The following is a 144,179-nucleotide window of genomic DNA, read 5'->3' as shown; positions in this document are numbered from 1 at the left end:
GACAAAAACACGAGTTTCTGGGAGGAAAAACACCCTACCTCCATATGAAACCAGCTGACTCACCTTTAGTCGAAAGAGATTAGAGGAAGGTTCCTCACGTCATGAACTGGAATCGAATCTAGATCTTTCCGACCAAAGGGCTTCGTCTATACCGACTGAGCTACGGACGCTCTAGTCTTTATTGTTAACTAATTCTTAAAAAATTAAAAATAGATAATATAACGCCTTTCATTCCTTTATAGGGAGTACGTGAGGCCTTTTAACCTTATCTAGCTTTTGGAGACTGAGTGGGCAGCTGAATCTCCACAGACAGCCAATCAGAGATAGCTGGCCCAAGACTATTACTAATTATAGGCGACAGCCGATGAAGAGACTGGCAAACAAGTGCTTCCATCTCTTGGTACCGTACCCTAACAGTATCTTTTCTTGTCTGAAATAGTGTGGGTTCTATGATTACAAGGCATTACAAGACGTCCAAGTTTGTAACTTTATTCCTTCACGAAAAAAGCTTCCTTCAAACACAGCCATAAGTTGTTTACTCAGGTTGTGACTCGAAGCATCATGGGGTAGCTATGATATTGAAGACATCTCAGGAAAGAAGCTTTCTTGATTATAACCCTGTTAGTAATAGAATATTTTCTATTAGACTTAAGGTTCAGCCTATCAATGTATCAACTGAGGTAGTTTATGCACCCCACACGGATAGGACTGAAGAAGAGATTGACGAATTTTGTGAAAACTTACAGGCTGTTTTGGACTCCCTACCAAGGACAGACATACTTTACATAGAGGACTTAAATGCAAAAATGGGAAAGAGTACAGTTAGGCCAGAATGTGATATATTTGGCCTGGGTGAACGTAATACCTGCGGTGAAAGACTGTTTTGGAATTTGCCCGTGATAACAGATTAGTTATTACTAATACCTACTTCCAGAAACACCCACGACGGATATATACTTGGATATCTAACATTGGCAGGTCAAGGTATCAGACTGATTACATCCTGGCTCTCCAGCGGTATAAGATAAGAATCTCTGATGTGCATACTTGTCCTGGAGCAGACTGTGGTACAGATCATCAGCTAGTAAGAGCCAAAGTAAGATTAAGACTCCAAAACCTTCCAAGTCAGGCAGATCTCTCTATAATGGATGTTAGAGTAATTCCCAATGGATTCACAGAAAAAAACATCAACTCGGTGGGATGATTTATTGAAGACCAATGAAAACTCACAGGAAATGCTTTGCGAATGAGTCAAGGTGATAATACAGGACACAGCCAAGAAGTATCTCGTCCCAATAAGAAGACCAAAAGACTTATGGATATAACATTCAACATGGGAATTAATCAAAAGAAAGCGGTTGGAAAAACAAAGAGACACAGGACTGAAGAATATAAGAGATTACATAGAGAAGTAAGAAGAGCCAACAAGCAGGACAAGGAAAGCTCTGTACTAACAGAAGAATTGGAAATCAAAGAAAATTTAAAGAAAATCAAAGAAAAGATAAAGAAAATTTGGATAAGCCCTCTCACCAGGAAAATTCCAATTTGGAACCTCCTCCACTTAGGCATGAAGTTGAAAGAGCAGTTAAGCAGCTTAACAGCAATAAGGTACCAGTTGCAGATGGAATCCCAGAAAGGGTAATTAAGGCCATAGTGGATGGGGATAAAAGTGTTTCATAGATTGATTACAAGGATATGGGAGACAGGATCATGGACTAGGGACTGGAAGAAGTCAGTTTTTATACCACTACATAAGGAGGGAGATATGAAGGCTTGCAAGAACTATAGGACTATAAGTTTAATATCTCATGCAAGCAAAAATTTATTGAAGACCATGCTATATAGGATTGAGGACGAAGTTAGGGCAGAGACTCCCGAGGAACAAGCAGATTTTAGGAAAGATAAAAGTACCAGAGTTCGGATCCTTTGCCTTAGACAGATCATAGAAAAATATAAAGAATTCACTTTCCCTCTGGTAATGTGTTTCTTACACTATTCTAAAGCTATTGACTGCGTCCAGCATGTGAAACTGGGAAGTGATGAAAAGGATGGATTTTCCTGAATACACTATCAGGTTGATAGCCAACTTGTATGGGGGAGCAGGGAGCCACAGTAAGAACAGGTGGTGGATTGACTGATTGGCTTCAGGATGGAAAAGGAGTTAGGCAAGGATGTTTGTTTTCTCCTCACTTGTTTAGTATATGCTGAGGACATCATGAGTGAAACATTGGATAAGCTCAAGACAGGAATTAGGATAGGTAGTAGATTGATCAGTAATCTGAGGTATGATGATGATATCGTACTCCTCTGTAACGACAAGGAAGAACTAGGACAAATGCTTGATAAAATTAACAAGATCAGTAATAACAGAGGATTTCAACTCAATCCTAGCTAGACAAAAAATTATGGTTCTCGAAGGAAATACAAACAGGGAAGCTCTTGAGAATCAAGTGTACCTTAACGGAGAAAGAATTGAGGAAGTCAGCTAGTCTGAGTACCTGGGATCCATTAGTAATGTGAATAATTGCTGTTCAGAAGACGTCAGAAGAAGATTAGGAATGGCTAAAACTAAAACAACACTCAATGATTTGTCTAAAATCTGGAAGGATGGATCTATCTCCATGGGAACAAAGTTGAAGATTTCGGATGCATTTGTTTTTTCAACAGCGACGTGGACTTGGAACCTAAAAAGTCAGATAAGAAAAGAACAGCTGCTTTTGAGATGTGGTGTTATAGAAGGCTGTTGAAGATATCATGTACTGAAAGGCGTACAAATGAATGAGTGTTAGAAAATATCAGTAGAACTTTAAGGCTCCTTAAGGACATTGACAGAAGAAAGTAAAAATATTTTGGACACGTTGTAAGGATGGAAGAAGGACTTCTCAGAACAGTAATAGAAGGTGAAGCTCAGAAAAAAGAAGGTGTAGATCATCGATGGATGGATGGAGGGTATGTGGAGTGATTGATCTTCAGAAAGTTGAACCCTCCACAAAAGCATACAACAGTACTATGTGGCAAGGCATATCACCGAACATCGGAGTGACAATACGGCATCTGTGGATGCCAAGTGGACATGTGGGTTGATCAAACACTTAGCTTAGTGCACCTTTTGTTTTTTATTCTGTTGAGTGTTGGGTGCACCACGTGACCCCCTTTGCTCGCGATTCGAAAATTTGAATGTGTATCGCTTTCTACTCGAAATATTGCTTGGTTCAGTGCCATGGCATGACTACAACGGCTGGAGGTTGATAGTGAATGGGAAGCACTATCAACCTCCTCGTAAAAGAGCGTTTGAAAGAAATAATGGCTGACTGTATACCTAGAGTCCGGATAGTAAATCAAGTAGAGGTCAAATGGATGAATAATACCATTAAGTTTGAGCTGCAAAAAAAGAAACAACCATGGGGAGAATTTAAGGAGAAAGGTGACTTGCAGTCCCATGAACAGTATAAAGCACAGGCCAGAAGGTAACAAGTGTGGTAACAAAAGTAAAAGCGGATTATGAAAGGAAATTAGCCACAGAAGCTAAAGAGAATCCCCAAGCAGTCATTTCGATATGCTGCAAGTAAAAGAAAAAATGTATACAGCAGAATGATTTTAAGGAATGCCAATCGTAGGGAGGAAACTGAATCAGTTGATATATTGGAATTACTGAGCGAGAACTTTGCAAGAGTTTAACATCCAGGAGGGGAAATTGCAGGAAAGAAAGGAGCCAATAGCTTATACGGGAATTGAGGCGAATGAAATGAAGGTGAATAGTATATTTAAAAACCTTAATGTGAATACATCTGTGGGATTGGATGGTATACCAGCTCGGGTCTTACGTGAAGCGGCTAAAGAATTATCAGTGCTCTTGACGATTTTGTTCAATTTGAGTCTCTGGTCTGGGTTAGTCCCGAGGGGGCGGAAAGAGGGGAAAATAGTTCCACTGCATAAAGGAGGTTCCAAGACTGCTGTTGCAAATTACCCACCGATCAGCATATCAGGAGTCGTTGTCAAGGTTTTGGAGAAAGTATTCAAGAGAAAAATACAGGAATGGATAGATGAAAATGGGATACTGTATGGGAGACAGCATGGTTTTGTGAAGGGTAGATCATGCCTCAGTAACTTGCTCACGTTTTATAACACAGTCACAGCTGAACTGGATAAGGGTAATGGTTTACAGTGATATTCCTGAACCTGGCTAAGGCCTTTGACAGGATACCACATGGAAGTCTAATCCGTAAACTTCAACATATGGGAATGGATATAGGGTTGGTGAGATGGATAGGAGGGTAGTTGATGGAGAGATACCAGAGAGTAGTGTACTCAGGAGTAGAGTCCAAAAGACGGCCTGTGACTAGTGGTGTGCTGCAGGGTTCTGTTCTTGGACCACTGCTGTTTAATTTCTTCATTAACGATATAGGAAAGGATCTGAGAGGAACGATTCATTTGTTCGCTGATGATGCTAAGTTGGGTAGGGCAATAGTGAATGCAGAAGATGTCAAAATTTTGCAGGATAATTTGGATAGATTGGAGGACTGGGCTAAGGAGAATGGATGTCAATTTAATGTGGCAAAGTGTAAGGTTATGCATTTTGGGGTAAAAAGATTAGCAGTAGTATACTACATTGGTGGAACTGTACTCCAGGAGATTGACGAGGCTGGGGATATGGCGGTGTTGGTGAAGAGGGAGTTGAAGTTTAGGGAGCACATTGTAAAAGTGACTAAATCAGCTCATCAAATCACTTGGTTAGTGAAGAGTACTTTGACGAGCAGAGACAAGCAAGTTATTGTTCCTCTGTATCGTGCCTTGATAAGACTCCATCTTGACTATTGTGCCTAGATCTGGGCGCCAGGGTTTCTTCTTGATGGGTAGGAGGTGGAGAGGATCCAGAGGCGAGTGACCAAGATGATAGCAGGTCAATGCAATGAACCTTATGAGAACAGGTTGAAGATTTGTGGGTTGCAGAAATTCTTTGATATACGGAAAAGGGGTGATATGATTGAGACATTCAAATTACTGAAGGGTTTCTATAAGATTAATTCAGATGATATTTTCAGAACAAGACTGGTGGTGGAAGGACTAGGGGTCATCCATGGAAACTGGGCAAGTGTGTGGTCAGCAAGGGTGCTAGAACTAGGTTTTTTACTTTTAGAGTGGTGAATGAATGGAATAAGTTGCCAGAGTCTGTTGTGGCTGCCATGACTGTGAATGAGTTCAAGGCAAAGTATGCTAGATACTGTGTGGATTTGAATAGTTGTTCCTGACGTTATGTTTAGGGCCTCCCTCGAGGAGTCTAAGGACTCCTTGGAGTTTCACGTAATAATAATAATAATAATAATAATAATAATAATAATAATAATAATAATAAATCAGTCCTACAAATTGCCACAAACTGATTCATCTGAATTTGCTGTTGTGTTATCATCAGCAATAATTTCGTCCTTAGGTTTTGGACATAGTGTATATTTTGGGTATTTATGATTATGCCATATTCTTTAAGAGTATGAGCGAACTTTCTTGTGAATTTCTGAAGATCTGATTTGTTTCCCTACTAGGAGATCAATATCCTCAACACTTTGGATGGTTTGTTCTTTTTTTTCCTGCTGTCACTCCATTATCAATGTTCTCCAGGGCTTCGTTTACAACGTATTCGTGATAATTTGCACTCCTGTCTCACTCCTCGTTTTATTAGAAACGGAGTGCTTAGTTCTCCTGGATTTTAACCATCATTTCAGAAGATAAATACAGGATTTCAGTCAATCGTAATGTTTTGCTACATTTTTCTGTAATGTTGTAGAATTTTCCAAAAGGCATCATGTCACATAAAATTAAAGACGTTTACAGACCAATACAGAAAGTACGTGTACTCATTACTTTAAAATAATGTTAAATGGTCTTCTTGTCAATATTAACAACAATTCTTAAATGTTTGGACATGAGACATTTACCGGATTGGGCCAGCTATCTAACTGGCTACTGGTGGAGTTTGAACTAACCCCCCCCCCGATCCCCTCAACTGAAGAGACAGGGGGGGATTAAAACAGCCTCGCTTACTCACAACGGGGGGAGACATTAAAGAATTTAGTTATTACTTATTTTATAAATCCTGTTTATATCTTACTCAGTTCTTGATTAAATTATTACAATACTTAATTTTAAAAAATATTCATATTCAAAAATTCGCCGGCCTGGTTGGCTGAGTGGTTAGCGTACCCGCTCTCCAAGCAACACGCTGCGGTATTGAATCTCGCTGTGGGCTGTGTGGATGTCTGTGATTGTCTTTAAGATGAATATCATTGCCTGTGTGAGACCACCTTCCTGCTTATTGGAGGTCTGAAGTGGTTTGATAAAGTTCCATGTTTGGTGTCTAGAGTAGATTTTCCTGATTATGTAAAAAATAAATGAAAAATATACAAAAAAATCATATAAAATTGATTAAAAAAATAGAAAGCAAATCCCTAGTCTGCTCATGGGTACAAAAATGTACTATAGGTTTACAAATAACTTTTAGTGGGTGTGAGAGCAACATAAAAAATATTATTTTATCACTTTAGTTTTATGCTGTTCTCTTTGAAAATGAAATGGAGTGAACTGTGAAATCAAAAAAAAAAATCGTCTAACGCCTTTTTGTTCCCGTATAGGGAGTAGGCGAGGCCGTTTTTAAGCCTTATCTAACTTTCGGAGACTGAGTGGGCAGTTCAGTTTCCACTGGTAGCCAATCAGAGATAGCTGCCCCAAGGCTATCACTAATTAATCGGCACCCAGTGAAGAAGGCGGCTAGTAAGTGCCCCATCTGGTGGTCCCTAACACAATATATTTAATGTCTGAAAATAGCGTGGGTTCGACAACCGATTTTCTTGAGTTTACAGGACAAAAAACTTGAATTTCAGTGAGGAAAAACCCGCTAGTCCGTGCCAAAGATCGACTAACTCTGGAACCGGTCGAAAAAAGGGTTAGAGAAAGTTCCTCTAGTCGGCGACTAGTTTCGAACGCCTTTTGTCGTGCGGTCAAAAGTAGTAGAGTGCAAATGCCACTTACACTGAGCTACACAGGCTCTGAATTGCGACATAAATAAATAAATAATAAAAAGGTTGAATTACAGATGAAAATAGAGTTCCTCTGATTTATATAAAGATTAACTTTTCTCTTTTTTTTTTACTTGTACGAATTCATACATTCATTATATATATATATATATATATATATATATATATATATATATATATATATATATATATATATATATATATATATATATATATATATATATATATATATATATATATATATATATATATATATATATATATCCCTCATAAAATTTTTAATTTGGTCCTGCATAACTTCTTTTTTTTTAGGGGACTTCAAAGTCATCTTCTTCTTCTCTCTTCCATCATCTATGTAAAGGATTCTGAGGCCGAATGACCACTTTCCACTTCTGTCTGTCCCAGGAGAGTCCGAACAATTCTGTACAGTTTGGTGTCGCTTGTTGTGATTTGGTTTTCATGTCCGCTTTTATTTTGTCTATCCATCTAATTCTGGACCGTCCTTTGGATCTTTTACCTTCCATCGTTGTATTCAGGGCTTTAGATGGTAGTCTTTCTGTTCCCATTCTGGTCATATGGCCAAACCAACGCAGTCTTCTTCCTTGGATTTTGTCTACTATTGTTATTTCTTGTTTTAGTCGTTTCCTTATGTCTTCGTTTCTTAGTCGATCCAGCAGAGATACTCCAAGTAATCTTCTTAGCCAACCCATTTCAGTAACTAATAATTTTTTCTCTTCAGCCTTTTTGAGATTCCAGCATTCACTTCCATAGAGGAGTATTGGGAGGACTATTGTTTCATAGTTTCTTACTTTTGTTACTTGTTTGATGTCTCTTGACATCCATATTTTATTAAGTCGTCCCAAAGTTTGGGATGCTTGACTGATTCGTCTGTTTATATCTTTTATAATTTCACCATTGTACTCAATAATTCCTCCAAGGTAGGTGAAGTTTTCTACCTGCTCTAAATTCTTACTATCAATTTCAATTTTCAAATTGGTGCTTCTCTTTCCTATTTGCATAATTTTTGTTTTGTCTATATTTAAGTTTAATCCAGATTTTATACACTCCTCCTTTATTTTATCAGAAATTCGCTGTAAATTTTCTTTTGTGTTTGTAAGTAATGCAATGTCATCTGCAAATTTTAAATTTGTCACATTTTCCCCATATATTTTGATTCCGGAGGCTTCATTATTTAAGGCCTTATTGGTTGCTTTTTCCAGTGTAAGATTGAACAGGTCTGGTGACAGATTACATCCGTCTTACTCCGCTCTCTGTGTGGAACCAGTTGGTTAAGGTGTCCTCTTCGTACTGCACTTTCAGATTTCTCATACGGATTCTTTATTATTCTTATGGTTTTGTTGAGAATTCCAAATTCTTCCATAGTTTTCCATAGTTCTCTTCTACGGATTGAATCTAATGCCTGATGAAAGTCTATGAAATTTATGTAGCAACTTTGGCTGTACTCTAGTCTTTTCTATTAGCTGTCTTAAGGTGAATAGTTGATCAATTGTGCTTCGCCCTGGTCTGAAACGGGCTAGTTCTTCTCCTAGTGCCAGTTCTATATATATGGCTTAATTTGTTTTTGGAGTACTTTCGTAAAAACCTTAATTGGAACACTAAGGAGGTTAATGCCTCATTATTGCATTCTGTTTTATCTCATTTTTTGTATATAGGAGTGATGACTGATTTGGTTCAATTAGTAGGCACTGCTTCGTTTTTGTAGATCCTTTCAAATCATGTTTTTAATGGCTCCAAAAGTAGTTCCTTTCCTGCTTTTAAGAATTCTGCATGTATTTGATCAATGCCAGGTGCTTTCCTAGTTTTGAGTTTTTTCTATGCTCTGAGCTATTATTTCTTTGGTAAAGATATTTGTTTCCTCTTCCATTTCAGTGGCTGGAATCGTAATATCCTGGGAGCTGTTTTTATTATATAAATCTTTGAAGTATTCTTCCCATCTGGCACATTCTTTTTGTTTTACTTTCAATTAGTTGTCCCTGTTTGTTTTTGATCATTATAATTTTTGTTGTCCGTGTCTTACTAATTTGGTCTATTTGTTTATATAATCCATGAAGGTTATTTTCTTTTGATAGCTTTTCTGCCATTTTGCATTTTTCTTCTAACCAGTTATTCTTGTCTCTTTTAACTAGTTGTCTAATTTCTCTGGTTAATCTATTATATTTATTTCTGTTATAGTTTCATGCTTTTCCTTTGATCGCTTAACCTTTTTACTTCATTCAAGATCTAATTCTTTTTTACTTTCTCTTTCTGTGTAACTTATTGTTTTTTCTGCCGAATTTAATATTATTTCCTTTAATTTGCACCAATGTTCTTTGATGTTTATATTCTGTTTTGGTAGTTACTTCAGGTTTTTTTCTAGTTCTAGTTGATATTTTCTTAGAATATTATTGTCTTGTAGTTTATTTACATTCAGTCTCCTTTTGAGTTTAAAAGCCCTTTCAGATTTTAACTTTATTCTTGGATTTGCTAGTACTTATGGTCTGATCCACAGTCTGCAGTAAAGGATCTGCAATTTAAGATACTTGATTTTCATCTTTGGTTTACAATAATATAGTCAATCATATTCTTGGTTTGTCTGTCTGGTGATATCCATGTCCATTTTCTTTGGGGTTTTAGATGTTTAAAGAGAGTGTTGGTAATTGTTAGTCTATTACTTGAGCAGGCGTTTAGCAGTCTTTCGCCACGTTCATTGCTTTTTACACACCCGAACTTTCCGATTACTCTTGTCCAGGTATCCCAGTCTTTGCCTACTTTTGCGATTAAGTCTCTGCTTACAATTAGGAGATCTTGACTTGATGTCTGCTGTACTGCTTTTTGTAAATCTGTATAGAACTCCTCAATGTCTTCTTCTGATGATGTCGAAGTTGGTGAGTATACTTGAATAATAGTTAGTGATCCGATTGATATTTTAAATCTTGCTTTAATTATCCTAGGTGAGATAGGATTGTAGGACACTAGAGAGTTTTGAGCCTTTGGTTTTAATATAAGTGCTACTCCTTCTTGGTGTTTGTTGTCCTCCCTGCCTGAAGTTAAGATTTTGTACTGTCCATGGTGGAATTCTCCTTTTCCAGTCCATCTTTCGCAGAGTCCAATCACTTCCCATCGGTAGTTGTCTAATTTATACAGTAGTATTTCCAATGCATCTTCCTGGTGAAGAGTTCTTTGAGTTCTTCAAAGTCATATTTATTTCTTTATTTATTTGCAAATTCTGATAATTTTTTTTTTTTTTACATAGAAGAAAGAATTCGATGAAGGTGATTTGAGACCGACATATTTCTTTACATGTATTCATAAAACAAATTAAAATATCAAAATATCAGATCAGAATTGAACTTACGGCTATTTGGAATACCCACAGCAGGTGACCGCCACCTTGAAAAAAAAAAAAAAAAAAGATTTCTCTGAAAATGTAAATAAGAAGTCAAAACACACACACTTTGAGCACTTTGAGTACTACTCAAAAATAGTTGATGATGACTGATACGCATGGCAGAACTAAAGAGATTAAAAGAAAGCATAAATCAGGACAAGCAGCAAATATAACAGAGAAAAATGAAGTATTATGGCGGCGTACAGAAATAGCCAATATTCAGGGCCGGCGGAAGCGGGGATTCAGAGCATGTGGTGCATGCGGGCGCCGCTACGAAGGGGGAGCCGCGGCACGGGTCATAAGTTCATTTTTAAGAAACAAAATTTTTATCATAAAAACAAAAAATTCTTAGAATGATCAATATTAAAATAAATAAGGCCGGATACACCGAATAAAAATTTTTAAAAAATTGTATATTGCCGGCTGTTTACAATTTTGCAGCGAGAGCAGGCTAAATGCTTGCCTCCAGAATTAAAGTGAAACGGTGAACGGTTTTTATGCGCAGAAACGAATTTTTGTACAAAACATTTGTTGCTACGTAACCAGTCATATGGTACTGTAAAAACTCGATTGTAGCTTAAATATTCCAAAGCACATTACATTCGATTGTTTACTTAGGTTAAGTCCCATGTGAATATTGTAAAAATAAACTTTGTTTGTCTCTGTATAGTTTGTTTTAGATGTTATTGTAAATAAGTGTTAAAAACAAAGGCAATGTTCATATCGCCGAAGCTGCATGTAATAGATCCACATGGCGGCATTAGAAAGATTGTTATTAAAATTTGTTTGTATGAGAAAGGCTTGCAGGCTCTAAGTGTAAACATCTGCTAAGTCAATCAGAAAGGTTCAGACAACTTTCCGATGGCCAGCAACTTATAATGAAAAGAAAGCGGAGGAGAACAAAAGGCATGCCGAGCTTGAAACTTAAGATGAAAGAATCATACTAATTCTTTGGGGTTGCCAAACTTCATGCAAGGTCTCAGAGGAGATATAATAAAAAGGGACTGAAGCAAACAGAAGGGGCTGCACGGATCCAGAGATTGCTGCAGAAGTAGAGGGGGCCCGGTTCCAGAGATGTCCATAGAGAGACAGGAGAGGCTGCCCAGTTCAAGACGCTGTCAAAGAGGAGGCAGCTCGGTTCCAGACATTGCTAAAGCTGCCCGGTCCCAGACGTTGCCGAAGAGAGCTGCTCGGTTCCAGACATCGTCAGAGAGCATCCCAGATCCAGACGTTGGTTGAGAGAGGAGTTTTCCGCTTCCAGAAAGGAGCTTCTCGGTTCGAGACGTCGCTAGAGAGACGACTTCTAGGCCAGAGACAGGGCTTTCAAATTGCCGAAAAGAGAAGTCCCAAACGCCGTAGAAGAGAAAGGTTTCCAGTCCAGAGGGATCCTGATTGACAGTTGACAACAGTTTCATTTTTCTTGGAGGCAGCATTTTCAGTTTCTTAGAGGCGGCAATTCAAGCTACTTGAGACGGCAGTCGTCCAGGCATTTTCGGCGAGCCCAAGTAGAGGAGAAAAGGCGAGGCAAATTTCCCGAAGTACCTACACTCGTAAGTTTTTCGTTTCGCTGTGGGAGAATAACATTTTTCCGGAACTACGAGTCTTGCTACATTCCCAATTGATATAGCCTAAGCAAAAATTCCAGATGAAGATCTGAGATGAAAGAATTGCCATAGAACTTTTAGTGAAAGACTTTTGACTAATTGTGAGATACAGCGCCTTTGTAAGTTCAAAACCTTTATATAATTCCTCTTATAGTTGTATTAGAAAGACTTTTAAGATATATGTTTAATGTTTAATAAGGTTAAGAAGTGTCCTTAAGAGAATCAATTGGCATGTTAGAAGTTGATATCAAATTTGTAAAGATAACTTAACAGAGAGATTTAGGTAACCTCTTTGCGAGTAAGCTTGGAGTTTAATAAGTAAAATTTGTAAACTGAGAGTAGATAACGTTTTTTGTGTTAAAGAAAGTATTTTAAAGTTGAAGAAAAAGGTTCTAAATTTTGCTAAAGAGTTTTTATAGAAGGATAAAGAAAGCATTCTCCCTAATGTTTAAATTCGTGTACATTTCATAGTAATGTAAATAAATGTTATTTGACTTTCTTGTAAACATAGCACGTAATAATATAAAGAAGAGAGATTCTGAGAGAGAGAGAGAAAGCGCGCACAGCTATATTAGAATAACGGAGAATAAAGTATGAAGTAAAGAAAAAAGATATCACAAGTAATTAATAGAAATTACAAGTATACAAAGTTAAAATAATAATAAAATTTTACAATGTCGCAGTAATGACAGGATACCAACAGGAGATTTATAACAGTATGCATCTCATTAGGCTACTGACAGTAGCGCAGTGCGGACTATTGTTTCGTCTCTGTGTCATGTTGTGTAATAATTTCTTGTGGGTATAAAATAGAAATGGAATCAAAAATTTAAAAAAACGTTATATGGTGCATAAAATCGTAAGCGCCATGCTGCAAAAGAAGCAGATATTAAGAAACAAACTGGGGCTCTTAATAAATTTGTTAAAATATTAAAATATTCTGATGAAGATTGTAACCAACTCCATACATCAGAAATCAGAGTTGACGAACCGTGCACATCATCCAGTTTGAATGAAAGTACTATTACAACTGTTGAACAAGATAACAAGAAGCAGGATTTAAGTGAAAAACAGTTAGGAGAAGATTTAGTTGTAGTTGATCACGAAACTAACACATTGTTAGTCTCTGTAAATTTAGAAGATCCAGGTGAACGGGGAAATATTAATGAAAAATTACGAGTTGTTTTAATTGAAATGGGGCTTGTTCAAAAGAAAAATATAACATATCCCAGAGATACATATGGTCGTAAATTTGGCGACACGTATTATAATAGAAAAATGGAAAATGGGGATCTCGTGCCAAGAACATGGTTCATTTATTCCGAAACTTTAATTTCTGTTTTGTGCTTTTGTTGCAAACTTTTCGCACCTACTGAATCAAGTAGTCTTGTAGAAGGTTATAACGATTGGAGAAATGTAAATACAACTTTGCATAGACATGAGACTAGTTTAATTCACATGAAAAATTTCTTAAAATGGAAGGAACTTGATAAACATTTAAAAAACAAAACTACTATTGATTGCCAGACTCAAAGCATGTATGAAATGGAAAAGAAACATTGGACGAGTGTTTTAGAACGCTTGATTGAAATTATAAAATTCCTTGGTAGCCAAAATTTAGCTTTTCGCGGATCATCTGATAAATTATATGAAAGGAATAGCGGCAATTTTTTAAACTTAGTCGAACTGTTTGCGAAGTTTGATCCCGTTATGGAAAATCATGTTGAAAGGGCCCTACAAGGAAACAATAGAGTACACTATTTGAGTAAAGACAGTCAAAATAAAATATTGGAAAGTTTAAGTAATGCAATCAGGGATACAATTTTATTATCAATTCGAAAATCTAAATATTATTCCATAATTTTAGACTGCACACCTGATGCAAGTATAACAGAACAAATGACCATTATTATTCGCTTTGTTTCCTATGACAATGGAACTGTCAAGATCAGGGAAAACATTTTAGGTTTTGCAGATATATCAGATTCCACAGGACATGGTTTATGTGCAACAATAGTGGAACAACTGGAAAAATGGAATATTCCCATTGAAGACATGCGAGGGCAAGGGTATGAGAATGGGGCAAATATGAAAGGGGAAAAATATGGGCTCCAGAATTTGCTTTTGGACAAAACTCCTCGAGCGTTTTACGTGTCATGTGCTGCTCATACTCTAAATTTAATCATTAACGATGCAGCCAAAGTGAATGCAGATACAATTAGTTTCTTTGCAATTATTCAAGAAATATACAATTTCTTTTCATTCTCTTACAAACGTTGCGCAATCCTTTTAAAGTTCGTAAAACATTTAACATTGAAACAGCCATCAGAAACGCGATGGGAAAGTAAAATTAATGCAATCCGCCCTCTATGATATCAGTTTAATAGAAATTTACGATGCACTTTTAAATTTTAAATAATGAAAATTTTAATAAAGAAACTCAGCATGAAGCACAAACATTATGTGCTGAAATAAAGGACTACAAATTTATTTGTTCTCTTATAATTTGGCATGATTTACTTAACAGAATAAAGCCTGTGAGTAAAATGCTTCAAGACAAAAATATGAACATTACACTTGCTTTAGAATCTATCGAAAACTTAAAAATATTCTTACAAGAGTATCGATCAGATACAAATTTTAAAGAAGTTCTAAAAACGGCAAAAGAACTGAGTGAAGAGGTGGATGGAGAACAAGAATTTAAAACTGGTACGGAAGTTTGACGACGAAAGAAGACACGACAATTTGACTATGAGCGTCATGACGAAACGCCACAATCGCCAGTAGATAAATTTAGAGTGAATGTGTTTCATACACTTATAGACGTTGCAATGTGTTCGTTAATAGAACGTTTTGAACAACTAAAAACATATTATGATAATTTCAATTTCTTGTATAAATTACTACAAATTAATAACGAAGATTTACGAAAAAATTGTGACGATTTAGAGATTCTCTTGATGGACGGCGACAATAAAGACGTAAATGCAATAGAACTATATGACGAGTTATGTACTTTCCAGGATATTTTTCGAAAGGATAATTTAAATATTCAAAACCCTTTCGATATTCTTAATTTTATTGTGTCCAATAATTTATCTTTCCCTAACTTTTCAATTGCTTTAAGAATACTATTAACCTTACCTGTTAGTGTAGCGAGCGGTGAACGTTCCTTTTCCAAGTTGAAATTGATTAAAACCTACTTAAGAACAAGTATGCCACAAAAAAGGCTTGTTAGTTTGGCGTTAATAGCTATTGAAAATGATGTATGTGCGGAATTAGACGTTAAGACCATTATTTCTAATTTGGTGAATATGAAATCAAAAACCCTAAAATTTTAATAAACAAATTTCAAGTATATTTATGTAATTTAATTTATTTTCTCTTATTCGGTAAAAATTTTATTTTTTGAATACTTATATTAATATTAATGTTCTAATTATTATTTCTGAATTATTTTCTTATTTTCTCATCTATCTTGAATTTCTTTTATTTTCCTAAACGATAGTTCCACTTATAAAAATTATTAAAAAATTATTAAAAAATAAAGAAGAATAGTAACAGTCATATTTGAATAGGTGACCGCATGCTATTGTTAGCATGAGTTGACTCGTGTTGACTCATGAGTTCGCTCGTGTTCTACTGTAGGAGATGTCACGTCTATGTTCCTCAAGACGTAGTGAAATAGATTTATCTGTCTGGCCAAAATAAGGTCGACCACAGTCGCACATAACTTTATAAACACCACGAAAATGCATTTGGTTGTGTTTTGGTTTTGGTCGACTCAGAAAAGAACGAAGTTTTGGCAGAGTTGTCTAGTCGGTCTTTATGTTGAATTTCTTCATAATCCTAGATAGTTTTGGGGTAACAGAGCTAATAAATGGTAACTGGATGTGAGTGATAGGGTTGGATTCATCTTCTTGTCGAGGTTGTTGGCGTGGTCTCAAACGTTTAGAGATGTTACATCTCCTACAGTAGAACACGAGCGAGCTCCCTTTCCGGTCATGTTCTTTTCTCCGCCAACTCTAACCTCTAAGAACGTCAACACCAAGTTGATTGGGACCGTACAACCAATTTATATATATGCAAGGATAAATTTGAAAGACGAATTGTAGAATCCAAAGAAATAGTTCTGGACCCTTCACACATGAACAACAATCTGAGCTACAGTTTGCCTGATTCCCATAGCGCAGTAATCCAGTACTGGCGCTTTAAAATTAGCTATCACTCACATTCAACTCATGCTAACAATTGCACGCGGTCACCAATTCAAATATGACTGTTACTATTCTTCTTCTTTTTATTAAGTTGGAAAGTCCATGTTTTTTACCTTGTTAGTTTTATAAGTTTTGTGTTATTTCTTACTCACCTGAAGAAGTCAGGACACCGATGAAACTAGTTGTGATTTATTAAAGTTTGTGTTATACTTTCTCGGGTTCTAGTCAGTTAAATATTAATTATATATATATTGAGATTAAATATACAGTTGAACCTTGAACAACGTAGGGAATAGGGGGCGCCAAACCCCCCCCCCGCATTGTTCGAAAATCTGCGTATAACTTTTGACTTCCACAAAAAACTTTACTAATAGTCTACTGTTGACCGGAAGCCCTACCGATAACATAAACAGTCGATTAACACATATTTTGTATGTATACATTATATTCTTACAATAAAGTAAGCTAGAGAAAAGAAAATGTTATTAAATGTTATAATGTTAAAAAGAAAATGTTATTGACGGCGTGGTTGGCCGGGTGGTTAGCTTATCCGCTCTCCAACCAAAAGGCTGCCGGTTCGAATCCCGCCATAGGCATGGATGTTTGTGACTGTCTGTGAAAATTCTAGTGGTGGTGGTGGTAGTGGGCAGTAGATGGCGTTGGTGTAGATGATGCGATTCGCTGTAGTTAGTGGATTGAGTGGTGGAGACGGAGAGTTGTAGAGTGGGTACCTTCCCTCGATGAGTCTTTGGACTCCTTGGAGGCGTCACGTAATAATAATAATAATAATAATAATAATAAAATTATTAAAGAAAATCACAAGGAAGTTAAATACATTTACAATACTGTGCTGTATTTATCGGTACCGTAAGTTTACGTCATCTGTTTATAAGATGAATCGTATGTCTGTCAGTTCCTACATCGATATTGTTGTCTCATATGATACAAAAACACTGTAGTTGCCATACGTATTGCTAACACTAGACATCAAAAATGAAAAGATAATGTGAAAAAAAAATTATTCATATTTATTTACAGGTATAATGATTCATGCATTAATAACACACAGCCCGATATGATTGCTTTATGGTAGTTTAGTGGAGTCGATACAACTGCTTCGCGGTAGCCTAGCCTATACACTAATGAATGAATATCGTTATAATTTTATATTTTATACTAATGAATTAATTTAACTAATTAACAGTTATTTTATCGGTCGAAATCTCTAAAAAAAATTTCCAATATATTTATTCAAAGAAACCGCGTATAAGTGGACCCGCGCAGTTCAAACCCGTTCTTCAAGGGTCAATTGTACTTGAGGAAAATCCAGATTTTGCTGTAAAACTCGTTTTTTGCGTCATTTTGACTTTATCGGAGATGTAGAACAGGGTCTTAGGGGAATCAAGTACAGATGACGCTACAAGGTAAGGTTTGAGACTGCACAGATTTTGTATAAACTAAACCTCCTCCTCTAACTTACAAGCTCTCCGATCTTTACGCCTAAATAATAACATTGCAATAACAAAGTTTCAAAAGAAATGCAATGGTATTCATAGATACCACTGTCTATAATCGCAAACGTAATGTTTTACTGCGGAATAGATCCATTTATAGTATAATTCACAGAGATTCTACGCAAAGCCAAATTGAATAAATTGTTAGATCAAACATATTCCTTACATGCTAATACAGGGTGTTCGGGATAAATTTGACAGTTTCGTAAGGAAAAAGAAAATCTTCTTTGTATCTATTAAATTTAATGAATTGACAAAAAAACATTACAGGCAGAGTTAATTACAATACTATCAACAAGATTTACTCAAAATAACCACCATTAGCATCGATCACAGCTTCAATTCTGCTTCGGAACCTCGAACAAGCTGATGCTACAGTCTCCCTGGGAAGGGCCGCAAAAACTGTTTTAATTTTATCCATTAACTGGGCTTTTGTATTACTGGAAGTGCGATTGGTGTCTTTTTCAACTGCGCCCCATACAAAATAATCCATGGGGTTAAGGTCTGGGGAGTTTGGAGGCCAAACATTTGGACTGGTGAAGTCGTAGAAATTTTCAGACAACCATTTTTGACTTTTCCCAGAGGTGTGGCAAGGGGCCGAATCCTGCTGCCATACATACGGCCTACCATTGGCTACCCTTGTTATCCAGGGCTTGACTACAGTTAGCAACTCCACGAACAAAGCCCGAATTCCAATGCCAGGGTTCTTCAACACCTGTTCCTGCAGATTTGCGAGGAATTCTGCTGTACGAACGCAATCAGATCGTCTGCTAGGGATCTTTCTTCTTGCTACATCCTCGTAGTCACCATTACAAGTCTCTAGTTCATGCCTGATTGTTTTTACTGTATTCAGGGAGCATTGGGCAGCAGTCGTAATATCCTTATTTTGATGGCGGGCACGAATCATCATGATACAAGTTATTCTCTTCCATGATTCAGGTGGGTTCCAGCTATCCATCCTTTCTGACATCTTGTATATGAATGAAGAAGGGTCCAAACTTTTAAATGAAGAGAAGTGTGTGTTAATACATGTAACTTACGGAAAAATATAATTAATTATAAATATGTCAAATTTATCCCGAACACCCTGTACTATTGAAAAGTTACGGAGTCATCATGCTTGTCCCACAAGTATTTATGGCCTTTCTAAGGTATGCAAACCTGGTTATCCATTAAGTCCAATAGTTGGTTGCATCGGATATCCTACTTATTATTTGGCAAAATATTTTTAACACTTCTACGAATCTTTACTGGAAAAACCACCTCTTATATCAAAGACAGTTTTTATTTCAAAGAAGAAATTAAAGATCTTCATCTTCAAGAGTCTGAAATGATGGTTTCCTTTGATATATTTTCACTCTTTACAAAATATACCACTTCAAGAAACTCTAGGGCTTTTACAAGCAGATTTCCTTGATGACATCGTCAAATTATTCAAGTTTAGTATCCATGGCAGCCATATTACTTGGCGTAATAAATTCTTCCAGCGGATAGAAGGTACTGCGATTAAGAGTCCTATTTGGCTGATTATTTTATGGAGTATTTAGATAATCGGATTTCTAACACCTTTTCTGCTCGACCTCGCATTTGGCTACGTTTTGCAGATGACATCTTTGCAATTTGGTCTCACTCTGAAACAGAACGACTTCAATATCGGTATAAAATAACTTCTTATATACTCGCATCAAGTTCACTATTGAACGTGAATGTATATCTTCTCTCCTGAAGTCCTAAATGGACCGTTGGGTCATTCATGGCTGGCAGATGACGTTCTTTGTTAGCTTCCTCCAGTCATCTCGGTCTCTTGTTCTTGATGTCAATTGAGAAAAGGAGAAACGTGTCCATTTTTTGATATTATCAATCCATTTTAATCGGGGTCGGCCCTAACCCTTGATCTCGGAACAATTTCTTTTAGTGCTTGCTTTTGGATGCCATTAGCCCTTTCCATATGTCCGAACCATTTCATCTGTCTTCTGATAACTGTCAGGATGTTTTCCCTTTTTTTCCCTTCTATTGAATCAATCGGTTTCCGAACATTTTCATTGGTTTCATGAGGGTTTGGGAATTCTCAAAAGTCTTCTGTAAGTTATATATATAGAATGTATATATGTTTGAATATTACTTAAATTAAGGGGATATTAAATCCCACATAGTTTTAAAACCGAATAAGAAACTCAAAGATTGGAATCAGAGAGTTTCTTGCCGAATATAGTATAGTAAACTATAAAGTATCGGCGACACTAGCGTTAGCCAATGTAAGTGATCCTAGTACGCAGTACAATACCGGGCAACTCGTTGCAAAGGTGGGGGAAGTTCAGATCGCTATTCTTAGGTATTTTCCATAATGTAAAAACACATTTCCTAGGAAATGTATGCTGTTATTACATTATGGAGGGAGGTCACTACCCAGACCGGTTTCAGCCTTTTTTGAGGCTTCATCAGTGAGTAGTTAGACCTAATAGCTAGACCTAATACCAAAGTGTATAGCGAAAAGAACTTATGTACTCTGCGAACGAGTTTAGCTATTAGGTCTAGCTAATAGCTAAACCAGCCCCTTAATTTAAGTAATGTTTTCATTGCCGAAATGAAGCTTATTAGCTCTTTATACTTAAGTAACTTAATGGTTGCACCTGTTTGGAAAACTCGTTCGCAGAGTACATAAGTTCTTTTCGCTATACACTTTGGTATTAGGTCTAGCTATTAGGTCTAGCTACTCACTGATGAAGCCTCAAAAAAGGCTGAAACCGGTCTGGGTACTGACCTCCCTCCATAATGTAATAACAGCATACATTTCCTAGGAAATGTGTTTTTACATTATGGAAAATACCTAAGAATAGCGATCTGAACTTCCCCCACCTTTGCATCGAGTTGCCCGGTATTGTACTACGTACTAGGATCACTTACATTGGCTAACGCTAGTGTTGCCGATACTTTATAGTTTACTATACTATATTCGGCAAGAAACTCTCCGATTCCGATCTTTGAGTTTCTTATTCGGTTTTAAAACTATGTGGGATTTAATATCCCCTTAATTTAAGTAATGTTTTCATTGCCGAAATGAAGCTTATTAGCTCTTTATACTTAAGTAATGTTTGAATATATTTGAATATATTCAAATATAATGGGAATATTTTTGGATACTTTAATACATCTACAGGTAATATTGCATTTTTTTTTTTTTTGTTTGTTTACAGGAACCCATCCTTTACACGCAGATACATCCACGGTTCTTCACATCATCATCCTTCACAAAAAATAAGTATGTGAAACAATTTGTTCTTCTGAGTCTCTTCTATTAGAAGAATTAAATAAAATAAAACTTACTGCACTATTTAATGGATACAACAAGACTTTGATACAGAAAATATTTGATAATTATCATTCCTCTTCCAGATTGCAATCTGATGTTAAAAAGATCAGCATGCCCTAACTTAAAGGAACATCTGAACAAACAGTAAGGATCCTTAGCAGATATAATTTTTCAAATCAGCTCGAAAGTTATCTTTCTTCCCGCCTGTCAAAAAGACATTATCACCTCTATGCTTACCTGATATCGATCAAATTCCCTGTGCTTGTCATCTTTGCAACTTTGGATTCACTGGTCGTTCTGCTGCTGTTAGCAATTACAGTTAATATCGAGATGACAGAATCCAAGAACATCAAGATTATATGAGATTTATGGAATCTGAAGGTTCTGCTGACCTTGCTTCTCATTCACCGGAACCATACCAAGATGCTACACTATTGCAGCAACTTGATTGATTGTCGATCAGATTTGACGTTAGCATAGTGCTTCACACTATGCCTCCGTCCTAACCTTAATCGGACAAACTGTATACCTATCTCTAAGTTTTGGGAAGTGATTACTGTTAATTGTTTATAATTATTTGTTTATTAATAAATTATATATTTATACCCAAGTCTCTTAACTCTAATAGTGTTTCCTCTTATTGTGCAGCTGCCAACCGAGACACGTGATATTATGCGTATACTATGTAACCCCTTCTTGCCTTCAGAATTTAAATGTTACCAGTTCTCTCTTCTCCTTTAATGAAGCTCATGACAAATTCGGCGAAATATATAGGAGTAGCAAATTCTATTTAGTTTTCTTTTACATGTGTGAAGCTGTTAATTAAAAAATTATACTACACCAAGCACGAGGGGGCATGCAGAACTTGTGAAATAATCCTCGTATTTTGAGTGCGTACAGCTTGTTTAATATGCAGATATGTAGAACCCTTCAGACAGTTCATTTGAAGTTCTACGAATATCATACAATATCACTCAGCCGACATACGCCCGCCCTATTTTAACAACCAGCCTAGTTGCGAACATATCCTCACTCTTTTGCTCTCTAAAGGTGTGAGTCGTATTTATCTTATGGAAACTTCGATCGCTAAAAGATGTCATTGCTTTCATTCTAGCCCAGAGTCCAGATCGCAAACTTTTGTGATCTGGACTCTGGGATAAGAATTTGATAATTTTTAGCTGGATGATGATAGAGAGATTAATTCACATTTATGTATGATGATGATGATCTAGTCTGACAATGGATTTTTTTTTTTTGAAAAAGAAAAATCAATAAAATAGAAAATGAATAACCGATCGAGAGAGAGAAAAGATGTCATTGCTTAAATATACACTGAATGAATATACACAGACTACATATTATTATTATTATTATTATTATTATTATTATTATTATTATTCACATTATCTTCACAGGTAGTTTAGAAACTACCCTCAAAATAGAAAGCATATCACACGTATCGGGTCAAACCGAAGCAGAGAGCTTCCAGTAACCTGTGGAGTACCACAGGGAGCTGTACTCTCCCCAACTCTATTCAACATTTACACACACGATATTAATCAGCTACCACTCAAAGGTAAGATATTCCAATACGCAGACGATACAGCAATAATATCCATCCATAATAACGCAAGCATAGCCCAAACAAATGTGCAACATGACATAAATCTGATCATAGACTGGCTCACGAAAAACTCCATACACCTAAACTCAGAAAAGACAAAATTAATGATATTCAGAAATCCACTGACTCGACCAGTTGATAACAAATAAATAACCATGCAACATCCACTTTCCAACATAAAAAACACACCGAACAGCAAAACCACTACAATCACTCAGGTTGAAACAATACGATACCTTGGAATTTACTTCGATGCAGATATGAACTGGAATAGCCACATAAACCATCTACACAACAAACCCCGAACAATAAGTGGCAAACTCTACAGGTTAAAAGTCATAGTTCCCATATGCCTAAAAACACTAATATATAAAGCACTATTCCAAAATATACTAAGATATACGCTATAACAACGTATTCTTTCTGCGCACCCTACAAATTAAATAGATTAATGTCGCTACAATACAAAATGACAAAACTGATCTTTTGGGAACAAAGAGAAAATAACGACCTTATATATATTTCAATGTCAGAACATAAAATACTGACAGCAAAACATTTATGTCACTATGCAGCTTTGCTAAAACATTATTTCGATGCCAACTACAGGACAGTCAGAAATACATACGTATAACAAGACCTCAGACAACTAATTATATCACCTATAAATACAATAATCACTACGGAAAGGCCACGCGAAACTTCTACATTCCAGACATGAAAAACAAATTACCTTTTGAACACAGAAACAAACTACAATAGCCTGAAAGGAGCTCTATGCACAAGAAACACACACCCAAAATACCATACAAATTTCATGAAACACAATATATTCGTTCAGGCTTCCAGTTCAGCGACGCATCAATACAGTGTGTGTGTGTGTGTGTGTGTGTGTGTGTGTGTGTGTGTGTGTGTGTGTGTGTGTGTGTGTGTGTGTGTGTGTGTGTGTGTGTGTGTGTGTGTGTGTGTGTGTGTGTGTGTGTGTGTGTGCGCGAATTTCTCAATCATAGATTTCGTAGCTTCCCAATACAGCAAAAAAAACAATAAATAATAACCAACTGGTGTCATCCCCAGATAAGCTTACATATAAGCTTCGAGGATGAAAGCAGAGAAATTAGTTCTCATCCAAGATGTATCATATGTAACCAAATACATGTAATGTACGCATCACATGTAAACCAATGTATGTAATGTATGTATTATATGTAAACAAATGGATGTAATGTATGTAATAACTGTAACAAAAGTATGCAATGTAGAGTGATTATATCCATTGATATTGTATATATAGAGTGTAAAATTGCAAAGAAACATCTGTAATAATCATCATTATGAATATTATAATAATATACGTTGTAAACAGTTATTGTTATTATTATTATTTAAAAAACTTTATGTACGAGAAAGTATTTGTTATGCATAATTGTGTTCCTATAATGTATGTAATTTATCTGAGAAATAATAAAATGTTAAAAAAAAAAAATAGCATTTTGTTTGTGAACTACCCTCACAAACAAAACCGAGCTTTAATACATTTCATAATCGTTACGCGAACGTCCATGATCACTATTATGAATTTTGGTAATTTAGGAAGTTCAGATATCGTCACCTCAAAATACAATAAAAACGTTAGCATATCCTAAGGAATGATGCGATTGCTATCACGCTGCCTTTCACAATTTCCTCCACGATATACGAGGCTGTGTAACTCTCCTGAAGCAGATATGTTTTCTGCAAAATACACTAGGCGAAAAAACACCATTTTATTTTCTTGAATTTCGGGGCAGCACAGTAGTGCTTTCCTCCACTCATCCATCCATTTCTTGTTCGTTCGAGACGTATTGAGTTCCCTAATTTGGGGTTTTAGACAACTAATGCAGCAAGGAAGCTTACCACTGCTCTGCTGCATTCCCCAAAGGCGAGCATTTTAATCTGGAGTTATGTGTGTTCACGGGACGGGGAGGGCTGTTTTGAGGAATGAAAAACCCGTGTTTCTGAGAGGATACTTTTCACCTCCATATGAGACTGACTAAGTCACATTTTACTTTGCTAAGCCTAAATAAAGGTTCTTCACTTCATAGACATAATTCGAATCCAAGTGTTCCAACCAAAGAGCTCCGTCGAAACAAAATGAGTTATTATTGAGACGCTAATGCTTGCCTAGGGACGGCAATATACCTGACAACAGTCCTGATGAATCCAATTCCTGGCGTCAGCATGTCACTGGCCAAAACCAATCAGGTGACAGATGGAAAGGGAATAACTTACCATGGTTACACTCGGAAAATATACTCAATTATTTTCCTTAACTCTTCACGAGCAAAGTCGAGGATGGGCTCAGTTTAAACAAAGATATATCAGTGTTGTCTTTTTAGTATAGTGATGCTTTGCAAGTCACTGAAATTCAGGTCTAATGACATATAATGTAATGGTCTTCCTTCTGGCGATCTAGCGTTAAGGAAACAAACGGAATAAATCAAAAACATTCAACTGTAATATCAAAATGATAGAACCTTCAAATAATAATAAAAAATCTTTTTTATGCTTATGGAACAAAAAACGTTATCGGCTTCGAGAAGTGGAATTTATTCCCTCCCCCCACCTCCTCTATGTCAACTTGCATATAGTAACTAGTCATTCGCTATCTACACTGCTTGGAAAGAGGTCTACGGATATCCCCCATGGACAAGGTGCATCGTGCCAGATAAAGAACCACGTGTCTGTAGCCAGTATAAATCGGAGGTATAACGCTTGCAAGTTAGTGCAACTGTCTCCGAGTGAAATAGCTGCATAGAAGGGAACTGACAGTGTTCGAAGGAGACGTTGCGATAGGATATCATGTTACAAGCCTATCTGTTCGGCAAATTTTTATTATTATTATTATTATTATTATTATTATTATTATTATGTGACACCTCCAGGGAGTCCAAAGACTCATCGAGGGAGACTGTGCCAACAGCACCGAACGATTGACCCCCTTCCAACTACTAACCGAGGGTTTCAGTTAGTAGTTGGAAGGGGATCAAGCTTGCTTAACTTTTTGCGTGAGTCATTCGTAGCAGAGGCTCTACCAATCGACCAACCTTTGCTTGGGCCTCCCAAGTCAAATATCATTGATATCCTTCTATCTTAGCATGATATCACTGATATTTGACCTGGGATGACCAGGGAGTCAAATGCAGGAACTACCCGCAGTAGACGAACCAACATACTCACTGAACGTTACAGTAAGGATGCTACGAAGAACAATATGTAAAGACCACCATTCGTCGGCCGATACTTAGAAAGCGGAGTTCCATTTTAACTAGTATGAATGATTTCTAATAACTGTATCGATGTATTTTATTTTTATCCAATAACAATTTTACGTCACAAAATATTTCATGCATGTTTGTGTTAAAAAATCGCTATGAGTCTTTGTGTGCAGATCACTTCACAGATGGAGAGGAAAATGAAACTACAGCCTTCAGTCGTAGCGAACTATTGCGATTCGCCTCGCTCTTCATTGATTATCAGTTTATTTTGCAGTCATTTAAAGTGCATCTTTGTACCCTCATAAACGTCCAGAAAGAGAAAAAGTGAATTTGAGAACACAAAATACAGTACGATGAATCTAATCCTGTCCATAAGTTTAGAATGTAATTATCCAAATTTTAAATGGAGCTCAAAGGTTACTGTTAAAAATGCCTTGCTATGCTACAAAGAAATTTAGCAAATTCAGGAAAAAAAACAACATGTTGATTTTTTTAAGAAAATGTATATCAAGAAATCCTTTATCACTTTTTAATTTTCACTTTTGCATAATTAAATAAATGTATTTCTTTATCATTTTGTTATTGAAGTTCCATATTTTACTTTGGTAGCCATTTCAGTGTGGTATTTTATAGTTTCAACTGTATTTTCAGGAACGAAACCTCATTTCGTGACGTTGAGCGAATGATAAATTAGGGTTCGACGCCTAGCCAGGAGCTAGTTAAGTCGTAAAAATGAAGAGTCTAATGCATCTTTAAAATGCAATGATTGGCACTTCATTTTTTCCCCCCTGTGAGCTCCACTTGCGAAAGGATGTAAACCTATAATATATTCTATCGTGGTGTGGATAAAGGGTTTATTATTATTATTTAACTTTTTTTGTTGTATTTTTTTATTAATTTTTACCTGGTCCAGAAACGCAACTCTAGAGACCAAACATGGAATATTTCAAAAGCCACCCAGGGCTCCGGTAACCGGGACAGTGATCTCACACAGGGCGGTGAAATACAACCATGCCCACTGAGGGATAATAACCCGCAGCGGGAAGGGAATACCCAGACCACTTTGCCAACCAGACAGTTATTAATAGAAGGGATAATTATTATGCTTTCTATTAATATAAATGTTGGCAAAATTCAGTATATACTCAATGACACAAATATTTACTTACTAAACCATTATTCAGCCTGGCACACCGACACGATGAACAATAATTTGCTTAAAGATTTTATAAACTGGTCCAAGGATAGCAAGAAACGTCTCTCTCTTTCTCTCTCTCTCTCTCTCTCTCTCTCTCTCTCTTCAACGCATACTTCCAAGAATTTACAGAGCTCAAAAGATGCAAACGAGACATGCTATAGGGAAACACATTGATGCCAGAACTTCTCTATTTGTTGATCACATCCCCAAGCGTTTGATTTTTGGAAGCTCCAGTTGAGCGGCAATGGCACGTATGGACATGCAGCCAATGTAACAGCCCACGATGACACCTCTCTCGAAGTCACTGAGTTCACGTCATGTTGCCAAACCACCTCTATTCAACTGCTACAATGAAATACTGCTTCCTGCAAGTTCACTACCTTGATGTTATCTGTACACCTGTTTTTATGTCAAGAAACCTGGAATGTTCCATAACTTCAAATAACAGGGATGACCGGAGATTATTGGTAGACATTGAATTTATATATACAGGGAGGCCATAAAACAACTTTCCCTCTTTGGAGGCATCTGTAACTAAAACCAATAAACGGAATGAGACCAAATTTTATACTGAGACTTTTTAAGGCATGGGGGGAGATGAATTCCGCAAAAAAAGATTTAGTACCAAAAGTCGCCAATGGGGGAAATTTTGGCGCTGGTGAAGCCGAAAGCAGTCAAATATTTGCAGTAAATGCAGGTAAAAAGGATTATGCACATTTTACTGTGCGTACGTGACAGCAGCTCCACCAATTCCATTTAAAAAGGGATTGGGAACGTTCAGGCAGTTATTCGAATGACTGACGAATTGTGCTCAATATGCGTCCTACCCTAGCTCAGCGTGAGTTACTAGTTAAGTTGTTTTTACCTTAAACAGTGCAATGCCGTAGCGGCCCTTCAGGAATTTAGAAGGCTTCATTACCTTCTAAATTACAGATCATATGTCAGCTGTAGCACTGAGAGCTATGATTAAGAAGTTTGAAGAAACTGGATCACTAGGAGTTAGACCTGGCAGAGGACGGAAAACAGTGCAAGAAGAGACAGTAACAGACGTTGCTACTGCGGTGTTCGACGACACAGGGACCAGTACAAGTCCAAGCGCTCATGCCAAAGCTCACAAACTTGATATGGTTTATGGAAAATACTTCACTTCTATCCGTATAAGTTCAGTTGTGGGCAAGCACTAACTACCGCAGATTATGATAAGCGCATGACCTTTGCGCTAACGTTTCTGGCCCGAATGGAGGTAGATAAGGCTCATTTTTATCTGAATGGGTAGGTCAACACTCACAACTGCAGAATTTGAGCATCTGAACATCCCCAAGCGATCCAGCAAGTACCACCGCATTCTTCAAAAGTAACCGTGTGGTGTGGCTTCACAGCCGATTTCATAATAGGACCATAGTTTTTTGAGCTTATTACCTCTACAGGTCCTGTAACCTGCTACATTACTGGAGAGATTTATCGACGAATGCTGGAAATTTTTCCATTCTTGCATTGCAGCAAAGACAATGTTTGTACTCCATAATTTTTTTATGCAGGATGGAGCAGGGCCACACTTTAAACATTCAGTACAGCACCTTTTACGCCAGCATTTCAGTAATGAGAGGGTTATGAGTCAGTTCTTTCTGACGGCATGGCCGCCTCGATCCCCGGACATCACTCCATGTGACTTTTGGCTGTGAGGTATTTGGAATCCGTTCTGTATGTTGGTGGCGTTCCCAACTTGCATTTCTTGAAAGAGAACATAAAACGGGCTGTTATGAACATCCAATCCGACTCCTTACGCTCAGCTGTAGAGCATGTCGCACACCGGATGCAATTTGTTGTACACAAGAAAGGTCAGCACATTGAAAAGCGTGTATGTGGTCCAGGGGACTCTGATTCTGTTGAATAAAACATTATTTCCTGTAAGTTCAATCACTACATTAATTTCTGGGTCTCTCGCAAGTTGTTGTTTCAGTTTAATTATTATTATTATTATTATTATTAGACACCTCCAGGGAGTACATAGACTCATCGAGGGAGGGTACCTGCTCTACAACACTCTGTCTCCACCACTCAATCCATCAACTGACTGCAACTACACCAACGCCATCTACAGTCGCCTACCACCACTAGTATTCCCAAGGACAATCAAAAACATCTATGCCCACAGCAGAATTCGAACCCACAGTCTTTTAGCTGGAGAGCGGATACGCAACCATTCGTCCAGCCAGGCTGGCTGGTCGAGTGGTTATTATTATTATTATTATTATCATTGTAACGTGCAACATATCCAGCTGGAATGAGTAACGTGGCTGTCGCTTACACCGTCGATATGTTATTATTCCATTTTATCTGCCTTTAATGTAATTATCCGCTGGTTTTCGGCTCAGCCAGCGCCAAAATTTCCCCTATCAGCGACTTTTGGTACTAAATATTTTTTTCGAGGAAATCATCTCCCCATGTAAAAATTATAAATTTGTTTTTTCATTGTTAGGCCAAGAACTTTTCAGACCACCCTCATACACACACACACACACACACACACACACACACACACACACACACACACACACACACACACACACACACACACACACACACCAATTTTTGGCAAAAATTAATAACTTGTTGTCCATCGGAAGTGGACTCGTTCCACAATCTCATAATTCTGCAATTTAGTTCCCATCTTACACATGAGCTATCATGATGGGAACACTCTGCTGTTCAATGAAAAATGTAAAATGGAAAGAATGATACCATAAAATTACCGATATGTAGGAAACACGCAGCTGAAGTATTCAGTAATTTTTGTAGGCCAAAGAATTTGCACGTTGCATAGAATTAGTATCTATTTTCCTACATTAGGACGGATGTCAAGTGAAGAGTGAAGACCAATTAAAAAAATAATATGATACTAATTTAAAATGATGATGATGATGATGATGATGTTTTTACTGTGATTTAGATCAGGTCCAAATTTGTCGCATTATTAAATCAGGATCAGGGTGAAGGGTGCGTTTCCAGCAGCGGTACAGACAATATTCTATTCTCTGCCAAAAGCTTGAATCTATGACAATGGGCCCAGATAAAAGACACGATTGATTGCTTGTTGAAGTTGCCTTTTATATTGCAAGAATGACAATAAATTGTGAAGTCATCGACATAAAGGCAATTGTTCATGTAGGAGGAAGATGTTCAGTTATTGAGTTCACTTTAACAGCAAAGAGGGTCGCACTTAAGACAGAGCCTTGAGGAACACCTTCTTCTTGGTAATATGATTGAGATAACGTACTTCCCGCTTTTAGTTGGAAGAATCAGCTGGAAAGAAAGTTTTTAATAAAAATGGGCAGGTGTCCCCTCAGACCCAGATTGAACAGATCTTTTAGTATACCTTATCTCCAGGCTATGTTATGAGCTTTTTCAATGTCGAAAAACACTGAAACTACATGTTCTTGTTTCAGAAAAGCATCTCTTATACTTGTTTCTAAGCTGATGAAAAGGCCCAAGGTTGATATGTGTTTTACGAAAACCACATTCTGTGTTGGAAAGAAGTTTGCTGCTTTCTAGGTACCAGAGGAGACTTGTGTTTATCATTTTTTCCAAGACCTTACATAGACAACTAGTCAGAGCGACTGGATGATAATTATTAGCTTGTGTTGCAAACTCTTCTTCTGTAAACATTCTATTATATATAATATATAATAAGAGTGGATGATCCATAGAAGATGATGGGAGGTGCTTTATCATCCCATAATGAATATCATCGGGTCCTGCTGCGCTAGGATGACATAGCAAAAGAGCTCACTTGAGTTCCTCTTTTAATAAATAGTTTGTTATATGGCACTATGTCTTTGGTACAGAAGCGTAATCGTTGTTCCTGTTAGTATTAAAAATTCACTGGGGTATGAGGCTATTGCTGAGATTCTGGCAAAGTTTTTGCCAAAAGTGTCTGCAATAGTTTTGGAATCAGCTATGATACATATATTATGTTCCAAGGTCTTTTAGATGTATCGACTGTTCATCTTCGGGATTTTACCATACAGTTTTTGCACTAATTGGTTGATTGATCGATGACGTATATTGAATCCAAGATTGTTTTTGGCTCTGACTTCTCACATAACGTGATTTGGCCCCTTAAAAGCTATTAAGTTTGATGGGGTCGGATATCTATGAAATACATCCCATGTTCTGTGTTGATCTTTTTTGGCTGTCTGGTATTCTGGGTTTTACTAGAAAGGTTTTCATCATTTCGATTTCCAAGTGGAAATCGAGTAGATGTTCTCGGGATGGAGGCTATTGCTGCTTGGATAATGCACTCTGTTATACGAGTATTATAATTTACTGCTTCATTCATAGGTGTTTGATTGACGGTGTCACCATTAAATTTGGCCAGATGGGAAAAAATGTTCCAATCAGCCTAGTCCATTTTCCATATGAGCATCCGTGTGGGTGAACATGGTTCGAGTGAAGACATTGTGCAAAGAACAGGAAAGTGATCGCTTCCATATGTTCTCTTCGACGTCCCACGTGAGCAGTGGAAGAATGGAAGGAGTGAGGCCGATTGTAGGATCAATTGCAGAATATGAGCTAGTAGGCATATGGAAGAAAGTATTGAGTCTATTATTCAAAAGGGAGAGGTTATTATTGTCAAGGATTCGACCTCGTCTATTTGTGTTGGCGCTATCCAACAAAGTATTGTGACCATTAAAGTCGCCCATCAGAAGTATGGGTTTAGGCAGTTACAAGGTAAGGTTATCAAGATCGATTTCGTATAACTCAGAACTCGATGGTAAATAAACTGAAATAAACTGTATAAGAAATCCAACGGAAACCCGAATCGCTTCTGCTTCCAGAGCAGTATTAAGATGGACATGATGGAAAGGAGTATGACTGCCCACTAAGATAGCTACTCCTCCATAATCAGGACAATCTCCAGTTCTTGTGTACAACAAGAACAGTAAAATTCCTCACGGTCCTTAATTGGTCTTAAATACGTTTCCTGTAGACAGAAACAGAAAGGTTTGGGTTTCTGCAACAAAATCTTGATATTGATATTCTGGCAAAAACCCACGACAGTTCCATTGTAAGAAGTTTCCTATTGTTTTGGTTTTATAGACCTGTCTATAACCTTTCCATCAACTTTAACAGCCATAATTACCGCCCGATCAGCATATCAGGAGTCGTCACGGTCTTGGAGAAAGTAATCAAAAGAAAAATACAGGAATGGATTGATGAAAATGAGATACTGTATGGGGGGGACGGCATGGTTTTGTGAAGGGGTATTTTGGGAAGTTGAGGGTTTGCCATTGGCAAGTTTATATTTATCAATTGCTTCTGAGAAGAATGGACAGCCAATGTCCATTGTTTCCAGTGATAAAATATTCAGTACGTCGGATTTGTTAGGGTTAGTTGGCAAATTTAATTTCTCAGTGAATACCCAATTATCCATTTTTTGTGGAGATGTCTGGTGGCTTATCTTTAAGCGACATCTTTGTCATAATTTCTTTGGCAAGTGGATTCTCATGGAATAAAACCATTTTAAGCGTTGTCTCTGGAGTAAGACCATAGGTCATATGATTGAAAAATTCAACAGAGAAGCATTCGCGATCATAAAATTCAGGTATGGGAAAATTATGAGATGGTGGAATAGACATGCAAGTTTGAGTTGCTGTTGATATTTTCTTAATTGTTATTTTCTCAGCATACGAGGATCTCAGAACAGGTGTGGTGGTGACTAGCTTTCTTTTTGCATCCTGATATATGTTTTGTTGTGTTTTAATTTTTTTTATTTCTTTTTCAACTTTCCATTTTTGACATGCATGAGAGTAAGCTGGATGATCTCCCTGACAGTTGACACAATTAGTTTTTTTTTTTTTTCAGAGCAAGATTTGTTATCATGCTCACTACCACATCGGGTACAGGTGGCAGAGCCATGACAGGCAGTTTAGGCATGCTCATATATCTGACATTCAAAGCATCTTAGTGGATTAGGGATGTATGCTCTTAACAGGACAGCTGAGATATCTCCTGCTTTTATAGATATTGGAGGCTTAGGTGTATCAAAAATAAGGACGATGTTCCTGGTTGGAACCAGGTGACCATCCCTACGTATCAGGATGCATCTCGCACCCATCACTCTCTCTCTGTGTTGTTTAAGCTCTGAACATATCTCTTCATCAGGAACATCAAGTAGATCCTATTTTGATATCACCGCTCTACAGGAATTGAGTGTTTTATGAAGTGTTACTGTGTTTGATATGCTGCCCATTGATGTTGCTCTTAGCAGTTTCTGGGAATGTTACTGACACAATGCTTCCACAAGGATATCACCACAACGTAATTTATTAACAGTTTTGGGAGATCCTGCCAGTCTTTCTAAACCCTTCTGAATAAAGAAGAGTGACATTTTCCTTATTGCCTTTTCACTTGTTGCATGGATAATCAAAACACTGGTACATTTATATTAGTGTCATATAATATAAATGTACCAGTTTTTTGATTATCCATGCAACAAGTGATCAAGTCCCTAGTGCAGCATCTGGTACCAGATGCTGTACTAGGGAATCAATACTTGGTTGGGAATTTGTTAGGATCACAAAAACGTTTGAGGATTAAGAAAACATGTCAAGGAATTTTTGGTTTGGCGCCAGACTCCCCACCCCACCATGGATGCCCACTGACCGGCAAGCAGTGACTGTGCTCGGGACTGGAATGCCAGAGCTACCCCAGATGCCATACCCCAGATGTTACCCCAGATGCTACAGCAGGCGTTGTATCCCAACCCCAGACCATGGGGGTGAGAGAGACTTACTACAACACCATTTACCCTTGCAGGCGAGCCCACTAGCTGATTGACCTGGCTGGGTCATCTAGGACCGCCTGTCTTGCCAAAGCAGAGGCCAAAGTCGTGCAAGACTACCAGGAACCCCTTTCCGGATTTCCACGGGTCGCATCGCACGACAATCACGGCGAAGTATCCCAGCGATGGTGGTCTGGATGAAAAAAGGATAGTAAAAGACTCAAGAGAAGTAGAGCAAAGAATACGGGAAGAAACGTAAAGAAAAAGAGGAAGAATAAAAGGGACCAGTACCATCACTGGGAGGTCCCCCTCCACCTAGAATACGGTGCCCCACATGGAGGGGGGGGGAGATTTAGAAGTAATAATTTTAATCCATAATCATTCTTGAGAAGTAAGAATGTGCAAAACTATTTTGGACTGCTAATTTTCACTGACAGGATCATCAAATATTTCAGTTTTAATCCTTTTACCATCATCCAGTCTGTTCTCTGATTCAGATATCAGCTGGCGCTTCTGTGCTTGATATGTCTGTTCGTCCATTGCCGACGGGATCTGCAACGTGAAACCTGAATTCTTCTGGGAACTCTCAAACAGTGAATTTGCATTCATATTAATTTTAAATGAGAAGGTTGAAGCTGGTTCGAAACTTTCAAACGAGGTTGTAGTTAGTTCAGATCTTCCAAACGAGAAAGCCGCGGAGTTTTGAATGAGAAACCAGTAGCTGACTGGTAGTTTAAAATGAGAAATTTGTAGTTGATCGGGAACTTTTGAACAACAAATTTGGAGTTTCCTTGGCACGACATTTTCCACAGTGGCTCGCAACATATCGGAATTGATTTGTCTCACATGTAACGTTATTCGATCTTTCAAAGTTGGAATATCGGGTACATGTCTTTGATACACAATGCTTTTAAGAAATCCCCACAGCCAAAAGTCACAAGGATTGAGATCAGGCGATCTCGATGACCATGGCGTGGGAAATGCATGACTAATGATTCTTCTGTCAGAGAAATGTGCAAAACACGCTGTACCTGAAGTCCGATGTGCGGGTGGTGCACCATCCTGCATGAAGATGGTCGAATCGAGACATTCTCTTTGCTGCAGTTGTGGAACCACAAAGTTCTGTAGAATATTGGCATACTTGTTAGCATTGACAGAACAGGTCACTGGTCCATTTTGGCGATTTTCCTCGTAAAAGTATGGACCGATGATAAAATATGCCGTAAATCCGAACCACACTCTGACTTTGGGCGAGAGGATAGGCATCTGCAGACACACGTGCAGATTAGTTGCAGCCCAAATGCGACAGTTGCGTGTGTTAATATCGCCGTTCAAATAAAAGTGCGCTTCGTCACTCCATAAAATCTGCCACAACCATGCATCATCCACTTCCATGTGCGCTAAGAATCTCAAAGATAAGTTGATTCGTATGGTCGCATCACCAGGACGCAATTCTTGAACATTACTGATTTTATAGGGGTAAAACTTCAACATCTGATGTAGGATTTTCCACACCGTTGTGTATGCGATATCTATTTGCCGGGATATTGCTCGTGCACTACTGGTACCCTGCACATTCGTCATCTCCTATTCCACAATAGCAGTTGCAAAATGTTCAACTTGTTGGTGATTGATTGGTCTGCATCCACTGCCTTCCTGCACTGCTAGAGTTCCAGTAGTTTCAAATCGCCGAATCAGTTTTCGTAAGTTTGTTAAGCTAATCAGTCCTTTTCGTAAATTTTTCATACGCCGAAAATCACGAAGACAAGCACTGGCATTATTGTTCCACTGATAATAGCGTTTGACTAACAAAGCATGCTCACGTAAGGTAAGAGGCATCGAAAACAGTTCGTCTACGAATGATAAGAAATCTCACAGGCGCTCCTTTTATTGCATAATCGCTCACAAGAAACGCGATAATGCAAACTAATGCATTTTACTCGGTAAACAGCGCCAAATTTCCCCTGTTGGCGACTTTTGGTACTATTTTTCCCGTTAAATCGAATCCCCATGTTCCACTTTGTATGTCTACCGAATATTGGTGTGTTTCGTCCAATGCACTACTCGCTAGAGGGCTCTGAACACTTGACGTTATTTTATAATCATCCGGTATATATATCGACCGTTTCCCGAGTTAGTCGATCTCTGGCACGGGCAAGCGGATTTTTCGTCCAGTAAACTCAAGAAAATCGACCATAGAACCCACATTATTTCAGACATTAAATGTGAGTGTTAGGGTTAGAGAACACGAGATGGCGGCACTTGTCGAGCCGTCTCTCTTCACTGCGTGCCACTTAATTAGTGATAGCTTTGGGCCAGCTATCACTGATTGGGCACCAGTGGAGATTGAACTGCCCACAGATTGAAAAGTCAGTTCAATCTGACTTTTGGAAGTCAGATTGAACTTTTAGCCAGATAGGGCTAAAAACTGTCTCCCTACTCCCTACATATGGAAATAAAAAGGACTTAGCTGATTTTATATATATATATATATTGTTAATGACTGGATGATGATGTACTAGGAGATGGTCTGAAACGTTTTAGGCCTAACAATTGAATAATGAATAAGTTCAAGATTATTTTTATTTTTCAAAATAATCTTCCTTAAGACTAATACATTTATTCCAACGATGCTCAAGGGCCATTGTTATGTAGTGGTTCTCAGTAAGATCTGTAAAATACCCCTCTACAGCTGCAATCACCTTTTGATTCGAAGAAAAATGTTAACCAGCGAGGAATCGTTTGTTTTGGGAAGAGATAAAAGTCAGAGGGAGCCAAATCTGAGGAATAGGGAGGATGTTCCAACAATTCATAGTGCACATTCCTTAATTTTCCCATTGCCAAAAAAAACACCTTTGTGGGCAGATGCATTGTCCTGATGAAAGATGATTTTTTTTTTCTTCTGCAAACCGGATCTTTTCTCAAGAAGTTTTTCATCTAGTCTGGTTGAAAGATAGGAACAATATTCCCCAGTTATTGTTTTACTCTTTTCAGGATAATTAATAAACAAAATGCTTTTGGCATCCCAAAACATCGATGCTATGACCTTTCCTGCTGATGGAATAGACATTGTCTTCTTGGCGCAGAAAAACCGTTATGTCCATTGTTTTGAGTGCTGTTTGGATTCTGCAATGGTGAATCCAAGTCTCATCCATAGTAATAAATCGAAGCACAAAATCAATTTTATGCTTGTTAAAACGCTCCAAGCACTGTTCAGAGATTTTCATGGAAGTGCGTTTTGGATCTGCTGTGAAAAGCGTGGCACCCATCTTGCGCAAAGCGTTTTCATTTACAATTCTTCATGCAAAATATATCCTACACGTTATTTTGAAATGCCTATAGTCTCAGCAATTTCACGCACTACCACTCGCCGATCATCCAATACCATATCGTGCAATTGATGAATGATTTCTGTTGTTGTTACACTTTTTGGACGTCCTTCACGTGGATCATCTTCAATGATGATCACTTCGTTTTTGACAATTAAAAAATACTGCATTTTTTAATTGTCAAAAACGAAGGAGAAGAGTGCCCAAAAACTTTTATGAACTTCAAAAGCATTTCGTTTCGCTTTAAACCTTTCACAAAGAATTTTATAACCGCAGATATTCAATTTCATCCATTTCAAAGGGATACAGAAAACACTTTTGCTTCGAACAGCTGTACAAAACAAACTACTTAATAGAATGACTCGCAATTTCACAGGGATGCTTATAAGAGATGTACCAACTTAGAAAAAAATAACATCAAAGAATGAGCGATTGATCAAGAGAAACAGAAAAGATAATCGAGTGATTATAACCTATCCGTGAATTTGGCAATGGCGAGCAGGTCAGTATTGTTATGTGTTTGTATATAAATGCAACTTTTGTAACAATAAATAAAATAAGAGAAAATAAATGAGCGATGGAGAAAGAAGATAATTGAGTGATTATACGTGAATAGTGAAGGTCGTAATACATGTCGGTTTGGCTCCAGAGATTAGTGGTGAAATAGCACGCGATTAGTCAATATATAGGTATTATTATTATTATTATTATTATTACTATAGCATTAGTTCGTCAGTCTCCCACAATGATTGTGGAATAAATGTTCATCCAGGGACTCCAGTTTAACCTCACAAACAAAATGAACCCAATGAATTTCTTAATAGTTTCGCGAACATTCAGGTATGATAAGGCGATAGCAATCATGTTACTTTCCACATTTCCTCCATGATACATGTAAGTTGTGCTGAAGCAGTAATGTTTTCTGCAAAATGCACCAAAACAAAAGACAAACGGTGTCATTTGCAGATTCGTAAACCAAAACCATCATCTTAAAACGGAAAACTGTTAGACGAACGCATTTAGTTAACAGATATATTTAGGAAATTAAGGAAATCCCTAGGACCAGCATGTTTGTAAGTTGAGGAAACACGGGCAAAGTTGTATCGCAACCATAAAAGCGCCGTTTTTATGGTTGAGATACAATTTTGTCGGTTTTTTTAACTACATACGAGCATTTTCTTGAATCAGATGGAGGGAGAGAGAAAAACAGTGTTTGATTCTACCCATCCAATTCTCCATTGGCCGAGACGCGTTGAATCTCCTGATTTTAGACAATTAATGCAGCCTTACCATTCTTCTTGCCGTTCCACAAAGGCGAGTATTTTCATGTGTGCGTGAGTTCAATGGATAGCTTTACTGCTTTGAGGGATGAAAAACCGAGGTACACTCCATCTTGCTGCCATGCGCTGATGAAATATTAATAAGCGATGCACAACCGAGAATGGCATAGGAAGAGTCTCCTAAGCCATTCTCAGGAAGATTTCGATATTTGAACGTGGGGAACCATTATATGTAGATTTTAACCGAATGTGCATTATCTGGATTCACCCCCATTCCCCAAACCGAAAACACAGGAACTAGTGATTTTTTTTTCTTGCAAAAGAGATAAACTAGAGAGAGAGAGAGAGAGAGAGAGAGAACACTTGCAGTTAACGGACATCACCCCCTCCCCGTAATAATCTTAGTTGCTTTTGACATAATTCCAACTAACCAACTGATTAGATATATTACATTCATCGAGTTATTAAATATGTGTATTACAAAAGCAACAACATAATATTGCCATTAATCTGATATGTTCTAATATATTTGTCATTTATATGAGAATGGAATTTATACAGTTTTTTTTCATTTTTATTATTATTTTTAAAAGCAGTTTACTGTCATTTAACACGTAACAATGTGGTTTTTATAAGATTTTAATCTATGGTATAATTAAACGAAAGTGAACAATACTGGCATAATAATGTGATATTTGGGACTACTGCACAACAATAATTCAACTAGTGAAATCGTTTAAACATTTTTTGGTAGACATAGAGTCTTTGCCATTACAGATTGCTTCAACTTGAATGCTCCTTTGCAAGGAAAGGCCGCTCATGTGATTAGAAAACTAATCTTTAAAACTATTAGTTTTTTATCTGCAAGATAAAAACAAAGGCTACAATGAATTGGGAAATTTTTTCTTCATCTATCGATACCATCAACGAAATCCTGCAAGTAAATTACCGCTTACAAGAGGAAGAGTTACATGTGATAAGAGGGATGGGAATTCACATGAAGTATTCACTAAATGGCTTCCCAATATATTTCGTATGTTACACCGTATTGTGGGTGTAACATACGAGCAATAAATATTCGTTTAAATCAGTTCGCTTAATGTTATAGTGCTAAAAATATTTTTAAAAAGATAATAAAAATTCCATATCACGAAATCTTTAAGTTGGGGATCAAGTAGAAATCAACTTGGTTACTGTCAGTGGCGGCTCTTGGTTTGAAATCTGCAACTTTCGAAATATACATGCACACTGTAAGTACAGTGTATACTTGTTTGGATAAAATATCAAAATTATGGTAAAAATTTAAAAAAAAGATTAAAAACGAAAAAACATTGTTTATTATCGATAAATTATACAGTTTAGTATAATTCAAAATTACTTAAAAATAAAATCATTATCATAACCCCAATAATGTTCTAAAATAAAAACTATAACAAATGTTATGTCTTTAATTGTAATGTCCAAACATTTAAAGAGACGGAGTAAACACGATAAGCACTACGAACACTCTACTACTGGCGCAAACTGCATATAAATAAAGTGGAACTGCGCGACGGACATTACGCATTAAGCTAATAGCTCGCATCTCACTGTGACGTGCATATGCTTGCGCGCGTAGGAAACAATAGCAATATGACTGGGGTAAACACTGTGCTGCTAGCGTCCTTCATCCTTACAAAATAAGAGAATTGTATAGGATTGTTGATGATAAAATTAAATATTACAAGCAAATATAAATAAATTAACAAATATATTTATATATCGAGAAAAATTGGTGGTGCTGCAGTTCTGCAGTGCCTATGCACGAGCTACCCCTGGTTAATATGCTTTTACACCTGAGATTACTCGACATGAAAAACAAACCGCATTTTGTTTAATATGAGATAGCTGGTTGGGATACACGGCCGAAGCAACTAACGCTATGAGGCTAGTGAGTTATCTATAAATTGCGGGTGTCCTAACCAATTTGCCTGTTTTGCATAGGCTGACCATATTTCCTTGAGACAAAAACTGGACATTGAGATGGAAAAAACGGGACGGGTGTTATGTAACATTCTGCATTAATGAAAAAGTAAGACGATAAAAAAGTTTTTATTACATAAACATATTGAGCTTACCATCATTCTTAAGTGACAGAACCCATACAAAGAGTTAAGTAGACGTAGGGGGGGGGGTGAACTGTATTTCACCACGATAGTACTATGAATATTTCTCTGATGAAGTGATCTTACGCAGCAAATTTGAGTATTTCAACATCTTATCATAAAACTTCTCACATTCCATCACACAATTGTCTTACAATCAACATAGCCCTCATTGTCTCAACATTTAATCTAGATTTCTCCTTTGACCACATATTGTTCATACCAGAAAATATTCTCTCAATAGGTGCTTTACTTCTTGGAAGACAAAGAATAAACTCTACAATATTACAGGCGTTTTTCGCTCATTTCAGGGAAAAAAAAAAAAATCTTTACTTTTGTTCCATCACTTGTACACAGCTTATCCAGTTAAATAAATTTTAATTCTTTCTGGAGATCCTCATTAAAAATGCAGTTTCGCTTCTTTGACATTGGAAGGATAGACATGAAGCTTTAAAAAATAAGGCTTGAAACTTTAAAAAATATGAAATTTAAACCCCCAGTATTGAATAACAAAGCCACTGGTTAGCATACAGGCAAAACAAAAACTAACGCTATAGATAGAACAGACGCCGTGTCTGAGATGCGCAAATATTGCCAACGTTTTTTTTTTTTTTTTTTTTTTTTTTAATTTTCTCTGAATAAATCACTGCAAATATCGATATTTAGTATCGAACAATGCGACTCCATGGTTATACAAATTATCAGCCTAGTTTAACGGGATGAAAAACTCGAATTTCCAGCAGGAAATATATGAGATGACGCAATTAATTACTTCAGACGTAGATGCTTCTTTATACAAACATCTTCATCTACGTTTAAAGTATTGTGTATATACGTACATAATAACAATGTGTTTGAACGCCCTTTCACACGTTTCTGGCAAAAAGTTGGAGACATCGTACATCACTCTCTCTCTCTCTCTCTTTAAATCACTGGCAAGTTCAACTGGAATGTTGAGAAGAGTGCCCATAAACTTTTATGAACTTCGAATGAATTTATTTTGGCGTTAAACCTTCTTTTACAAAGAATTTTATAACAATTTTATCCATTTCAAGGGACACAGACAACAATTTTGCTTCAGACAGCTGTATAAAACAAACTAAATGAAATTGCAAGTCATTCTTGATAGAATGACTTGCAATTTTACATGGATGCTTATGAGAGATGTACCAACTTAGGGGGAAAAAAATCTCTTTCGACAGTTGCCATCTATGGTTGAGGCCAAGAACTTTTCAGATATCCCCTCATATAAATTAATATTTATGTGTAATGATGATCTAATTTGGCAATCGTCAACATGTCGGTATTGTTATATACCTGTATATAAATATGTATTTTAAAAATCAATAAAATAAGATAAAAGAATGAGCGATTGACCGAGAGAAAGAATAATCGAGTGATTATACTTAAACCTATCCGTGAATTTGGGAATGGCGAACATGTCAGTATTGTTATTTGTTTGTATATAAATGCAGTTTTTATAACAGTAAATAAAATAAGAGAAAATGAATGAGCGACGGAGAAAGAAGATAATTGAGTGATTATACGTGAATAGTGAACGTCGTAATACATGTCGGTTTGGCTCCAGAGATTAGTGGTGAAACAGCACGCGATTAGTCAATATATAGGTATTATTATTATTACTACTAGAGCATTAGTTCGTCAGTCTCCCACAATGATTGTGGAATAAATGTTCATCCAGGGACTCCAGTTTAACCTCACAAACGAAATGAACCCAATGCATTTCTTAATAGTTTTGCGAACATTCAGGTATGATAAGGCGATAGCAATCATGTTACTTTCCACAATTTCCTCCATGATACATGTAAGTTGCGCTGAAGCAGTAATGTTTTCTGCAAAATACACCAGAACATTTGCCTATTCGGAAACGAAAACCATCATTTCAGCAAGTGACAGAGTACGTTAAAATGGAAAACTGGCAGGAGAAAGCATTCAGTTATCAGACATATTTAGTTCCTTCCTCATATCACGAACTAATCATAGGACCGCCGTAACCAGGTAAGCAATTAAGGAAATCCCTAGGACCAGCACGTTTGTAAGGTCGGGAAAAACGGACAAAATTGTATCCCAACCATAAAAGCGCCGTTCTTATGGTTGAGATACAATTTTGCCGGGTTTATTAATTACATACGAGCATTTTATAGAATGGGGTGGAGGGAGGGAAGAAAAAGCGTTTTCCTCTATCCATCTAATTCTCCATTGGCCGAGACGCATTGAATCTCCTGATTTTAGACAATTAATGCAGCCTTACCATTATTCTTGCCATTCCACAAAGGCGAGTATTTTCATGTGTGCGTGAGTTCAATGGATAGCTTTACCTGCTTTGAGGGATGAAAAACCGAGGTACACTCCATCTTGCTGCCATGTGCTGATGAAATATTAATAAGCGATGCACAACCATATATTCTGTAAGGTAAGAGTCTCCTAAGCCATTCTCGGGAAGATTTCGATATTTGAACGTGGGGAACCATTATATGTGGATTTTTAACAGAATGTGCTTTATTGGTTTCACCTCCGCCTCCCAAACCGAAAACACAGGAACTAGTATTTTTTTTTCTTGCAAAAGAGATAAACTAGAGAGAGAACACTTGCAGTTAACGGACATCATCAACCCCCCCCCGCAGTAGTCTTAGTTGCTTTTGACATAATTCCAACTAACCAGCTGATTAGATATATTACATTCATCGAGTTATTAAATATGTGTATTACAAAAGCAACAACATAATATTGCCATTAATCTGGTATGTTACTAATATATTTGTCATTTATATGAGAATGGAATTTATTCAGTTTTTTCATTTTTATTATTATTTTTAAAAGCAGTTTACTGTCATTTAACACATAACAATGTGGTTTTTATAAGATTTTAATCTATGGTATAATTAAACGAAAGTGAACAATACTGGCATAATAATGTGATATTTGGGACTACTGCACAACAATAATTCAACTAGTGAAATCGTTTAAACATTTTTTGGTAGACATAGAGTCTTTGCCATTACAGATTGCTTCAACTTGAATGCTCCTTTGCAAGGAAAGGCCGCTCATGTGATTAGAAAACTAATCTTTAAAACTATTAGTTTTTTATCTGCAAGATAAAAACAAAGGCTACAATGAATTGGGAAATTTTTTCTTCATCTATCGATACCATCAACGAAATCCTGCAAGTAAATTACCGCTTACAAGAGGAAGAGTTACATGTGATAAGAGGGATGGGAATTCACATGAAGTATTCACTAAATGGCTTCCCAATATATTTCGTATGTTACACCGTATTGTGGGTGTAACATACGAGCAATAAATATTCGTTTAAATCAGTTCGCTTAATGTTATAGTGCTAAAAATATTTTTAAAAAGATAATAAAAATTCCATATCACGAAATCTTTAAGTTGGGGATCAAGTAGAAATCAACTTGGTTACTGTCAGTGGCGGCTCTTGGTTTGAAATCTGCAACTTTCGAAATATACATGCACACTGTAAGTACAGTGTATACTTGTTTGGATAAAATATCAAAATTATGGTAAAAATTTAAAAAAAAGATTAAAAACGAAAAAACATTGTTTATTATCGATAAATTATACAGTTTAGTATAATTCAAAATTACTTAAAAATAAAATCATTATCATAACCCCAATAATGTTCTAAAATAAAAACTATAACAAATGTTATGTCTTTAATTGTAATGTCCAAACATTTAAAGAGACGGAGTAAACACGATAAGCACTACGAACACTCTACTACTGGCGCAAACTGCATATAAATAAAGTGGAACTGCGCGACGGACATTACGCATTAAGCTAATAGCTCGCATCTCACTGTGACGTGCATATGCTTGCGCGCGTAGGAAACAATAGCAATATGACTGGGGTAAACACTGTGCTGCTAGCGTCCTTCATCCTTACAAAATAAGAGAATTGTATAGGATTGTTGATGATAAAATTAAATATTACAAGCAAATATAAATAAATTAACAAATATATTTATATATCGAGAAAAATTGGTGGTGCTGCAGTTCTGCAGTGCCTATGCACGAGCTACCCCTGGTTAATATGCTTTTACACCTGAGATTACTCGACATGAAAAACAAACCGCATTTTGTTTAATATGAGATAGCTGGTTGGGATACACGGCCGAAGCAACTAACGCTATGAGGCTAGTGAGTTATCTATAAATTGCGGGTGTCCTAACCAATTTGCCTGTTTTGCATAGGCTGACCATATTTCCTTGAGACAAAAACTGGACATTGAGATGGAAAAAACGGGACGGGTGTTATGTAACATTCTGCATTAATGAAAAAGTAAGACGATAAAAAAGTTTTTATTACATAAACATATTGAGCTTACCATCATTCTTAAGTGACAGAACCCATACAAAGAGTTAAGTAGACGTAGGGGGGGGGGGTGAACTGTATTTCACCACGATAGTACTATGAATATTTCTCTGATGAAGTGATCTTACGCAGCAAATTTGAGTATTTCAACATCTTATCATAAAACTTCTCACATTCCATCACACAATTGTCTTACAATCAACATAGCCCTCATTGTCTCAACATTTAATCTAGATTTCTCCTTTGACCACATATTGTTCATACCAGAAAATATTCTCTCAATAGGTGCTTTACTTCTTGGAAGACAAAGAATAAACTCTACAATATTACAGGCGTTTTTCGCTCATTTCAGGGGAAAAAAAAAAAATCTTTACTTTTGTTCCATCACTTGTACACAGCTTATCCAGTTAAATAAATTTTAATTCTTTCTGGAGATCCTCATTAAAAATGCAGTTTCGCTTCTTTGACATTGAAAGGATAGACATGAAGCTTTAAAAAATAAGGCTTGAAACTTTAAAAAATATGAAATTTAAACCCCCAGTATTGAATAACAAAGCCACTGGTTAGCATACAGGAAAAACAAAAACTAACGCTATAGATAGAACAGACGCAGTGTCTGAGATGCGCAAATATTGCCAACGTGTTTTTTTTTTTTTTTTTAATTTTCTCTGAATAAATCACTGCAAATATCGATATTTAGTATCGAACAATGCGACTCCATGGTTATACAAATTATCAGCCTAGTTTAACGGGATGAAAAACTCGAATTTCCAGCAGGAAATATATGAGATGACGCAATTACTTCAGACGTAGATGCTTCTTTATACAAACATCTTCATCTACGTTTAAAGTATTGTGTATATACGTACATAATAACAATGTGTTTGAACGCCCTTTCACACGTTTCTGGCAAAAAGTTGGAGACATCGTACATCACTCTCTCTCTCTCTCTCTTTAAATCACTGGCAAGTTCAACTGGAATGTTGAGAAGAGTGCCCATAAACTTTTATGAACTTCGAATGAATTTATTTTGGCGTTAAACCTTCTTTTACAAAGAATTTTATAACAATTTTATCCATTTCAAGGGACACAGACAACAATTTTGCTTCAGACAGCTGTATAAAACAAACTAAATGAAATTGCAAGTCATTCTTGATAGAATGACTTGCAATTTTACATGGATGCTTATGAGAGATGTACCAACTTAGGGGGAAAAAAATCTCTTTCGACAGTTGCCATCTATGGTTGAGGCCAAGAACTTTTCAGATATCCCCTCATATAAATTAATATTTATGTGTAATGATGATCTAATTTGGCAATCGTCAACATGTCGGTATTGTTATATACCTGTATATAAATATGTATTTTAAAAATCAATAAAATAAGATAAAAGAATGAGCGATTGACCGAGAGAAAGAATAATCGAGTGATTATACTTAAACCTATCCGTGAATTTGGGAATGGCGAACATGTCAGTATTGTTATTTGTTTGTATATAAATGCAGTTTTTATAACAGTAAATAAAATAAGAGAAAATGAATGAGCGACGGAGAAAGAAGATAATTGAGTGATTATACGTGAATAGTGAACGTCGTAATACATGTCGGTTTGGCTCCAGAGATTAGTGGTGAAACAGCACGCGATTAGTCAATATATAGGTATTATTATTATTACTACTAGAGCATTAGTTCGTCAGTCTCCCACAATGATTGTGGAATAAATGTTCATCCAGGGACTCCAGTTTAACCTCACAAACGAAATGAACCCAATGCATTTCTTAATAGTTTTGCGAACATTCAGGTATGATAAGGCGATAGCAATCATGTTACTTTCCACAATTTCCTCCATGATACATGTAAGTTGCGCTGAAGCAGTAATGTTTTCTGCAAAATACACCAGAACATTTGCCTATTCGGAAACGAAAACCATCATTTCAGCAAGTGACAGAGTACGTTAAAATGGAAAACTGGCAGGAGAAAGCATTCAGTTATCAGACATATTTAGTTCCTTCCTCATATCACGAACTAATCATAGGACCGCCGTAACCAGGTAAGCAATTAAGGAAATCCCTAGGACCAGCACGTTTGTAAGGTCGGGAAAAACGGACAAAATTGTATCCCAACCATAAAAGCGCCGTTCTTATGGTTGAGATACAATTTTGCCGGGTTTATTAATTACATACGAGCATTTTATAGAATGGGGTGGAGGGAGGGAAGAAAAAGCGTTTTCCTCTATCCATCTAATTCTCCATTGGCCGAGACGCATTGAATCTCCTGATTTTAGACAATTAATGCAGCCTTACCATTATTCTTGCCATTCCACAAAGGCGAGTATTTTCATGTGTGCGTGAGTTCAATGGATAGCTTTACCTGCTTTGAGGGATGAAAAACCGAGGTACACTCCATCTTGCTGCCATGTGCTGATGAAATATTAATAAGCGATGCACAACCATATATTCTGTAAGGTAAGAGTCTCCTAAGCCATTCTCGGGAAGATTTCGATATTTGAACGTGGGGAACCATTATATGTGGATTTTTAACAGAATGTGCTTTATTGGTTTCACCTCCGCCTCCCAAACCGAAAACACAGGAACTAGTATTTTTTTTTCTTGCAAAAGAGATAAACTAGAGAGAGAACACTTGCAGTTAACGGACATCATCAACCCCCCCCCCGCAGTAGTCTTAGTTGCTTTTGACATAATTCCAACTAACCAGCTGATTAGATATATTACATTCATCGAGTTATTAAATATGTGTATTACAAAAGCAACAACATAATATTGCCATTAATCTGGTATGTTACTAATATATTTGTCATTTATATGAGAATGGAATTTATTCAGTTTTTTCATTTTTATTATTATTTTTAAAAGCAGTTTACTGTCATTTAACACATAACAATGTGGTTTTTATAAGATTTTAATCTATGGTATAATTAAACGAAAGTGAACAATACTGGCATAATAATGTGATATTTGGGACTACTGCACAACAATAATTCAACTAGTGAAATCGTTTAAACATTTTTTGGTAGACATAGAGTCTTTGCCATTACAGATTGCTTCAACTTGAATGCTCCTTTGCAAGGAAAGGCCGCTCATGTGATTAGAAAACTAATCTTTAAAACTATTAGTTTTTTATCTGCAAGATAAAAACAAAGGCTACAATGAATTGGGAAATTTTTTCTTCATCTATCGATACCATCAACGAAATCCTGCAAGTAAATTACCGCTTACAAGAGGAAGAGTTACATGTGATAAGAGGGATGGGAATTCACATGAAGTATTCACTAAATGGCTTCCCAATATATTTCGTATGTTACACCGTATTGTGGGTGTAACATACGAGCAATAAATATTCGTTTAAATCAGTTCGCTTAATGTTATAGTGCTAAAAATATTTTTAAAAAGATAATAAAAATTCCATATCACGAAATCTTTAAGTTGGGGATCAAGTAGAAATCAACTTGGTTACTGTCAGTGGCGGCTCTTGGTTTGAAATCTGCAACTTTCGAAATATACATGCACACTGTAAGTACAGTGTATACTTGTTTGGATAAAATATCAAAATTATGGTAAAAATTTAAAAAAAAGATTAAAAACGAAAAAACATTGTTTATTATCGATAAATTATACAGTTTAGTATAATTCAAAATTACTTAAAAATAAAATCATTATCATAACCCCAATAATGTTCTAAAATAAAAACTATAACAAATGTTATGTCTTTAATTGTAATGTCCAAACATTTAAAGAGACGGAGTAAACACGATAAGCACTACGAACACTCTACTACTGGCGCAAACTGCATATAAATAAAGTGGAACTGCGCGACGGACATTACGCATTAAGCTAATAGCTCGCATCTCACTGTGACGTGCATATGCTTGCGCGCGTAGGAAACAATAGCAATATGACTGGGGTAAACACTGTGCTGCTAGCGTCCTTCATCCTTACAAAATAAGAGAATTGTATAGGATTGTTGATGATAAAATTAAATATTACAAGCAAATATAAATAAATTAACAAATATATTTATATATCGAGAAAAATTGGTGGTGCTGCAGTTCTGCAGTGCCTATGCACGAGCTACCCCTGGTTAATATGCTTTTACACCTGAGATTACTCGACATGAAAAACAAACCGCATTTTGTTTAATATGAGATAGCTGGTTGGGATACACGGCCGAAGCAACTAACGCTATGAGGCTAGTGAGTTATCTATAAATTGCGGGTGTCCTAACCAATTTGCCTGTTTTGCATAGGCTGACCATATTTCCTTGAGACAAAAACTGGACATTGAGATGGAAAAAACGGGACGGGTGTTATGTAACATTCTGCATTAATGAAAAAGTAAGACGATAAAAAAGTTTTTATTACATAAACATATTGAGCTTACCATCATTCTTAAGTGACAGAACCCATACAAAGAGTTAAGTAGACGTAGGGGGGGGGGGGTGAACTGTATTTCACCACGATAGTACTATGAATATTTCTCTGATGAAGTGATCTTACGCAGCAAATTTGAGTATTTCAACATCTTATCATAAAACTTCTCACATTCCATCACACAATTGTCTTACAATCAACATAGCCCTCATTGTCTCAACATTTAATCTAGATTTCTCCTTTGACCACATATTGTTCATACCAGAAAATATTCTCTCAATAGGTGCTTTACTTCTTGGAAGACAAAGAATAAACTCTACAATATTACAGGCGTTTTTCGCTCATTTCAGGGGAAAAAAAAAAAATCTTTACTTTTGTTCCATCACTTGTACACAGCTTATCCAGTTAAATAAATTTTAATTCTTTCTGGAGATCCTCATTAAAAATGCAGTTTCGCTTCTTTGACATTGAAAGGATAGACATGAAGCTTTAAAAAATAAGGCTTGAAACTTTAAAAAATATGAAATTTAAACCCCCAGTATTGAATAACAAAGCCACTGGTTAGCATACAGGAAAAACAAAAACTAACGCTATAGATAGAACAGACGCAGTGTCTGAGATGCGCAAATATTGCCAACGTGTTTTTTTTTTTTTTTTTAATTTTCTCTGAATAAATCACTGCAAATATCGATATTTAGTATCGAACAATGCGACTCCATGGTTATACAAATTATCAGCCTAGTTTAACGGGATGAAAAACTCGAATTTCCAGCAGGAAATATATGAGATGACGCAATTACTTCAGACGTAGATGCTTCTTTATACAAACATCTTCATCTACGTTTAAAGTATTGTGTATATACGTACATAATAACAATGTGTTTGAACGCCCTTTCACACATTTCTGGCAAAAAGTTGGAGACATCGTACTTCACTCTCTCTCTTTAAATCACTGGCAAGTTCAACTGGAATGTTGAGAAGAGTGCCCATAAACTTTTATGAACTTCGAATGAATTTATTTTGGCGTTAAACCTTCTTTTACAAAGAATTTTATAACAATTTTATCCATTTCAAGGGACACAGACAATAATTTTGCTTCAGACAGCTGTATAAAACAAACTAAATGAAATTGCAAGTCATTCTTGATAGAATGACTTGCAATTTTACATGGATGCTTATGAGAGATGTACCAACTTAGGGGGAAAAAATCTCTTTCGATAGTTGCCATCTATGGTTGAGGCCAAGAACTTTTCAGACCCCCCCCTCATATAAATTAATATTTATGTGTAATGATGATCTAATTTGGCAATCGTCAACATGTCGGTATTGTTATATGCCTGTATAAAAATATGTATTTTAAAAATCAATAAAATAAGATAAAAGAATGAGCGATTGACCGAGAGAAAGAATAATCGAGTGATTATACTTAAACCTATCTTTGAATTTGGCAATGGCGAACATGTCAGTATTGTTATGTGTTTGTATATAAATGCAGTTTTTATAACAGTAAATAAAATAAGAGAAAATGAATGAGCGACGGAGAAAGAAGATAATTGAGTGATTATACGTGAATAGTGAACGTCGTAATACATGTCGGTTTGGCTCCAGAGATTAGTGGTGAAACAGCACGCGATTAGTCAATATATAGGTATTATTATTATTACTACTAGAGCATTAGTTCGTCAGTCTCCCACAATGATTGTGGAATAAATGTTCATCCAGGGACTCCAGTTTAACCTCACAAACGAAATGAACCCAATGCATTTCTTAATAGTTTTGCGAACATTCAGGTATGATAAGGCGATAGCAATCATGTTACTTTCCACAATTTCCTCCATGATACATGTAAGTTGCGCTGAAGCAGTAATGTTTTCTGCAAAATACACCAGAACATTTGCCTATTCGGAAACGAAAACCATCATTTCAGCAAGTGACAGAGTACGTTAAAATGGAAAACTGGCAGGAGAAAGCATTCAGTTATCAGACATATTTAGTTCCTTCCTCATATCACGAACTAATCATAGGACCGCCGTAACCAGGTAAGCAATTAAGGAAATCCCTAGGACCAGCACGTTTGTAAGGTCGGGAAAAACGGACAAAATTGTATCCCAACCATAAAAGCGCCGTTCTTATGGTTGAGATACAATTTTGCCGGGTTTATTAATTACATACGAGCATTTTATAGAATGGGGTGGAGGGAGGGAAGAAAAAGCGTTTTCCTCTATCCATCTAATTCTCCATTGGCCGAGACGCATTGAATCTCCTGATTTTAGACAATTAATGCAGCCTTACCATTATTCTTGCCATTCCACAAAGGCGAGTATTTTCATGTGTGCGTGAGTTCAATGGATAGCTTTACCTGCTTTGAGGGATGAAAAACCGAGGTACACTCCATCTTGCTGCCATGTGCTGATGAAATATTAATAAGCGATGCACAACCATATATTCTGTAAGGTAAGAGTCTCCTAAGCCATTCTCGGGAAGATTTCGATATTTGAACGTGGGGAACCATTATATGTGGATTTTTAACAGAATGTGCTTTATTGGTTTCACCTCCGCCTCCCAAACCGAAAACACAGGAACTAGTATTTTTTTTTTCTTGCAAAAGAGATAAACTAGAGAGAGAACACTTGCAGTTAACGGACATCATCAACCCCCCCCCCGCAGTAGTCTTAGTTGCTTTTGACATAATTCCAACTAACCAGCTGATTAGATATATTACATTCATCGAGTTATTAAATATGTGTATTACAAAAGCAACAACATAATATTGCCATTAATCTGGTATGTTACTAATATATTTGTCATTTATATGAGAATGGAATTTATTCAGTTTTTTCATTTTTATTATTATTTTTAAAAGCAGTTTACTGTCATTTAACACATAACAATGTGGTTTTTATAAGATTTTAATCTATGGTATAATTAAACGAAAGTGAACAATACTGGCATAATAATGTGATATTTGGGACTACTGCACAACAATAATTCGACTAGTGAAATCGTTTAAACATTTTTTGGTAGACACAGAGTCCTTGCCATTACAGATTGTTTCAACTTGAATGCTCCTTTGCAAGGAAAGGCCGCTCGTGTGATTCGAAAACTAATCTTTAAAACTATTAGTTTTTTATCTGCAAGATAAAAAACAAAGGCTACCATGAATTGGGAAAATTTTTCTTTATCTTTCGATCCCATCAACGAAATCCTGCAAGTAAGTTACCGCTTACAGGAGGAAGAGTTACATGTGATAAGAGGAGCAGAACAGCAATATGTAGTCCAACAGAATCAGAGCTCCCAAACACCCTTTGGTGGAAGATCACCTTGGAATTCTTATTGGACAAACAACGTCAGTACTTCTGCATTCTCATTCTCAGAAAATTATGACGATACAGTACAGGTTAATGGAAACTTCTGGGAACTGTGTGTGCCTTTTGCAACACCAAAGGAAACAATCAAGACACAGAATTATTCGAAATATAAAAGATTGCCAGTTGATACTCAAATGGTTGGAGGACAAAATGAAAGTACTACCCGAATGTTTAGAAATAGCAAAGGAGAACGTGCTAACACACCTATGTCAGATTGGTTTGTTCCGACAAAGTTAGAAGTTTTACAAAAGCAGTCCTGTACAGATCATTGTGAAAATGATAGTGAAAAAGAAGAAAGTGCTAGCATACCAATGTCCCATCTAGTTGGAGGAAGGAAAGAAAATACTGGAATGTTGAGAAATCGCGAAAGAGAAGAAGGAAGTACTAACATACCAATGCCGGATTGGTCTGTTCCGACAATACTAAAAGTTTTACATAAGCAATCCTGTACAGATCATCGTGATGATGAAAAAGAAGAAAGTGTTAGCATACTAGTGCCCCACCTAGCTGGAGGAAGGAACGAAAATACTGGAATGTTGAGAAATCGCGAAAAAGAAGAAGAAGGGAGTACTAACATCCCAATGCCAGATTAGTCTGTTCCAACAATACTAAAATTTTTACATAAGGAATCCTATTCAGATCATCGTGAAGATGAAAAAGAAGAAAGTACCAGCATACCAGTGCACCATCTAGTTGGAGGACGAAACGAAAAAACTGGAATGTTGAGAAATCGCGATAAAGAAAGTACTACCATACCCATGCCAGATTGGTCTGTTCCGACAATGCTAAAATTTGTGGAAAAATCATCTACTACTGATCATTGTGAAGAAGAATGTGCTAACATATCGATGCTGGATTCGTTTCAGGTAATGCACAATTCATCTTGTACCAGCCAAGTCCAAAAACAGCAAAAGATGCACTCTCTTGCGCATGAATTTTCAATTTTGGATGCATAATATAACTTTGCCTATAGCTTCCCGATTTCATAAATTGAGTCACTAGAATTTCGTAACCAACAGAAAAATGAAAGCGATGATAGTAATAATTCTGATTCCCAAGTTGAAGGAAAAAGGGTTAAGTGGGAAGACGTCGAAATAGACTAGTAGCACTAGTACACACTTTCTTAAAAATACTTTTTGAACTCGTTAATTTAAATTTTTGAAAAGTGGATTTACAATTCTGTTTTTGTAATTATACTCATCAAATATATTGCATCGTAATTACTTCGGGCAATGGATATTAATAAATTGTTGTATTTAGACTTTCATGAAAATGAAAATAAACTCCTTTAACACATAAGTGAAAATGTCTAGTGATTTTTTTTGTCTGCAACAATTTTTAATCAGTTGTCTAACGGTGTGTCTTGCAAGCGAAGCTATAGTTATCCCTCGATTTAGGAGACTACTCGACACAAAGAAATTCTGGTCTTAATATGACCTTTTCTTAAAATAGAACGTTTTCGTAATGCTCGCTGAAAAAGGGCTGCGTTCGATCTCGCCAGCATGCGAGGTATATCATCAGGGATTTTCGCGTGAAGGTGAATTAGCCGGCCTCACACGAAGGTGGCACAGAGTGCAACCTCACGAAAACCGAAGAATTGCATTCCGCATACTAACTGGAAACACATGCCTAAACAATTAACAGATAATAATACACTAGCCTCACAGGCTTAGTCGCTTCGGCCATAATATCAACCAAATTTAATTACAATCTGGTTAGTTCATTGGCCAAATTTATATGCCCTTCTAAAGGAATGCAATAAATTTCTGTGGGTGTAACATACGAGCAATAAATATTCGTTTAAATCAGTTCAATTAATATTGTAGTGCTAAAAAAAAATATTTTTAAAAAGATAATAAAAATTCCATATCACGAAATCTTTAAGTTGGGGATCAAGTAGAAATTAACTTGGTTACTATGCTTTTACACTTAAGAATACTCGACACGAAAGACAAACTGCATTTTGTTTAATATGAGATGGCTAGTTGGGATATACGGCCCAAGCAACTAACGCTGTCCTAGCCAATTTGTCTGTTTTGTGGGATGAAAAACTCGGAATTTCCAGCAGGAAATATGAGATGACGCAACTTTAGACGTAGATGAAGACGCTTGTTTATACAAACATCTTCATCTATGCCTAAAGTATTGTGTATATACGTACATGAATGTGTCTGAAAGCCCTTTCATATATTTCTGGCAAAAAGTTGGAGACATCGCACTTTACTCTCTCTTTAAATCATTGGCAAGTTCAACTGCTAATAAAGATGCTTCAATTCTTCGTGTTAATTTATCCCGCATTTGTTCTATTGTTTTCAGGTCTGGGCTGCGTTCTAGTGCCATTGCAGTTATATTTTCTTAAATCGCTTGTTTAGATTTTCATCGCTTTGTGACAGAGTTGTGGGTAATTTAGGAAATATTAATCTTAATACTATAAAATCATTTTGTAGTATTTTGTGCTAACATTAGATATTTTACTAGAATTTTAAGTAGCATTGTTTGTTTTTTGTTTCTTGGTGTGTCTGTGAAATTTTTGCGTGTTTTCTGTTATTTTAATTATTATTTTTAAGATAAGATAGCGTACACATGGCACGGATAAAGAAAAAAATGGCGGCCAGGTCGCCATGTTTGTTTAAGAGTTTTGATGTAAACGAATTTATGCAATGTGCTGTCTGTGAGATGTATGCCTTGCGAAGAGCGGTGGGAGTCTGGTTAGAAAGTGATAGTGGAGTGAATATGTGCAGAAAGTGTAAAGAGAACGAGGATTTCAAGGGTGTTTCGTGTGTCGAGAATGATATCGTTAACGATAGTCAGAATGTAGAAAATGGTGGCGTGCTAGAATTGCGTGGTAGTGCCAGATAGGTGTGAGAGCGTCGCTGAAAGTGTAAATGAAGGTAGAAATACAGAAAGAATGGATGATTTGATCGATAATGAAAATGGTGAGATAAATGCGAGTAGCGAAATTGCCCGTTTGAACGGTGCGATACAAGCTAAAAAACTGGAGTGTATGGAAAAATGTGTGTTGAACGTACCGACAAATAACCGGCGGAAGTCTGTGACGGCAAATAATAGAATGTTCGTAAACGTCAATAAAATGAAGGAGCGAGTGCTGTATGAATATTCGCTATTAAGAGGTGTAATAATTGAGAGTTTAACGAAGTCGTACCAACCGGGTGCGAACATAAAGGACGTCAGCGAATCTATTCGACTGCAAAAACAGAGGGTGAAAGAGATGATAATCGTGGCAGGAACTAATGATTGGAAAGAGGACAAAATGGAAATGATAGAGGATGTGAGGGAGTTATTTGAGGTAGCAAAAGAGAAGAGTGAGAGAGTTAGGATGGTGAGTATCTTACCGCGGTATGACAGCGAAGTGTTTAGAAGGAGGGCCATAATTGCCAATGACTTTATGCGTGGGTTATGCATGGAGAGGGGTGTGGAATTTATGCATGGAGAGGGGTGTGGAATTTGTGGATGTGTGGAATGAGTTCGATGGGCGAAAGGACTTATATAAGATGGATGGGTTACATTTGAATGGAGTTGGTGTACGGAGACTTGAAAAAGGGTTGATGAATGATGTGGAAGTGGATGTACAGACTCAGGGAAACTAGATTTATTAAGGGGGGGAGTAGATATGCAGACTTTAGGGAGGCAGTTAAGTGTATGAATGAGTATATTATGCCCAAGCGAGTACGACGGACAACAAATCACAATGGGATAGTTAGTATAAGGCATCAAAGCAGGGATGGGACAAATGGGCTTCTGTGATTCATGTACACTAATGCCAGGAGTATTAGGAACAAGAAGGAAGAGTTTTTGGCCATGGTTGGCACTTCCAGACCACAGGCTGTTGGTATTAGTGAAACATGGCTGACAGAAGATGATAAAGCTAGTGGGATTGAATGCGACGGGTATAGCGTGTTCAGGAGTGACAGGGTGAATAAAAAGGGGGGAGGAGTGTTATTGATGATAACTGATGAGCTTCAGCCAAGGAGTATAGAAGTTGAACTGCAGGATGGGGAAAAAAGCACATTTGAGGCCGTTTGGTGTGAGATAGAATCTAGCAGAACAAAATATACAATTGGGTGCTGCTATAGACCAGGTGATGGAATAGATGGTGGGGATAGTATGCATAAGCAAATAGAAGAAATGAGTGGAAGGAGGGTAATTATTATGGGTGATTTCAATTATGGTAACATTGACTGGAAAGAGGAGAGGGCACATGGGAGGAAGGAATTGGATTTTATGCGGTTATTAAGGGACAACTATCTACGGCAACATGTAGTGGAAAATATCAGGGGGCAGAGAGTGCTGGACCTAGTAATTGCAACTGAGAATGTGGCTGTAACGAACATGATCATGTTGCCACCAATTGGTGAGAGTGACCATAAGGTCATGACTTGGGAGGTGGCTAAAGGAGTCGAATTTACAATTAAGACAGGGTACATGTGGAATTACCGGGCTGATAAGTATGACAAGCTTAGGTGTGTGCTTGGCTCAATGCCATGGCATGGAAAACTGCAAGGGCTGGATGTTGATAGTGCATGGGAGGTGGTTAAGAACTGTTTGCAGGAGGCAATGGTTGACTGTATACCAAGAGTCCGAATAATAAATCAAGTAGGGGTTAAATGGATGAATAACACTATTAAGCTTGAGCTGCAAAAAAAAAAACAATTGTGGAGGGAATTTAAGGAGAAGGGTGACCATCAGGCACAGGAACAGTATAAAGCTCAGGCCAGGATGGTAACAAGGGTGGTAAGAAAAGCAACAGCAGATTATGAAAGGAAATTGGCCACGCAGGCTAAAGAGAATCCCAAAGTTTTTTCAATATGTTGCAAGTAAAAGGAAAAATGCTCATGGTAGAATGATCTTAAAAAATGCTGAGGGTAGGGAGGTAACCGAATCAGTCGATATTGTGGAATTACTGAGCGAGCACTTTGCAAGAGTATATCATCCAGGTAGTGACTTTGCAGGAATGGAAGAACCAACAGCTTATACTGGAATTGTGATGAATGAAGTAGAGGTAACTAGTCTATTACAGAACCTCAATGTCAATACATCTGTGGGATTGGATGGTATACCAGCTCGTGTCATACGTGAAGCGGCCAAAGAATTGTCAGTGCCCTTGACCATTTTGTTTAATTTGAGCCTCAGGACTGGGTCAGTCCCAAGGCGGTGGAAAGAGGGGAAAATAGTTCTGCTGCACAAAGGTGGTTCCAAGGCTGCTGTTGAAAATTACAGGCCAATCAGCATAACAGGAATCATTATCAAGGTCTTAGAGAAAATAGTCAAGAGGAAAATACAAGATTGGATAGAAGAAAATGGGACACTGTATCGGGGACAGCATGGTTATGTGAAAGGTCGGTCATGCCTCAGTAACTTGCTCACGTATTATAACAGTGACGGCTGAACTGGATAAGGGTAATGGGTTTACAGTGATTCTACTGGACCTTGCTAAGGCCTTTGACAGGATACCACATGGAATTCTAATCAGTAAATTGCAGCATATGGGGATGGACATAGGGTTGGTGAGATGGATAGGAGGGTGGTTGACAGAGAGATATCAGAGAGTGGTTTACTCAGGAGTAGGGTCCACAAGACGGCCTGTGACTAGTGGTGTGCCACAAGGATCTGTTCTTGGACCACTGCTGTTTAATTTGTTCATAAATGATATAGGAAAGGATCTGAGAGGAACAGTTCATTTGTTTGTGGATGATGCGAAGTTGGGTAGGGCAATAGTGAATGCAGATGACGTCAAAATTTTGCAGGATGATTTGGATAGATTGGAGGTCTGGGCTAAGGAGAATGGATGTCAGTTTAATGTGGCAAAATGTAAGGTTATGCATTTTGGGGTGAAAAGATTGGCGGCAGTTTACTGCATTGGTGGAACCGTGCTCCAGGAAATTGATGAGGCACGAGATTTAGGAGTGTTGGTGGATAAGGAATTGAAATTTAGGGGACACATTGCAAAAGTGGCCAAATCAGCTCATCAAATCACTTTGTTGCTGAAGAATACGTTGACAAGCAGGTTATTGTTCGTCTGTATCGAGCCTTGATAAGACCCCATCTCGACTACTGTGCTCAGATTTGGTCACCTAGGTTTCTTCTTGATTCGGAGGAGGTGGAGAGGATACAGAAGCGAGTGACCAAGATGATAGCAGGTCTGTGGAATGAACCTTATGAGAACAGGTTGAGGATTTGTGGGTTGCAAAAATTGGTTGATATGCGGAGGAGGGGAGATATGATTGAGACATTCAAATTAATGAAGGGTTTCTATAAAATTAATTCAGAAGATATTTTTCAGAACAGAGCTGGTTGTGGGAGAACTAGGGGACATCCATGGAAACTGGGCAAAAGTGTGGTTAGTAAAGGTGTTAGAGCTGGTTCTTTACTTTTAGAGTAGTGAATGGGTGGAATGCGCTCCCTGAGTCTGTGGTGGATGCTGTGACAGTGAATGAGGTATGATAGATTCTGTATGAATGTCGAATAGTTGTGATGAATATGATTTGGGGCCTCCCTCGATGAGTCTAATGACTCCCTGGAGTTGCCCGTAATAATAGTAATAATAATAAAATTGTCAGTGCAGAATATGTACATTTTTTAAAATCCTAATTACAAGAAGTTGTAAGCCTATCATACAATTAGCTTGAAGGATTGATTAAATATTAGATAAAGAGCCAAAAATAAATATTGGATTTATTATCCCCTTAACTTAAATATTAGATAATCATTTCCTCTGCTTTAGAGACAAAAGACGTACTTTTGCAAGCCACTTAAGACTTCCAATGAATAAGATTAGTCTGAAACCACAAGATAAAATTCACAAATATTCATGCCACTTTTGGGATTTTAACATAATGTGTAGTTTGTTGATTTGTGCAGTCCTGCAGATTAGACACATTCTGATGATTGTCCAGAACATCAGCATAGATGTTCTGGACAATCTTCTAGATTGTCCAGAACATCTTTTAGATTGTCTGGACAATCTAGAACATCTTCTAGATTGTCCAAATGTTCTAGACAGCAGTCATGATTAACCTGTACTACCAACACGCATGAACCTAATCTACATCACGATACTAAACTCTTCCATCATTACACTGCCTTCACTTCACCAGTGTTCTTCATTGGAACTGCATATTCAAGTGAAAAGCATTATTTAAAACACCCTCCAACCAAAAGCAATTCACGAGAGTGGAAGAACATAGGGCACGATTCATTGATCCAGTAAACAATTTTTTAATTGTTCAACTGTTGTCAAAATTCTGTGTACTGTGGCCTATGCCAGTCGACGATGTGTACCATCATTGACTAGCATGCATTGCTCAATGCATTATGGAAATTTATGAGAGTGCTTCTGATTGCTCACATCTTCAAACAGATTCTCTAAAGTATGACATAGAGGCAATGAGCCTTCACAAAGGTGCAAGTTCTTATCAGTTTCATTTTAATTATTAGTGAAAAATCCACCACTACAGGCTGTTAACTTTTCTTTTTGTATTGATCACATACACAAGTGGACAAATTACCTATATGCACATCAGTGTGTCATGTGTGAGGTGCATATGAGGACTGAGAAGTTGAAGAGTTGCAGGTTGTAGCTGTTTGGGAATGCACTACTAGGAAAGAAGTCAACGTACATCGTAGTGTGTAGAACAAACAGCCATGGTGCCCACCTAAATAAATGTAGGACCTCCTTTCATTGCAATGACTGCAGAAATCCTATGCAGCAGATTTTCCACAAGCATACAATAGCAACCAATTGGAATTTTGGACCATTCTTCCTGTAGTAATGTAATGAGGTCCTGGACTCTTGTAGGAAGGACATCCCTTGGCCTCACCTGATGTTACAGTTCATCCCACAGATGTTCAACAGGGTTGAGATCAGGGCTCTGTAGAGGACAGGCAAGTGTGATGACGTTCGTGTTCACAAATCATGCGGTTACAGCAGCAGCCTTATGACACAGAAGTCAACTGAACATTATCTTGCTGAAAGAGACAATGGTCAGTTCCACAGAAACACCACAAAGTAGGAAGCATTGCATTGTCCACAATATTAAGATACCTCTCAGAGTTCAATGTTTGTGGTCCAACACTGCTAATTCTGAATTTCATACTTGCGATTATGTATTCTGGTAAGAGATGTTCACTGCGCATCTGCCATGTCCAAATCCATCTATCTGCTTGGTAGAGGACATAGCATGATTCACTGTTCCATAACAGTTTTTCAAGCTTCCACATCCCCACTGTATATACTCGGCACCACTGAAGACAGTGCTGTATGTTGGGTTGGATAATGTGAAGCTTGAATATTGCAGTCTTACCATGGAAACCCATATTGTGAGCCTCAGTTCTGAATGTTTTTGTACAGATGTGTTATACTTGATGTCTGGAACTTCACATTCAATGTGTCAGCCGGCAGACAGCAGTTTTTACATACTATCTTTCATAGCACCCTATGGTCACGTTTGTAGATTGTGGTGGGTTGTCTACTGCAGGTATCACTTGCAGTTGACTCCCTGCGATTCCATCTCAGTATGGCCCAATTTGTCAACAATCTGCCAAACAGATAGGCCTGCAACATGATATCCTCTCAGAATGCCTCTTTGAAACTCTGTCAGTTCACTTCTAGCAGCCATTTCATCCAGACACAGCTGCACTGATTTGGGAGCAATGCATTCCTTTAATTTATACCAGCAACAAACATGTGACATGTTACAATGCATCTTGTCCATAAGGGTTTCTTTTGACTTTTTTTCCAAGCAGAGTCAATCTTATATGATCAGATCATATAAGTTGTCTTTTCAACTATTTTTTAAAAATTTTATTTGCATAAATCTAGAAAGATTTATACACGGTATACTTGCTTAACTCTTTTCTGAAACACTCAGGTGGGAAATACCCTCACAATTCTTATAATCAGTTTTATTTTCCTTTTTTATATATTGGTATACAATGACAACTCAAGTCCAATAATCTGGAATTAGTAAGTGCAGCCAATGCAAAAATTTAAATCATCATATATTAACTGGTAATTAGTTTACGGAATTAACAACGCATATAAAGTATATTAATTAAAGGTAACTTTAATGAATAACTTCTATATTTCGGCAACGTCACATTCCCATCTTCAGGAACATAAAGATATGATATGTGCACTCAGGAACTAACACAAAGCAAATGAGGAAGAAAGCAAGAAACTAATATTGCTCCTAAAGTCCTAATGGTGCCCTCTTGCGGGCTAATTTGGTAGTCTTGGCAGTTGGGCTGAAGTTCTCATAATGAAAGTCTCCCAAATTTGGGGCAGTTTCATGCACCCAAATTTGTTGAGGTTAGGAACGTTTTTTAGAGCTGCTGAAGATTATTTGAATAATCTTTCGTATTTAAACTTGCTGCGATGAATTATTTTTGTTTTCTTCCAACGAATTTTATGGTGGGTATCTAAGGCATGGTCTGCCAGCCCAGAGTGGCTGTACTGGTGAAACCGGATGTAGTCTTGGTGTTCTGAAATCCTGATATTTGTTGTTCTGCCTGTTTGGCCAAAGTAGGACAATTTGCAGCTGCAAGGGACCTGGTATACACCAGGTAGGTCTAGGGGAAGTGGTTGGTCTTTGGTAGAGCGGATAAGGGATGCCAACTTTTTATATGGTCTGTAACAGGAAGTAAGGTCATATTTTTTGAGGATATTGGTTATTTTCTCAGAGGTGCCCTGGATGTAGGGGATGGTGATAGACTTGGTGTCATCTTTATTGTGGAGGGGGGTTGTGGTTTACAGGTTTCAGTATTTTTTGGATTTTTTTGGGGTTATAGCCATTGGCTAAGAAAGTGTTGAGGATGTGGTTTAGTTCAATAGTCAGGGCCTTGTCATCTGAGCAGATTAATTTTGCCCTGTTATATAGTGTTTTTATCACCCCATATTGTTGTGAGGGGGGGGGATTGCTGGTGAATGTATCTGCCAGTAGTGGGTGGGTTTTCTGTTAAATAGAGAAAACCAAAGATCCATCAAGCTGGTGGGTGATTAAAGTGTCTAGGAAGGGGAGGGTGTTGTTTTCCTCTTTTTCTAAGGGTGAACTGGACTCTGGGATGTTGATTGTTTAAGTGTGTTAGGAAGGAGTGGAGTGTCTGAGCCATGTGGCCAAATAGCAAACACATCATCGACATAACGAAGCCAAATAGTGGGTTTTTTGTGGGGCAGAGTTTAAGGCTTTCTCTTCAAATGTCTCCATAAAAAAAATTGGCCAAGGGTGGGGAAAGTGGTGAACCCATGGCTGTCCCCTCTATCTGTTTGTAGAACTTTCCTTGTCAAATGAAATAGCCTGAGTTCATTGTGAACTGAAATAGGGGCTGAGATATCGGGAGGAAACTTGGCTTGGATGAGCTCAAGGGTTTCTTTTGAGTGGGACATTAGTGAATACGGAAGAGACGTCAAAACTGACCATTATGTCAGTGTGTTGGAGTGTGAGGTTTTCTATACTGGCTTTAAAGTGGGCTGTTTTTTATGTGTGATGGTGTGATGCCAGTGTAGTGTGTGAGCGTTTTGGCTAAATGTTTGGCTAATTTATATGTGGGGGAATCAATGCCATCCACTATCTGATGCAATGGCACATTTTGTTTGTATTTTTGGGAGTCCATATAATCGGGGGGGGGGGGGGGTAGAGGTATAAGGTTTAAGTTTGTTAGTGACTTCCACAGGCCAAGAAGTGACTTTCTTAAGGAGTCTGGAGAGTTCTAATCTAAGAGCTGGTTGGATTATATTCAATGGGGAGGTAAGTAGTACGGTCTAGTACTAAAGAATTTAGCTTACCTTTGTAGTCTTTTTGATTGAGTACCACAGTGGTGCTTCCCCTATCAGCTTTGGTGATTACTATTTTTGTTGTTTTTCAATTCTTGTAGGGCTGTGTATTCGTTTTTGGATAAGTTGGATTTTGGAGGTTTGGCTTTAGTGAGAACACCGACTACATCCAGTCTTACGTTGTTGGCTGATATGGTTAGGCAGGTTGCGAATTCCACGCTCTATTTGGATCATGATTTCTTCAGCAGGTATCCTTTTAGGAGCTAGGGCGAAATTGTGACCACGTGAAAGTGCGTGTGAGTGCTTCAGGCTTTAAAACTGCCGACGAGAGGTTGACTACAGTATTGAGTGGTGGCTGGGGTATGGAAGTAGAAGTCTTTTGTCAGGTTTTCGTATTTTTTCACGTGCCGACTACGTTTTTTTTCGAATTCCTTTCTTGCCGATGCGCATGAGATGTCATGAAGTATAGACCATAGATCAAGGCCGAGTGTATTCGAAAGCTCTTCCTCTAGCGCCCGTTAAGGTTTTGTTTTCATCGGTAAGGAGAACGCGTAATTTGTTCTCTTAACAGGGCGAAGCTAGTGCGGTTATAAATGCGTAAGAGCATTCTCGGAAGTAAAACGGTGCTTCAATTTAATACAATTAGGGATCACTTTGTTATCCCGGCAGCGTGTTTAGGAACGTCAGACGATTTATTTGCCTCGATATCTTCAACCTCAATTTGCCCGTATTGACGGGCCTTTCGTGCGATTGCATCTCCGTGGATGATCATGATTCTAGTAGCAAGACTTATACGTTGGTTAGACATAACTGGTAATTAGTTTACGGAATTAACAACGCATATAAAGTATATTAATTAAAGGTAACTTTAATGAATAACTTCTATATTTCGGCAACGTCACATTGCCATCCGAACACCAAGACTACATCCGGTTTCACCAGTACAGCCGCTCTGGGCTGGCAGACCATGCCTTAAAATTCGTTGGAAGAGAAAACAAAAATAATTCATCCGCAGCAAGTTTAAATACGAAAGATTATTCAAATAATCTTCAGCAGCTCTAAAAAACGTTCCTAACCTCAACAAATTTGGGTGCATGAAACTGCCCCAAATTTGGGGAGACTTTCATTATGAGAACTTCAGCCCAACTGCCCAAGACTACCAAATTTAGCCCGCAAGAGGGCACCATTAGGACTTTAGGAACAATATTAGTTTCTTGCTTTCTTCCTCATTTGCTTGGTGTTAGTTCCTGAGTGCACATACCATATCTTTATGTTCCTGAAGATGGGAATGTGACGTTGCCGAAATATAGAAGTTATTCATTAAAGTTACCTTTAATTAATATACTTTAAATGCGTTGTTAATTCCATAAACTAATTACCAGTTATGTCTAACCAACGTATAAGTCTTGCTACTAGAATCATATATTAACATTTCAGATCAAATATCTATTTCAGTTGTCTTAACACATCACAGGTTTCTAATGACATGTACTCTGATTACATTACTCCTGGATATTTTTTTTTTTATCACTGCTAACCTCATTTAACAATTTTTCAAAATAATTGCTCTACACATCCCGATTATCCTCACCTCCAGTTTTCATATTGTGTTTATGATCTTTTATTTTTTTGTAGCCCTCTTTCCTCAATTTCTAAGCATTCTTGGTAGCGCCAAAAGCATTTTTTTCCCTTTGTGATATTCATTTTTTTGTATTCTTTCCAAAATCTTATTATTTTTATTTAGTTATGTTTACACATCACTTGCCTACATTTTTCTCTATATTCTATAATAAATTTAGTTTAATCCTTTATCCAAGTGTGAGCAAACAAAGTTTGCGCCTGAAAGTATCTTCAGGACTGGGGTATAAGGGTGGTACAGCACCAGGGAAACTCGTTGCAAAAGCGGAGCAAGCTACCAACACTCCTGTCTCAGTATCTCCTATAATGTAAAACACATCTCCTTGCAGATATGTCTAATGTTAAGGGAAGAGGCCACTACCCAGACTAGTTTTGACCTTTTATTGAAGTCTCTTCAGTGGAGAGCCAGGCCCAAGCTGAGATACCAGCAGCAGAAGCATTCGCAGGTCATCTCTACCTATAGGAGTTGCCAAATGGTGTGCCACCCTTTTTTTTAATAAATTACTCTGGATTTAGAGAAAGATGTTGAAAGTTTATTTTCTTCACTTGGTTAGAGGTATAATAATAATTTAGTTTAATCCTTTTTCCAAGTGTGAGCAAACAAAGTTTAGCGCCTGAAAATATCTTCAGGACTGGGGTAAGGTGGTACAGCACCTGTTGGTAGCTTGCTCCACCTTTGCAACGAGTTGCCCTGGTGCTGTACCCCCTCACCCCAGTCCTGAAGATACTTTCAGGCGCAAACTTTGTTTGCTCACACTTGGATAAAGGATTAAACTAAATTTATTCAGCACATTTTGTGTTTTCAACAGGATGGTTATCTTGCTCGTTGCTAGGTAGTGGTTATAGTGGCATAGACATAGTCATTACTATGTGCCAACATAAAAATGTGCATAAATTCATCTAATCTGGAGAGATCGCATGCATGCACACACATCTTACCGAGTAGTTTATAGGTGATGTCTTCCGATTGGTCCAAGGTGCTAGAATGTGATCTCTCTAGATCAGATGAATTTATGCACACTTTTATGTTGAAACATAGTAATGACTATGTCTGTCATTACTATGTTTCAACATTACTTTAGTGTACAATGGATGCCTGATTACTGTGATTAATTGGGACCAAAAAATGTCATAGCAAGCAATAGAGACCAACTCCCCCCCCCCCCCCCCCCCCCCCACGTCAAAAAAAAAAAAAAAAAAAAAAAAAAAAATCCGAACTGTTTATGTTGCTATTACAGATAAATAGACCATTTTAATAGAGAATATGTAAAAAAAAAAAAAAAGTCCATGACCTTTCCTTTTTCAAGAAAAAATTCAATACAAAAATTGAGAACTGTAAATTGTTTAATAAAAAAACAATTAAAATTTAAATGAAAGATGTATTTTTTGAAAGCATGCCCTAAAACAAGAAAATAAAATAAAACTTATCTACTCACCACATATTAATTAAAAACTACTTAAAAATTATAACAAATTTTAATGAAAAAAAAAATCAGTGTGAAAAACAATCATGTGTTCACCACCTTCAGCCTGTTCAATAACACCAAGTTTCTTATTCAAATCCATAAACTTTTTTGGATTTGCTAGTTTTATGTTGTGTGAAAAGATTCACTGGCTTTTTTTTTATATTTTTTACCATGTGTGTGTATGCCAGTGGTGGCTCGTATATAAGCACTACGACACCCCCAAGGAAAAAATGAAAAAAATTAAATTTTGTTTGTGTTTATAAATAATAACAATGCTAACAACATTATATAAATGCAATGCAATACAACATGTTAAAGGTTACAGCTTATGTTTTGACATTGATTGAATAGTTAATAATTGGAATTGTTCGATTAACGCTTTAGATTACGAAACAAATGCACCGCGATCTAATGCAGTGTCAGAATTATCACGTTCAGTCAACTGCAACTAGACTCGCTGATATTCGTTTGCGCTTGTGATTGCACGTCACAAGTGATTCCGACACTGCTCATTTGGGCAGTGTCGCTTACAGATAAATCGTATGCTTGCACGCGTTATTTCTGTGAGAGACGAAACTTTTATTATTGGTGGGTGTTCATGCTGAGGGTGAACTATTTTTTGTAAATCTTATTTTATTTTGTTAAAATAACATAATTATTTATTATAGATACAAGGCTGAATAATGATGAGTGTCACTGTTAAAAATATGAAAAGAATTATATTTTTTCAATTATCATTACACGAACAAATGCACTGTGATCTAACGCAGTGTCAGAATTATCGCGTTAGGTCAATTACAGCTAGACTCGCCGATATTCATTTGCACTTGTCATTGCACGTTACAAGTGATTCCAACACTGCTCATTTGGGCAGTGTCACTTACAGATAAATTGTATGCATGCGTGCATTATTTCTGTGAGATACGAAACTTTTATTATTGGTGTTTGTTCGTGGTGAGGGCGAAATATTTTTAATAAAGCAATTTTTTAATATGTAAATTTATTTATTAATAAATTGGTTACTGATTAGGAAAAAAAGAATTTTTTTTTTTTTTGTATATGCAGCACCCCCACTTAAAATTTTCACCGGCCACCACTGGTGTATGGCACAGATACATAGGTAACCAATTAAAAAAATTATATATTGAATCACTAAAATTCGCTTTTAATAATAAAAATTGCCAATTGTTCAGAAAGCCCAAAATAGACAAAGCATATGTTTATATGTACTCTATGAGCACAGCCTCCTGACTGAGTGTATCATGAGCAATGATCATGAAACAATTTTTTCTTGTCTTTTTTGCTTTGGTGCATGATGTATCACACTATCTTGCATAAAATGAGACAAAAGGTTGAAAATTTGTTTCTCTAACTAACTGTAAACAAAGACAAATCTAATATATAAATCTGCAGAGAAGTGGGTCAAATTTTTGTGCATTTGAAAAAATACACTGATTGCACATTTGTTTAATATTCATTTTATGGGGTGACATCTTGTGGATTTAATGCTTTACTCCCAAGTACCTAGGTGCTGCTAACAGATGGTATCAAATTTTGCTAGTTTCAACTGCAGAGAAAATTTGCATGCTTTGGTAAAACAAAGTCAAGTGGGTCTGACAATGATTTTTTTAAAAATTACTTCCAAAAATAAATGTAACTATAAACAAAATATGTATAGAAAGGCTCAAGTGTTGATTATTCATAATGCTTCATGGCATAAACAATACCAAGAGAGAAAAAACACTATTAAACTAATATTTTGCTAGTTTTCTACCCAGCATCACCAGAATACAATTATAACTATGAAAGGCATACAGCTCTGAACACTAAGTACTTGTGAAAACAATTCAAATTGTAATTGAAAACAGACTAATGTCTTCACATGGCAGCTTCTAAGGATCAGATAACCATAAAATTAATTTAGAGAATACCCACCCTATCCCTCCTATACCTAATACACACACAATCACAACAAAACCATTCCAATCCCATATAATTAAAAGTACATCAGTAAAAATAGCTAAAGTTCTCTGCAAATACACTCAATAGACAAAACATCAGAGATAGGAGTGATAGGAAGTTGACACCGGCATCCCAGTGCAGAATAAAATGTATCCAAATTGAGCACACACACTGAAAATAGACAGACATTATGGTTTACCAACAGTGTATAGCAATCGACAAACATGGATAAATGTGGCGATCTTATGATGGGTCATTCTACAGCTCAAGTGGTAAGAACCCTAGGGGTCTAGAAGGCAACCATGTCAAGAATCTACTGCGAGTATACCATCAATGGACATACTAGCACCCAGAAAGCAAGTGATAGCTGACAACACACCACTGATGACAAGGGTCAAGATAGACTGTCCAGGCTCATACAGACAAAACCACAGGGCAATTGCGGCACAAATCACATCCAGTTTTAATGTTGGAGGTCCAAGCAGTGTCAGCGAGCACACAGTACGGTGTATCCCCACAGCATGCCATGGGAGCCGACACCGTTACTGTGTACCACTGTTGACAGCTCTTTATCAGGCAATGCACCTCACCTAGTGTCAAGACCATCAAAACTGAACCTCTGCAGAGTGGACCAGTCATGTGGTTTGATCAATCCCATTATCAGTTGTACTGAGCTGACAGGAGGATGTGGGTGTGTGACATCAACAGCATGAGGCTATGGCCCCATCGTGCCAGGTTGGGGAGCTTTCTCATGTGACACATTAGGTCCCTTAGTGTGCCTGGAAAGGTCCTTAAATGTTGCAAACTACCAGAATGTACTGGATGATCACTTACACACTTTCATGGCCTTTGCACATCCTGAAGTCAATGGTCTGTTTCAGAAGAACAACATGGCACTCCACCAGGCCACAACCACCCAGGCATGAGGAACACTCATCTGAGTTTGGGAACGTCCAGTGGCCCCAAGGTCGACAGGTTCAAATCTGATCGAATCTCTCTGGGATACCACAGAGCCAGATCCATATATCCGGGACTGACGTCTAAGGTGCAGTTATGGACAATGCTGCAAGAGGAATGGCTTGCTGAATTACATTCAGATGCTGGAGGGTTGCTGAATTACATTCAGCAACCCTCCAGCATCTGAATGTAATTCAGCAACCCTCCAGCATCTGGTGAAATCAATACCTCAGAGAGTACAGGCTGTTATTTGAGCTACAGGAGGGCCAACATGCTATTAGGTAGGTATGTCTAATGTTTTGTCCATTGCATGTATGATTTCCATGCCACTTTCAAAAACTTTCATTCATATAGCTACTTTCATATGTTCTCCTAAGGATCAACTGAATCTTCTTCAATATCCTGGAGTGTATAAAGTTCCTTGTGCCTACAGTTTAGCATACTTTGGACAGAATAGTAGATCAGTTAACATCTGCCTTGAAGAACACAAAAATTACATCTGCAATCATCTGTATGGCAAGATGGGATTGGCAGACCTTCACATAGAATGAGATGGAGGAAAACATCTATATTATACAGAAGTTGTTACAGGTCTGAGGGACTATTTTTAGAATCAGCACCAGCTATGATGTACTCTCTCAACAAGTTTGGTTGCATTAATTTACCAAACATCTGGAAAACCACCATTTTAAGAATCAGCCTGACTTCTCTAAATTAACTTTATGGTTATTCAACCCATAGAGGGATACCGTGTAAGGATACTAGTTCTGTTTTCAGTTACAGTTTCAATGGGTTTCTACAATTACTTAGTTCAGTGCTATGTGCTTGTCACAGTCATAATTGTGCTTTGATGATGGTGGGTAGAAAACCAGTGAATAATTAGTAAGCTTAATTAATGTGTTTTTCCTCTCTTGGTGTTATTTATACCATGAAGCATTATTATGAACTATAAACAGAAGTGTTTTTTGTTTGTTTTTTTACCAAAAATGGCAAATACCACAAACTTTTTTTTTCAAATATACAAAAAAAAAAGTGTTTGTGTAAATATTAGTCTAATAGACAAAATGTTGCACAAAAAATATAGTACATTAAATACTGCATGTAGGCTATATGTATAGACACACAGATTATATTAGCCATATGAAAAAAATCTCAGTAAACCTACAATATTAGTACCTTCTTGTAGACAGTAGATAACCTAAGCTGATGCTCAGACTAGATTGCATGGCTCTGCATTACATTATATTTTACAATTCTAGCTCAGTGTTTTATAAAATTTAATATTAAAGATAATATGCAAAGTACAAACAAAAGATTTATCAAAAACGAATGGATACCAACATATTTCTAGGCCTGCAATACAACTTATTCAGTCTTTCATTTAATAAATGCTGCTGTTGTTTGGAATTACAGCCAAAGCAGGATGGAAAAGAACTGTTTTTTCCATCCAGTTGCTGGAATGGAAAACCTTACTATATGTCTAACTTAACTCCACTTAAAAACCTCTTGTAAAATTTCACCCTAGATGGACATGATTCAAATCTCAGTGTTTCCAACCAAAAGGTATTACTGTCTGAGCATTTAAGTGATTGCATACCTGACTGGAAACTGTTATAGTAATAATTTAGCAAATCACCTGAAGAATTATGATCAAGATGCAGTAATCATATAGTTATATTTATACAATAGTGAAGAGTGGAAATATTAAAGACAACAGAAATTACTTTTTGGGGATCTTCAACTAATACCAAACAAACCATGCAGATGGGATTAACAGCCCTATTAGAACACTGATTAGGCTTATGTGAAATCAAGTTATTTTTCCAAGACAAGTCATTAAATCTAACATATTAAGAGTAATTTAACCAAATTTTATCACAATCCATCAAAGCAAGTTAGGAGAAGAAAGGAACAATGAAACAGACAAAGTATGTCCACAAAAAGGCATTATGCAATTATCAGTTTCACTGATTACAAATATATGAAATGGAACATGAAAAATCCTCCATTTAAATAGGTTTAATAAAAAAAATAACACTCTTAAAGGAAACTAAGAATTCTAATAAAAAATCTTTAATTCATCTGATCTCAAACTGTTAAAGCATTAAGTGCAAAATAATATTGAACATATTTTGCAATAACTGTCAATAATGTGTGTGTATTTAATGATGTGATGTTGTGTTGCACAATACTTACAAAAATAATGTAAAATAAAAAATCAAACTGTTTTGCTTAATAAAGGATATGGACCTATGTTCTTGGCACAAGTGAACCTCTAAAAGGTACAACTTTTATACCTTTAATACATTTCTTTACTAATGACCAAAATGTATGTGCAAGTATAAATTCACACCACAGATTTGAATGGAAATAATTTATATCAGTACAATTAAAGATACCAATTTTCAAACAATATGATTACTTTTTTGTTAAGGAAGGAAAAAAAAAAAGCTATTTTTGATAGTGTATTGCACAGACTGATACTTATTCTAAGTTTTAAAAGTAAGTATTTTTAAAATTAGCTCAAGGAAGAAAAATATTTAATGATTTAATTGCTGATTTCTTTATAAGTCATTTTTACATATAATTCACATCTCAATTAATGTAGAACAGGTGCAGAGTTTAAAAATATAGGCTTTTCTAAATAAAAATAAAACAATGCTCTGATTCAAGCCATTCACTAATTTATGAAATTTTCTATAAAAATTACCAAATAGCACTCAGCAGAAAATTTTTGAACTGCTGGGCACTTTCTTAAAATCAGCTACTTTTTACTTCTTTTTTTTTATCTTTTTCATCTTTGCCTTCTTCAGCTCTCTCTTTTTTGCTATCTTCTTTCTTCATTCCTTCCTTTTTTTCAGCATCTCTATTGGTTATTTTGTTGTTAATGAGGTTGTGAAGAGCAATAACAGATCGTGCTAGTGATGCTAAATATACAACTAACATCTGGTCATTAGTTTTGATGTATAGAGATTTCACAAATTCTTCCACTTTGGAATCTGGTAACAAATTAAAGATGTCTTGAAGGTGATAAATAATTGCATGATTGACAGGAAGCTTGCCAGATACAACCTGCAATAAATATAAGTGTTGTAAATACTGTATGTATCATTAAAGCAAGACCCAACAGTTAAAACTGTATGAAACATTTGAAAACAAGTTAAAACTATATTAACTTGATAAACAATACAACATAATTATAGTCCACTTTCATTATAACAAATTAAGAAGAAAGAAAAATATTTAATGATTTAATTGCTGATTTCTTTATAAGTCATTTTTACGTATAAATGTCTACAATGGTGAGTCAACTATACACAAATGAAAGAAATTTTTTTCATCCTTCAATTGGTTATATCAGAGTATAATAATTAGGTAGACAACTACTGAAAATAATACACCTGTGAATTATACTTTGATTGCTAATGAGCAAATGCCTTGATGTATCTATGTATTGGATTAGTGCAATAATTAAAGCAGCCATGTGAATTATAAATATTAAAATCTTCAAGAAAGATAACTTTTCAGTCAAGCAAATTAGATGAGAAAGTCAAGATTTAAATAAAGCAAATTGAAAGAATACTAATATATTTATTGGTCTCTGTGCAGCACATATATACCAATTAATCAAGTCTGATAAAATCACATACAACTGAATTTGCATAATATATATCTTACCATGCAGAAAGAATATTTTCTTACCTGATCTAAATAATCCTTAATATCACTGATTTGAGAATGTAAGCCTTTCAAGCCTCTTAACTGGTTGGTTATTCTCTGAGACAAAGTACCAAGGGTTGTGTCTTTAATATCCCTGAAAGTAATTGATTCAGATTTAGTTATATGTATAATACGTATATCTATCAAATATACATATATATCATGTATGAATATACATGTATATCTATGTAAATATATGCCACACCAAAACAGAAAATAAAACTTCACAAAATCTACTATTTATGTCAATTTTTAACTAGAGTTTTTTTTTCCTTTTCCATATACATACAGCTATATAAATGGGACATTACAAAGACCAATTACAATGATTTAATATAATATCTATATGAAGTGCATTATAAAGGAAAGTAGCATTAAGCCTAACATAAAACTGGACACATTAATCTGCATGTTAATGTTATATACTCCTAAATAAATCTAGTAAAAATCTTCAGAACTTTTTAGTAGATTTGTAAATAGATGATCTGTAAATAAAATAAAGGGAAATAAAAGTCAGCCACCAAACTATTGCCCAATTACCTCACCTCAATACTTTCAAAAGTAACATAGTCATAACAGTTATATTCAATACCTGGAAACCAATTAGTAATCACCAAAATGCTACTCTCTTATTCAATGGCAGATCCTTTAACTTTAATCACTTATGTGAATAAACTTTATTCACATCTTTCACCATGGCAAAGTTTCGTGAAATGAATGTGTTTTTCTTGATATTCTCAAGGCATCTGATTGAAACCTTGTTACCAAGCTATCATGTTATTCTCTCCCTGCTGTCTCTTTAACTGGAGTATCAGGTCCTTTCCTGGTTATTCATTGTGTCATGGTACTGTTCCCTCACGAGATTTCTGTATTAATGCTAGGGCATCCTTAGGCCATGTACATTCATCCACTGTATTCTTCCAATACATCAATGGTCTTTTCTAACCTCCAAATCTTATTCATAGTTGTGATGACATTACACTCATTCCTGTTCTTCCTCTAAAAAGGCTTTGTAAGTCACATGATTAAAGCTTCAGACTCTTCTATAACTAATGCTTTAAATACTGATTTCATTGTTCTCAAGTCAGGTGATGATAATTTAATGAATCTGCTTCACCCACCCTTACTTCTGATAACATTTCAATTACTCATCAAGATCAGTCTTCTCCTCTTAGGTTTACTTTCACATCTAGCCCATTGTGACACAAACACATCACATTCAGAGCCTTTTCAGTTTCAAAAAAACTTGAAATTGAAGAGGCTGTGGTATTATTTCTGTTGGTATTCTTTTCACTTAAAACACTAACTATTCTCTGCTTAACTCCTAATATTTTATAAATCCTAAATATGCCTAACCTTAGAATACTGTACTCACATTTGGACTGGAAAACCCAAAACTTCCCTAAGAATTCTCAACTGTATACAGAAAAGGGAAATTCATTTAATATATTACCCCTTCCCTCTGACTGCCTCATTCACCCCGTCCCCTATAAGGATCTGTTTCTGCATTATGTATTTTATTATAGGCACAGTCCACCAAACAGATTAATACCATTCCTTCACTTTTGAAAGTCTAATCATCATGTAAGAACACAAGCTGTCACTGGTTAACAACATCCACAAAGTTCAGCTCGAAACCTGTCGAACCAGATTCTCATCTTACTTCATTCCATCTATCTTTGCTCTTTGGAATAGCCTTCATCATATTTTTCCTAATGAATATGATCCCTATCTTTTCAAAAAACATATTCATAGATTCTTTCTTCCCCATAATACACACACACACACACACACACTGTTGAAAGTTTTGGTTTAAGGAACCAAATTTTTCATTTGTACAAACAAACAAATTTGGTAAAAAAAAAAAAAATGAGCAATAAAAAGAAGAAAACAGGCATTGCACAAGGAAAATATTTTTTTCAACTAATTAGGCACAATTTTCAAATAAAGATGGTTAAATATGGAACCAGATAACAGAATAAACAAAAGCAGGTAAGACAGGGAAATAGATGAATAAATTAATGTGGGATAGAAGAGAAATTATTCAGAACAGAAATTCAGTAATACAGAGGTATATCATACTTGAGCAGAAATTATATTCTTGTTTTAATCTTATATCCAAACGTAAGCACAAGTGTGAAGAAGCTTCACAAATTATCTACTTGTACGTAGACTCCACATCGATTGCTTTAGTATTCCGTAATGCAATAACATGGGGTGACTACTCAGACTGGTTTTGACTTTTATTGAGGTCCATCAGTGGGAGCAGGACCAAAGAAGATATACCAAAGCTAAATCAATGCAGAATTCATATATTTTCCATAGCAGCATCAAAAAGTTGATTTAGAAATAACAGCTGATAAAAAGGAGTAGGGAAGAAACTGTATGGAGATGGAAAGCCTTCCATCTCCATATAAAACTGATTAACTCATCTCCAGATGAAAAACCCATATAAATCTCCTCTTGTTCCTAGACAGGATTTGAATGCAAGGTGTTTCCAAAGGAGCACATCATTTCTTCAAACTGTTTTCTATGAAGATATTACTCATAGCATGGATGAAGTGAATAGCTGCGAGATAATTTTTGGAGTAGCCATAAAAGTTTGAAAAAATCTGTATCATATTAAAGAAACATTTTGTAAACATTATTATTTAAGCATTTACATAGAATTATTTAACCATAGGCAAGTAAATGGTCACATGCCGGCTTGGTTGGCCAAGTGGTTAGCATACCCGTGCACTCCAACCAACAGGCTGGAAAGGGTTCTAATCCAGCCGTGAACAAGGATGCTTGTGATTGTCTTTAGGTGGGAGATGAATGTCATCACCTGGTGTGACACCGCCCTGCTTATTGGAGGTCTGAAGTGGCTTGAAAAAGTTTCATGTTTGGTCTCTAGAGCAGGGTTTCTGAACTATGTAAAAAAAAAAAAAAATGAAAAATACAAAAAAATATATAAAATTGATAAAAACAGAAAAAAAAAAAAAATTCTGGTTCATTCACAGTACAAAGCAAACAACAGGCATACAAATAACCTCTCATAGGTGGGAACAACAAAGACATCTCAAGTCATATCTTTAAAAGTGCTTCGCAGTATAAATAGCACCAGAAGAAAATAAATATTTACTGAACTCTGGAAGTTCAATAAATTTTTATTTTCCACTGGTACTGTTTATACAGTGACACCTTAACCTATCCATATATATACATCTTTTCCATTTCACATATAAGGTCATTGTTGCTATTTGGGATTACCATCAAAGCAACTAATGCTGTATGTCCAGTATGTGTTAATTGCATGTTTTCCTTTGACAGGGGGTTTATTCCCCCCCCCCTAGGGATGAATAAGATGAGTTTCTGAGAGGAAAAATTGGACCATTATAATGAGACTGGCTAACTTTCCTGCAGATGAAAGCCCTTATAAAGGTTCTTCACACTCTGTACTACATTTGAGCAAATCTTTCCAAATGAAAGGCACTATGTCAATATCGACAGAGCTAAAGAGGCTCATGTATTCATATTATCTATAATAGTAGAGTGACTTGATCTTCCAATTTAAGAGTTACTTTTAACTAAGGTAAGGTAGTTTACTTATATCTGCTGTGTCAACAATGTGTGTGTTTTCTGAATAAATGACTTATTTGTCTTGTGGAGAGGAATAACCATTTTCCAAGTTATAAAAACCATCCCACCACCATGAAAAACTAATTAATTCACCTTTCAGTTAAAGAGCTCCTTACATCCTATGACTAGATATGAATGTGTAGGTCATCCAAAGGGAGTGAGGATAAACAAGAAGACACTGTTATGAGAAGAATGGGTGATGGATACAATAACAGATGCATGAGTGTACAAGAAAGGATCGAGATGACCCAGGATGTGGGAGAAATAAACAAGTCTGAGGAAAGGTGTAAGATCAGTGATGATGGAGAAGAGTGGCCAAGGAACAGGGGGACGTATGGAGTAGTCATATCCGATGGGATTAGTTACAGAACCAGAAATAAACTCGTATGTATGTATGCTTACAAATGCCAGAAGTATTCAAAATAAAGGGAATGAAATTATAGTATTAACAGAGTATATTTGCAAAAAAAAAAAAAAAAAAAAAAAATGTTGGAATAAGTGCAACATAGTTAGATGAGAATGCACTCTGACAGGAATAAACCTAGAAAAAGTTCCATGTTTAGTCTCTAGAGTAGAATATCAAGATGATAGAGGGGCACAAAGGAAGGAGGAGGAGCACTGTTGATGATAGCAGAGGAGTTAGCTTCATCTAAGATGGAGATTAAAGAAGCAAATAGTGGCAACAGTCTTGAAGCAGTAGGGTGTGAGATGGAGGTGAACAGAATGAAATATCTAGTTGGGTGTTGCTATAGACCTGGTAATAGGGAAGGTAGTGAGAAGGAAACGTAGAGGCAAACTGGTCTGGCTAATACAAAATTCATGAATTTCTTATAATCCTTATTTCTTAATAAGGAATTTGATTCAGATTTCATTATCTCATGAGAGGATGTTACTGTAAATGAGGCGTTAAATCTCCTCAAGTTGGTGAAAGTACCATGAAATGATTGCTTGGATAGTGGCAAGCCATAATTATGAGAACTATAACACTGGTGTTTATGACAAGCTCAGGAGACAGCTTGCAGCTATATCATAGAGTGAAGAATTGGATGGAAAGAAAGAAGATCAATGCTGCTTGGGACCTGTGCAGGATAAATGGAAGCTATGTCATCATCATCAAATTCCTGACATGTACCCTCAAGGGGTGTACAGGATATGATAGTACTACATGAAAAATTTACATCATTACTAACTTCCTATCTACAATTTTCCTCCAAATCAGTCTATTACTTGTCAAGACTCCAACATTATCAGATCTTATATTTCTATCATCTAAGGCATTTTGTACCGTATCAATCCACCTATATCTTGTCTTCCTCTGGGTCATTTTCCTGTCAACCTAGCAGAGCACACTTGTTTTGCTAATCTTTCCTCGCCCATTCTATTTAAGTGACCATAAGGCCTGAGATTAGCTCTGCTAACACATTTATGGATGTTGGCAATGTCAAGTTCTTTCCTAATATCCTTGTTTTTAATATGATATTGCCATTGATGCCATTTGTTCATGCCTCTAATCTTTCTCAGGACTCTCATATCTGCAGTCTCTGGTCTTTGGTCAAGTGTTTTACTTCTGACCCAGCTCTCAGATCCATAAGTTAAAACAGGTTTGAACACTGTCTACAGCTAATTTAGTGTTCCGACTAATTTCTCTCTTATTCCATATGAATTTATTCAATTGACTTCCTACCATACCAGCTTTGTTGATTCTGTTATCTATTTCCATATTAAATTTACCATCTTCACTAAAAATCATGCCTAAGTAGTCGAAATGTTTAACTTGTTCCACAGGTTTCCTGTTCACAACACAGTTGGCATTTTCAACAATTCTACCTATTTTCATTGTCTTTGTCTTTTTAATGCTGACCTTCATACCATATCTATTACAACAGCTACTCAATTTAGTGAGGGAATCTTGCAAACTTGTAGCAGATTTATTTAGAAGTATAACATCGTCTGCATAAAGCAAAGAGCTGACCTTAACATCTCCAATTTTGATATTATGTTTAATACCACTTTCCTTCATAATGTGATCCATATAGATAATGTACATCCTTGTCTCACACCAGATTTAACATTAAACCATCTTCCTGTACTTCCTTCAATTCTAACTGCTGACTTACAACTCAAATAAAGACTATGTATTGCTTGATATAATGCTCCATTTACACCATATAACTGTAGCATATTGAATAGCTTCTCTCTTGGCACCTTGTCATATGCCTTTTCAAGATTGACAAAACTTAAATACAGATATTTGTTATATTCCCATGCTTTCTCAACTATTTGTCGTAAAGTGAAGATCTGATCCTGACAGCCTCTATTTGGCCTGAATCCAGCTTGTTCTTCAACAATTCTTCTCAACCATTTCTCAAGTATACTTGCATAGATCTTGCCAGGAACACTCAGTAGGGAAATACCTCTGTAATTCTCACATTCAGTTTTATTTCCCTTTTTATATATGGGTACTATGAGAGCTCTACCCCAATCATCGGGAATTCGTCCCTCTGTCCAGGCATTCCGAACTATGCAGTGCAGCCACAGTAAGACTTTTATACCACCATACTTCAGCATTTCTGGTCGAATATCATCTACTCCTGCTGCCCTTCCACATTTCAAGCCCTTGATGGCTTTTCTACTTCAAGTATGGATATGTATTCCTGACTGTATGCCTGTTGAGTGCTTTTTACCAATGTGCTATCACTGCTTGTTTCATTTAGCAATTTTTTGAAGTAATTACTCCATACTTCAAGGATATCTTTTTCTCCCGTTTTCATGTCACCTTTATCATCTCTAACTCCTTTTACAGCACTCTTTCCTCCATTTCTAAGCTTCTTCAACAACCTCCAGCATATCTTACCACCTTCTTGATATTTATTTTCTATGTTCTTGCCAAAGTCCTCCCATGACTTTTGTTTAGCTAGTTTTACACAGTGTTTCGCTTTCTTACATTTGTCTCTGTATTCTCTAAGAGCAAAAGCTGACTTATTTGCCAGGAACTTTTGATATGCTTTCTTCTTTTCCTTCACTGCCTCTTTAACTTCCTGTGTCCACCATGGAGTTCTGATTTTTCTATCCTTGCAGATTACCTCGCCACATGCCTCTCTTGCTGAATCAATCAGGGTTTTCTTCAAGGCTTGCCACTGAATCTCCAAGGTTTAGTTCCTGTTCTCAAATTCCTTTCTTCATTTTTTCTTCAATAATCTTTGTGTATTTTAGTCTACAGTTCACATCTGAGAGCTGCTCAACTCTTATTCGCTTTAAAACTTTCTTAGATGTTATTCTTTTCAATATGAAATTCAAATTTTATCCTGCTCAAGACTAAGTAGTGATCACTTCCAATTTCAAATCCTCTGTACACTCTGGTGTCCTGCACCAGGGTGAAAACATGACTATCAACAATAACATGGTCAATGAGACTTTTCTTATTCCTTGCTTCTTCTCTCCATGTGAATTTGTGTACATTTTTATTTTGGAACATGGTGTTAGTAATAACCAGTCCATGTCCTGAGCAGAAATCCAACAGGTATTTGCCATTATTATTAGCTTTGCTCTTTTCTCCAAATTTTCCCAAAAGATTTTTGTATGTCTCACAATCATTTCCTACTCTGCTATTTAATCCCCAACAAGGACCAACTTTTCCTTTTTCTTTTCATTGTGTCAGTTGCTTTTTCTAAAGCCTCAAAAAATTCCTCCACTTCTACCTTAGTAGAACCTTCTGTGGGACCACAGGTAAATAAGTCTCATTGTCCAATTCCCCATTCTGATATTAGCCCACATCACTCTACTTGAGACTGCCTGCCATTCAAGAATATTAGCCTCATATTTTGTGTTGAATACTATGACTACTCCTTCTTTTCCTTGATTGTCATTGCCTGAATATAACATTTTGTATTTATTGCTCAGAAAGATCTCACCAGTTTTTGTCATTTTTGTTTCAGTCACCCCTATTATGTCGATCTGGTACTTATCTAATTCTTCAGCTAGCTCCATTTCTTTGACATTCAGGCTTCTTATGTTGATAGTACTGATCTTTAATTCTGGTGAGGTTGAGTTGGGGTGTGCTTTCAGATTTGTTTCAGTAGCTGACTTTTCGCTGTTTACCCTGATTCCCTGGCGAAAACAACGGGAGCCTTGTTTAACCGGGCGACGCCCCAGCCGGCATGGAATTTTGTCATGTTGTACCATCATTCTGTATATTGGTTTAAGCCAATAAGAATACAATTTGGTCGGCTAAATTCCAAATTGCCAGCCCATCCTCGTTCATTCAGTATCTAGGTAGATACCCAACAGGGTGCACCATGAGAAGGTGAGGATTGGACATTAGGTGAGAAGCCCTTGTCGGTTCTCCGCAATCCTTTAAAGGCTATGTGGAGGTCTCCTCTCAGTTATACAGATTTGATCCTTAAGCACCCCACAGAAGCTATGTTTGAATGCATTACCTAGGTTAGGAGATCAAATAAAGTAGGTGCAAAATGATGAATGAAGAGGTAGAGCATGTGATTTGGAAGAACAGATTATAGAGGCAGCAAAAGATGAGTGGTAATGGTCTTCTGCATGAGGAGTACAAAGAGCAAGCAAGAAAGGTAACACACTTAGTACCTGTAGCAAATGTGCAGCATCAGCAGCAGTTGGTCGATGAGGCCAAAAAGAAATCCTGAGGAGTTTTTTCGATATGTGGTCAGTAGAAGAAAGAATGATACTGGTTGGAGAAAAGTAGAATGACAAATGTCAAGAAGGATATAACAGAGATGTTATATCCTTCCTTTGCTATAGGTTGTCACATGATAGATTGTCACATGACAAACTGGTAATTAAACTGGAACAGATGGTTACAGATAATAGATTAGTACACTGGATTGGGGATTGGCTATGTGACAGGTATCAGCAAGTACTGTATGTGAAAGAGAGTGATATCACAGAAGAGCAAAGTCACTAGTTGTGTGCCTCAAGGGCCTGCTGAGGCAAATGGGCTGCCTCAACACAGCTTAATATGGTTTTAAAATCTGGAAAGCAGTATAAGACTGGTGGGGATATTTCAGAGCAGGTGGAGGAGATGAGGGATTAGGGGATTTGGTGGATAGAGACTTGAAAGTTCTGGGACATTTTGGTAAAATTGCGAGGACAGCACCGTGTATTATGACAGGCGATGGGGAGATGGGAGTAAGGATGTCATGATTCCATTGTATAAGGCTTTATTGGATTACTGTGCACAGATCTGGTCACATGGTTTTCGAAATGATGAAGAGATGTTGGAAAGGGTTCAGAGACAATTAACTAGGGAATTAATTCTAGTCTGGATAGAAAAGGGGGGGGGGAGACATGATCAAAGCATATAAGTTGGTAAGGGTTATTACCAGATTAATGTAGATCAGAATTTTCATATAATGAGTGGAGAAAGGGGGGAGGGAATGAGAGGCAATCCCAGGAAGCTGTATAAGGAAGGTGGGAGCAAAGGGATGAGGAATAAGTTTTTTGCATGAAGAGTAGTGATTGGTTGGAACGCACTGACTGAAAGTGTGGTAGGTGTAGAAATGGTGAATGCAATCAAGTTACAGTGTGATGAGCTGTGTGTGTGTGTGTGACAGAGAACACCTCCCAAGATGAGCTGCTAAATGCCATGGAAGTCTGATGATAATTCCAACTAAAGAGCTGGATTCTGAATACTCAATAAAATGATCTGAATGTCAAAATAATCCTTGATTTCTCCATCATTTTCTTTTTAAATTTGTGCTACAACTAATGCTACAAGTCTCCCTATCCTACTTAATATGTATAAAATGTGCATGTCTACTCATCTGTGATGAGTGAGAATTTTTAGTTGATGAGTAAAGAAGAGAAGTTTCAATTAACTGCTAGTTTTATTCACGTAATGCCAATTTTACGGCATGTTATATATATATATATATATATATATATATATATAAACCTGATTATTATAGCTGATTCTTGCTACTGATAATTCACAGGTAAATAATTACAAGAATAATTTGTTATAGTGGACAGTTTAAATAGTAAATATTCTTTAGAACAGAACTATGCTCAGAGCTTTGGTTAAGAGATTTCAGCAGACTGAGATACCAAGTTTGCTATATAGTGAGTGATACCAGTTAATACAATCTCTGTAGCCTGCTGTCTATTAACCACATATTCTCTGGTTTGTTTCCAGAATGAAATATCCTGTCACCTGTATGAAACCAACTAATTCACTTTTTGAATAGCCATTATAAATGTTTCTTACTTAGTAGGATTTGAATCCAGATCTTTCCAAACAAAGAGCATCATCACTACAACTGCACTGTGGAAATACTTACATTTATAGTATATCATGTCAACATTGATCTTTTCTTAATGGTTCCAATATTCACAACAAGCTATAGATATCTAAAAATCTTTAGATATTTATGATGTGATTTTTTTATTAATGAGTATGCTCTCAACTCAACTGCTGAACAACCACTATGGTAGGGAGTGAATAAGGAGGAATTAAAATATTACTCAACTAACACAATACAGGATTGCTTAAGGGTCAAAGCCATAACTGGGAAAAGACCTCTACATTGCCTTTCAGGAATATGGAGAACCAACTGGGGGAATGTGACCCAATATCCAATCCCCACCTTTACCTGGTGCACCCCATTAGTATGTATTCACTGAGGATGAGCTGACAATTTGGGACTTAGCTGATTAAACTGTACTCTGTATTGGCTTAAACCACAAATGATGGTTTTCATCAAGGAACCAGGGCAAACAGTGAAAAGTCAACTACTCGAACAAGCTCCAATTCAACATCTAGAAGAAGAATAAACCCAACACCTGTAGAACTAAAGATAGGAACCATCAATATAAGCAGTATTAACCACTACCGGCCAAGCCGTCAAGTTTATCACAGATGCGAAGTGCATATTAAAATTGTAATACCGTTGATATTACATTGAAATATATGAGATACGAAGCATATGAGGATGCATATGTGATCCATAATGGCCGGTGAGGTGGTTAATAGAAAAGAAATCAAACTTGCAGAATTGTCAAAGTACCATGTGGATAATTGGCATTACTGAGACAAAGAAGACTAAAAAACAGATAAGATCTTACTAAATAATAAGTATAGGATGTTATTTTCAGGCAATAATGATCAAGGAAAGGAAGGAGTAGTGACAGCATTCAACACCAAACACGAAGATAAACTTCTTCATTGGAAGGCAGTAGTTTCAAGTAGTTATGGCACACTTCAAAATGGGGAAGTGGACAATGAAACTTATTTGTGCCTATGGTCCCACAGAAGGTTCTTCTAAGGAGGAAGTGGAGGAATTTTCTGATTCATTAGAACAGGTTGCTGACATCAAGAAAATGTGTTTTTGTTGGAGATCTGAACAACAGAATAAGAAATGAATCCCAAATAGATATATAGGAATATTTTGGGAAAATTTGGACAAAAGAGCAAAGATAATCATAATGGTAAGTATTGCTGGATTTCTGCTCAGGACACAGAGTAGTTACTAACACCATGTTTAAACAAAAAAGATGAAGTTCATATGAAGAGAAGACACAAGAAATAAGAAAAGCGTCATTGACTACACCACTGTTGACAGTGATATCATCATGCTGGTTCAGGATAGTGTACAGAGAATTTGAAATTGAAGTGACCATACAGGATAAAAACAGATATCACATTGAAAAGAACAGTATGTAAGAAAGTTTTAAAAACAATTCAAGTTCAGCAGCTTTTACAGGTAAACTGTAGACTCAACAACACAAACATTATTAAAAAAAAAAAAAATGAAACATATAATAAAACTTTGGAGTTTCAGTGGCAAACTCTGAAGAAGACATTAACTGATTCAGCTAGGGAGGTATGTGGTGAAGTTGTGTGCAAGGCTAGAAAAATAAGAATACCATGGTGGACACAAGAAGTTAATAAAGTAGTAATGGAAAAGAAGAAAGCATACCAAAGGATCCTAGGAAATAAGTTGGCAGATGCCCTAAAAGAATACAGAGAAAAACGTGGGCTAAGGTTAAGTGTAAAAATAGTTGAACAAAATTCATGGGAAGATTTTGGTAAGAATATGGAAAATAAATCTCATGAAGGTGGCAAAATGTTCAGGCTACTGAAGAAGCTTTGAAATGGAGGAAAGAGTACTGTAAAAGTAATCAAAGATGATTAAAGGTGACATGAAAACTGAAGATAACGATATCCTAGATGTCTGGAGTAATTACTTTGAAAGACTTAAATGAACCAAGCAGTGACCCAGAACCATACTAGAAAATTTTCTTGAGGAATGCAAAGAGGAATATATATATCAATACTTAGGTAGAAAAAAAGTGTCAAAAACTTGAAATGTCAAAACATTTGACCAGAAATTCTTAAGTATAGAGGTAAAAAAGTGGTGCAGCAGCTACAAAGCATAGTTCAGAGGGCCTGGTTAGAAGGGCGAATTACCAATGATCGGAGTAGAGCTCTCATAGTACCACACACAAAAAAAAAACGTGGAATAAAGCTGAATGTGAGAATTACAGAGGAATTTCTCTAATAAATGTTCCATGTAAGATTTATGCAAGCATACTTGAAAAGAGGTTAAAAGATTGTGGAAGAGAAACCTGGAGAAGAACAAGCTGGGTTCGGGCCAAATAGAAGTTATCAAGATCAGATTTTCACTTGAAGACAAACAGTTGAGATATCATGGGAATATGACAAGGATTTCTGCTTTGGTTTTGTAGATCTGGAAAAGATTTATGACAAGTGCCCAGAGAAAAGCTTTTTGAAATACTACAATTATATGGGGTAAATGGAGCATTATACAGGACAATACATAGCCTATAATTAAGTTCCAAGTTAGAACCGATGGAAATACAGGAAGATGGTTTGATGTAAAATCAGAGAGATGAGACAAGGTTGCACATTATCTTCACTCTAATTCATCATCTATATGGATTACATTATGAAAGAAAGTCGCAAGCCTGATATTAGAATTGGAGATGCCAAACTTAGCTCTTTGCTTTATGCAGATGATGATGTATTCCTAAACATATCTAGTACTATAATAAATTTAGTTTAATCCTTTATCCAAGTGTGAGCAAACAAAGTTTGCACCCAAAAGTATCTTCAGGACTGGGGTAAGGTAGTACAACACCAGGCAACTCATTGCAAAGGTGGACCAAGCTAACATCACTTCTATCTCAGTATCTTCCATAATGCAAAACACATCTCCTTGTGGATATGTATAATGCTATGCATTAAGGGAAGGACTAGTTTCGACCTTTATTGAGATCTCTCCAGTGGGAGCCAGGCCCAGAAGTGGAGATACCAGGCAGAAGGAATGGCGAGGTCATCTTTAACTATAGGAGTTGCCAAAAAGTGTGCCACCTTTTTCTGGATTTAGAGAAAGAAGTTGAAAGTTTATTTTTCACTTGGTTAGCATGGTCCACCTTTGCAGCGAGTTGCCCAGTGTTGTACTACCTTACCTCAGGCCTGAAGATACTTTCAGGTGCAAATTTTTTTTGCTCACACTTGGATAAAGGATTAAACTAAATTTATTATAGTCTAACCAAGTGAAAAATAAACTTTCAACATCTTTCTCTAAATCCAGAGTAATTTAATAAAAAGGTGGCACACCTTTTGGCAACTCCTATAGGTAAAGATGACCTCGCCATTGCTTCTGCCTAGTATTTCCACTTCTGGGCCTGGCTCCCACTGAAGAGACCTCAATAAAGATCGAAACTAGTCTGGGTAGTGGCCCTTCCCTTAATGCATAACATTATACATATCCGCAAGGAGATGTCTGTTGCATTATGGGAGATACTGAGATAGGAGAGTGATGTTAGCTTGGTCCACCTTTGCAACGAGTTTCCAGGTGTTGTACTACCTTACTCCAGTCCTGAAGATACTTTCAGATGCAAACTTTGTTTGCTCACACTTGGATAAAGAATTAAACTAAATTTATTATCGTCTAACCAAGTGAAAAATAAACTTTCAATATCTAGTACTAGTTTCCAAGATTCAGTAACTACACTGAATTATAGCTGTAACAAATTTAGCATGAAAATCAGCAATAAAAATACTAAAACTATGAAAATAGGCAGGAGCATAGAAAACTTCCAAGGCATTCTGAATGTAGATCCTGTAGAACAAGTAAAATATTTCAGCTATTTAGGCACAGTTTTTAGTGAAGATGACAGTTTAAATTTGGAAACAGAATAAGCAAAGCTGGTATGGTGGGTAGCCAGATGAATAAATTTATATGGAATAAGAGAGAAATTAGCAAAAACATCAAACCAGCAGTATTCAATACAGTGTTCAAACTTTCACATTATGGATCTGAGAGCTGGGTTAAAAATAAAGCACTTGATCAAAGAACACAGATATGAGGGTTCTGAGAAAAATTAGGGAAGTGAACTGATGGCATCAATGGCAGAATCATTAAAATGAAGATATTAGAAAGGAACTTGACATTTTTAGCATCAAGAATGTGTAAACAGAGTCAATCTAAGATGGTATGCCAACTTAAATAGAATGGTGAGGAATAACAAAATAGGTTTTTGATGCCAAGATTGCCAGGCTAGAAAGAGACCCAGAGGTCTAGGTGGATTGATTCAGTCAGAAGTGCCTTAGAAATCTGAAATGTTAGATATGCCAATATTGGAGTGCTCACAAATAATAGATTAATTTGGAGGAAAATTGTTGATAGGAGAATAATAATAAAGTAAACTTAATCATGTAGTGCTATCATAGTAATCTGAACAGCCCTTAAGGGTATAAATATCAGGAAATTGGTAATGATGATAACACAATACAGCTCATGATTTAATATCTGAAGAATTTTCATGTACCTCCATATTCTACAACTAAGTTTCAGAAATGTTATAAAATGAAGAACTGTATCCATACCATATCTAGTGAATTCAAGATCTTGGTGCATGGGGACATAAGACAAAGGGAATTCTTTCTTTGGTTGGAATATACACATACCAGCAACTGAATTAGAAACCTTTATTTTACGTATAGGCATGTGACTGCCAATACCAATCCTCTTCAATTGATGCACACAGGAAGTTCTTTTTGTCTGCACAAGTTTCTCAGATGACAGTGATCTAGTTCATGGTAGACTCTCTTAAGATCACTGATATGCCTTTTAGAAAAGCAATGTGGATCATTTTTACACTGAATAAACACCTGCGATATCTCACTTTTTGACAAACCAGTCAGTTCTGCTGTTTTCAAAATTGTGGCTCCAGCCAGATGAGCACCCACAATACGTACTTTATTGAACTCCAAAACAGCCCTTTTTTTTCCCTTTTTGATCAACACTACTGATGATTGCCGACCAGAAGCATTCTTAAATAGTGCCGAGAACATGTGGTATGCACATGACTAAGCATTTTGTATATATGCTGCATAAATGATGTTTACCAACCAGTAGCATTCTTAAATAGTGCCTAAAACATAAGGTGATGATCTGCATAAAGGTTTCTAATTCAGAGAAAAGTATGTGTATATCTATGCTTGAATTACAATATGTAATTCAAGGCTTACAACATGTAATTCAAGACATGGACTGGTTATTACTAACACCATGTTCCAACATAAAAATGTGCACAAATTCACATGGAGAGAAGAGGCTAGGAATAAGAAAAGTCTCATTGACTATGTTATTGTTGATAGTGATGTTTTCTCCCTGGTGCAGGACACCAGAGTGTACAGAGGATTTGAAATTGGAAGTGATCACTATTTAGTCTTGAGCAGGATAAAATTGAATTTCATATTAAAAAGAATAACATCTAAGAAAGTTTTAAAGCGAATAAAAGTTGAGCAGCTCTCAGATGTGAATTGTAGACTAAAATACACAAAGATTATTGAAGAAAAAATGAAACAGTTTGAGAACAGGAATCAAACCTTGGAGATTCAGTGGCAAGCCTTGAAGAAAACCCTGATTGATTCAGCCAGAGAGGCATGTGGTGAGGTTGTCTGCAAGGATAGAAAAATCAGAACTCCCTGGTGGACAGAAAGTTAAAGAGGCAGTGAAGGAAAAGAAGAAAGCATATCAAAAGTTCCTGTCAAATAAGTCAGCTTGTGCTCTTAGAGAATACAGAGACAAATGCAAGAATGCTAAACACTGTGTAAAACTAGCTAAACAAAAGTCATTGGAAGACTTTGGCAAGAACATAGAAAATAAATATCAAGAAGGTGGCAAAATATTCTGGAGGTTGTTGAAGAAGCTTAGGAATGGAGGAAAGAGTGCTGTAAAAGGAGTTAGAGATGATAAAGGTGACATGAAAACAGGAGAAAAAGATATACTTGAAGTATGGAGTAATTACTTTGAAAAACTGCTAAATGAAACAAGCAGTGATGACAGCACAATGGTAAAAAACACTGACCAGGCATGCAGTCAGGAATACATATCCATACTTAAAGTAGAAAAAGCCATCAAAGGCTTGAAATGTGGAAAGGCAGCAGGAGTAGATGATATTCGACCAGAAATGCTGAAGTATGGTGGTATAAAAGTCTTACTGTGGCTGCACTGCATAGTTCAGAAAGACTGGACAGAGGGACGGATTCCTGATGATTGGAGTAGAGCTCTCATAGTACACATATATAAAAAGGGAAATAAAACTGCATGTGAGAATTACAGAGGTATTTCCTTATTGAGTGTTCCTGGCAAGATCTATGCAAATACACTTGAGAAACAGTTGAGAAGAATTGTGGAAGAAAAGCTTGGTGAAGAACAAGCTGGATTCAGGCCAAATAGAGGCTGTCAGGATCAGATCTTCACTTTACGACAAATAGTCGAGAAAGCATGGGAATATAACAAAGATCTGTGTTTAAGTTTTGTCGATTTGGAAAAGGCATATGACAAGGTGCCAAGAGAGAAGCTATTCAATACTCTGCAGTTATATGGTGTCAATGGGGCATTATATCAAGCAATACTTAGTCTTTATTTGAGTTGTAAGTCAGCAGTTAGAATTGAAGGAAGAACAGGAAGATGGTTTAATGTTAAATCTAGTGTGAGACAAGGATGTACATTATCCCCTCTGTTATTCATTATCTATATGGATCACATTATGAAGGAAAGTGGTATTAAACATGATATCAAAATTGGAGATGTTAATGTCAGCTCTTTGCTTTATGCAGATGATGTTATACTTCTAAATAAATCCGCTACAAGTCTTCAAGATTCTCTGACTAAATTGAATAGGTGTTGTAATAGATATGGTATGAAGTTCAGCAATAAAAAGACAAAGACAATGAAAATAGGCAGAATCATTGAAAATGTCAACTGTGTTGTGAATGGAGAACCTGTGAAACAAGTAAAACATTTCAGCTATTTAGGCACGATTTTTACTGAAGATGGTAAATTAAATATAGAAATAGACAACAGAATCAGCAAAGCAGGTATGGTGGGAAGTCAATTGAATAAATTCATATGGAATAAGAGAGAAATTAGTCGGAACACTAAATTAGCTGTATACAAGACAGTGTTCAAACCAGTTTTAACTTATGGATCTGAGAACTGGGTCAGAAGTAAAACACTTGACCAAAGACTAGAGACCGCAGATATGAGAGTCCTGAGAAAGATTAGAGGCGTGAACAGATGGCATCAATGGCAATATCATATTAAAAATGAGGATATTAGGAAAGAACTTGACATTGTCAGCATCCAGGAATGCGTTAGCAGAGCTAATCTCAGGCGGTATGGTTGCTTAAACAGAATGGGCGAGGAAAGATTAGCAAAACAAGTGTTCTCTGCCAGGTTGGCAGCAAAACGATCCAGAGGAAGACCAAGATATAGGTGGATTGATAAGGTACAAAGTGCCTTAGACGATAGAAATATAAGATCTGATAATGTTGGAGTCTTGACAAGTAACAGACTGATTTGGAGGAAAATTATAGATAGGAAATTAATAATGATGCAATTTTTTTCATGTAGTACTATCATATCCTGTACACCCCTTGAGGGTACATGGCAGGAATTTGATGATGATGATGAATTACAATATTATTTTCATCAACCGGGCCCAGTTTACTCATGGAGTCAATGCCTGGAACTCTCATTTATGGGCATCTGCTGTATTTCTATAAATGACTGTAGATCTACAATATTACTTGTTTACAAAATATCACCTGACAAGTCAATTAAACCATACATCTTTTCATACAGGAATACATACAGTCACAGACTGTTAAGTGAAGACAATTATCAAGCATTTAATGAACATGATTATACAGTGGTATCTTGCTAATCCGAACTAATAAAAACTGTGCTCGTTCGGATTAGCGAATTTCCCCCCAAAAGACAACAAGAACTAGCGTTTAAGACAAAAATAATCAGATTCTAATGGTACACCAATTTAATTCTGTAAATAAATTAAGTAACTGATAGAAAAAAGCTACTGTACTGTAATGTAATGTAAAACAAAAAAATAATACAGTACACAAGTTTATTTTAGTAAAAAATGTAATTTATATGTACCTGTATTGTTGAGGAGTCTGATTTAATAAAATTGCATAGTTCAGTATGCAACTTAATTTGCATAAAAAATATCACTTTTTTGTACACAACACACAAAAAATTTTTTTATTTCTTTGTAAAAAAGTCACTGATTTTCTTTTGCTTCTTGGAAGCTAAACTTTTTTCGAATGCTTCTTCTCGAAGCTGCATTGGCAACAAAATTTTGTGAAATATCATTCTGCTTAGCACATTCTATACACATATTAAAACTGTCAGCTTCCTCTTCATGTTTTACTTTTTTTTCTTCAAGTTCTTTATCGTCATCATCGTCTTCTTATTCATTCTGTAGCACCATATTTATAATTTCAGCATCTGATTTGATTTCGAATTCACTTCCAGTTCTACCTGTAATCCATTTCGTAACATCTGTGAAATTTCAACATCTGGATTTATATTTTTAACTAAATTATGCACGTTTTGAATTTCCCCTTTTGTGTATATTTGTGATTCATGCCGACAATACAGTATAAAAAAGCAAACTTGAACACACAATAAATCAAAATAAGGCTCCAGTATAACCATACAATCGACAGTATGAAAAAAATACTGTACTGTAATAATAATAAAATAAATAATAATAGTTAAAATAATAATTATTAAATAAAAATAATAGTACACAAAATAATAATACGTAATAAATAATTTTTTTTTCCTTTCAAACCACCGTTCGGATTACTGGAGGGTTCGGACTAAAGAAGTTCGGATTAATGAGATACCACTGTATTTTAATAAAACAGCCTGTAAACATTATCACTAAGTATTTTAAAAAGAATTTTTAATTAACTATGATCAATTAAATTCTATTTTTAGATGTACACCCATGGAATTTCACCAAAGATCGAAGCAGATAACAGCTAATTTTGAACATTGATGAAATGAACACATCTGTTCAAGTCAAATCAGGCTACATTTCAAATATTCACAGCTTCATAACAGTTCAGATTATGCAAAACAATAAGTTATGAGAAATGTGTTGTGTAAACTGAATATGCTGTTTGACCACTTTGCATGCTTTGTAGGTTGAAAAGCATGCAAGCTCAAACCTCCTTCTCCCTTACTATAATGAGAACTGAATCACATTATTTCAACTAAATGGTATCACAGCTATTGACTAGCCATGATGAAGTACAGATAGTACCAGCTGAGAACTGGACTCATGAATTCTCACTGGGAATGGCCACCCCATCTTCCCTGTCATATCAGGCAATGGCTTCCTATAAACTTAATAATGCTTATGATAGGGTGATTAATTCTATCTGCATTGTCTGTAAACTGTGTATGTGTGTGTGTGTTTTCTTGGTTTCCCTATTTTATGAGAAGAAAATCCTGGGTTTCTAGAAGGGGGAAACCCTACCACCTTCATACGAGACTGGCTAACTCACTTTCAGCTGAAAAGCCTTGATAAAGGTGCTTTGCATTGTACGTGGATTTCAACCGAAGTTTTTCTAACCAAAGAGCAGCATCTATACTAACTGAACTATAGTGGATCTTACTGAGAATGGTCTTGGGAATAAAATTTTGAAATACTGGCATAATGTCAGCAGAGAGTCTGTATGGGTTGAATATGTACATCTGAAGTAGCTCTGAAATTCTGCTATAATTAAAAATTAAGTATTAGTTTATTACATTTCCAGCAATAACTGGAAAACTGTATGTAAACTTTTTAAGTATTCTGAACCTTTTGTTCTTGTTTGAATGTCATCCATAAAAAGTCTTGGATATTTTGTAGTGTATGTGTGTGAGTATCATAAGTTACTTAAGTAACTTCTAAATATAAATCAGAAAATTATTTTCAGTATTCTGCCATAACTGGACTTTCTTCCTTCTCCCACTTTTTTATGCTGATATTTACATTAAGACATTCTGGAAGATTCAAACCTTAATAAATGCTCTACTCCAACTTCTTCAGCTTCTTCAGCACCAATTTCACTTGGAACATGCTCAAAAGTTTTTGTAGTTGGTGTTCCATCCTTAAAAGAGAAAAATTAAAAAATAAAACAAAGATTAATACTTTTTGGACTTCCACACTTCACATTTTATTAATCTGAATAAGTTAATAAAAAAATACATAAACACAATATGGAATTAACTAAAAAAACATACAGTTAACTTTCTTTACAGCAAACACAGCTATGGTACACTCCCTATAACAAATACTGAAATGTCCCCTTCTAAGTCCTCAATACTATTCCACTACAGCAAAAATCTTCTGCTATAATAAGATATTCCTTTTTCCCCTATGAATTCACTATAGTGAGAGATGATTAATATACATAGAAATGCTAATATTACAGGGGAAAGTGAAAGAATTAAAAGATAATAACCAAATATCCGAGGACTGAACTCAGATTTCGATACCTAAATATTTTGTTAATGTAAATAAATTAATAAAATATATATTGATACACAAAAAGAAATCTACCAATACAGAATATAAAATAATGATTTGCTATCTTCATTATAATCTGTCTCTATATTAAGAGTTAAATGCAAAGGGAACTGGCAAAAGATATTTAACAGACTTAACACCTACAATGCATCATCTATTCTCTCGAATTCCAATATTTTCTGTCTTTTATCAGTTACCTTACATATAATCATACTTATATTATACTAGCAGTCGTTTGGGGGATATACGTTACTGAGGAATGTATTTTGATAGCATTGAAATTCACTAAATTATTGCACACCCTACTTGAGAATGATGAGATCAGTGTTTAAAACATTAATTATAAAAGAAGATCCTGAAGTTTGAATTATTCGAGCACTACAAGTTTTTTTGAAGGAAGAATAGGAATGGAGTGTAATGTCATCACTATGGATAAGATTTGTGTGTGTCTGTGAGTATATAGCAGATGGAAAAATCTGATGAAGTTGTCAATCCAATCACAAATAACAGAGGGGTGGTGGGGGTGGACAATAAGAAGGTAGCTAATGGGTAGGTTATGTGGTATATACAGTCTCTCCCTGTCAAGTCAACCCTGCTTCCCTGGCTGCAAAAGGATACTTTTCTAGTTGGAGTTAATGCCCAGTGAAATACCATTACCTGGATTACTGTTCCCCCCCTCTCCAAACACACCCACACACACAAACTCCCTTCTTCATACAGTACGCATGATACCCTTCAAGAGCATGCACAACATAAAACAGACTTAGAGACCCGACGTCCTCTCCATTTTGAAGGTACATCAGCAAATATGGTGGTACACAGGATGCCTGCCATGTAGTAAGTAGTATATGGCTCGAAACCTGTCAGTAATAAATCAGGAGGCTCCCAGTAAACTGGTGCATAACATACTCTTGTATACACTGCCAGGTCATGTGGAGAGAGAGTTCGAGCAGTGGTATACGGGAAGCACTGTCAAGGCTACATTATGGCAAGGCAGGACTGACTGGTCGCTCTGTATGAGTGTCATGCCCAAGAATATCTCCTCTCTATAGACCCACTCCAATACTTCAGTCTATCCATAAATGAACCAACATACAAACATTGACAATGACACTGCAACTAAAATCTCCCTCTCAAAAAAAACAATCCTAATAAAAAAGACCAGACAAGCACAACATACAGATCATGGCAGTCTCCACTAAAAAACTCACTTTCATATCCACTTTACCATTTATCAATATTCAAGGCATAAATGCCAACATAAATGGCATTCATCATCACTTACTCATCCAGACCTTCAACACTTGACAGACAACATCCAAATTGCAGTTACATCCACTACTGTCCGTCTTCAACATCCACATTATGCATTTCATTATTCCTTTTGACACAGGAATGGTACATGCACCTTTGTGAGACCTAATACTGAATGCCAAAGAATGGTTAATTTAGGAATCTCTGCTTTTGAGATCCTCTGGTTCAAGGTTTCCTTGTCCCATTTACTAACATTTCTCTGCTGCATTTACAGATCTTCAAACTCCAAAAACTACTCTAACATCAACTTCCTCTCCAAGTAGCCTGACCACCTACAATCCAGCTATCCAAATAATGAAGTCATCTTCCTAAGCAACCTTAATGTCCACAACTCCAACTGGACCTGACTAAATGGATGAGATGAGAAGCCTCTGCTATAAGCAATGACCTGATGTAGGTTGCACATCTACTTACCTAAATTCCTGATATCCTCTACACTCTCCCAATATCTTGATTTCTTTTTAACTAGTTCTTCCAGATACAACATAAAAATCATCTCTACTCTCAGTAACTCAGATCAAATTTATGTGTGAATCTACGGCCTGGTTGGCCGAGTGGTTAGTGTATCCGCTCTCCAGCCAAAAGGCTGTGGGTTCGAATCCCATCAAGGGCATGGATGTTTGCGATTGTCTGTGAAAATACTAGTGATGGTGGTCGGTGATAGATGGTCATAATGTAGATGATGAAGATAGTTGTGGTTGGTGGATTTGTGGAGACAGAGTTGTAGAGTAGATGTCCTCCCTCGATGAGCCTTTGGACTCCCTGGAGGTGTTACGTAATAATAATAATCTCCTCTCTTAAAATATGCCCATCCTCAACCTTGTGTCCTCTGGTACTATAAAGGTATACCAAATGGGACAACCACAGAAATTTTTATTCTATCTTTCTCCAGTCTGACCATTGCTACCACTCTTCTGTCTCAAACACTTGATTTCAGCAAGTCACAAAAATTATCACTGGCATTCCTCATTCTACACAAATTTTTTGTCCATTTTTCGTGCCCTAGTTCAGAGGTGTTCAACCCGTCAATCGTGATCGACCGGTCGATCTCTTGTATATTCCTCCTTACTTACAAATTTAATTAAAACTGAAAACATAATATTTTATTTATCATTATTTTGTATTATTTTTAATTCACTTTAAGTGTATTGCTATTGTTTATTTATTTTTTGTTAAAATTGTCAAATCAGTAATTTTCTTATAGGTCCGGGTAAATAATTAATATGGATCAGTGGAAGTCAAACAGCAAGCCGAGGGAATGCGATTATAAGCAAAGTGTAGAAACTCGATTATAGCTTAAATATTAAATATTCCAAAGCACATTACATCGATTCTTTACTTAGGTTAAGTCCCATGTGAATATTGTAAAAAAATAAACTTTGTTTGTCTCTGTATAGTTTGTATTAGATGTTTTTGTAAATAACTCTTTTGAAGCTAACTGTATATACTGCTTTAATAAGAATATGTTACAGTGTTAAAAACAAAGGCAATGTTTTTGTCGCCGAAGCTGTACATAGCGGCATTAGAAAGATTTTTATTGAAACCTGTATGTATGAGAAAGGCTTGCAGGCTCTAAGTGTAAACATCTCCGAAGTCAGTCAGAAAGAGTTCAAACAACTTTCCAATGGCCTGCAACTTACAATCAAAAGAAAGCGGAGGAGAACAAAAGGCATGCCAAACTTGAAACTTAAGATGAACGACTCATTGATTCTTTGGGAGTTGCCAAACTTCATATGAGGTCCCAGAGGAGGCCTAATAAAAAGTGACTGAAGCAAGCAGAAGGGGTCCCGGTTCCAGAATTGCTGTCAGAGGAGGCCTCCCGGTCCAGAATCGCCATCAGAGAGACTGCCCAGATCCACATTGCTTGAGAGAGGAGTTTCCCGCTTCCAGAAAGGAGCTTCTCGGTTCGAGACATCGCTAGAGAGAGACTACTTCTAGGCTGCAGACAAGGTTTCAAATTGCCGAAAGCAAGAGTTCCAATTGCCGGAGAAAAGTTTCCAGGCCAGGTTAATGTCAGTGTGTTGTGTTTTCATTACAATTTGATGAATCAAACGACTTCACTGATATTGCTCAGTTAATGGTATTTCAAGATTATTCAAGTAAAGAAGAACTTCTGAAAATTATACCATTATTGGGAAGGACTAGGGAAGAAGACATTTTTTCGGCATTTGATGAATTTGTGAAATAATACAAACTTCCGCTTTTTAAACTTGTGTCTATTACTACTGATGGTCTCCTGCAATGATAGGTAATAAATCAAGCTTCATTTCATTATGTAAAAACGATGACAAATATCCAGATTTTTTAACGTACCACTGTATTATTCATCAACAAGTACTGTGTAGTAAAAGATTATCCAAAAGATGTTTTGGATATTACATTTAAAATTATTCTGTTTGAGGAAAAGCCCTGCAATGGTGGTTATTTAAATTACAGGCAGATGATGTACAATAATGTTCGCTGGCTCAGCAGAAGTCAATTTTTAGAAAGATTTCTTGTATTAAATAATGATCGTAAAAATTTTCTTGATGAAAAAGGATATATTTATCCACAACTGAGTGATAAAAGATGGTTTTTACACTTATCATTTTTAGTAGATTTCTGTACGAAATTAAGCAATTTAAATTTAGAGTTACAAGGTAGAGATAAAAATTTAATTGACATGTTCAGTTCAATAAAAACTTTTCAACAATACTTACTTTTATTATTAAAGAAAAATATAAATGACCACGAATTTAGACCTCTCCCATATTTATTAAAATTTTTTGAACAAAAGCAAGAAATGCTTCGCTATGATTTAAAAGAATTTATTCGTGAAATAGAATTAGTCGAGGAAGAAATAAATTCAAGATTTAAAGATTTTAATAAAACTGAAATGATTGTATCTTTTATCAATAATCCATTTCAAGAAAACTTGAACATCACAAAAATTTCAATTGATTTTTTATGACCGTCATAAAAAATCAATTAAGAAACCAAATTACAAATGATCATTTGGATGATTGTCTGCAATTGGCCACTTCTTCATATCAACTTGACTATGAAAATATTGCGAGGTCCAAACAACGCCAAATTTCACATTAACTTTTTTTTTTTTTTTAAATCAACCAGCATTTCCTGTAACTTGTGAGTTTGTAATCAATCTGTTGTTTTTTATAACTTTGGTTTTCCGAAATACAGAAATAATTATTTTATTCCAATATTTTTTTTTTTGTTGTATTAAAATAATTAAAAGTGATAAATAAATTTTTAAATACACAAATAAAGTTTTTAGTTGTATATTTTTTTTTAGTTGTTTATTTGTGTGTAATCAGATATCAGGTTGCGGGAAAGTGATCTATATAAGAGAGTAGATTGCCGAATAACTTATATATAAGAGAGTAGATCGCGAATAACTTTTTATAGAAAAGTAGCTCGCGTAGTAAAAAAAGGTTGAACACCACTGCCCTAGTTTAAAAGAAAGTGTACCACAACAGTTGAAGAAAAAACTTAGCTTACAACAGGTGGCTTGCATCCATAATCCCAGCTTCATATCTGGCCTATTCTGAAGCACTAAATAAATGCAAAACAATCAGAGCAAATCTAAATCTGACTTCTTAAAGGCCAACATCAGAAAAATTGCCTCCTATCAAAATGAAGTTTGTGCCTTCTAGACCGTTGCTAAGGCCATTGACCACAATCTCTGTTCACCTGCACTTTCACCACTGTCATGGCAAAGATACCCCCCCCCCCCAAGCATAACCTTTCCTTCAGTCCTTGCACAAATTTTAAAATAAATTTTAAAAATCTTATATATATTTTTTACCAGGTCCAGAAACCCTGCTCTAGAGACAAAACACAGAACTTTTTTCAAGCCACTTCAGGTCTCCGATAAGCAGGGTGGTGGTCTCAGACCAGGCAACATAATCCATCTCCCATCTTTTATTTATTTATTTTTTAAAGAGAATCCATCCAAAAGGTTGGTCAACCTGATAAGAGATAAGAAATTTGTTCTGTGAGTTTGAAGTTGAACTGGGAGGGGGGGGGGGGGGATTATTGATGCCAATTCTAATGAACAGTAACTATACAAGTATTTATAGAAGATGCAGGCTGCAGAGACTGAATGCCTATGGGAAAATGAGTGGAGTGTCTAATGAGAGAGAAGTCATCAATCAATCTAACTTCTCTGTATAGAATCCGGTATTTTCAGGCAGCTCTTCAGAGCTTTGTCATGTCGTTCTTCTATACTTAACTGATACTTCAACCAATTACCATCACAGTAATTTTCTCCAAAATAATGGAGAAAGTCATAAATAGTCAACTTTTCCATTTACAGGCATACCCATTAATCAGCAACCATACAGTGCAGTTTCACCATTCAAGGTCCACAGCTGACCTATTAGCCTGCATCACTTACCACTGAACATGTGGCATGTAAAGGTTTGGGGGAAATGTGCTGTCACTCTTGACATTTTCAGAGTTTCTGATCACATTTTGCACTGAGGCTTGCTAAGCAAACTGCCATCCTTTGGTCTACCTGTCACCCTCTGTAACTGCGTAGTCAGCTTTCTTTGATTGTTCACTATGTGTTGTAGCGGGTGGCATTTCAAGCTTTGCTCCCAATGCAGGTTTGTGCACCAGAATTGACTCCTATCCCATGTCGTCGCCTGTATATGCTCTCTTAATCCACTGATATTTATCCCACTGGAAACTGACTTATGTTCAACCCATTCCTAAGAAGGGTGACAAAGCACTGCCATCAAACTACCACCCTATTTCACTCACCTCAGTCCTATCTAAAGTAAGACTGAGGTGAGTGAAAAGAACCATTAATTCTTAATTACCTTGAAGGCACCTAGCTAATAAATGACCACCAGCATAGATTCTATTGTTACCAATCAACAGGAGATCTACTCACATATATCACTCATCTCTGAACAAATGCCATGAAGAAGTTTGATGAATCTCAAGTGGTTGCAGTTGATCTTTCCAAAGCTTTTGACCGGGTCTGGCACAAAAGGCTTACTAAGCAAATGTTCATTTGATCTATCTTCTGCAGTTGGATTGCCAGCTTTCTGTCTGAATGCACACTATGTGTAATGGTGGATGGTTCCTTATCCTCTCACCATTCAACTAATGACAAGGTCCCACAAGGTTCTGTTCTCTCACCAACCCTCTTTCTTTTTTATATCAATGACCACTTCAGTTGACCTCCAACCCAATACAGTTTTGTAGATGACAGTACATTGCACTCCTCCCCTTTCATTTAATAAACCTCACTCTACACAAATCACTTCAACCTGCAGAAAATCAACTACCACTGCCCTCACTTCTGATCTCCAAGCCATCCTCCAATGGAGTGTCAGATAACCTCATCAATTTCAATGTTAGCAAAACCCAGTTTTGCCTATTTCTCATAAAAAAGAACCATTTTCTCCCAGTATTATCTTTGACAACACTCAAATTTCCAGACAAGATGAGATTTCTCTTCTTGGAATCACTCTGGCATAAACACATCACAACCATTGCATTCTCAGCTTCTTAAAAATTAGGAATTCTCTTTTACTCAAGACATTACTTCATCTCTGAACAGCTGTTAACCTTATACAAATCACAAATCTGCCCAGATATTGAATACTGTTCTCACATTTGGAGTGGGGACCACCTAAGAACTCCCTCAAAATGCTTGACTCAATATCCAGAGGAGAGCAATTAGGCTTACCAACTCACTCCTTCCACTTTTGCCCAGATGTTTAGTTTCTGCAATATGTGTATTCTATAAATATTTCCAAGGCAAATGTTCAGCTGAAATAGCATCAATAATCCCTCCCCATTCAGTACTAAGTCTGTTGGACCACATGTAGCTGCCATCAAACATCCTTTCACAGTACACCTTGAAACCCACACAACTAGTTTCTTTTCCTCTTCCTTTATCCTTGCTGTATTGTAGAACAGTCTTCCTTCTTATGTGTTTCCCAAAGAATACAATATATACAGTCTTTTAAATGAAACGTAAACAAGTTTTTCCTTTTCCAACCCACTACCCATACATGGTACTACCATACTATAGGTTGATTAACCTACCTTTCATGTGTGGGCTCAACATTTTTTTTTTTTTAATCTGATCCACACATGAAAGGCCACAAGACCTATAGCGCATTAGTGTTACGTGTGGGCAAGAAGAATAGAAGAAAGGAGGAATTTGTTCGCTTCTGCTTGAACAGCTGAGGTTTATAATCTGGGGAAGGCAGAGTGGGGAGGGATTGTTCCAAAGGACAGAAGTGGATGGAATGAAGGAAAAGGCAGTGAAATTGGTTCGGTGTGTTTTAAGATGGAGTGGAAAAGGGTGCTGGTTAGCAGTGGCTCTAGTTTTAATGATTTTAAAGGAGAGTGGAGGAATAATAGCAGCCAATTCTCAGCAGAGCACTGTCTTTGAAAGTATCTACAGAAAAGGCATAAGGCAGAAAGTGAGAGGGATTGAAGTGGGTATGTGTGTGTGTGTGTGTGTGTGTGAGAGAGAGAGAGAGAGAGAGAGGGGGGGGGGAATCATTAACTGGCCAGATTATCCAGAAGAGGATAATCTGGCCAGATTATCCTCTTCTGGATAGAATTGAGCAATCTTAGAGAGGATTTTTGTGCTCCACCCCAAATATGGAGCAATATTCCATGGTTGGGTGGATTTGGGCTTTATACAAAGCCCAAATAGAGTTAGCAACTGTGAAGATGTTAAGTAGTGTCTTGTGCAAAAAGTACACCAAGTATATTGGCAGCTACAAAAGCTATAGTTGAAATGTGGTTGTGCCAGGAAAGATCGGAGGTGCAGGTCTGTCTGAGTAATAAGTTTGTCCTTGTTCCGCTGGGATATAGCTAGAGATCTGGGTTCAGGTCCCTGGTCGTGGTAGATCTTGAGGATTTTAATACTTGAACGAGCGCTACAAGGTTTGTCGAATGAAAAGGAGGAATAGATTGTACTATCATCGGCAAAGCTATGGATAGGATTGAAAGTCAGAGAGCAAGTCATTTATATACAAAAGGAAGAGAGTGGGTGAAAGAACAGAATCCCAGGATATTCCTGCATTGGTGGGGATATCTGAGGAAAGTAGACTGTCCACAATGACATGCAGCAGGAAAGTTGGCAATCCAGTTGCAGAGTGAGGAAGGCAGACCACAGGATGGCAGTTTGTTAAGTAGGTCCCTGTGCCAACCCTGATCAAATGCCTTTGAAATGTCGAGAGTAAACCATGTGAGTTTCTCCAAACTTCTCCATGGCTGAGTCCAGAGACGGGTGGTAAAGGCAAGATCAGCTGTAAATCGTGAGTGGTGGAATCCATACTGCTGGTCACTGATTAGTTGGGATGACGCTAGGCGGTTCAAGAGTTGGTTGTTGATGACCTTCTCCATAACTTTAGAGATAACAGAAGTGAGAGCAATTGGAAGGTAGTTCATTGGTTGACTTTTATCACCTTTCTTTGGAATGGGCTGGATGTGGACCTGCTTCCATTTTGTAGGGTAAATGCTAACTGAATGAGACAGATTAAAGAGACAATACAGGACAGGTGTTAGTTAGGGGGCACAATTTTTTAACAATAGGTGGGATACCATCAAGTCCAGATGCTTTGTTTCTGTTCAGGTTATTGAGAATTCTTCGGACAAAATACAGGGAGCTGTTGTGTGGCAAGTAGGATTTTTCATAATTTGTCGAGCCCTGTCCACGATGAACTATCTATTATACTAAACTATTTGTGGTTCTTACAAGTATGTTATAGTGAGATTTGACTATACTTTAAATCAATAGCCAGAAAGGAAGGATGTACAGGAAGATGGTTTCATGTAAAATCAGATATGGCAAGGGTGTACTATTTTCAAACTAGCATCCTTATCATAGAAGTCAATGTAGATCTGAGTGACTATTTTCAGAATCATGTTAATGTAATTATGTAGCACCACTATCAACAGCATCCCATACACCATTTAAAGATGTCTATCAGGAAACGATGATAAATTACATGGTATCTGACCGCTCATTAACAATTTAGTATTGATAATCATACTGAAAAGCTATGCGTTGCTAAATGCTAGCTCATCATCAATACGATCAGCTGCAAAAAAAAACTAATTTGTAATACAAGCTGAATTCTAAGTTGCTAAATTAGCAACATAGGATAACATCGTAGAAAGTTTAATGTTTATTTATTAAATTCTTGCGATCATTTGCACCAATTGTAAAAATTGGCTGCCAGTGGTATCAGATTTCTATACTGAAATCTAATCATGCAAGTAAAATCCTAGATATATGGATACTGCTATGATAATATCGACCAACCTTTGCCAGCAAAGGTTGGTCGAGCCTCTGCTATTAATGGCTCGCAAAAAGTTAAGCAAGTTTGAGCACAATTAGTAGTTGGAAGGGAATCCATTGTTCGATGCACGCTCTCCCTCGATGAGTCTTTTGGACTCCCTGGAGGTGTCACATAATAATAATAATTCTCTCTTATTCCTAAATCTTCTTAAATATTGATCTTAACTTCCTTGATAATTAAATAAACTAAGTCTTCACATTTTTATATGAAAAATGAAAAGCTCTTTAATAATACTAAGATACTAAGATTCAAAAAAATATACAATATTCTACATTTAACTTCAACAACAGAAACTTGTCTTAAATCTAAAAAGATAATTGTAAAATCAAATATGGCAAGGGTGTACTATTTTCAAACTAGCATCCTTATCATAGAAGTCAATGTAGACCTGAGTGACTATTTTTAGAATCAGTTATGTTAATGTAATTATGTAGTACCACTATCAACAGCATCTATTACACCATTTAAAGGTGTCTATCAGGAAATGATGACAACGACGGAGGTTTGGTGTAGTGGTGCAGACGGAAGTTGTACAATAGGTGTCCTCCCGTAATGAGTCTTCGGACTCCTTGGAGGTGTCACGAATAATAATTAAACATCATATCATATCTTATCTAGGCCCAAAAGTATACCAGATAAAAAGAAAATTGTTTCTTAACTAGATCTGGACTACTCTTGAAAGAAACAGTTTCTTTATCTGTTCAGTGGAAACAGTTTGTTAATAATCACTTTTCTCTTTATTCAAGTCTTGAAAATAGCTGTAGATTTCCTATTCATAGTAAGAGATACAAAAAGTGCAGATTTGGTCAATAAGACCCTCAATTTTGAACACTGTATAATGTTCTTCTTTTAAATGCTTACTAGAAAGATTATGATAAAACATTCCTTTTTTACTATTTCATCTTCAAGATTCATAACCTTTTACCTCTTCCTGTATGAAGGATTCTACTTGCTTTATCTATTCTCCAAAATGACTGCTAAATCATTACTGTTCTTATGAAACTTTTAATATCCAAAGAAACATTTCTCCTTCTATATGAGAAACTTTATCAAGTTCCAAATTTCTTTTAATTCCTTTCACAACTGTTACTTCAGTTACATTTGTAACATAACAGCTAAAATCCTTTAATCTTCTTTCTTCATGAAATGGAACTTTTGGAATGTATTTTTGGAACTAATGGAACTTTTCCAACTTGCTCCAAAAATTCTTCAATAACTCTATATATCTGTATCCCTTTTATAGCTCTTTCTTCAGCTGTTTACTAGTTACTGTGTTCTTTCCACTTGCACATATTTCAGGTTCTGCTTCAGTCATGATGTGAGACAAGATGCTACCATTATATTTCTTCATAGTGCTTCGCTTGAAAACAGTAAAAACTCACAGCTTCAGTGAAATACTTAAGTTTTTTCAACTTATGTATTTTAAACATATATGCAAATATTAAAATGTGACCTTTACAATGGATATACCAACTTACAAGCGAATCTTCTAATGCAGGGGTTCTCAACTTTTCCAGTGGCATACCACTATATTTAATTCAAGATATTAGATGTACCGGTAAGCAAATCTGTTTTCGTACCACCCGGCAGTGGCTCATGTACCACCAGTGGTATGCGTACCATAGGTTGAGAATCCCTGTTCTAATGCATTCACTTTGTTAAAATTTATAGCTATACATAAACACAATATATTTACAATCCGCCATAATCGATCAACCGTGTTTTTCTACAAAATATATATATCCATTAACAACAGAAATTGATAATTTAAAAGAATATTTAAGTTTGCATTTCACACACAAAATTACCCTTTTGTATTATCCAAAGTTAATCTAATTATCATAATTTTTTATGCAAAATAATCAAAGCCAAATTAAAAACTTACATCATGTACTTCCTCAACAGCAATATATGCTTCTGTTGGAAGTCCCAAATCTTTTGGTTTGGCATCAATGATAACAAGTACCTAGAAAACAAGATTTATTTTCTATATTTCTTTACTCATTCTGAGTTTATATTTGTAAATTAAAATTTTGAATAAGGTTATTAGATACACTACTACTATGAATTCTACCACTGCCTATTTCACATGCCAATCTTGTTATAAACAAGGGTGAATAGCTAAATGGTATTACTGTCAGGTATTTAAATAATTTCTCCAATAACAAATGAAAGAATGATGAAAAAAATGCTTTTTTTTATCAACAAGAAAGTAAAACAATAACTAAATCATTATGTTATATATAAATAAATACATCAACATTTTTGCATCTTCTGATTCAAGTTCCTTGACAAAGTTAATGAGATCAGTGAGAACAAAGGACTTCAACTTAAGGCTAGCAAGACAAAGATTATGGTTCTCAAAGGAAATATAACATGGAAGCTACTGAGAAACAAGTGTACCTTAATGGAGAAATAATTGAAGACATCAGCTAGTTTGAAAACCTGGGATCCATTATTAATGTGAATAATTGCTGTTCAGAAGACATCAGAAGACTAGGAATAGTCAGAGATTTGTCTAAAATCTCGAAGGATGGATCTATCTCCACAGGAACAAAGTTGAGGATTCTGGATGTAGCTGTTTTTTCAACATAGACTTATGGATGTAAGACTTGGAACCTAAAGAAGTCAGGTAGGAAAAGGATAGCTGCTTTTGAGATGTGGTGTTACAGAAAGCTGTTGAGAATATCATATACTGAAAGGTGGTCAAAATGGAAGAGTGCTAGAAAGGATAGAACTTTGAGGCTCCTTAAAGATATTGACAGAAGAAAGATGAAATACTTTGGACATATTGAAAGCATGGAAGGAGGACCTCTCAAAACAGTAATAGAGGGTAAAGTTGGTGGAAAAAGAGGAAGGGGTAGACGCTCAATCAGATGGATGGATGATGTGTCTGGAGTAACTGATTTTCAGATTGAAGCCTACAGAAAGCATAGAACAGGACCATCTGAAGAGGACTGGTGTGGCACATCAAGGAATGGGGGTGACAATACAGCATCTGATGATGTCCAATGAATAGATGGATGATTCATGTTCTGATTCTCATCATCTTTCACTGGAAAAGACAAGAGACCAATGCCCAACAATATTTAAACCATTTGGGCAGCAATTATATTATATTGAAATTACTGTAGTATAGAGTGATTTTATTCAAGATTTCTTATCACCACATTGCTGTGTATTTTCCAGGATTCCTATTATCATTATTATTATTATTTACTGATTCCCATGAGAGCAATAATAATTCTTCAAAAAATGCAAATTATAATAATTTAATTACTTGTTTACAGATACTTAACCTTACTTTCAGTAGTTTTATTTTTGGCTAGCCTGATTGGCTCAATGGATAGCAACTCTGCACTTCAACTTACAGCTTACAGGCAGGCTGTGGATTGAAATTACCTATATCATATGCATTTATGAATAACTTTATGTGGTAGATGATTTTCATCACCTAGTGTGAAATCCAGCCTGGATGGCCAATTGATTAGCGTACCTGCTCTCCAACCAACAGGTAACAGGCTTGAATCTTGTCGTGGGCATGGATGTTTGTGATTGTGTGTGAGGTGGAAGATATGAATTTCATCACCTAGCGTGAGACCACCTCGCCGCTTGTTGGCCTGCGGTGGCTGAAAAAGTTCCATGTTAGTCTCTAGAGCAGGGTTTCCGTACGATGTAAAAATAAAAAATTACAAAAAAATATATAAATATATAAAATTGGTAAAAATGAAAAAAAAATAAAATAAAATAAATAAATCCTTGCCCACCCATGGTACAAATATACTACAGGTTTAGTATTAACCTTTCATGGGTGGTAACCACATTAAAAAACACTGCTTATTGGAGACCTGAAGTGGCTTGAAAAGTACCGTGTTTGGTCATCCATAATAAATGGTATCCAGTTGTTAGCTCATCCATAATAAATGGTGATAAATAATAATGGATTTATCATCATTTAATATTTTGATGAAAAAAAATAAATTATTCATAAATACTTGGTATGTTCATAAACAATATTAATTTTATTAAAACTTTCTCAGACTCTTTAGTCAACTATTTTCAGGATTCAAGTATACAAAAATAAACAAAAGATGTTCGATGTATACAGAGCATCCAAAATGAAAAGGCTATTTCAAATAGCTTCTGGTATAATAATGTCATCATATTATCAATATCGAATGTGAATGTCATTACTGTACTGGTTTTATATAAGGCAAGGTCGTCAACGCATGGCCTGCTGAAGCTCTTTGCCGGACGGCCATTTTGTAAAACATAACTACTTAACATTAAAACACAATTAAATAAAAAACAATTTCAATGAAACCCACGGACCACTAAGCTATACTGCGGTATTTAGAATTGTAAAATGCTTTCCAAATTCACGAGGAACGTTGTGCATTTGATACTTTACATAAAATCCTATAAAAATAAATTTTATAGACATGCTTCTTCAACCATCTACCAGCACCAAATAGTACTTAAGTACTAGTACTAATGTTGCAGGTAGATGGCTGAAGCAATAGTTCGTTCAAGTGAGCTGTCTAGTGCCTTCCAGATACATCTCGAAAGTTCTCGATACTTCGTTATTTTCATATAAATACAAGACGATCTCATCCACAGTCAGTCAGTCGTCAACAGTGTGATATTCGTGTATAAGCGCACGTAGGCTTGTCGTGTCAGCCATAGCCTATTGTGGTTTTATACTGCCAGACTTTTTCATTAGCGTGAGACATATTCAGTGGAACCGTTGCACGGCCATTTTGGATCATTTTTTGGGTTCACCTTCCATCACTATGGTGTCTACGATTAAAAAGTGTAAATTAAGTGATTCTTGTTGGGTTTTTAATGAAAAGTGGACCAATTTGTACTTTTTTGTGCTGATCGACGATAAGCCAGTGTGTTTAATTTGTCATGAGTCAGTGTCAGTATCAAAAGAATACAATATAAAATGACACTATAAGACAAAGCATGCATCCAATTTCGATCACCAAGGGCAGCTTCGTGTGGACAAAGTGAACTATCTCCAAATTGATTTAAAATGCCAGCAGGGTATGTTTAAAAAGTAGAGGAAAGAGAGTGAAGCGTGTGTCAAAGTAAGTTATGTAATAGCTGAAAAAATTGCTAAAAAATCAAAAGCCTTCTTGGACAGCGAGTTTGTGAAAGAATGTCTCATCGCTGCTGGGGATATTCTGTGCCCAAATAATAAGGAAGTGTTTAAAAAACCGAGTTTGTTTGGGGTAACTGTCGCAAAACATATCGAAAAACTTGCCAATGACATTGAAGGAACTTTAAAAAAACAGTCGTCCAAATTTACGTCATATTCACTTGCTTTAGATGAGAGCACAGATGTGAAGGATACAGCATAACTGGCTATCTTTGTCCGTGGCATTGATCAACAATTCAATGTGACAGAAGGACTGCTATCACTTGTACCTATGAAGGGAACAATGAAAGGCACTGATATTCTTGAAGCCACCAAGAAAACACTCCAGCGTTTTGACCTTAGCTTAACCAACCTCGAGGATGTGGTAACTGAGGGTGCCCCTGTTATGGTGGAAAAGAACGAAGGGTTTGTTGTGCTGTACGGAAAGAACCAGAACTAGAAGGAAAAGATTTTGTCCATTACCACTGTTTAATCCACAAGGAGAATTTGTGTGAGAAAACTATTGGAATTGAGAATGTCACGAAAGTTATTATGACTGTCGTCAATATTATTAGGGCAAGAGGATTGAATCTTCGTCAATTCCAAGAGTTTTTGACTCAAGAGTGAGAAGCGGATCACGGCAATGTGGTTTATTATAGTGATATGTGTTAGATGAGCAGAGGGAAGGTTGTTAAAAGTCTTTGACTTAAGGAGCAAAATACAGCAGTTCACGCAAACCAAGGGGAAACCGATTGGAGAATTTAATGATCCGAAGTGGATGACAGACTTTGCCTTTGTGACCGACATCTCACTGCATGTGAATGACCTAAATACGTGGCTACAATCCAAAGATCAACTGGTGCACACTGCCTTGATCACATCAAAGCTTTTGTGGCCAAACTCAAACTTTGGGAGATACAACTCGCATAAAAAAGAGTTAACTCGTTTTTCAGCTTCTCGCTGAGTCCAACTGTTCATCTCTTGATGAATACGCTACAAAATTAGCCGTGTTGCTAAGTGAGTTCGAATAGATTTAGTGATTTTCGTAACCAACAGTCTTCTTTAGATTTATTTTCAATGCCATTCAGTGTCAATGCTGTCGAAATGCCAGGCTCAGTACAAATGGAGCTGCTTGAACTCTAAAACAACTCTTCTTTGAGAGAAAAATTATTCAATGTGCCCTTGCTTATATTTTACAAAAACTACATTTCTGAGGACGCATTCCCTAATCTTCGCTGGTATACTTTGAAGATGTGCTCTTTGTTAGGAAGCACATACTTATGTGAGCAGTTCTCCAGAATGAAGCATGTGAAGTCCAAGACAAGAACTCAGATTACAGACCAACATCTCAAGAATACTCTGTACCTAGCAACTTCCAACATTGATGCCAACATCGACAAGCTGGTCAAGGAAAAACATTGCCAAGTTGCCCATTGACATTGTAAAAAATGAATGTTTTCTTCATTAAATTATCTTTTTTCAGGTACTGATTGTATTTACTTATCATGAACCAAACTCCTATCTATGCTTTTAAAGCAGAGTTTGTTTATTTTTATAGGGTTTTATGTAAAGTATCAAATGCACAGCGTTCCTTGTGAATCTGGAAAGCAAATTACAATTCCAAATACTGCAGTATAGCTTAGTGGCCAGCAGGTTTCATTGAAATTTTTAATGCGCCCGCACTGTCTGAAAGGTTGAAGACACCTGATATAAGGCATTCCGCATCCTTTCTGTACTGATTGAAGAACTTTTTATGACAACAGATCATGCATTGTTGGATATTACTGCTTAGTTCTTATTGCACGAAGCTGGTGAAAATCTTTACTGATGCCTCTTTGAAATTCTATACGTAATTGTTATATGAGATGCAAGTAATTTTGGTTTGGTGCCAAATAACATTTTTCTCTTTTCACTGGAAGGCTAAACCTGAGTATACCCTCTTTTTTATATATTTTTCACTGATATGGAATATTCCCAAACAGCATATCTAACTTATACAATAAATAAGAAGCCCAGGCTTCTTTAACAATCATAGCAATAATAGTAAAGTAGATATTTCTACTATCATAGAAACAATTATAGCATAATAACAGCATAGTAGTTAGGAGGAGTAAATCAATGTTAATGTTATAGCTTTTCAATATTTGAACTATTCCAACAGTCACACTTGAAATAATTGCTCTTGTTAGAAGTTTAATGGAGTGAAACAGCACTAGGAAAGGATTAAATATAGTATTAAATTCTTCCAATATTTTGTCTCAGTTACAGACACATTATTGGGGAGTACAATATGAGACGTGTAACAGACAGACAGACAGACAGACAGACAGACAGACAGACAGACACACACACACACACACACACACACACACACACACACACACACACACACACACACACACACACACACACACACAGAAAGGCACACAAAACTAAGTGAAACATGTGGATGAAATACTAGAGTCCTAGCAAGGTGGGGCACCTCTATGGACACCTAACATTTTTGTCATGTGCTTCAGGATTATCTCCAATTCAACATAATCTACAGGATTTTGAGAGTTGATCTATATGGGCTACAAGCAAAAACCAAATCATATCATTAAGGATGCCTGGGAAAAAAAAAAAAAAATTTAAAACCTAGTTAACTTCAAAAACATCTGATTATACCAAGGATGTAATGAGATATCGAAAGTACACAAACCCAAAGTAACGTTGTTATGCCCCAATCAAGGAACTATATATATATATATATATCCTCTGAAATAACTTGCCAAATACTTATTCAAACTAATAGTTCCACTCACTAGAAAGACCCACAACAAAAATTTAAAGACTTTTATTTAAAAAAAAAAAAAAAAAGATTCATTACCCAGTCTGGACAGAGTTAGCCTATTCATAAACATAACCAAAGAGGAAACCACATTCTTATTGAAAAGGTATTTCCACCAAACACTATCCAACAGTTTAGAGAGAATCTTTTTTTTTTCTTTCTTTTCTTTTGTTTTCTGTGACAAAATATATGAGTAGAAAGTGACATTAAAAATGAGCTTGTCAATCATATCACAGCTTACTAACATTTACATGAAAATACTCTGAATAACAGGCCACTAAAAACCAAAAAAGTGGATCAGATATATTGATAATATTTTCCTCATTTGTCCAAAATCCAAGAATGAACTTCTTGAATTTTATCCTCCTCTTTAAACAATTCTCATCCTGGAATTCTTGAAATGTTAAACAATAGAACATTTCAATTTTGGATGTCATTTCTAACCAGAACTAATATTCAATACAGGGAAAAAAAAAAAAAAACTATATACAATGTTGCAATGCCAACCAGTACAGAAAGGAGCATCATCAGCATTTAAAAGGACAGAGTATGCACCACATTCTGATAAGCAGGCATCTACTCATCATGATGTAGTGAGGAGGAGCTTGAAACCAGGATCATGAATGCAATATCTCAATTTAAAAAGTAATTGCATTTTAGGATGCTACTTCATCATCAAATGCAGAAATATCACAGGAACTATATCGATGTCCATGCACTATCAAAAAGAGATGCTATTCAACATTTTTCAACAAATTTTTGTTCAAAAATGACAAGCTGTAAATCTGAAAATGACAAAAAAAAAAAAAAAAGTTAACAAAACACTACATTTGGGACCATCTGTAGAAAATTGTCATGCACTCAAATGCTTCTTTAAAAATGACAAAAGGAAGGTCATATGGCATCTTGTTATAGCAATTTCACGCTTTTAGTACCAACATCTTCACCATGCAGGTTCATCAAAGTTAGAATTGTTTTCAAATGCATGAGGAGCTTCACTTAATCAGATTACATGATTGTTATTAATCTCTTCATCACTATCTGCACTGTCCATATTCTCTGAAATTTACTGCTCTGCCAACTTGACATTTTCTGACTGGTCAAGTGTGATCCAATAATACTGACTTCTTTGAAGTCAGCTGCCTATGCCATCTAAATGACCTCATTCTAACTATAAGAATCTTGAGTTCTTGTCTTTTACATTCTTTTATTACATCAAGTCACACCTTCTGCTAACCATTCACAGAAGCTTAAAAGTGGCTTATAAAGGTTCGTTTGGTCTCTAGAGTAGGGTTTTCGGATTATGTAAAAATAAATAAATAAATAAAACATATCCTTGGCTCACTCATAGTACTGAACGTTTAGAACTCCTTAAATCTAGAACTTAACTAGAACTTTAAAAACAAGAACTTTTGTGGGTGGAAGTTGCATAAACAATGATTTGTTACTTCTCCCAAAGCCTCTCTAATACCGCTGATAGCTTTTTTTAAAGTTATAATTTTCCCAGAAGTCCTTTATTAACTATTGCTGATTGTCATTAGCCTGATTTAGGCTAATGACAATCAGCTTTGACTTTGTCTCTTGGCTGTAGAAGTGATAATGCACTGCTTGTAGAAATATATTACCTCTACAGGAAGCAACTATGAAGCAAGCCAAGGTATGAAAGGTTATCTAGAGCACTGTTCATTAGCAACAATGCCTTGGATTCCAATTTTTTTATAAGCAATAAAGCTGTACAGAAGAACAAAAATGGTTAACATACCAGCCAATAAAAAGATCCTTATTTTAACTGAATTTCCGCATTTCTGGTAAATTACATCTGAAGAAACCTATCATAGTTCAAGACATTTTAGAACAATAAACAAGTAATGACTCATTGTATGCAGTCCTGCCTCCCCCCCTGCAAAAAAGTAGGGTCAACTGGACTCCTTAAATCTAGAACTTGAAATAAAGGTTTGATTTATTTCCTTCTTGAAATAAAGGTTTCAAAGGACAAGAACTTTAAAAACAGCTTGGCTTCACCTACACTGAATACCAAATTTCGAGGGCATTTTCAGGATTTCTCATTTAGGCAGCAGAATTTCTGTTGGCCTAGATGTCAGCACTGTTTTCAGATGAAATGTTGCGCAGATAATGCTTTTTGTCATCTTCTTAGGCCATTACATAAATAAGCTTAATGCATTAAGCTTATAGCTTATTAAATAATGCAAAATAAGGCAGTAAAATACATCAAACATACTTAATGCATTTTACTGCCATATGGCAGAAAAGCATATGGTACTTGCTCCCATACAACACAACCAAATACTTAACATTTTCTTCATTTTTTTTCAATAAAATAAACAAGCACATTAACTTAATCACAATAAAGTCATTAAAATTTGCACAGAAGCCTTAATTTTGGCTGATGAGTTTCAAACTGTCTGTTTAAATTATGAGTTCTGATTTTTCTATCCTTGCAGATTACCTCACGACATGCCTCTTGGGCTGAATCAAAGTGTTCATTAGGGTTTCTCACTGTATCTCCAAGGTTTGGTTAACTCTTTCAGTTTTCCTTTAATAATGTTTGTGTCTTGTAGCCTACAGTTCACATCTGACAGCTGTTCAACTTTGATTCATTTCAAAACTTTCTTACACACCTTTCTTTTCAACATGAAGTTCAATTTTATCCTCTTCAACATTAAATGATGATCACTTCCTATTTCAAATCCTCTGTATACTCTTGTGTCATGAACCAGAGGGAAAACATCACTGCTGACAATAGCATAGTCAATGAGACTTTTCTTATTCCTTGTGAATTTGTGCACATTTTTATGTTGCTCAACAAATTTTCCCAAAACATTCTTACGTGTCTGGAAATCATTTCCTACTCTGCTGTTTAGATCTCCACCATGGACAAACTTTTCTTTTTTCATTGTCAGCTATATTCTCTAATGCCTTGAAAAATTCCTTATTAGGACCTTCTGTGGGAATTTCCACAGAAAATATACAAATAAGTCTCATTGTTCAGTTCCCTATTCTGATATTAGCACTCTACTTGATACTGCCTGACATACAAGATTATCCTCATATTTAGTGTTTAATATTATAGCTACTCCCTGATTGTTATTGCCTGAATATAACATCTTGTATTTGTTGCTTAGAAAAATCCCACCTGTTGTCTTCTTTGTTTCAGTAATTATTCACCTATTATTCGATCTGGTACTTATCCAATTCTTCTGCTAATTCCATTTCTTTTCCATTGATGCTTCATATGTTGATAGTTCCAATCTTGATCTCTGCTGATGTTGAGTTCCAGTAGCTGACTTTTTTTGCTGTTCACCCTGGTTCCCTGATGAAGACAATAGGGGACCTTGTTTAACCGTGTCATGCCACAGCTAGCATGAAATTCCATCATGTTGTACCATCATTTTTGAGTTATGGTTCAAGCCTATACGAATACAATTTGGTCAGCTGAATCCCAAATTGCCAGCCCATCCTCATTTCTTCAGCATCCAGGTAGATACCCAACAAGGTGCACCATAAGAAGGTGAAGATTGGATATCAGAAGCCCTGGTCAGTTCTCCACATTCCCAAAAAGGCCAAGTGGAGGTCTCCGCCCAGTTATCCAGCCTTGACCTTTAAGCACCCCCACTCATTACATTAGGCCCATAAAACTTACACATCTGTGAATTTCTGAAGAAACGATACTGGAACAAAAGCAAAATGTTCAAGCTAATGAGTCACTCTACACCTAACCAAGAATGCACAACTCCTATCTTATTTAGCGGTAAATTCTGAATGAACCTTACTTTCTGGATGCACCTTGTATTTACCATGATTAAACTGACTATGTAATGAAGGCAAACTATCTAGCAATCAGTTTGTATTGAGAGTTTATTTTTCACTTGGTTAGACTATAATAAGTTTAGTTTAATCCTTTATCCAAATGTGAGCAAACAAAGTTTGCGCCTGGAAGTATCTTCAGGACTGGGGTAAGTACTGGGCCTGGCTCCAACTGACAAGACCTCAATAAAGGTCGAAACTGGTATGGGTAGTGGCCCTTGCCTTAATGCATAGCACTACACATATCCGCAAGGAGATGTGCTTTGCATTATGGGAGATACTGAGATAGGAGTAATGAGGGCTTTCCCCACCTTTGCAACAAGTTGCCCGGTGTTGTACTACCTTACCCCAGTCCTGAAGATACTTTCAGACGCAAACTTTGTTTGCTCACACTTGGATAAACATAAGGAACAGACATTTCAAAAGCTCAACCTCAAGTTCAGACTCTCTTAGAATAGTCATGACAAAGAAACCTGGTAAATCGGTTGCTAGTGATGAAGAAATTCATTACCAAATAGAAAAGATGAGCACGAAAAGAGTAATCATAATGGAAGACTTTAGGTGGGATTAGGTTAGAAGAAACTGATGAGGCTAGGGATCTTGGAGTGTTAATAGATAGGAAATTGAAGTTTAGGGGCCATGTGGCAAAGATAATTGCAATGCTGAAATGAACGTTCACATACTCTACAGAAAAGAATGTTATTTAGCCTCTTTACAAGGCCTTAATAAGACCTCACTTGGACTATTGTGCGCAGGTATGGTCTCCTGGTTTCCATTGTGATTCCGATATATTGGAGAGAGTACAAAGGAGAGTGTTAAAAATGATATCAGGATTGTGGAATACTGATTATGAACACAGAATGAGAATTTGTAGACTGCAGACACTAGCAAACAGGAGAAAGAGGGGTGATATGATTGAGACTTACAAACTTCTGAAAGGATCACACAAGATTTCAACTGACTGAATTTTTCAATTTATGGGGAAAGAACAAGAGGGCAACCTTGGACGCTGAGAATGACGGCTGCCAAGAAAGGTGTGATGGCTAGATTTTTTTCTCAGAGGGTGGTGTGTGTGATTGAAATGGATTGCCATTGGATGCTGTGAGTGCAAGCAGTGTGAATGAATTCAAGAATAAGTATGATAGCTGATGTGTGTGTGTGTGTGTATGTAGTATGTGGCCTCCCTCAGTGAGTCTCTGACTCCCTGGAGATCTCTCTTAATAATAATAATAAACATAATTTACAAACTATAGCCTATTGCGTTTATCAAAAATAATTATTAATTCTATTATCAAATTTTCTAAGAAATCTGAAAGTGTTGGGGCTCAGTCTGAGACCCGAAAAACCGACATCTGAGCCGGCACTGTTCATGCCATCTATTCACGCTTCTAATCTTGCTAAGGACTCTCATATCTGTGGTCTAGTGTTTGGTCAAGTGTTTTATTTCTAACCCAGCTCTCAGATCCATAAGTTAGAATTGGTTTGAACACTGTCTTGTATACTGCTAATTAATGTTTTGACAGATTTCTCTTATTCCATATAAATTTATTCAGTTGACTTCCTACCATACCAGCTTTGTTGATTATGTTGTCCACTTCCATATTTAGTGGCTGAAATGTTTCAGTTGTTCTATAGGTTCTCCATTCACGATGCAGTTGTTTTTTTCAACTTGAGACACAGTTGAGAAGTATTATGGAAGGGAAGTTTGATGAAGAATAAACTTGGATTAAGGCCAAATAGAAAATAGAGGCTATCAGGATCAAATTTTCACTTTACGACAAATAGTTGAGAAATCATGGGGATATAACAAAGATCTGTATTTAAGTTTTTTAGACCTGCAAAAGGCATGTAACAAGGTGGCAAGAGAAAAGCTATTCAAAACACTACAGTTATATGGTGTCAATGGGACATTATATCAAGCAATACTTAGTCTTTATTTCAGCTGTAAGTCAGCAATTAGAATTGAAGGAAGTACAGGAAGGTGGTTTAATGTTAAATCTGTTGTGAGACAAGGATATATATTATCCCCTCGGTTATTCATTATCTATATAGATCACATTATGAAGGGAAGTGGTATTAAACCCGATATCAAAATTGGATATGTTAATCTCAGCTCTTTACTTTATGCAGATGATGTTATACTTCTAAATAAATCCAGTACAAGTCTGCAAGATTCCCTGACTAAATTGAATAACTGTTGTAATAAATTTGGTATGAAAATCAGCCATAAAAAGACAATCATCATCATCATCATCATCATCATCAAATTCCTGCCATGTACCCTCAAGGGGTGTACAGGATATGACAGTACTACATGAAAAAATTACATCATTACTAACTTCCTATCTACAATTTTCCTCCAAATCAGTCTGTTACTTGTCAAGACTCCAACATTATCAGATCTTATATTTCTATCGTCTAAGGCACTTTGTACCGTATCAATCCACCTATATCTTGGTCTTCCTCTGGGTCGTTTTGCTGCCAACCTGGCAGAGAACACTTGTTTTGCTAATCTTTCCTCTCCCATTCTATTTAAGTGACCATACCACCTGAGATTACTCTGCTAACGCATTCCTGGATGCTGACAATGTCAAGTTCCTTCCTAATATCCTCATTTTTAATATGATGTTGCCATTGATGCCATCTGTTCACGCCTCTAATCTTTCTCAGGACTCTCATATCTGCGGTCTCTAGTCTTTGATCAAGTGTTTTACTTCTGACCCAGCTCTCAGATCCATAAGTTAAAACTGGTTTGAACACTGTCTTGTATACAGCTAATTTAGTGTTCTGACTAATTTCTTTCTTATTCCATATGAATTTATTCAATTGACTTCCCACCATTCCAGCTTTGCTGATTCTGTTGTCTATTTCTATATTTAATTTTCCATCTTCAGTAAAAATCGTGCCTAAGTAGCTGAAATGTTTTACTTGTTCCACAGGTTCTCCATTCACAACACAGTTGACATTTTCAATGATTCTGCCTATTTTCATTGTCTTTGTCTTTTTATTGCTGACCTTCATACCATATCTATTACAACAGCTATTCAATTTAGTCAGAGAATCCTGCAGACTTGTAGCGGATTTATTTAGAAGTATAACATCATCTGCATAAAGCAAAGAGCTGACATCAACATCTCCAATTTTAATATCAGGTTTAATACCACATTCCTTCATAATGTGATCCATATAGATAATGAATAACAGAGGGGATAATGTACATCCTTGTCTCACACCAGATTTAACATTAAACCATCTTCCTGTACTTCCTTCAATTCTAACTGCTGACTTACAACTCAAATAAAGACTAAGTATTGCTTGATATAATGCCCCACTGACACCATATAACTGCAGCGTATTGAATAGCTTCTCTCTTGGCACCTTGTCATATGCCTTTTCCAAATTGACAAAACTTAAATACAGATCTTTGTTGTATTCCCATGCTTTCTCGACTATTTGTCGTAAAGTGAAGATCTGATCCTGACAGCCTCTATTTGACCTGAATCCAGCTTGTTCTTCACCAAGCTTTTCTTCCACAATTCTTCTCAACCGTTTCTCAAATATACTTGCATAGATCTTGCCAGGAACACTCAGTAGGGAAATACCTCTGTAATTCTCACATTCAGTTTTATTTCCCTTTTTATATATGGGTACTATGAGAGCTCTACTCCAATCATCGGGAATTCGTCCCTCTGTCCAGGCTTTCTGAACTATGCAGTGCAGCCACTGTAAGACTTTTATACCACCATACTTCAGCATTTCTGTTGGAATATCATTTACTCCTGCTACCTTTCCACATTTCAAGCCTTCGATGGCTTTTTCTACTTCAAGTATGGATATGTATTCCTGACTGCATGCCTGGTCAGTGTTTTTTACCATTGTGCTGTCATCACTGCTTGTTTCATTTAGCAGTTTTTCAAAGTAATTACTCCATACTTCAAGTATATCTTTTTCTCCTGTTTTCATGTCACCTTTATCATCTCTAACTCCTTTTACAGCACTCTTTCCTCCATTCCTAAGCTTCTTCAACAACCTCCAGAATATTTTGCCACCTTCTTGATATTTATTTTCTATATTCTTGCCAAAGTCCTCCCATGACTTTTGTTTAGCTAGTTTTACACACTGTTTAGCTTTCTTACATTTGTTTCTGTATTCTGTAAGAGTAAAAGCTGACTTATTTGCCAGGAACTTTTGATATGCTTTCTTCTTTTCCTTCACTGCCTCTTTAACTTCCTGTGTCCACCAGGGAGTTCTGATTTTTTTATCCTTGCACACAACCTCACCACATGCCTCTCTGGCTGAATCAATCAGGGTTTTCTTCAAGGCTTGCCACTGAATCTCCAAGGTTTGATTCCTGTTCTCAAACTCTTTCATTTTCTTTTCAATAATCTTTCTGTATTTTAGTCTACAGTTCACATCTGAGAGCTGCTCAACTTTTATTCGCTTTAAAACTTTCTTACATCTTATTCTTTTCAATATGAAATTCAATTTTATCCTGCTCAAGACTAAATAGTGATCACTTCCAATTTCAAATCCTCTGTACACTCTGGTGTCCTGCACCAGGGAGAAAACATCACTATCAACAATAACATAGTCAATGAGACTTTTCTTATTCCTAGCCTCTTCTCTCCATGTGAATTTGTGCACATTTTTATGTTGGAACATGGTGTTAGTAATAACCAATCCATGTCCTGAGCAGAAATCCAACAGATATTTGCCATTATTATTAGCTTTGCTCTTTTCTCCAAATTTTCCCAAAATATTTTTGTATGTCTGACAATCATTTCCTACTCTGCTATTTAGCTCCCCAACAAGGACCAAATTTTCCTTTTTCATTGTGTCAGTTGCTTTTTCTAAAGCCTCAAAAAATTCCTCCACTTCTACCTAAGTAGAACCTTCTGTGGGACCATAATCACAAATAAGTCTCATTGTCCAGTTCCCCATTCTCATATTTGCCCACATTACTCTACTTGAGACTGACTGCCATTCAAGAAGATTAGCCTCGTATTTTGTGTTGAATACTATGGCTACTCCTTCTTTTCCTTGATTGTCATTGCCTGAATATAACATTTTGTATTTATTGCTCAGAAAGATCTCACAGGTTTTGGTCTTTTTTGTTTCAGTCACCCCTATTATGTCGATCTGGTACTTATCTAATTCCTCAGCTAGCTCCATTTCTTTGCCATTCAGGCTTCTAACGTTGATAGTACCGATCTTTAACTCTGGTGATGTTGAGTTGGGGTTTGTTTTCAGATTTGTTCCAGTAGCTGACTTTTCGCTGTTCGCCCTGGTTCTCTGGCGAAAACAATGGGGGCCTTGTTTAACCGGGCGACGCCCCAGCCGGCATGAAATTTTGTCATGTTGTACCATCATTTTTTATTTTGGTTTAACCAATAAGAATACAATTTGGTCAGCTAAATCCCAAATTGCCAGCCCATCCTCATTTGTTCAGTATCAAAGTAGATACCCAACAGGGTGCACCACGAGAAGGTGAGGATTGGACATTAGGTCAGAAGCCCTGGTCGGTTCTCCGCATTCCTTTAAAGGCTATGTGGAGGTCTCCTCTCAGTTATACAGCTTTGACCCTTAAGCACCCCATAAAAAGACAAAGATAATGAAAATAGAAGCATTGAAAATATCAAATGTGAATGGAGAACTGATAGAACAAGTAAAACATTTCAGCTACTTAGACACAACTTTTAGTGAAGATGGTAAATTAAATATGGAAGTAGATAACATAATCAACAAAGCTGGTGTGGTAGGAAGTCAACTGAATAAATTTATATGGAATAAAAGAAATCAGTCAAAACACTAAATTAGCTATATACAAGACAGTGTTCAAACCAATTCTAACTTATGGATATGAGAGCTGGGGTAAAAATAAAACATTTGTCATTTGACCAAAGACTAGAGACCACAGATATGAGTCCTGAGAAAGATTAGGAGCATGAACAGATGGTATCAATTGCAATATCATATTAAAAATGAGCATATTAGGAAAGAACTTGACATTGTTAGCATCCAGGAATGTGTCAGCAGAGCTAATCTCAGTGGTATGATCACTTAAACAAAGTGGAAGAGAAAAAAAAATTAGCAAAACAAGTGTTTTCTGCCAGGTTGGCAGGAAAAAGACCAGGGGGAAGACAAAAATGTAGGTGGATTGATACAGTAAAAAGTGCCTTAAAAGACAGAAATATAAGATCTAATAACAATGTTGGAGTCTCGACACATAAAAGATTGATTTGGAGGAAAATTGTTGATAGGAAATAAGTAATGATGCAAGTTTTTCATGTAGTACTATTATAATATCCTATACACCCCTTGAGGGTACACGTCAGGAATTTGATTGATGATGATAATAATATTTAGTTTCATGTTTATTTAATAATTAAATAATATTTAATAAATAAAAATTTGATTATGTGTACTATGATAATAAGATTTAATATGCACGACATACAGCTTATTACCCAATTTCTATATTTAGAGGACTATACTTACAGAATTAGGACAGTATCTTCTAATTAATTCATTGATAGCTATGTCATTCTGATGTAATTTTGGACCGGTGTGATACCAACCAACTATTCTCTCACGAGCTAAAGAAAAACAAGTCAGTTTTTCTCAGATATTTAAAATTATCATAAAAATATTTTTTTAAAAAATTATTAGCGTTGAAGGGGAAAAAATATCTCAACAAAGCATGGTCAGATAATTTTATGTCTCTACTGGGCAAATAATTATTGTGACAAGAAATTCATATATAATGATATGAAAAATACTAATAAAAATTTTTTTAAAGTTTACACTTGTTCCGGCATGATGTCTTGATACACTATGGCAGAGGTTCAGCTCATACTGATAAAAATTTTCACCAGTGAAGAGTCATTTAATCAAAAGGATCAGGTATATGCCCTGGATGGTCACAGAGCACCCAGGATTCAGAGACATCATCACCTCCACGTCAGTGATGGTTTGGTGGGAGGTGACATATCAGGATATTCAAGTTGCATTTCTGCAAGAACGTAGTCAAAACCTCTGCCAAAGTGTATCAAGACATCATGCCAGAACCTGTAGTATGGCCCTGAACAATACCTTGTTTCACAGTATGAAGTGGACCATATAAGTGGTTGGAGGTGAATGTGCCCGATCACATATCACTATCTGATTGGCTGTCTGGAAGTAGTCTCAATCTGAATCCGCTGGATTTCAAATTGTGGTCGGAGCATGAGAGAGTAGCCTGCAAGAAACAACATCCCAGCATCACTAGCCTGAAGGTGGATTTGGAGGCAAGCAGTGGCAGAGTTTCTGTTGGATGTTGTGCATGCCAACATCAAATTGGACAACATCCAATTTGATGTGGATGTTGTGGCCTCACAGACTTTGAGTGTGTAAAGGCAAAAGGGGGTCACTTTGAACATTGAGTGCTGCTATATGCACATTATACATGGTTTGTATGTGCTGAAAGCTGAAAAATCGTTCACTGATAGATTAAAGGTTTATGAGCTGTGAACGTTGTAATAGTATTTATGGCTAGACTAGGTATTGTACTGCAAAAATTAGTTTGACTTACTCATTCTTAAATAATACTCAACTTTGCTTCTAATACCCTCACTTTTAATATAGTTCTTGCCCAGGATCTTGACAAATTCTGGGTTTTATCAATTTCTCTTAAAAACAGTTTTCCTTAGCCTATTCTCATGTCTGCTTATATAAATCATGCTGGAAGATTCAGAAGATAAGTTCTTCTATAACTTTCATATTCAGTTTCTGTTTATAGGTAGTATATGATAGTACACTACTCCAGTCACTTGAAATATGTAGTGTAGCAATTGTAAAAATTTTATACTATATATCATATTTGAATATTTGGTTGAATCTGGACAAGGACAACCCTAGATGTCCTATATATTTCATGCATCTGATTTTTTTTTCCCCTAATACATATATCTCCAGTGTAATCACAAACTGCATTCCTCCTGCATATTTTCTACTACTGTCCTATCAATGCTTATTTAATTTTTTTTTTTTTTCAAAAGAATTACTCTAGACATACAGAACATCTTTATCTCTGTTTTCATATCACTTTTACCAATTGAATCTTTTTACAGTATCCATTCCTCCAGTTTTAAGTTTTATAATAACCTTCAGAACATTTGGCTATTTCATGATATTTATCTTCTATATTCTCCCTAAAGTTTTCTTGTGACTTCAGTCTAGACAATTTTACACATAATTTAGCTCAAATTAAGTGGATATAGAATCCAACATTATTTCATAGCCGAATAGAGAAACTACAAGAATTTCATGCCGAATATAGAAACTATAAAAGTTTCAGCAGATCCAAGCGTAAGCAAACCTTTCATGACAGGCGTAGTACAGGTGGAGTAAGCTCTGATCACTATCCTTAGTATTTCCCATAATGTAAAACACATCTCCTAGCGGACATGTATGCTGTTATACATTATGGGGGGGAGGTCACTACCCAGCCCGGTTTTAGACCTTTTTTGAGGTCTCGTCAGTGGGAGCCAGACCGAGATGCAAATACTCGATTGAAGTGATACAGAACTTATACTTTACCATACGAGTTGTCAAAAAAGGTGTCACATCACAAAAGGCACCAAGAATTACTGAAAATGAGAGCCAAAAGGCTTCACTTTGGTGATGCAAAATTATTCAAATTAAGTGGATATAGAATCCAACATTATTTCAAAGCTGAATAGAGAAACTACAAGAGTTTCATGCCAAATATAGAAACTATAAAAGTTTCGGCAGATCCAAGGATAAACAAACCTTTCAGTGAATTTTTTGATAACCAGTACATAATTTAGCTATTTTTTACATGTTTCTCTGTGTACTGTCTGGCACTTGTCAAAACCTTTTTTATATGATTTTTTCTTTTCTAGGATTGCCACTTTAACTTCCTGATTCTTCATAGTTGTGCTTTATGGTTTGAACAAAACAACACCAAAGTAACAAAAATAATTCATAATCAGTAAATTAGCTGAATACAGTACTATCAGGTAACTGTGGAAAGGACTAATGTCCTATAGTGGCATCCTCCATGGTCTGATAAAAAGAAATTATTTAGAGATATTACATTAGATGCAATCTTAAATTTAATATGACTGTCTGCCACAATCTCTAGTAAATTAATGTAGTCATTCATTTACTAGAATAACGTTCTTTTATTCAACCCAAGTAAATCCTATGATAGGACATTAGTTGTTTTTTTTTTTTTCAGTTACAATTTGAATTTCCACCACTACATGATACAGTGCTCTGTATTCAATAGCATGCTCATTTTCATGTTCTGAAGATGCCAATTTGTAATCCTGTAATTTGTCTTTGCAGACAACTTCACCACATGCTTCCCTGGCCAAATCAATGTTTTCATCAGATTTTGTCAATGGGTCTCTAAGGTATGAACTCCAGTTTTTCTCCAATAATAGTTGTACATTTGAGTATACAGTTCACCTTGGAGAGTTACTCAACTTTGATACTTTTTTTAAACTTTTTTTTTAATCTAATACTTGTTTTAATTCTACTCAAAACAGTATTGCTTTATATTTCAAATCCCCTCTATATGCTTGTATTTGAAAATAGTCTGTTCTGTGGTCAATCATCTGCTTCTTTCAATTCTACTCACTGATTTCATTTGGGAAGGCGTAAGCTGAAAATTCATGGAAAATAACCTTTTTTTTTTTTTTTTAAAGTATTTACACCATGGCCAAATGCAAAATAAAAGCAACATGTACAAACCTGTTATTAAAAAAAGTAATAACTAAAAAGGTAAAAATACCTTTTTGCTTGGTGCAAACTATTCTTTCAATAGACACATAATTAGTGAATGGTACATAGCCTTAAATCAATCAATTGCTATATTATAAAACATAGCTATGCATCTATTCTGGTCTATGAGTGCTCAGGTCCATGTGACTGCATGATATCAACGTGGCTGATTGTTACCATTATTTGCATTTATAGCCAATTTTGAATATTATGAAATTTTCTATTTACATCGCTGTTAATAAGAATAGGAAGAAAACAAGTTGTTTCATTCTCATCAATATGTCTAATGCTTACATTTCAATTAAAGCATGCAGAAAATGCAAACCATAACATACCATTAACTTTCTTGAACATGCTGTACATATTTTCCAAGTAATCATGATCTAAGAACCACACAGTTTTGTCTTTATCATCCTCATCAAAAGGAACTAAATAAGATAATTAGTAATCATTTCAGAAAATGAAATTGCATTTACATTTTAAAGAAAGAAATAATCAACAAAGGATTATACAATGAAAGAGCAGATTACAGAATACCAGTTAGTAAAAACATCATTATATGAAAATTATGTATACACTAAATTTATGATTTAAAACATTTCTTTCATGAACCAGAGTTTTTGTGTTATAACTTATTAAAAGAATTTGATCCTATGCAAGTTTTAAAATGTTCTCCTTTACATATATGTGCATATACTGTGAAAGTTTCGTATACTGATTATAAAGCCAGCTACATTTTAGAAAAATTTTTCCACAACCAGTTTATTTATAAGTGACAGAATGATACTAATCAAACTCAGAGGAAAACCTTTTGACACTGGTATCCTCTAGGTATATGCTCCTACTGACAGCCATTATGATGAAGAGACAATTAAGTTTTATGAGAAGGTACAGATTATAAAACATAAAGAAAGATGATATCCTGATTGTTATGGGAGACCTAAATGAAAAAGTTAGGGAGAGGAGTGTTTATGGTAATTGATAACTTTGGATTTGGTGGTATGACAGAGGAGTAAGGTTGAGTTTTTGTGAGCAAAATGATCTGATAATAGCTAATACATTCTTTCAACAACCAAAAAAGACAACTATATGCAGGAAAAAGCCTAGATCGTGAAATCAGAAACCAGGTTCGTTATATGGTGATTAGAAAGATTTCAAAATAGTATCATACAGACAAAAACATACCCAGCAGCAGATATTGTTCAATGTTGTGCCAATACACAGGAGGTTGGTTGATCGCCTATAGTACATTAGTACTAAGGAAAGGAGGAACTTGTTTATATCTGATTTAAATGACAGTAAATTGTATTCCTTAGGAAACACAGCAAGGTAGGGGGACTGTTCCACAGTGCAGCAGTTGCAGGGATGAAGGAGGAGGAAAAAGAAACTTGTTCTGCTTGTTTCTAGATGTATTGTGAGAGAATGTCGAGCTGCAGCTGCACATGTTCCAACGAGCTTAGTACTGAGTGGAGGAATTATTGATATTATTTCAGATGGAAATATTTGTAGAATTACATACTGCAGAAACCAAACGTCTTTGCGAAAGTGGGGGGAGAGAGTTGGTAAGAGATGGGTCATTAATAAGTCTAACTGCTCTCCTCTGTATTGAGTCAAGTATTTTGAGAGAGCTTTTAGGGCCCCCCCATGCCATATGTGGGCACAGTATTCAATAGTTGGGTGGATTTGTGATTTGTATAATGTTAACAGCTGTTCAGTGGTGAAGTAGCGTCTTGAGCGAAAGAGAAATCCTAGTTTTTTAGAAGCTGAGGATGTAATGGTTGTAATGTGTTTACGCCAGGAGAGGTTTGATATGAAGGTAATTCCAAGAAGAGAGATCTCAAAATGTCTGGAAATTTGGGTATCGTCAAAAAGTATACTGGGAAAAAATGGTTCTTTTTTATGGGAAACAGGACAGAACTGGGTTTTTTTAGCACTGAAATTGATGAGGTTATCCGAAACCCCATTGTAGGATGGCTTGGAGATTGAAATTGAGGGTGGTGGTGGTTGATGTTCTGGAGGTTGAGGTGAGTTGTGTAGGGTAAGGTTTATCAAATGAAAGTGAGGAATGTGGTGTGCTGTCGTCTGCAAAACTGCGTATTGGGTTGGAGATCAACTGAAGTAGGTCGTTGATACAGGAAGCAGGAAGAGGGTTGGTGAAAGAACAGAACCTTGTAGAACCCCAGCATTAATTGAATGGTGAGAGGATAGGGAGCCATCCACCATCACACACAGCGTGCGTCCAGACAGAAAGCTGGCAATCCTGGGTCAGACCGAATGATGGTAGTTTGCTTAGTAAGCCTTTGTGCCAGACCCAGTCAAAGACTTTGGAGATATCAAGTGCAACCACTTGAGATTCGCCAAACTTCTCCATGGCATTTGTCCACAGATGGGTGACAAATGTGAGCAGATCTCCTGTTGATCAGCAGTGATGGAATCCATACTGGCAGTCATTTATTAGGTGGGTGTCTTCAAGGTGGCAGTGTAGGAGTTGGGAATTGATGATTTTTTTTCCATCACTTTTGACATGACTGAGGTAAGCGAGATGGGGGCAGTAGTTTGGAAGGCAGTGATACAGCCTTGGATGGCAGTGATTTGACACCCTTCTTGGGAATGGGCTGAATATAGGCCAATTTCCAGTTTGTGGGATAGATTCCAGTGGAGTAAGAGAGTATACATAGGTGACATAGGATAGGAGTCGGTTCTGGTGTGCAAACTTTCAGGACAATTGGGGGAATGCCATTTAGGGCAGGAGACTTTTTTTTGTGTCTAATTTGGCCAGTAATTTTCTGATCTCATCCTGGCAAAAGGATATAGAGGGCATTGTATGTTGGTTGTCTGGAATGGTAGGGGAGACATTTACCGTCGTCAGTTATGCATGCATTGGAAGCAAAGTGTGAAGCCAGAAGATTGGCTTTTTCTGTGGGTGATGATGCAATAGAGCCATCTGGGTATGATAAGGGTGGGAATAGTGTTGGGCAGAAGTTACGGCCAATTGCTTTGGCGAGAGACCAAAAGGCTCGGCTGCCATTTGGACAGGCTTCTAGTTTGCTACTTTCTGCTCTTTCAAACTCTGTTTTGGAAGTATTGATTGTTTTTTTTTTTTTGCATCTATTTCAGGCTTTGGTATAAGCTCTAAAGGAGGATGAGGTTCTTGATTTCAGCCAGTTATGGTATGTCTGGTGATTCATCTGTACAGCCTTGGCACATCTTTTGGAGAACCATGGTTTAGTTAGGGAATGGCAGTTCAGAGTACTGTGTGGAATGTGTGTGTTTCCATGCCAGTGAGGATTACTTTGGTAATAAGTTTGGTGCATATGTTTGGGTTGGAAGGCAGGAAGCAATAGTCCAGCCATGGGAATGTGGCATAGAAGCTGCAGAGGCTATCCCACTTGGCACTGTTATGGCATTGTAGACATTAGTGAGGCCTGGCTATCAGGGGCAGATGAACTAACTTGTGTTGAGTGTAAAGGGTATAGTATTTTTAGAAAGAACAGAAAGGATAGGAGAGCAGGGAATGTGCTGCTAATGATATCAGATGACTTGCATCCAGTCAGAGTTGAGACCTATGACTGCAAAACTAGTAACAGGCAGCAGTGAGTTTAAAGCCATTGGTGTGAGGTGGAGTCTAACAAGATGAAATACATAGTGGGGTGCTGTTACAGACCTGGTGGATGGTTGCTAGTGATGAAGAAATGTATCACCAAATAAAGGCGATGGGTGTGAAAAGAGTAATCATAATGGAGGACTTTAATTATTCGAACATGAATTGAGTAGCTGTGAAATCGCATGAAAAGAACAAAAACTGAATTTAACGAGCTGTTGCGAAACAACTTCCTCAAGCAGCATGAGACAGAAGGAACTCATGGTCAAAGAGTGTTAGAGCTGATTATAGTGTCAGAGGGAGTTTCAGTTAAAGAAGTAACTGTTCTGTCTCCAGTTGGTGACAGGGATCATGCGGGACTCATTTGGGAAGTGGCTAAGTTTATGAATGTTCCATTCAGAAAAGGTTACATGCTGAACTACAAAGCAGGAAATTATGAATACTTGAGGAGTATGCTGGGTTCTGTGCCATCGTATCAGTTGTCGGATGGGAAGGATATTGACAGTGCATGGGAAGTGTTTGAAAAATACTTAAATGATGCGATATCAGAATATGTCCCTAAGATTCATAGAATAAATAGAGTATGAGTGAAATGGAAGCGTAATCTAATTAAGCAAGATATTTGTAAGTATGTACAGTTATGATAATTATAAGCAGCAGGTCAGAAGAGTTATAAGTGTTGTATGGAAAGATGTCTGAGTATGAAAAAGAAACTGGTCTGAAAGTTAAAGACAACCCAAAAGCGTTCTATCATTATGCTGCAACTAAAAGAAAGAATGAATATGAAAGTATAACTCTAATGAATTCAGATGGAGTAAGGATGACAGGTGCAGAAAAGATTGTTCAACTAATGAGTGCCCATTTTGCTAAAGTCCATCAACCTGGTGTATGCAACATTGCATTCACTGCTATCTCTTCACAATATGAAGAAACTTATGTATGAGTAGGAAGTACTAGTGCTGTTGCACAAACTGAATAAGAATTCTGCAATTAGGAACTGATGGGATATCAACACAGATGCTAAAAGAGTGCTCGGCTGAACTGGCTATTCCTTTGACCAGGATATATAATTTGAATCTCAGAACAAGGAAGATTCCACTGGAGTGGAAAGAATGTATGGTAATTCCATTGCACAAGGGTGGTGCAAAGACCAACGTATCCAACTATTGACCAATCAGTATCTCAGAAGTGGTGGTGCAGATTTTGGAAAAGTTGGCTAGGGCTCGCATTCAGAAATGAGTTGAAAGAGAATCTTTACTTTGCAACAAAAAGCATGGGTTTATTAAGGTAAAGCCATCTTTAGTAACTTGCTCACATTCTACAATAATATTACCACTGAGTTAGACAAGGGAAATGGATAAATCATGGTAATTTGAATTTTGCTAAGGCTTTTGAGAAAAACACAGCATGGAAAACTGTTGCATAAATTGGAGAATATGGGAATGGATTATAAACTATTGTCATGGATAAGAGGGTGGCTGACTGAAAGATACCAAAAAGTCATATATAGGAGATATGGATCTGCAAGATTCAAGTAACAAGTGGTGTGCCTCATAGATCAGTCCTTGTCCATCGTTATTTAATGTGTACATTGATGACATTGGGAAGGATTGGACATACAGCCATTTGCTGATGATGCAAAGATAGGCAGGGTAATCAGGAGTGCTGCTGATGTGCAGTACTTGCAGAATGATTTAAATAGGCTGGAAATGTGGCATTATATTGGTGATTATGTCAGAATAAACTGAGCAGGTTAGGGATCTTGAAATTTAATAGACAGGAAGTTAAAGTTCAAGGGTCATATAGCAAAGATTGTAAATACAACTCAAATTAATTGCAATGCTGAAATGAATCTTCACATGTAAAGATAAGAAAGTCATTTTGATAAGACTGCAGTTGGACTACTGCATGCAGGTGTGGTCTCCTGTTTCCATGATGATTCCGATACAGTGGAGAGTGCAAAGGAGAGTGACAAAAATAACATCAGGATCGTGGAATACTGATTATGAAGACAGATTGAGAATTTGTTGGCTGCAGGCACTAACAAACAGGAGAAAGAGGAGTAATATGATTGAGACTTGCAAACTTCTGAAAATGTTATACAGAATTTCCGTAGATGGAATCCTCATTTTATGGAGGGTGGGGAAAGGGCGTGAGGATATCCTTGGAAGTTGAGAATGAATGCTGTTGAGAAGGGGATGAGGGCTAGATTTTTCTTCACGTGATGCGTGAGTGGAATGGAATGCAATTGGATGCTGTGTGTGCAAGTAGTGTGAATGAATTCAAAAACAATTATGATAGCTGGCGAGAAATATAAGGCCTCCCTTGATATGTTCCTGACTCCCTAGAGGTCTCTCTTAATTATAAGAACATAGACCCAGACCATATACCAGTTGTTTTAAAATTAAAAGTAAAGCTAAAAAACACTAAGAGTAAAATAAAAAATATTGTGGATTTTAGTTACAGAAAGAATTCAATTAAAAATAAGCATACAACAAAAATTAAAGTCTGTTTTGAACATATTAGAAAGTTTAATTTACAACATGAAATGGAAACTGATAATAAACTGAAGACAGAAAAAGGATGGAAAAGTTTAAAGAAAACTGTTGAAGATCTACCTATGAACTGGACTCCTCCAAGAAGACTTAAAACAGAAGAAAACATGGATAGATGAAAGTATATTAAATCTGTTCAGCAAAAAAAAGAAGAAAAAAAAAACAGCATGGAAGTACTTTCCTTGAAATAGGAAAGCATGCAGAAAGGCCCAAGAAACATACTAATAATAAACTTAATAATAAGTGCAAGGAAATAAGACCTAGTAATAAAACAAAAAACTCGAGAGACACACAAAATAAATATAAATAAATAAATAAACGACACCTGAGAAAATGAATATCCACAGAACTTTTCAATCAAAAGCAATGATTGCAGAATGTTATTTGAAACAGAAGTTAAGAAAAGGTGGGTTAAATATATTTCAGATCTTTTCAGAAGTCAGGAGAGAGAAATAATACTAGAATCCAACAATCTTGAAGACAGTTCTGCAATACTAAAAGAAGAAATATTATGAGCTATAGAACAAATTAAGACAAGAAAGTCACCAGGTCAAGATGACATTCACACAGAAATGCTAAGGCCACAGAAGAAAATAGAATAAAAAGCTAAGAAAACTAACCATATTTATGAAAGTGGATAATGTTCCTAGTAAATTCAGGAATTTTATCTTCATAAACATCCCACAAAGGGGATACAGATGAATGTAAAGACTATAGACTAACAACCCATTAATAAAATTATGTTATGAATTGTATTGGAAAGAATAAAATCCAAAACAGAAAATAAAATAAAGGCTGTCCAAAGTAAATTTATGAAAAACAGAGGAACATGAGAAGAGAGGGTATCTTCAATATCAAAATGATACTAGAAAGAAACTTGGAAATGCAACTTACCTTTGTTTCATAGATTATAATCAAGCATTTAACAGTGTTCACCATAAGAAATTAATAGAAACATTAATAATGAAAAGATAGACATGAATGACATAAGACTGATATCCTATATATATTGGAACCAAACCATAGCATAAAAGTCAACAGTGAACTGTCAGAAAGATTCCAAATATAAAAAGGATGTGTCCTTAAGCTTCTCTTCAATCTCTACAATAAAGAAATTTTTGAAAAGTGTGTAAGAGCTGGAGGGAGAAAAATAGGAAAAAGAAATATAAACAATCTTCGTTATATAGATCATATCATACTGATTAGAGAGAGACCTGCAAAATTTAATAGAGCAAATAAATACAGAGTAAAAAAATATGACCTTATATTAAATTCCAAAAAAAAAAATTAAAGTTACGATAGTAAGCAAAGAAAATATACCCAATAGTTATATCCAATATTTTTTTTATAATTTGTTATTTTAAATATTTTTGATATATTTTACTCGTATGGCCATTTGGGTGGTTAAATGCCTTTAATTAGTGTACTTTTCTTTATTGAAACAGAAACATGGAAATCAACAAGGGAAACAACAGAAGGATTGATGCTTCTGAGATGAGGATGTACAGAAGTATATTGAAGATCTCATGGATCATTCAGAAGATAGAAATTTTGGAGTTGATTGGTAATAAATTTCAATAATAAAGAATTACAACATCGAAAAATAATATATGGGTCATATTGTGAAACATGAAAGTCTTCAAAAAAGATTTATTAGTGAGAAGAATTGAAGAAAAGCAAAAGAAAGGAAGACAGTAACACACACATACATATATATATGCTTGTGCGCACACACAAACACACACGATTCAATAACATAAAGGACTGGCTGGGCCTGAACTATGCAGAGAGCAGCTCAAGATATAAATATATGTGGATCCATAATAATATGGAAACCAACCTCTTGGATGGAGATGACAATTGACAGGACAGGAACAGTTCTACCATAGCATCTACTATTTATGCAAAGAAATTTAACTTTTGAGTTTTTCTACTAGATATTTCACTTTAAAAACACACAATTATTTCATCCTCTCTCTGACAGTTTTTTTTTTTTTGTATTCAATAATGTATTGTGGACTTTTTCAGGTATTAACAAATAAATAACTACAATAAATCATATGTAAACAACTTTGTATGTGTGTGCGCACGTGCACACCTTGGTTCTGATAAACGTATATTTTATCTAGATTATATCGTCGTAAAATCTTTAAATCTCAGTATTCAATAATTTTTCAAAATAATCAGATCTTTCCATCTAATTATTTTAAAGATATTTTCAGGAATCACTATATAACTTTTAGAACCTATCATTACTAAGGGTTTAATAGTTAGGTCAAAAACCTTACTGTCATGCATGTGTTACTGGAATCCTTTTCTTACTGATAAATATATCTATTTTTCACAGTGACTGTTAAATTAGAAAGATCTTTAATAATTCATATTTAACCCGGCGTTGGTAAGGTGGGTGTCACAAACCCCCAAAGATTTCTAAATTGATTATAACTTTTTAATGACGCGTGGCAGTGAGTCATGCCTCAGTATAGCTTCTCCTCCCGTAACCCGCTACTCGACGCCATAGATGACAGGCTGTTGCGCACAAGCAAGTTTAGTGTGCAGAGGTGTAAAGTGTGCTGGGGTCCACCAGACCCCACCTTACCAAAAGTGCAACTATATTTATTTCCGAAACGCAAGTTGTTTTCATGTATATTCTACTAAAATATTATCGTTACTGCTGTGTCTTCTATATTTTTACATACCAACTATAAGCAAATATGTTTTCGTAAATATTTAGAGAGTATTTTGAAAATAATATCTTTTTTTTTTTTTTTTTTTTTTAACCAGATGAGTTACGAGCAGGAAGAACAGAGGTTACGTCAACTTATAGGTGATGCTTTCACAGACGAGGAGCCATTTAGTAGAGATGATGATTAGTGGATTCTTCCTCACAGAAGAAGACTGTGAGGAAGAATCCACAGAGAATCCACTAATACTGATTAAAAAGATATGGATTTCTATAATACACTACATGTGTATTATAGAAATGTGTGGTGGAAAAACTTCCATCAACTATCTCTAATCCAGAGAATTTTAATAATAAGGTGTTGACACCTTTTGGCAACTGGTATATGGTGATATGATTTCTGTATTACTTCCACCTTAGTATCACCACCTCTGGGTCTGGCTCCCACTGATGATACCTCAATAAAGGTCGAAAAACTGGTCTGGGTAGTGACCCTTTCCATAATGCATAGCATTATACATACCCATAAGGATATGTGCTTTGCATCATGGGATACTAAGGCAAGTGATCAGAACTTATACCACCTTGACCACGAGTTGCCCCAGTCCTGAAAATATTTCAGGCACAAAACTTTGCTTGCTTATACTTGCATAAAGGATTAAACTAAATATATAATTCATGGTAAAGTATCCTTTGTAGATACTTTATAAGAAAGAAAGAAGGGTTGTATAAGAAAGAAAACAGTTTCCAAGCTGGTTTGAAGGGAGTGTATAGATTGAATTTGTGAAGAATCCATGTTATTTGTTCAGAGATTCTAGTGTGGTTGAAGGATGATAATCATTAATTTCCTGAATAGTAACTTTGTTTTATCCATTCAACATCAGATGGCTTTTAATTTCATTTCACTCATCTAACAAAAAGGAATCAGAAAAGCACATCACATGAGCTTTGTACAAGACTTTTGATAATACCTATCTTCTATGATGAATGATGGAGTGAGAATGAGTGAAAAAATCAGTAAAGGTTGGCTTTCAATAAACTGACAATTCAACATGATCTGTAAGATTTTGAATAATTCAGGTATCAAAAAGAGTGAATTGTTGCTGGATTCACATTCAACAGTGAACTGATACGGGTATAAAAAGAGTATTTTTTCAGGGAAACTGAAGTAATTCTGACTCCAAGTGTAACTAGACCATAAAGATATCAGCAAAATGAAGTCATATGCAAGGTTCAAGAAAAATAGCAGAAGAGCTGATTTTCTAGATGCTGCATAAAATAATCAACCAAAGCTGGTGAGATAGGATTGTTCATCGCTGTTTCACCATGTAAAACAGGTGATGGTAATTCACTGGTGGTGAATTTAAATAAGTTAATGTCTACTAGAAAATCAGATTGCAAAACTGAAGTCTCTTGCAGTGGGATGTTGCTACATCAAACAAAGCTATATTTCATTATTAGACAGGCATAGATCTTTAATTTTCTCTTTGAAGTCAAGGCTGTTTTAATATAACTAGTGTGGCCAATGAAATTCTGAACATGACAAGAAAGATATTTTGCAAGGCAGTAAACGGGAAAGACTTGAAAACATCATTCTTGTACATGGAGCTCGTGTGATCTGTTCATCAAATTCCTTCTGTTAGACGAATTAAATAAAAGTAATCAATGTCCAATGGATGCAATTTAGTTACCATTCCAAAAATTATTGATAATTATCATCTGTCAACCACACTACAATTCAATGTGAAAAGAATTTTAATACCCTAACTTAAAGGAATCACTAAACAAATAGCATAGATTCTGTCAAGTTCAGTTTATACACTTCCTTTAAACCTGTTCAGACTATCTTCTTCCTTACCATCAACAAAAGATAAATTACCACCTCTCTTCTTACCATGTGCCTATCAAGTACCCTGCTCATGTCACCTTCACTACCGACAAGCTGCTCTTCTTTGATTAGAATCCAAGAGCATCAAGAGTATATATTGCATTTTTGGAAACCAACAAGTCAATCTTGCTTCTCATTCTATCGACACTAGGTGCAGTGTTTTTTGAAACCAGGAAAATATTCTTCAATTCCAGCAGGTTCAAATGATTGCCTTTTCCCTTGAAATATGTGAAACACTACAAAATCATCTGAACCTTAATGCTCTGATTGTATGTCACTCTCAATTAACCGTTCATAATTTTTTTTAAAAAACTGAACAGACTTTTACAATTGTTCCTTTGAACTCTAATAATGTATTCCTGTCAACTCAGCTGCAACCAAGAAACAAGCTAGTAAGCACATGCTACATGACTCATTCTTATAATTCATATTTTGAATGTGGTTACTAATGTTTCCCCTGAAGATATCCATTACACCGAATGAAATATATCAGAGTTTTTGAATAAAACTATATTTTTTCAACATGTGTAAACCACATGTCTAGTACACATGTTCCCTTAAAAACTAATTGCAAAATTCTATTTACCTTTTACATGCATCTTTAAAAATGTTCAAGTTAAATAAATGTGGAAATTTCTAATTTTTAACTTATTGTTACATCTGGCATCCACATCATAAATATGTGACTGAATAGCACCTCTGTTCTGTTAATAAGGCTGTGGGTTTAAATCCCACTGAAACAGATACGTGCGAGTCTTTAGGTGATAGTGACTTCAATCACCTAGGAAATCATTTGTAGTGGGATATCACACACACACACACACACAAAAAAAAAAACTCTTTGGTCATGCAATCTTCTCAGACTTCATTTACTTACGAGTTGGGGACGAGTTGAGTCTTCTGTGTTTCCACAACAACCTCCAGGAATCTCGGTTTCTTGCATGGCCGGTGAGCTGTCTATATGTTTGTAATTCGGAGTTGACCTTTATAGATGTTATCCATTTAGTTCTTGGTCTTCCTTTTTTTTCTTTTTTCTTCTAATCTTGCATACAGAATGAGGTTGGGTAGCATTTTTGATGGCATTCTCTCGACATGCTGTACCACTGAAGTTGTCTTCCTTTGATTTTTCTATTAATGAGTCTGTATATTTTAGATCTTGTCTTACAGTTTCATTTGTTTTCTTTTCTGTCTATTTTGTTTTATTTATTTATTTTTCTGAGACATTTCATCTCAAAAGCCTCCAGTTTTTGTATCTCTGTCTTCTCGAGTGTCCCAGTTTCTGAAGCATATAGCACAGTGGGTATTATAATTGCATTATATAATTTTTTCTTTAGAGATTTGGAGACTATTATTTTTCCAGATTTTTCCTAGCTTATCAAATGATGACCATGTAGTCGTTATTCTATGTTTAATAGTGGTCATGGCATCTAAGTGTTCTGTTATTACTGTTCCTAAATAGTTAAATTGTTTTACTTGTTCAATTGTTGATCCATTCAAGGAGTTTACTTTTTCTTCGTTTTTTCCAATTATCAAGATTTTTGTTTTGCCTGTATTTATGTTCATGTTGTATTCTTTAGCTGTATTGTTTAGTTTGGTTATTAGGTTCACCATCTTTTCTTTTGTGTCCACTATTTATTGCAATGCCATCTGCATATTTTATGTTATTAAGGTTATAACCATTTAGGTTGACCCTTTTTTTCTCCTTCCAAGGCTTGGTTAACCATATCCTCTAGGTAGATGTAAAAAAGGTATGGGAAGATGGGCTACTCCTGTACTGATGTTTATTTTATCTGTTGTTATACAGTTGAATTTCATTATTGCTTCCATGAGGCTATAATATTTTTCTAAGAAGTCTAGGGCATCTTCATCGATTTGTTTCTGTTTTAATATTCTTAATAAAGTTACTCTGTTTATTGAGTCGAATGCCTGTTTAGAATCTATAAAACAGTAATAGATATTTTTGTTATGTTTAATTCTGTTAGTCTTTTGTATTACGAAGATCTGATCCAATGTGGAGTGATTCTTTCTGAAGCCTGCCTGTTCTTCATTAAGAATGATTTCATTTAACAAAACTAAATGTTATAAACAGCAGAATGCACACAATGAACTTTTATGACATCTTTCCAATCCAGAAATTCTCCCCCACCCTTTTTTTTATGGATCACTTTGATGAAAGAGTTTTTAATTCCACACTTCCCCATGAAAAATATTGCTTCATTATATTGAAAACAGTTTTTCGATGTGAACCTATGGCCAAATTAAAACCTTCCTAACACTTCAACATCCAAACATCCTAAAATCAAATTTGTCCTTAACTTAATAAAACTGCCTGTCTTTCATGAACATTGCCACACAAGATTGTTGTTTTAATCTCGTTTACTGTATTGCATAAGCAGTAGCTGCAAATTTACTCTCAGCAATTACAAAACACCACATTATAAAACAGTTAAAAAAGAGATAGGATGATATGCATCACAAAAGCTCACTGCAGAATATTTTTTAGAGGTGCTTCTAGAGGAAAGCACCAAATGATCAGAAATTCTAATACTAAGCACAAACCAGTTTCATTCCTTCTCCCTTCTGTAGTTTGTTAGATTACCTGTTTGCAATATATCATACTCTGGCAGTTGGAAGATGTGCTCCGATTCAACTGTACAAAGCAGCCCTACGCAAGACACATCCAATGGAAAAACTTGAATTTGGACCATAAAGACAAAGACAAAAATATTCCATGTGCTCATTTTTTAAGGAATTAGCACAAGCTATGAAATACCAACACACCACCTTAAATAAAAATAAAGTTAATAAAGTTAATAGCATGACACAGAGGGCCAACAGAGAAGCACATTTACAAAACAGAAAAGGCCAAGAACTACTCCAGTCATCATCTGAAACCCTAATGAATTTCAATTAATTGTTATTATTAATTATTTATTGTTATTAATTTCAAATGGCAACTGGAAAATCTGAGGTGAAATATATTGCATTTTGGAATCACTTTTAAAAAATAATGTTCTTTTTTAACCGATGTTTTTTCAATATGTTTTAAATCCAAAAACAGATATATTAGATATATAACATAAAAATTGTGAAAATGATATTCAGACATTTTAAAAACCAAAGAATCTGAATTTATCAGAGTTAACTGTCACAATAACAAAGACCATTACAGTGAATGCAATGAACATGAAAAAATACAAAAAAAAAAAAAAAAAAAGTCCTAGCCAGAACTCTATACTTCGATGATGCCAGGGTGAAAAATATTTACTACAGCAAACTTTCAACCATAACACATTATTCCTTTGGTTCCTATAAGCTTTCTATAGTGAGGATTGACTGTATATTTTAAAATTACTGTTGAAATTAAATTATAGTAAGATATTATAAATTATAATAAGATAATAAGGCTAGTCATATTTTTGTTTTAACAGAAATATCACAAGCAACTAATCAAATAAGAACCTATTAATTTTAATACTATACTCAAAGTTTTTTTTTTAATTTTTTAAGTGATAAAAAGTTGGTAGATGTTATTTACCTGCAAAACTATTTGAAACATCTAGAACACCTTTTCCTTTCCAGGATCCTAAAAGAATTCCAACAACTCTCTTTTGATTTCCAATTTTTCCCATTCTATTAAAATGGTCTACCACACTCAGCAGAACCAGAGGATGGACAATAACCTTGGAAACAGGCAGCTCTGTTCCTGGCATTTTCTTTTACTTTCTTCAATTAAAAAAAAAATCACTAGAGGAAAACCTTTCCTTCTTTATATGAATTATTACAATATATACAGTCAAGAATTTACAGTTAAATATTCATATTTAGCATAGGTGTACTGTGCACATGAATCAGTGATGATTCATGTGCACAGTAGAAAAAATACACAGGAGTATTTTTTAAAGAAGTTTACCCCCCTGCCATTATCTATAACAGTGTTTCTCAAAGTGTGGTACGTGTACCCTTGGGGATACGGGAAAGGTCTTCAGGGGGGTACATGGAAATTTTTGGATATGCATCATTGCATCATTAACACATGGAACCATTATATTATATGCAATTAGAGACAACTGGGATAAAAACAGCATTAACTAATGAATCACATCTCCGCTCCAACAGAAATTGCTGTATAGACTCAAGCAAAACCATATGTTGCCGGTTCAACATATGGTTTTGCTTGACACCACCCGTCGTGAACGTGTTAAAACTAAGAAATATATAGTGAATGTGTTTCAGATATTATGATATTCAGTTGAAGAGAATTAGCATTTAAACTCGATTGTTGAAATGCTAATTTGTCTTTGGTTCGCACGGTCTTTTGGTAATACTGCATCAATCATATGCACTTCTTCATAGCTGCTCTACGTATCTCGAGTCTTGTAAATTACTAGTAATTTTGGCTTGAAATAATGGGAAAGAAGAAGAAGATTGGATATATGACTTTGACGATGCACACAAGGAAACTGTTCTCAATGCCTAAAGCGATAGCGAGTAGGAGCTTCTTGGTAAGTCACACCATTTGCAGTTTTTTCCCTGAAAAACTTTCGTTTTCAAAAATCCACGCATATATCTCACACCACGATTTTTTAGCTTTAATTTTGGGAAAAAAAAGTGTGAGTTATATTCAAGTAAATAAGGTAATTTTTTTATCTTTCAAATTCTTAAGTATAGATCATTGGTTAAAGATTGGATTTATAAAACCCACAAAAGAGAGCAATATAGCAAATACAAGTAACTGTAAGCAACAAGAAAACATTGATATTGCATCTGGATCAAATGAAATTGATAAGGGTGTGTCGCATGACATCTCTAGAGAACCAACTATGCTATGAATTACTTGAAATGTGGATTTTTATGGATGGGAAATGAAGAGGAACCTATTTCAAATTTTGTTCTATTAAAAATGAATCATATTTTTTTGTTTACATGAACATATAAATTCAAATAAAATACACATTTACAATGAAATATACTTTATTTATTTATTATTTGATAAGGGGGTACTTGGTAATAATCAAAATTTAAGAAGGGATACGCGGATATCTGAAGTTTGAGAAACACTGATCCATAAGTATGCTATGAATCAGTAAAAAATTTCAACGTATAACAAAAAAAAAAAAATCACCAAACAACAGTACTGAATCAGGACATCATTTTGGTGTATATGCAGAGATGTAAATTCTTCCTGAAGAGAAGACTCATAGACCTTCTAACCAGCATCAAGGTTTATTATTTATTTATTTATTTATTTTTTTTTTGCTAAGAAAGAAGAATTTTCTAAGCTATTCATAAACATTTGTTCTTGCAGTGGGATTTGAATCCAACTACAGATAAGAATTATCCAGTCAACTAACCAAACTGGGAAAGTTCCAAAACTGAATAAAACTTACCTCTCACATGTTCCAATCCAACAACAAATATGTCCATTTCTAATCTTCAAAATCGTGTTTAATTCATAACAGAAAACTAAGTAATGCCTCTTCAATCACTATCCATATTTCATGTATGTAACAATGCATTATGTAAAGCTTATTAGATCCAATGGAAAGACTGAGAAATAAATAACTAAAGAGTAAAACATCTCCATGTCTAAAATGCATCACAATAATGTCACTTTTTAGTTTCCAAATTCTCTCTCTCTCTCTCACACACACACTCAGCTTGTAGTGCTAGAAACAAACTCAATAACCCAAAGCTTCAAGAAATTATATAACCAGTGCCATAAATTCTGATCTTGTTAGTCTTCAGTGGAGTAAGGATAGCCTTGTGAACTTCAATGCTATCAAAATACAGATGTGCATTATTACTTCAAGAAGATGATGTGGTGTCATGGAGGTATCATGTAATGACATCTCTATGTGACATATGATTAAAGAAGCTACTTGATCAGATTTTAATAAATTTTAATGGAAAAAGCTATGCCTGTCCATTAAAATATATTATTTCTGTTCACAATCACAGTGTGGTTAAATCAAATACAAGTCAGTATCATGTCACACACACACACAAACAACACAAGAACAGCAATAATCAAATTGTGTTTGTTTTAAACAGTGAAGGTTTCACTATAATGCAGTTTGTGATTTGCATAAAATGCATTACAGTACATTTATTGCAATTTTTCCAAAAAAGCAATTATATTAGTTACATTTTACAATAAAAGCTACTTAATGCATTGGAGAAGCATTGTGTTATAAAATGAAGGTGGAACACATTTCCAAACATTACAAAGGATTGTAATGTTTGGATTTTTTTTTTTAAATGTTTCCAAACATTGAAATCTCTTCTGCAAATGTAGTTTTGTCAACTGCATGCATTCTCTAGACAGTTCTGCAGCCAACAAAACCTTGCTACCTCTGTATGAGAGAGCCAGCTCATCTTCAACTGAACAGACATAAAGATATGTGATATCATGATGAGTTGAATCCATCTTTTCCAAATGAAAAGTGCTTGTTGCTTTCTTCTTTCAACTTTGTCTGCTGAATTGGAATAAAGACAATTAAATAATACTCATTACAAAAACAGCCATGCATAAAACTCTTAGGCTCTTATTGTGATGTTGAACCAGAAGTTGGGTTGAACAATTTTACACAGACACAACTGTCCAGTTTTCTGCAGTCAATCACATACATTACAGTAATCTAAACCATATACATAAAGTTGTCTGTTTTTCCTCTTGCAGTTTCACAATTTGTGTTAGAGTAACATAATCATCGAAAAATAAACATTTAAGATATTTATTGTACTTAAAGTCTTTGTTTAGGATATCGATGGTCCTAGGAGTATTATATATATATATACACAGTATATATATATGGGGGGGGGGGGATTCTTATCTAAATAAGACACTGAATGGAACATATACTAAATTCATCAACCGCTGCTGGAGAAAAGGTGATGAATTGTTTGGTTTCTGTCCACAATCACAACAGAGAAAAGCTCTAAAAAACTGAATTCACCATTCCTAACTATTTCAGAAGAATGCATTTAATAAAACTGATTCAGATCAGTTCAATTGACAACAGTTGTTTAATCTACGAAGCTGCAAAGGATACTGTGCAGTTCCTGCATATATTAAAGATGTAAATGAAGACCATTCATCTTAATAATTTAATTTTATTTCAGAAAAACTCTGATATTAACTAGCAACTATACATTATTAATAATAATAATAAAAACACACATACCTGAACTATGCTATTCTAGTGAGCAATATACCTGATGCATATGCCTCAGATTGATAAATCGACTACAGCTCTGTAAAGTTAAAGAGAAAATACCTTATCCAATTTAATATATAACGCTAAGATAAAATAACTTTCAAAACTGCACAGTATCCAATTTTATTATATTTAATAGAAGTTAAAAATAATAAAGATTTACGAAACATGCGGCATGACATGCAGCTATTCTAAAACTGTCATGTTATTCTACTCTTACTGCCATCTATCGTCCAAATCTGACATAAATCGAGACAATGCCCATAATTTGAAATCCGATTAAATGAGAAACCCGATTAAATAATCATTTCAGCCTATCGCATAAAAAAAAATTAAAACTAATTACTAAAATAAACAGCTAAAAAGGCTTCATTTCGGCGATGAAAAATTACATAAACAACTGGATATTAGATCCAGCATTATTTCAAAGCCGAATCTAAAAACTATGAAAGCTTCATGAATTGACCAAGGAGCTGCAGGAACACATTCCTCGGCATTCACAAGGCCAAGTCTCCTTAAAATACATAGGTGGCGCCTATGTCTTTTAAGTAGTCCACACTAAAGAAACTTGTCAATGCCGAGGAATGTATTCCCGCAAGCGCTCTGGTCAACTCACGAAACTTTTATAATTTCTACATTCGGTTTTGAATCTAATATCCAGTTTGCTTATGTAATTTTAGAATATTTAATACGATAACAGATGACAAAGTGGAAATATGATAAACATTCACACGTTTTCATAGAAAAGCCGTTGTCCAAGCTTTTCTATGGACAGAGAAAAATTGCCAACCTTCCATAAATTATATAATGCACTTTAAAAATAAATATGCTAAATAAACCGTAATGTGTCGTCCGTGTGAAAAATTTAGATGAAAAATTAAGAATTTATAATTATTATTATTATTATTATTATTACGTGACACCGCCAGGGAGTCCAAGCACTCATTGCAGAAGGGCACTCTACTCTACTTTGCTAAATACATCTCTCCCGCTCCACTACTACTTAATTCTTCTACTACAACGCTATTACCATCAACGTCATCTATCGCCCATCATCACCAACAACGGTAATTTTTGTCTGTAAATTGCATTCCGAAGGCCGATTTGTCTATACGCGGGAAGAAAAACACCGAGTTTCAGGGAGGAAAAAACCTTGTTACCTCCGT

At 36.0% G+C, this 144,179-nt stretch overlaps 1 protein-coding gene across 1 annotated transcript; it reads right to left on the bottom strand.

The window, feature by feature from the left end:
- Positions 1-72,118: 72,118 nt before the first annotated feature.
- Rpn8 (regulatory particle non-ATPase 8) lies at positions 72,119-143,298 on the bottom strand. The gene is made up of 9 exons (XM_090407825.1): positions 143,234-143,298; positions 142,981-143,050; positions 139,332-139,519; positions 125,402-125,494; positions 121,776-121,873; positions 105,365-105,445; positions 93,316-93,407; positions 73,298-73,409; positions 72,119-72,667 (listed from the first exon to the last, which is right to left on the bottom strand). The coding sequence occupies exons 3-9, from the start codon at positions 139,504-139,506 to the stop codon at positions 72,356-72,358; spliced, it is 963 nt and encodes a 320-aa protein (XP_090263951.1). The 5' UTR covers positions 139,507-139,519; positions 142,981-143,050; positions 143,234-143,298; the 3' UTR covers positions 72,119-72,355.
- Between the last annotated feature and the right edge of the window lie 881 nt (positions 143,299-144,179).

The sequence above is a fragment of the Typopeltis vanoorti genome, chromosome 2 (genome assembly GCF_054136105.1).
Source record: "Typopeltis vanoorti isolate ZY-2024b chromosome 2, IOZ_Tvanoo_1.0, whole genome shotgun sequence".
Taxonomy (NCBI): domain Eukaryota; kingdom Metazoa; phylum Arthropoda; class Arachnida; order Uropygi; family Thelyphonidae; genus Typopeltis; species Typopeltis vanoorti.
Note: the sequence above shows the minus strand (reverse complement) of the source record. Positions and strands in the feature narration are given on the sequence as shown.

Bases quoted from the DNA above. Each gene is read 5' to 3' on its own strand.
- Rpn8 (XM_090407825.1), bottom strand. From the start codon at position 139,506: ATGCCAGGAACAGAGCTGCCTGTTTCCAAGGTTATTGTCCATCCTCTG. The intron at 125,495-139,331 runs GTAAATAACATC...TATCTTATTTAG, and splicing joins TGTTTCAAATAGTTTTGCAG to TTCCTTTTGATGAGGATGAT. The intron at 93,408-105,364 runs GTAAGTTTTTAA...TTCTCTTTTAAG, and splicing joins CTGTTGAGGAAGTACATGAT to GATGGAACACCAACTACAAA.